Source organism: Rhinatrema bivittatum, chromosome 15, assembly GCF_901001135.1.
Source record: "Rhinatrema bivittatum chromosome 15, aRhiBiv1.1, whole genome shotgun sequence".
NCBI classification, from domain to species: domain Eukaryota; kingdom Metazoa; phylum Chordata; class Amphibia; order Gymnophiona; family Rhinatrematidae; genus Rhinatrema; species Rhinatrema bivittatum.
Genome location: NC_042629.1, coordinates 31404318 through 31505994, shown reverse-complemented (window position 1 = coordinate 31505994; position 101677 = coordinate 31404318). Strand labels below are relative to the sequence as shown.

Here is a 101677-nt window from a genome sequence, read left to right as displayed (position 1 = left end):
AGCTGGAAAGGCCGGGTTGACCTTGTTGGAGCTTTGCTTTCTCTTGCCCTCCATGAAACAAAACTTTTCTTTCTATGAACGGAGGGGGGGGGACTTCCTTTTTCCTGTTGTCTGCGAGCCCCGTGGCGACGCTTTGAAAGTTGGGCGCTTGCCCCTTTAAGATGGCTCCGAAGCCTTCGCCGGGACCTCCCCCTGGCGGCCGGGAGCAGGAAGGGCAGGTTGGCTCTTTCGCCGCCCAGCTGTTGCCTCGCGCGCGCGGAACAGCTGCATCTGCTTCTGCCCGGCTCGGAAACTTTGCGCTTGCTTTTTTTTTTTATTATTATTATTATTTCTTGCTTCGCCGGAGGCGGCGGATGTCCGAGCTCGGCGCCGCTGACTTTCCTCCCTTGCAATGCATCGCCCCCGTGCTTCGGGTGCCTTTTGAGCGGGGGAGTTTGCCGCCAGTATGAAGCTTCCCTGGACCCTGGGCTTCTTGCTGGGCTGCCTGCGGGTGGGCTCCGGCGCCCGCCTCGTCTTCCCCTTGAAGAAGGCCCCGGCGAGGGCGAAGGAGCCCTGGAGGCTGGTGCCCGTGAGCGCCTCCCAGCAGCCCGAGGTCGGGGGCTTGGCCCTGGCCCTGCAGCCGGCGGCCAAAATCAACTTTCTGGCCATGGTGGACAATCTGCAGGGCGACTCGGGGCGAGGGTATTACCTGGAGATGCTGATAGGAACGCCACCCCAGAAGGTAGGTCAGGGAGAGGGGGGCACCCTGCCTCATGATAAAGGAGAGTCGGGGGCCCTCGTTTTAATGAAAGCAAATTAGGCGTCAGTCTCCTTTTAAAATACTTTTTGGCGATCTCTCGTGCAGGACTTTGGATCTCGCCCATTTCCTCTTGGCTTGCTTTAGCACAGGTGGGGTGGCTTCCTTTAAAGGAGGGGTTGGGACCGTGGTTTTGTTCTTGGTAAAGATGCCAAAAGTTTTGTGTTTGGTTTTTTTTTTTTGGGGGGGGGGGAATCTTTAAAATGAGTAGCTAAAGAGAATTCAAGAGCTTTCTTCTGACCTGAAGGTCACTGTGTAATGTAATAATTTAGGAATATTTTGCTGCTCTTCCTCCCCAGAACTTTTTATTATTATTATTTTTCACATGCCTGGTAAACTGTGCACTGCCAGGGAAAGCCTCAGAGGAGGTGTGGGTGACCCAGGCAGGGACATGGCAGACTGTGGTGTGCGTGGTCTCTGGGTTCAGATCCGGCCTGCAATTTGTTCATTCCCCCCCCCCCCCGGCAGCAGGACACCCTGCATGTGCCATATGAATCCTATGCAAACAATGCTTGTTAGCATCACAATGTAATGGAGAGAAATCGGTAGAACTAGGGGTCACAAAATGAAATTCCAGGGAGGACGACTCAGGAAATATTTCTTCACAGAGAGGGTGGTGGATGCCTTTCCGGAGGAGGTGGTGAAGACAAAAATGGTGAGATTTCAAAGGGGCATGGGATAAACACTGTGGATCCCTTAAGGCTAGAGGATGAAAATGAAGAAAAAAAAAGTGTATAGGGGGTAACTTGTTGGTGTGGCAGTTACTACCCTTAACCAATAAGCCTTTATGCTGTTGATGCAACTCCATCCTTGCTCTCTGCTTCAACGGCAAGAGGTAATGGGGAATTGATCTCAGACAGCAACCAACAAGAGCCCTGACTTTGAAGGTCTGGAAAACTGATAATTATAAAGGTGCCTTGTATGGTGCAGTAGTTTCTACCATAAGCTTGCTAATGCCGGGCAGTCTGGATGGACTGATCCTTTTCTGCCGGTCTTTCTTCCTGTTCTGTATTTAAGATGCAAATGGCTCCCTTCTTGGCCAAGAAACTGATGATTCCCCCCATTTTTCCAGTCAGTATGCCACTGGTTCCTGAGGGACTAAGATGTCTCCCTCATCTCTCCCACTTCCCTCCTGCAGCGTTTTCAGACTCCTGGCAGCTACAAGACAGGCTACACCCAGGCTACTTAGGGAGAGAGGAAGCTTTCTCCTCACCTCCCCTTTTAGTAGAAGTTGATCTCTTTTTCAGGTCCTTGGGGATAGGAGTTGAGTTGAAGACGGGGCCGGGGCTTCCATTAGGCAAACTAGACGTTCGCCTAGAGCACCAGACTTTAGGGGGGCAAGAAAATCCCATCCGCATGAGGCCCAGGCAAGCGCGGTGCCAGAGCCAATACCAGCAAAGAAGGGAGGGAGCCCTGTGCCGGGGCCGCTGCCTGGAAGGAGTGCTCTGTTGGAGGTAAGTTTGGGGGGTGTGGGATAACTGAAGATTTGCTCTAGGGCACCAAATACTTTCACACCGGTCCTGCCCTCTAGGCCCTGCACATGCAGTGGTAACCTGTAGCCCCAGCTTCCCAGTAATGTACAAAAACCCACGCCAGGCTGCTCACGGGGTGCGCGTGGTTTGGGAGTGGCTGATGACGTGTATGTGTGTACACAGCTGTCCAGGAGCACATTATGTGCGTACCACATAAGTAAACAGTACAACTCTCTCTCAGTCCTACGTTGTCATAAAAAGAAGTTAAGTCCTTGTATGTTGAGGGTTTGCCATAGGATTCAGCAATAGAAATATGACTTGTGTTCAGGGCGGGAGGAGAGTGAATAAGAACATTTAGAGGGTTTCTCAATGTCCTACTTGAGCCTGTATCCTAAGGAACAATCCAGCTAGGCCGGGTGCTTCTTTTTTAAACGTGTGGGGTTGCCATGCTGGTCCACCTGGAAAGGAAGCGAGGGAGGTCAACAAACCAGTTTTATTGTATTTGGCTTTATTATCTGCTTGTTTTAATGCAAACCGTACTCAGTTGTTTACAGTGCGCTGGAATGGCTGTGCAGGAGTGAGATCCTCTTTAGCTTCACAATAGAAGGTGTAAATTTTAAAATTAGCAGCAAAAATAGTAATTCACTTGGCAGTGGAAAGCTTCAGTACTGACTGAGTTCTATGTAACAACAGAGGATCACAAGTGTCTTTAAATCAGGAAGATAATTTAGCAGCAAGATTGTTTGTTTATAGTATTAGTTACAGGAGTTGCCTGTTTTGAAAACTTTTTTGAGAGTTTATCACTTTCAGACCCATACAGTACAGTGTGCTCCAACGGGAGCGCATTATTAACATGCGTCCAATCCGCAAAACCTAATAGCGCCCGCAACATGCAAATGCATGTTGATGGCTCTATTAGGTATTCCCACACGATTCAGAAAGCAAAATGTGCAGCCAAGCCACACATTTTACTTTCAGAAATTAGCGCCTACCCAAAGGTAGGCGCTAGTTTCTGCCGGCACCAGGAAAGTGCACCCTCCGACTTAATATCATGGCGATATTAAGTCGGAAGTCCCGAAACTTTCCAAAAGTAAAAAGAAAAAAAAATTTTGAAGTCGGCCCGCGGCTGTCAGGTCGAAAACCGGACGCTCAATTTTGCCGGCGTCCGGTTTCCGAGCCCGTGGCTGTCAGCGGGCTCGAGAACAGACACCAGCAAAATTGAGCGTCGGCTGTCAAACCCGCTGACAGCTGCCGCTCCGGTCCAAAAGGAGGCACTAGGGACGCGCTAGTGTCTCTAGTGCTTCCTTTTGCCTGTTTTAACGCCGGGCCTCATTTAAATACAGAATCACGTGCACAGAAGAGTGGCCTGTGCGCATGCCGGGAGAGCGGACGTTCGCCCGCTCACCCGCGGACTTTACTGAATCGGCCCGTTTGAAAACGAGAGACAGGAAGAGAAACCTGGCGTCGTGGTCAGCCAGTGGGAGACTGGTGCCGGTGGTCACTCTCTCTTTTTTTCGTTTTGCCTTTTGCTGCCTGAGCAGACATTTTTCCAGCCTGGCCCGTGCTTGTCTCTCTATTCTTTCTGCCCTCTGATGTCTAGGAGGGAGAAGAGATTAGTGAATGCCAGAAGTGCCTCCGTTTTTCCAGAGGGAGACACTAGACCCGTCCTGTTATTGACACCCCTGTCCCCCTCGCTCTCAGTTGCATTCTGGTACCCGCGGTGCTGATTTACATGCAAGAAGCAGGGGCTATAAATACCCCCATGCACAAGATGTAAGGTTAGAGCCCGGACTTGTCTAAATCTCGGTCACTTGGTATGTTTGAGGAGTGACAGTGATGAGAGACTGCAGGGAAAAGTCCTTACCTATGACCTTAACGTGGCGTATCTGGAGTATGGAGGCATGAGCAGCTTTAGGTTAACTGGCACCCTGTGGGGGAAACTGAACTAGGCAGCTCTGGCACAGCACTCCCTCCTTCCGCAGTGACTCCAGCCCACTGTCCCCATCTTTCCCCTTCCCTTATCCTCTGCCTAGCACCAGTATGTCCCCTAGCCATCTTCTTCTCTCTCTCCACTTTCCTGCCCAGCAGCAGCATCCACCTCCTCCTCCCTGCCGGCTGATCTTTCCTCCGGCCCAGCATGCCCGAGTCCCATGCTTGCAGACATCATATGGAAGGGCACGGGAGGGAAGGGGGCAGTGCTGCTCCCCTTGAGCATGGCCCCCTGTGCAGCCACCCAGGTTGCACACCCCAAAAGCTGGCCCTATCTGGAATGGATAGGTTTCCTTGCTGCTGAATTGGTTACAGGTGACCAGCATTTTTCTATTCACCTCGGATCAGCACATAGGCATAAGCAATAGCAGTGGTTATTCCCTAAGTAAACTTGATTAATAGCCATTAATGGACTTCTCCTCCAAGAACCTATCCAAACCTTTTTTGAACCCAGCTACACTAACTGCACTAACCACATCCTCTGGCAACAAATTCCAGAGCTTTATTGTGCATTGAGTGAAAGAATTTTCTCCGATTAGTTTTAAATGTTCTACTTGCTAACTTCATGGAATGCCCCCTAGTCCTTCTATTATTCGAAAGTGTAAATAACCAATTCACATCTACTCGTTCAAGACCTCTCATGATCTTAAAGACCTCTATCATATCCCCCCTCAGCCATCTCTTCTCCAAGCTGAACAGCCCTAATCTCTTCAGCCTTTCCTCATAGGGGAGCTGTTCCATTCCCCTTATCATTTTGGTAGCCCTTCTCTGTACCTTCTCTATCGCAATTATATCTTTTTTGAGATGCGGCGACCAGAATTGTATACAGTATTCAAGGTGCGGTCTCACCATGGAGCGATACAGAGGCATTATGACATTTTCCATTTTATTAACCATTTCCTTCCTAATAATTCCCAACATTCTGTTTGCTTTTTTGACTGCTGCAGCACACTGAGCTGACGATTTTAAAGTATTATCCACTATGATGCCTAGATCTTTTTCATGGGTTGTAGCTCCTAATATGGAACCTAACATCGTGTAAAAAAAAAAATATTTTTTTTTTGTGAAATATTTAAGGTTTATGTTGAACACAGCCCTTCATGTACACGTCCCTCACAGAAACCTGAGATCAGCCAACAAAGCACTCCTAACTATTCCTTCAGTCAAAACAGCAAGTCTAACCCAAGTAATAGAGAGGGCACTATCCTTAGCAGGACCTATACTATGGAACACCATGCCTGTAGAGATCAGATTACAAAGAGACATCAAAACCTTTAGAAGAAGTTTAAAAACATGGCTTTTTAAACAAGCTTATCACAAAGAGAATGGAGAACAGAACACAGGGAAGTGTAAGGTGCGGACAGTAGAACATCCACACACATCACCGAGGTCAATATGTGTATAAGTTTCAGTTATAAAGCTATTCTTGTATTCAAAACTGATACAGATAGAATTGGACATGATTTATCACATTTACCAAATATTTCTTATAAAACTGTTACTGAACCATTATGGCACCTGTTTAATTGAATTAATTTAAGACATTTAGCAACATTTTGTGCCTTACAGTAAACCGTTGTGACTGTATCTATCTTAACGACGGTATAGAAAAGATTTTAAATAAATAAACTTTGTTTTTAATATAAATAAAGCTTCTTTCAATAAGTATTATCACAGCTCCAGGTTTACCAACCTTGTTAAATGTATCTTTATTCTTCCGGTTTTTACTATTTTTTACTATTTTTACTGTTTTTTGTTACTATTACCCTGTTCGATGTAAACCGATCTGATATGGTCTTCCAGCCATGAAGGTCTGTATAGAAAAGCGTTAAATAAATAAATAAATATATATATATTTTTATATACCCTTTTTGAAACACTATTTTGTTTCCTTTGCCATATTATATTCTATGATACTTTTGTATTTTCCATACAGAAGTATCATACAATATAATATGGCAATGGATATTTCTAAAAACGCTATAGAAATACTGTAGAAATGTCCTTTATAATCCAACAGACTCGTTTATAACCACAAAAAAACTCAAATGTTGATAGAAGCTGAAGACACTCATAGAATGTTAAAGCCCTGAAGTTAGAAACCTGGACCCTATATTTCGCCCAGCAAGGGTTAATGGAGTGAGATGCAAAAAATTGTTTGATCTGCAATTGGCAGGTGAATTCAAACAATTGCACCCCGATAGTAAACGGATCATATCGAACAGTGGGAACAAAAGAGAGACCTTTTGGACAGCAGGGAAATGTCATCGTGGGAAAGTGTACGGTCAGACAAATAGAATCATCTAATGTATGTAATCACTGAGACCGGGTCATGCGTTTTTCGTGAACTGGAGGAAACACCCGGTGTCATGCTGGATCCAAAGGTGTGGCTCCGGGTGAAACGTCCCCTGTAGGAGCAAGGGTTGCGAAGAGCCAGAAGGTAACACCGACCTGTGACCAGATATCTTTCTATTGTTGGACATCTCTTCCTCAGATGAATCCAATGTGCGAGGCCCCCTATCCCCTCAGCCACAGGTGCAGTTGGTCAGTTCCCATGTCAGGGTTGTGTTGTGTGCACTATAATGTCCTCTGTATTCAAACATGTCCGCATCCTCAGCTGAAGTTTGATGTCCGCTCTCAGGGCCCTGATGACTGTACAGCTGCACAGGTTACATATGCTGTTATACGTCCCTATATTGGCCATACTAAACTTTGTTAGGACACGCATAATGCAGCCCAAACGCTGTATCAGAGCTAAGGAAACCGATGCACCTGTTGTGCAGCATTGGCTGGAATTTGACCGTTCTCTGGAAGACTTGGAGGTTTTTGTGCTACAGAGTTTACATCGTGGACGAGGAGATCACTTTTTCCCTCTCTTTGAGATGCCAGGAACAAAGGTTTATTTATGAGCGGAACACTTTGACAGCTCACGGCCTGAGCACTGCGATACAATGGAAGTCCCTTTTTATAATCTCTGTTTTTTGGTTTTTATTCCTCCTGTTACTATCAGTTAAACTCCCTTTTTTTTTTTTATCATGCTAATTTTATCTGAACTTATCCTGGTAGTGATCATGTAGGAAGCGGGACCCGACAAGCTTTGTATTTAAAGGTCCTTTACTCTCTGCGCGATCCAGCTTCTCTTTTGGTTCCCGCAGTTTTTGACAGTGGCAGGAAGGCTCAGGGATGCTCCGTCTTGGTAATCTTTGCTATTATTTTTAGTTTTCGGACTTTTTGTGGTTCATTTGCAATAGTATTCTTTATAATATGCTTTGTTTTCACTGATAATCCCTACAGTATTTCTATAGCGTTTTTAGCAATATCCTTTGCCATATTATATTGTACGAAACTTTTGTATTATTTTCCATTTACTTTGCTGTGTGTCACTATTTTTAACTTCTTTGCATCTTTGTATTTTTTTGTGAAATGTTTTTGTTTTGATAAATACATAGATTTAATGCAAAAACCTGTCAAGTTCTGTTTATGGAACAGTGCATGACAGTGTGAGAGGACGGCTGCCATCAACAAAGAGCAGACTAAGGGTATCCTGGGTTTACCCTGTTTTTATGTTCCAGAAGCAGCTGATGTGGGCCCTAAGTCTGGCCACTAGGTGTTACTGTTGAGTGACAGCCGATGGTTCCTTCAGTGCCAGTGAACGCGGTCATTAAGATTCCCCCGCCTCACCATGGCTTGCTTTTTTGATCTGGCAGTTTCCCCCTGCTGCTCGATACCTCCAGCTCATGCACCAGGGCTCCTTGCGGAACTCGGCAAGGATGGAGCCTGAATTTGGCCACTGGGGGTTGCCCTTGCGCAATGGCTAGGACTCCCTTCTCCCACCCAGGGAGGTGAACATTGCCCTAGCCAACCCGAGAAGACCCAACCCAGTGATCAAACTGGGGAATGGCAGTGTGTAGCATTTACCAACTGCACCATCGGGCTGGCCCCAGCCCTGCGTCTTCAGGGAGGCATTTGTTTAAAGGATTTGTGGGCTTGTCCTACATAGCAGCTTCCACCATTATGAAACAAAATAGAAACCAGGGGCTCTGCTGTGCTGATGCTTATTAGAGCCATTGGCCAAGCACAGCGCAGCACGGACAGCTTAAGAGCAGATTCGGAGAAGCAGATTTTTAAACAAAGGGTGTGGCTGTTGTAGAATATAAAGCACTAGCCTTTTAATTGTCAGCGTAAACATGCAAGAAGGAAAAAGAAGAAGACCTTGAAGCAAAACCTAGTGAGACTGCAACAGAGCCAAGAAACAGGCTCAGTGCTGCTGCTGCTGTAACGTAACTTCCTGGAGAGAGGGGGAGCAGATGATGCAAATGTAACTTTAGACAAGTGAAGGTCTGTGAAAGAGGAAAACCCTTTGCACCGATTCTTCTCTGAAGGCCCCTCGTGTGTGTCACAGGGCACCGCGTGATAAACCGCCGGACTTCTCCCAGGAGGGAGAGAAGGTGTCAGCTGATGGGGCTTAATACAGAAGGCAGCCTTGAGTCTCTGGAAGCGCTGTCAGGCGCACGGCCTTCCTCTCCATCCCTCCCAGCAGGACCCAGTGATGTGTGGCTGATGAAAAAGAGAGACTGCGGAGTTCTGGGAGCCACCGTGAAGGAATGAAATGACGGCAGAAGCAGACCGTCCGGCACATCCAGGCTGCCTTTTCTCTGTGTACACCGCTAAGCTACATCCTGGCTTCCAGCCACAGGGTGTGACCCAGTGGCTGGATTTCCCCTTATCCAGGACAGTCCGACTTTCTGGTCATCATCTGGGGTAGCACAGCATAGAAGATCCCCCACCTACCTGCAAAGCTTTGCAATAATCTAAATAACCAGCAGTGCTGGGGTGGCCGTTGCCCAAACATCCAACCCCTTAGGTCTTCTGTGTAACCCGCTAGACAGACCCAGCCACGTGAGCTCCTCATTTCCGCCAGGTCCTGGTTAATTACCGAGCCTGCAGCCTGCCAGTCCGACCCAGCCATGATGGTGTGGGAGAGCAGTGGGTTCTTCTAAGCTCTGTGCTACCTGGATTTCAGCAGTGTACGACTTCCCTAGGGTGTACAGTACATTTAAGCCCAGAGGCCATGGATCTCAAGGATGTCTTTTTTTTTTTTTTTTTTTTTGCAATGTTTCCTCTATGGCGTGCAGGGGACCTCTGACCCTCTCCCCGCCAGGGGTGCTGCATGTTCTGCGGTCTGATCTTCATGGGGTCCTGCGTAGAACACCTGGAGCGGTCTCCCGTGCATCTCGGAGGGAACATTGTATCCCGCACATTCCAGTTTAAAAGCTTTGCTGAGATGGGGGGGGGGAGGGGCACTTCAGGATCTTCCTTCTGGCTCAGATCTTCCCCCCTCTTCAGCGGCCGCATCCCTCCTTGGTGTACACACTTGATCGCTGCAGAGAGAGAGCAGTCTGCGAAGTTCAGGCTGCGTTCCTCTGTGATGAGGGAGGGAGAGGTGAGACAATATCAGAAACTTGTGTGACTGGAGGGTTGGTGACCCTGCCAGCTTTGAATTATGTTATGACCGTTGTCTGGGTTTCTAAAAATTGGCTGCACCTCTGATCGAGGCCTTCAGCCAGGTTTGCTTTTCAGGCTAACATAAGTATGCAAATTAGCCTGGCTTCTAGACCAGGCCTATGCAGATGCTGCCATGAAGAGTCACCAGAGTGTGTTTTGGAAGTATTGATGAAAGGAGCTCAGTCTGCCTGATGTATGCATTTATTTATTTAGAAGCTTTTCTGTACCGGTATTCGTGGGTACTTCATATCAGTTTACAAAGAACTTAATGAGATACATGGAACAGGGAGGGAGAAACGGGAAGAACAAAATTAAAAGGGGGAAAATGTACAAGGGAACCTTATATAAGGTAACAAGAGGTAAATTAAAGTATTTAGGAGAGTAACTAATATACACGAAAAAAAAGTACAGGATAACAGATAAAATGTAAAACACGAGGCGTACATTATACAGGGTGATGGGGGATAATATATGGAGTACAGGTGAGTAAATGTACACGAGATAAGATGTACAGGATAACAAGGGATGATATATAAAATACGAGGTGTACTGTACGGTACACGGGGATTAATGAGCAGGAGGATAAAAGGTCAAATACCTCTTATCTCATATCAACCTTCCCGGCTCTGCCAGTAATTCCATTCAACTGGTTCAAAACTCAGCTGCTAACCTGCAGCCCTGAGGCTCACTGGAAGCCCTCTGCCATGCAGGGGCAACTCATCCCCCATGTGGGGGGGACGGATCTCTAGTTGCTGTCTTCCCTAGTGTTCTGTTGTCTGGAAGCTTCATGGTTCTTTCACATGAAGAAAGCGTGACACAGACTAGTCCTATACACACACACGTGTTAGTGTGACACAAGCTCTGGTATAGGAACACAGGGCCGGCGAGGACCATGAGCTCCACTCCTGTGTCAGTGCTATAGACATGAAAGTATCTTTTCTAGTATGGGTGGTCAGTTCCCCTCTGTCCTTTTAACTAACATCTTTTTTTTTTTTAATAACTATCCTAATGCCTGCAACAACAAGATCTTATTTTCTGATACTTTCAGCTCCCATGTTTTGCATTTTTCTGACATCTCCATTGTTTTCAACGCAGGGGTGTATTCATCTAGTCCAGTGGCTCCCAAACCTGTCCTTGGACTCCCATTTCACTTTATCTGATTTTCAGGATATCCATAATGAATATGCATATCAGATATTTACATGTAGTTTTCATTGTATGCAAATATCATGCATATTTGTTAAAGATATCATGAAAACTAGACTCTCTTGGTGGTGCTGGGAATGGGGAAGGTCAGGTTTGGATCCCCATTGCTATCTGAGCTTCCAACACAGGCCTTGTTGGAAACTCAGATATATATAAATATAAATATTTTTTTGACTTGTGCAATAAGTCCCTGTGCAGTAGGAGATGAGAGCAAGCATACTAAACCAAAAATCTTTGCAAAAGAATATTCTTAGTGCACGCAAAAGATGGTTTATGCCCACTGATGTAGACACAGAACCTGACTTATGTGCCTAAACGCCCAAGACAGGGCCCACGCACCACAAACGTCAGGATCAGCCCACGGGCTGACGTTAGCCCCAGTGCTACAGCTCTGACCAGGAGTTACATTTCCAGTGGTAAGAAAATGCAAGTTCAGGTCTATCCGCACCTTTCTGCAGCGGGGCGTAACAGCTCCTGCCTCGAGTAACACGGGATTTGCACGGAGGCGCGCTAACCTGAGCACACGTCTTCCTCACATTTGTACCCACCCGTGTCCTGTGCACTGAACTCCCTTCTCAAGGCAGGAGTAAAGCTGTGTGCCCATTCCACCGCAGGCACCTTATTGCATCAGGGCCGCCCAGGAGCCGTCCAATGGTTTCCACGATCACAGGGGAAATCCGCCAAGAAAAGGAAGCGGCAGAGCTACCAGAATGGACCTTCCCAACCTTGTCTCCTTGACAGCCGTGCGCCCGGGAAGGGAGAATCCCCCCCCCCCCCCCCCCATACCGCCACAAGGTGCCAGTAATAACATGCAATAACTGTATGAAAACAGTGCGCTGGCGCAGCCCGGGAAACCTCCTCTCTGGCTGCCAGCCCTGCTCAGCAGATGGGCTGCTAATGTAATTAGGAGCCTTTGAGCTAAATGAGGCATTATTCAAATCGGCTGCTAATTTTCCCATCTATTAACCTGCTAAATAAAAAGCCAGGCTCGGCCAAGTGATTTCTGGCTGTTAATCACTAACTAGGAGAGAGAGAAGCTGTTTGCATTTTATCTCCTTGGATGTAAACATTTTAGCAAATTGCTGTTGGGAAAGTCTTCTTGCTGCTGGCAGGTGGGTGCCAGCTCCAAACGCTGCCGCGGGAACGGGCCTTCTTTAAACCTTCGAAGGGCAAGTGGCGCCCTTTTTGGCAGCTCAGGAGCGTGCGGTCTCTGGCCCCGGATTACATTTTCACAACCAGCAGTATCCGAGCTGAGCAAAAGCTTTTTTTTCTATTAAAATAAATTAAGAATAAAGATTTAAAAAATTGCGCATGTCACTTCGGCTGTATGAATGTGGAGACATTTTGGGGTAGATTTTAAAAAAGGTGCATGTGGGTGTACGTGTGCACGCGCTACCCGGCGTACACACGTACACCCGATTTTATAACTTGCGCGCGCCGAGCCACGCTGCCTTCCCCCATTCCCTCCCCCCTAACCTGACCTTCCTACCCACCCCCACCCCACCCCCAACATTTTTATTTTACCTTTTGCGCCTGCCTCTGGGCAGGTGCAAGCTGCGCGCACGCTGGCACGCGATCCTTCGACATAGCGGCAATGGCTGCTGTGTTGCAGGCCTCTGGCCCCGCCCATGCCCCGCACCCGGACCGGGCGTGGGTGGGGCCAGAGTAAAGCTCCGGGACTTACACGCGTCCCCGGGGCTTTACGCACATCACCGGGCCTTTTTAAAATAGGCCTGGCGCGCGTAGGACCGGTTACATGTTTAATCTTTTTAAAATCCGGCCCTTTATCTCCAGAACCATTCAATCTACAGCAACCAAATGTTCAGGATTGATTGTTATTTATTTAAAATGTGTTATTGACCATTTCTCCGAGGTAAAAAAAAAAAAATCATAATCAATATAAAACATACAGATCAAAACACAGCACATTTCACAAAAGGATCAATAAACACAAGTCATCCAAACACCTTCATTTAAAAGTTTGACCCCCATACGCACCTTAAAACGTATCTATAGAATAGCTAAAAACTGTAACAACATTTTCCCAGAATATTTATGGAGCCAGCCCAAAATAGAAAAAAATTGACATTTTTTCCATTAACCTTATGAATCTTGTGCAAAATAATTTTTTAGAAAAAAAAAAAAGCATCCCTTAGGAATTCCTCTGCAATTATTTTCTTGCTTGTAAATGATCCCTGGCTCTCAGTAATAATCCAAACTTTTTTTTTTCCCCCAAGTGATGCCTCCTTGTTCTGTTTTGGGTTAGGACCCACCAGCATGGTTCAGATTGAACTTTTTTCTTTTCTGTTTTATTGCTTCTCTCCTGCTTATGTGACCCTCTGTCTTGCCCGGTGACTGTTTGGCTTTTAATTGCAAATGCAGCACAAGCAAAAAAAAAACCAGACACAAGCGTCCCAGAATGTGAGGCCCCGTTGTGCAAATCTGCAGAGTGTGGCATCACGTTGTACTCATGGAATGCAATTATTATTTTTATTTTTTTATTGTTTTGCTCTGCAGTTTTCTCTTCCAGCGCAATCGGAACCAGTCTCTCCTGAGGGTGCAATGCTGGGAGCTCCCTAAGGATTTCCCCCACACCCCCCTCGCCTCTCCTGCCTTGAGCAAAGGCCGCGGACCTTGGCCCGCCCTCGGGAGCTCCGTACCGTGCACCCCGAGCCTGGCTGTTTGGCGATGCAGTTAAAGCAGGGACTCCCTCCCCTTGGATGGCCTCTGCGGCAATCCCCAGCTGGGAATTAAACCTGGCAGGGTCCATGGGATCTGCCCTGTCCTGATGTTCCTGGTGTGGAAAACGATTCCGGGATTAGCTGCGCTGTGCCACAAGCCAGAGATTCTCCCCCCTTCCAGTGTTGGTCATGAAGCTGCAGGCTTCTTGTGGGCACAAATCAGAAGAGCCCCACATGGATTATGCATTAGTGCCCCCCCCCCAGTCTGAAGTATCAATTACCCCCATGTTTGGGGTGGGAAGTACCACGTGAGACACATTTACTAATATGATTTATCTTTGGGTTTGTGTCCTGAGTAGGGGATGAGACAGGGTCCCGGTCACCCCGATACCACAATTCTGTGCCCTTCCCACACAACCTCTCAGTTGTGGCACCAAAGATCAGATAAAATCATCACACCAGAATAGAACAGTAATTAACCCTTTTATTATGTAAGGAGACACATCCAACCAGAATATTAAATGAGACAAGGACAGGAGTGAAGAAAATAAGAAAGCTGCAAGCTTGCATTGCTTAATATAAAAATAACACATGGTATGGCCTGTTAGCCAGGGCAGCCAACATGGACAGAAAAAAATAAGGAACGCTAATAGAGAGAGATTGTGGGGGGAAGCAGTGAAGTACACAGCTTTCAAAAACGGTCTTCACCCCTGAGTACTTCAAAAAAAAAAAAAAAAAAAAGGGGATGGGAAACAGATCCACCCCAACGTCACCAGTTTGTAAAGGGTGCACCCTGTCTCAGACTCCAAAATTGTGTGGAAATAATCAAGAAAATGAAGATGGTGGAGCTGGCTAGATGACAAACCAAATAGATGAGCACTGCGGTGTGCAAAAAGGTCTGTCTCTCTCCTGGGGAGCTTCTCCAAATGGTTTACTTGGTACTAAACAGAAAACGGGCCTGGTTTCAGTCTCCTGCAGAAAGACCACAGTCCTCCTGTTTTTCTTTCCCAGTACGTGCCAGCAAGGGTTTATGCTTGACGTTGACTGAAAAGCTGAAGCAATTAAGATGAGATACTGAATTAGGGAACAAAAGGCAAGGAAATAAACCTCCCTCCTCGGCTAATAATCTCTCTGCAGAAAGTTTAGATTATTTAACTCTGTCTCTTAGGGGGGTGGTCCAGCCATGTGCTCCTGGGCCTGGATATCTCTGGAAAGGAAGTCTGTCCCTCTATTGGCTCCGCTGTCCTTTGTTGGGATTTTATATGTAACTCAGAGAGACAGACAGCTGTTCTTGCTTTATAGCTAATTCCTCAGTCGCAGACTTTTGTCTCTTCCTCTTGATAATTAGCTCTTCAAGAGAAGACCTGATTGCAGGGCTGCCAGGGCTCCAGCTCCTGGCAGCCCTGCCTCATCCACACAGACAGAGCCAGCCAAATTGTGCCTTTTCTCCCTTAAATGGTCTCCCAGCATGCCTTTGGCTTGCTCCTCTGCTAGGGATGTAGTGCTGTTCTCCGGGCAGGCTAAACAGCCCTTTTCCCAACTTGTTAACCCTGTGAGTGCTGAAAGCTGATTCTTGCAGAACATTTGTCATTCACGGGAGAGCACACAGGTTTTTGATGTATTTTTATGTTCCTTTACCTTGGCTGCGGCAGTTTGTAGTCTCCTACAGGGTTGAAAACTCCTTTTTGGCAGGTCCAGAACACATTACTCAGATTCAGACGCATCTCTTTCCACGTTGTAAGGCTCCAGCACGTGATAAGCTCATGGGGCAGGAATCTGGTTTATAATAGCTTGCTACATTAGGACATTTTCTGGGCTCTGTAGAAGTGTTGAATATTGGTCTGAATTCAGTGACTTTGTAGGATAGAGTGTTCCTGTATCATGAGTTCTCCATTATGTTGTAGAAGGAATGAGTTTCCCTCTAAGGGTAGCTGATGCTAGTCAGGATTTTCCCTGCATACCTAAAAAAAAAAAAATTGTTTAAGAAGTTCCCTTTTGTTTTGTATAATGCTATATAGTAGGTGTCAGGGTACTGCCAGAAACGATGAAATATTCTTTTGTTCTCTCACGCTGGCCAGGACTTAAAGAAACCAAGAGGCAGATGTGGGACTGACTCGTTTACAAGGATCAAAATACCTAAATAATTACCCTAGTCACAAGTGTTATTGTGAAATGGGACAATGAGCCAGTGTCTGCCTGCAGGGGCTGAGTCTGGTTAAGCAAAGAGATGGAATATAGTCGTCTGGCCACTGAATGGTCCCATTGGTGGTCTGGTTGAGAGTGGGCAGTGCGTCCATCTGGGGAACGTGGCAGTTTCTCAGCCAGCCACGCTAAACCTGATCGGCCCATGTGCTCGCCGTTGGACTGCATGCCGCAGATGTGGATAGTAAGACTAGACTTATTGGGAGGGAGCCATGGGGAGAGTCAATCCCAAGAAAGACAGACAGCAGTGAGCTGCCCTGTACACTTGTCTCACTGATGATCTGATGGAAACAAAGGGGTAATAATAGCCAAGAAAAATCATTCGTTATGTAAATTGACTTTAAAAGCAGGAACTGGGATAAATGATTTGCACAAGATCTAACATCGCATGTGTGAATGAGTGTCTGGTTCTTCCCGTTAATGCCTCTGCCGCACATTCCTGGGGTGGAGGGGATGGTTGCCGAGCGCTCAGAGACTCCCTAGAAAGAAAGTTTTTTTTAAATACTGTACTTGTCTGGGCAAGACTGAGGAGAGGGGGAAGAGACAACACGGCACGTCACTGTGTCCCCACTGACACATCCACAGGGAGCCGATAACCACGACCGATTGAAGCATCTTCATCACTACTAGGCGCAGATGTCACGGAGTTGCGATAACGCCCTGGCACTACTTCTGGAGAAGTGACCGTCAAGGTTTCATATCCTCCTTGATGAATGTACCTGATGCTGATTAGTTTGGGGGTCAGTTCGGTGTTAATGTGGTCCCAGTCCTTTTTTGAGCTCTGCTTCTTTGTGCTTACTGGGCAGCATTCATCAAAGCACTGTACAAAGTCGTACTCCTTTTTGTATTTCCTCCTGTTCGTTTGGGGTTCTAAATCAATGTGAACCAACCCCTGCAAGATGCTATGGTGCCATGAGACTTTATTCAAGGCCTGCTTGGGGGTTTCCTGTTATTACATTCCCCTGCCCAGCTAGTGCAGAGCCCGGCCTTGACAGTGTAAGGGGAGTGGACCCTTGTGCTGTGGTGTGGTTGGCGCAGCCTAGTAGGGGGATCCACTAGGCTCACACCAACAGCTGGCAAACGTGCTCAGGGCTGGGATGGAGCTGGAACTTCACTTATACCAACCCTTTTCCCTGTAGGTTTAGCTATTGGGTTCCTTTGGCCTGCAGGACTTAGGTGATAGTCTTACAAGGCAATGAAGATGAGAGAGTCTAAGGCCAAGCTGAGGTCAGGACAAACAGCAGTCAGGCAATCACTGGGTATGGGCAGGCAGTGGGCAAAGCGTAGTCCAGGTCTATAGCGAAGGTCAGCAAAGGTTAGTGGTAGTCCAGGTCAGCAAAGGTCAGTGGAAGTCCTGGTGTGAAGCAAGGGTCAAATCTGAGTAGTCAGGCTGAGGCAAGGTGGGGTGGACAGGGCAAGCTGGACATGAGGCAAGGCAGACTTGAAGAGGCAGGACAAGGCTGGCCAAGGCAAGTCACAGGAACACAGCTGGAAAGGAATCACAGCAACATGCAATGCAAGAGGACCTGTTGCTGATAACAGAGTGAGAAGAGGACTCGAGCTTAAATACTTGGTGCTATGATGTTTCCTGCTGCAGGGCCTTGAAAAGTGCCACAAGTGCATGGGCCTAAGGAGAGGCGCCCCGTGACGGACCAGTGGCACGTCTGCCGCGAAGAGGCCTGGCAAAGGATCAGCATCTTGAGGCGGGCTGGTAGTGGGGGTGCCAAACATTACAGAGAGCAGCCTTCTCCTGCAAATGCACAATCAGAATCTGGCCACTTGGGGTCCCTCCTGAACCCCGACCGTGTCCTGCACGACAGCACTTCTAGTGGGGCATCAGGCTGACTTCTGCTTCCTAGTATCTGATCTCTGAGGTGCAGGAAGTGGGAGGTTAGCTGAAGTTAACCGGCTAACTTTGGTCAACGTATTCTGTGGGATTTAACCGGCTAAGTCTTCCGCTGAATGTAGTCTGTTTATAATTACCCAGCTGAAGAGTCCACTCAGCAGGCTTCTGAATATTTAAAAAACAAAACTAGCAGGTGCTGATCCCCCATCCCCCTACGTTGACAAGAAAAGAGGGCTTGGCCGAATCCCCACCACTGAATCTCCAAAAGTATCCTGCTGGACAAAATAGGAGGTGTTAATAGGCAGGATTTCGTTTGTAGATAAAAAGAAAATGAAACCATGGGGCAGGGTATAGAGGGGGAGGGGAGGTAGAGTGGAGGAGGGAGGCTAGGACTGGATGTGACCTGTTTGAGGGAAGAGGGGCCAAGGCCAGGTGTTACCCCTCTCTCACTTACACACCCAGTAGCAGCGGAAGCGCTGGGGCTGACAGGTATTCGCTTCCTGTCTCTTTGACCTGGGCCATTCTTCTTCATGACCCCCTCAACTGTGACAGCAAATTACACAAAGCTCAAGGCCATGTGGCTGCCCCCTCTGGGGGCCTGGAGAGCCACCACCAGCTCTGCTCTTGTCTGCAGGGGAAGCCAGGACTGATTTTTCCACCGCCGGCTCTGCCTCCTTAGGGCCTGGAAAAACGCCGGCAGAGTGCCACTTTGGGTGGTTCTGCCAGAAACTAAGAGATTGCAACTTGTGAGCTGTCGTGCTAATCATCCAAGGCCAGGGCTTGAAGCCTTGCTGACCGGCACGGCTGCTCCTGTTCTACCCTTGGGCTAAATCAACCCCCTTTTTTTCTTTTTGTGCTTTATTCTTTACTCTGCAGTGTCTTTTGGTATCGTGCCTTCCTGTTCCCTGCGTGGCTGCTTTGCCTGCTCCAGGGTAACCCACTTCCCTGCAGGCTGCCTGAAGGGGAGGACGAGGAGCAGAACACCTCTGATGCTCTGCTGCTCACTCCCCCAGAAATTTAAACCCTGCTAATAGAGCTGACAGCTCCCAGCACAGCAGTGCTAATTCATTTCCTTCACTCCGGGTGAAGAGAACCAATGAGTGGTCCCTTTACTGATGACACTCGGTGAAGTGACCAATCCCCTTTTAGAACCGGCTAACTTTAGTCTGTTAAATGGACTCTGACTCTGTTCTGCATGGGGATTGGTCCCTTCACTGGCAGCTGTCTCGTCACCTGGAGTGAAGGGAATAAATTTAGTACTAACTTGCTGGGAGCTGTCAGCTCTATTTATTTATTTATAAAATTGTATCACCCGCTAATCCAAAAATGTTAGTGAGGTACAACTTACATGCATGATAAAACATAAAACAATAACATAAACAGATTGCCATAAATTATACAACAAAATAATAACTTTCAGCCCACCCATACCTAATGTTAAAGCTGTAAATTCCTCCCCATCCTCTCCAATAACATCAAATCCGATACGAAGCACTTCCATAAGCTTCTGGAAAAAGAACAGTTTTCGGCAGTTTCCTAAAGCTTTTAAGGATTCTGGGAGCACTTTCCAAAGAGTGAGCCCAGCCACTCCAAAAATCCTTTCCGTGACTCCAAGCGAACCTTTTTTCATAAAAGTACCTCCAGCAAAGATTTAAACGTTGAACATAACACTCGAGTAGGTTGATAAGGATGCAAGTTAACTGGAAAACCCCGAGGAACCCAGCCATGTACACATTTAAATAGCAGCACTAATATCTTTTAAATCGAATGCGAAGTTGTACTGGGAGCCAGTGAAGCTTTGCCAGCGCTGGTGAGAGGTTTTGCAAGGATCTAATTGTTGACTTGGGGATTCCCAAAAATGCAGCGTTGCAGTAGCCTTAGGAAGGCAACACCAAGAACTGGGTCACCGGGCGAAGGCCAGAAAAACGTAAATACGTTTTTTCAAAGGACTTATTAACCAAAATTTAAAATAGAAACTCCGAATTAGATTGTATGTGGGGGTCGCAAAGACAGTGACGTGTCCAAGCTCGCAGTCCAATCTCTCACCTGATGGTTTTTAGCAAATGAAACATTATCAGGAGTCTGCATACTGTAATGAAGACGCTGAATAAATTTACCAGCTATATCCTCTGGAAAGTAAACTTTGAAAGACTGGTCTGTCCTGATAGATGGATGTGGATAAGGAGAAGCCTTGCAGATGGTCATACTCTGCATGAAATAATAAAATAATAGAGAGAGAAACTAGGCAGGCTGGGTGGGTTGGATTGTCTTTTTCTGCCCTTATTTACCGTGTTACTGTGAGGGAAGTGCCAAATCCTTTTTGGCTTGTACTGAATGCAAAGGGTTTTTGGGGGGTTTTTTGTGGCAGGATACAACAAAGATTAAAAGTAATAATTTTGTAGCCAAATAGAGGATTTATCCTAAATAGAGGATGGTTGGCCACCATATGGACCAGTACCAGAACATCTAACCTGCCGAGGTCCAAACCCCAAAAGGCTGAGATTTCAGTACTTCAATGGCACATTCCTGCTGAGTGTGAGGAAGAAGGAACAGTTCTAGGAGCTGGGGAGGCGCCATTGCAGTCAAAATCAGCCCTCGGGAATGCCCACAGCAAACAAGGCCTTCCTGCCAGGTGGACTCGGTCTGAGAAATGCGCTTTTTAATTTTAATAAATGGCTTGTGTGTTTCTTTTTTGCAGCTGAACATTCTGGTTGACACGGGGAGCAGTAATTTTGCAGTTGCTGGTACACCAGACCCCGATGTGACAAGTTACTTTGATACAGAAAAGTAAGTACAGTATTAGCCTCACAAAGCTCGTGACATTTTCCAGAGAGTTTGTAAGTCCACCCAAAACTTAGTTCAAATGCAGGATTGAAGGTGGCCAGGAAGCAACTTAAAAAGGGTAGTTGGTCCTTGAGCTCAAAGTTTGACTTCCTGTTGTCCAAACAGTTGAAAGCCCCCACCTGTTGCGTAGTAAATTGTAGACCCCTGGCTGGGGAGACGCCTCTTACCCCAGCAGCAGCTCATCCCCAGCTTCTCATGGTGCAGCATAGGCTGACCTGACCACTCTGCTGTTGCTGCCGTAGAAACCAGATGTGCCAGCGGCAGCTGGAAGATGCAAGGTAAGCATAGTAAATGATGGCAGATAAGATTTTCCTGTCTACACTGTCCTAGCTAAGGCTATCTCCCAGCCGTCAGCTGTACAAGTTTGACCAGCTGCAGGATATTGCTCCTAATCCAAGTCCATGTTGCTGTCTCCCTCTATGGGCAGATAAGCAGTCAAGTTCCCATGTGCAAACCAAGACCCCACCCACCCACCCCCACCATATCTTTTACCCAACCTCTCAACCCTGGTCCTACCACTGTCCTTTGTATACATCCCAGAGCTGATAACGGGGGAGAGCGTCCTAGAAGGGGTAAGAATAAGACTAGGAATCTAGAGTTTGTGTGGTACCTTTCATTCCCTAATGACTGTAAAAGCACGGATGTCTACATGCAGACCAGGTGAGGATGGAAAGAGCGGTCACTCTTGTCCAGCTAGATTAACCCAAGGCACAGGGAGTTAAGGCAACTCAACCACCATCACGCAGAGTCTGCGGCCTGAATAGGTCTGCGGAGCTGGAGATCAGGTAATGGATCTGAGAATTTGATGCGAGGGTGGAGATGGTTAAGAGTAATTAATGGGGGCAGGAATGATGCTTCTTGGTATACGTCCTTCCGTTTGAGTGCAGGGGTGGGGGGTACTGAGTTTAAAGATATGGGGCGGGGAGAAGTATGGGTTGTGTTTTGAGAGGATGAGACGTGGATATTCCAGTTTATGGACAGATATTCCTGTATGGAGAAAGTAGGGTATAGAGTATTGTCTTGTTTGTATTTTGGGGGAGGGTGGGATTCAAAATAGTTCTAACATAAGCAGACTCCAAAGAATTACAGGACAGAGGGACTTTTGGGCATTTGAAAGGAAAATGAAATTGAAATGTGGATAACTGCAAAGTGATGTGGATGGGGATAAATGAATCCCAGCTACAGGTGGACGGTGCTGGGCTCCCTGTTGGGAGTGACCACCCAGGAAAAGGATGTTTGAAAAAGAATACAGTATAAAACTGGGAATACCGCATGGCTTCTGGGTCTATCCGTGGTGTGACCGCACCTTGACTATTGCGTGAAGTTCTGCTTGCCCCATCTCAAAAAAAAAAAAATATCTGACCTAGAAAAGATGCAGAGGAAGGGAAAAAAATGGTAAAGGAAATGGAATGGCTCCCTTATGGGAGGAAAGGTTTGACGGGTTAGGGTTCTTCGCCTTGGCGAAGAGGTAACCAAGAGGGAATATGTATAAAGGTTTATAAGATCACGAGAGCTAAACCTGGTCTTTCAAAGTTAAAACGGGGAGATCTGAGGCCGTGAGGTTCATCAGAAATGTTCTCTCCTTGCACTTAGAAAAGTCGCTTCTTCTTTAGGGGTTCAACTTGATTCATCTCTGAAATGTTCTTCTCATGTTCCGCGTTCTTACTTTTCCTTGCACTTCATCTGAAGGCTTAGACTGCTTTCAGGCATTAACGACTTGAGGACGCTTGGGGGTGGGGGGAGGTTGATGCAATATCGGCGAGCGGAAAATGAGCCCTCACGACCGAGTGCCTGCTCTCCCAGTGCTCACTAATCCACCTCTGCGGGCACTCGAAGCAATGCGCAAATGGGGCTGCCACGGTAAAAAGGAGGCGCGAGGGGAAACTGTCCCCCCCCCCCCCCCAGTGCCTCCTCGGCAGCGGGCACCCAGGAGAGGTCAGCTGTCAGCGGGTGAGGAAAACGGACGCTGGTTAATTGAGCGTCCCTCTTCCTAACCTGCCCACCGCGCTTTTTTTTTTTTTTTTATTAACCATTTTCCTTTTTATGTTCCTCTAACTTAATATCTCCACAATATTAAGGATTTTCTGCTTTTCTGTACACTTTTTGGGCTCGCTTTATTTTTTTTTTGTTTGCATTGGGGGAAGAAATAGCTAATAGCTTTAATAACATGAATTTACATGTGATGAGCGCTATTAACTTTGTGGGGGTGTTTGGTTGCGCGTTTTGGACGCGCCTATCCCCGTATTGCATATAAAGGGTTGCGAATACGCATGCAAAATGCGCGTCCACCCATGGGTTAACCAGTGCGCTTGGCTGAGCGCGTTGTATTGCATCGGCCCCTTCCTCTCTCGTACTTTAGCAGGTTAGACTGCCGCAGTGCCATACTGCGCGGCCTTTCTTTTAATCTTGTTCGCAGGCTTCGGATAGTACAGAAAACAGAAGCTAAACTAAATCTATGTAAGAAAAAAGTGTGATCCTGTTACCCCCCTAACCCATTGTCCTTCGTTGGCTTCCAGTTTCCTTCGGGATTCAATACAAGGTCGGCTGTTGAACTTTCAAAGTTTTCCGCTGGGGTCCTCCACCATATTTATCTAATCTTCATGTTCCATACCAGCCTGCAGGCACCTTGTGTACTACGCAACAACAGTTTTTAGTTCTCCCTCCACCAGAGATGATCAGACTTGCACACCTGAGAACTAGGTTTCTCTTTTCTGGCTCCAAGTCTTTGGAATTCTTTTCCTTTGAGCTTGCGCCTCGAGAACGACTATTTTAAATTTAGGCAGTCTTAAAACCTTTCTTTTTACACAGGTCTTCCTGTCTGACCATAAATGTATTTAAGTTTTAATTGCTGTTTTATCGACTTAACTAAGAACATTCATTGAAATTTATCATCGATTTTATGCATGTTAAGTTAAATATTTTTTTAGTTTCTTTTACTTGTCATTTGATTTTTTTTTTAAGTACTTTTATTTAATATGCTATGTAATTTTTTTAAACTTTTATATATATATATATATGCATCGCTTTTGATATACACATGTAAGAAATGCAATTCATAATTAATAAACAAAGGTTATTTGCCTTTTCGGATAGGACTAGGGCAAAGGTACTCCAATCCAGTCTGATTTTTAGGATTTGCACAATGAATATATGTGGGAGTAACCTAGAACCCCCATACTTAAAAATACTTGCCAAGTAGGCAAGTTATCTAGATCAGTGGTTCTCACCCTTTTTTCTATCAGGACACATCTTAGAGATGACGCTCACATGCGTGACGCATTGAACACATGACCATCATGGGACTAAATATAAACACATACTCTGCATCCACAGGAATCTCCCGCTTCCCAACAATGAGTGCAGAGCAGAACATTTCCCTGATCAACTCACCATACAAAACAGATATTCTGATTCTGGTGTCATTCCAATAACAGCATCACAAACCCCCTGTACTACCAGGTGCACTGTAAAATAATACAAACCAACCCCACTCTGTACATGTTTATCAAACTTTCCATACTGAAGCAAACTCTAACTCCAAGAAATGAAACAGCAATAGCCCTACCCATGAAAAGGCAGCAGTGCAGTATCATATGGAGAAAATACAACACACAAGGCTGATACTTTACTAGCAAGTAGGGGTTTGTATCTCAGTTACACACCCACAGAATACAGACAGAACTACCTTCACTTAATATAGAATAAAATACCACAAACTACAAATGCGGAAACAAAAACGGGAATGGAAACCCCAAGACCTTCTGCATGCAGTGAGAACTAGAAACAGAAATACATTTCCTCCTACACTAAGCAAAGAGAGAACAAATGCAAATTCTCCAAACTGACAGGTTATGGCTCTTGCACCCCGTCACTTCCCCCCATGCTCCCAGCTACTCAATCGTCCCCTCACATGCTCATATCCCTGTCCAACATTTCCCTGTGCCGCCTCTCTCCCTGCTCTTCCCTCTCCCCTTCCCAGAATACTTGTTCTGACCACCCCTTCCTGCTTAGCATCCCCTGACCTACCCAGCAGACTCCTGACTCCCTATCTCCCAAGGCCTTCCTGCCCAGCACATTTTCCCCCTCCTCCAGCATAAAAGCCTTCAATCCAATCCAGAGTCTCCCTCCCACTTTACCAGCAGCAGATGAGGGCAAGAAGCATTGAGGAGAGGAAGAAGATGAGGCGGCAGCAGTGGATCTGTAGAGCATGCACCTCTCTTCCAGGCCCCATGGGGTGACGAGAGCATCAGCAGCCTCCCTGCTAGGCCAGACAGAGGAAGATGAAGTTGGTCTGGTTGGGCCCATATGAACAGGAGTTGGTGATATCTCGCTCTGATCTGGGTGAAAGAGAAGGGAATAACCTCCCACTGGGTCAGGAAGAGGAGAAGGAAGCAAGAGCAGCTCTCTCTCATACCCAATAAAGGAGAAATCTGCCAACTCCTTTCCAGACTGATGAGGAAAGAGCAGCCTTCTGCTGGATGTGCGACTCTTCTGTGACCCGGCGACACACTAGTGGGTCCCGACACACCAATTGAGAATCACTGATCTAGATAAAGTTATCTAGATATTCAGTATAACTTTATCTGGATAAGTGTTCACTGAATATCTGGATACCTTTAGGCCAGCTGTTTCAAAGATCTGTCTTATCCACACAAATGTAGCTAGACAGAGCTCAATGTGGCGCTGTTTGGTTAAATATGGTAGGCCTCTCTCACCATGCCTCCAGCCCTGCCCCCTTGTGTCCAGTTAACTTTGTCCACACAAAATGTGCAGATAAAATGACTTGGACAAAGGGGGGGTATTCTTAAAATGCCAGATTTCTGCAGGTAAAAGCTGCCCTTAGCCGCAGACATCTTTTTAATGTGGACTTTCTAGTAATTAGAGCAGCAGACTGAGAGCCAGAGAAGCCAGGGTTCAAATCCCACTGATGCTCCTTGTGATTCTCCCTCCATTGCGTCAGGTGCATTGCTCTGGGGCAGGGTCCTACCCGCTGCCCCTGATTTCTAATGTGCCTGGAGCTCTGTTTGGAAAGGTGAGTGATCATTAAATCCAAATAGATCTTATGTCTATTAATTGTGGAAATCCCAAAAACCAGGCTGGCTTGCAGCCCTGGAGGACTGGATTTGGGGATCCATGGACTAGGGGACCTCCATGAAATTAACAGGTACAGATTTCAAATAAATTTGAGAATAATTTTTCATTCAACATCTGTGGAATTTGTTGCCGGAAGACGTAGTTAAGGCTTAGTAGTCACGGCCACTTTTACCTAGGGGCAAAAGGGGCAGTTGCCCTGGGCCCAGTATAACAAGGGGCTCATAGGCCTCCAGCAGGACAACCCAAAATGCCATGAGATGATGTGTTGGCAGGGTTCCCATTCCCCACCAGCAATAGCAAGGCCCTGCAGCAAAGGCACAGAGTGATGTCATGCTGGCGGGGTTCCCACTCACCACCAGCAATAGCAAGGCCCTGCAGCAAAGGCACAGAGTGATGTCATGCGGGCGGGGTTCCCATTCCCCACCAGCAATAGCAAGGCCCTGCAGCAAAGGCACAGAGTGATGTCATGCTGGCGGGGTTCCCATTCCCCACCAGCAATAGCAAGGCCCTGCAGCAAAGGCACAGAGTGATGTCATGCTGGCGGGGTTCCCATTCCCCACCAGCAATAGCAAGGCCCTGCAGCAAAGGCACAGAGTGATGTCATGCTGGCGGGGTTCCCACTCACCACCAGCAATAGCAAGGCCCTGCAGCAAAGGCACAGAGTGATGTCATGCGAGCGGGGTTCCCACTCACCACCAGCAATAGCAAGGCCCTGCAGCAAAGGCACAGAGTGATGTCATGCGAGCGGGGTTCCCACTCACCACCAGCAATAGCAAGGCCCTGCAGCAAAGGCACAGAGTGATGTCATGCGAGCGGGGTTCCCACTCACCACCAGCAATAGCAAGGCCCTGCAGCAAAGGCACAGAGTGATGTCATGCGGGCGGGGTTCCCACTCACCACCAGCAATAGCAAGGCCCTGCAGCAAAGGCACAGAGTGATGTCATGCTGGCGGGGTTCCCATTCCCCACCAGCAATAGCAAGGCCCTGCAGCAAAGGCACAGAGTGATGTCATGCTGGCGGGGTTCCCATTCCCCACCAGCAATAGCAAGGCCCTGCAGCAAAGGCACAGAGTGATGTCATGCTGGCGGGGTTCCCACTCACCACCAGCAATAGCAAGGCCCTGCAGCAAAGGCACAGAGTGATGTCATGCGAGCGGGGTTCCCACTCACCACCAGCAATAGCAAGGCCCTGCAGCAAAGGCACAGAGTGATGTCATGCGAGCGGGGTTCCCACTCACCACCAGCAATAGCAAGGCCCTGCAGCAAAGGCACAGAGTGATGTCATGCGAGCGGGGTTCCCACTCACCACCAGCAATAGCAAGGCCCTGCAGCAAAGGCACAGAGTGATGTCATGCGAGCGGGGTTCCCACTCACCACCAGCAATAGCAAGGCCCTGCAGCAAAGGCACAGAGTGATGTCATGCTGGCGGGGTTCCCACTCACCACCAGCAATAGCAAGGCCCTGCAGCAAAGGCACAGAGTGATGTCATGCTGGCGGGGTTCCCATTCCCCACCAGCAATAGCAAGGCCCTGCAGCAAAGGCACAGAGTGATGTCATGCTGGCGGGGTTCCCACTCACCACCAGCAATAGCAAGGCCCTGCAGCAAAGGCACAGAGTGATGTCATGCTGGCGGGGTTCCCACTCACCACCAGCAATAGCAAGGCCCTGCAGCAAAGGCACAGAGTGATGTCATGCTGGCGGGGTTCCCACTCACCACCAGCAATAGCAAGGCCCTGCAGCAAAGGCACAGAGTGATGTCATGCGAGCGGGGTTCCCACTCACCACCAGCAATAGCAAGGCCCTGCAGCAAAGGCACAGAGTGATGTCATGCTGGCGGGGTTCCCATTCCCCACCAGCAATAGCAAGGCCCTGCAGCAAAGGCACAGAGTGATGTCATGCGAGCGGGGTTCCCACTCACCACCAGCAATAGCAAGGCCCTGCAGCAAAGGCACAGAGTGATGTCATGCTGGCGGGGTTCCCACTCACCACCAGCAATAGCAAGGCCCTGCAGCAAAGGCACAGAGTGATGTCATGCGGGCGGGGTTCCCACTCACCACAAGCAATAGCAAGGCCCTGCAGCAAAGGCACAGAGTGATGTCATGCGGGCGGGGTTCCCACTCACCACCAGCAATAGCAAGGCCCTGCAGCAAAGGCACAGAGTGATGTCATGCGAGCGGGGTTCCCACTCACCACCAGCAATAGGAGGATTCACAGCAGAAGAGGAGGTCCTACCGGTTCACCGGCTTTTCCCCTTAGCCGGTGGCCAAAGTAGAGGGAGATGTCCAAAGTGTGTGTGAATTAGAGACTGCCTATGTGTGTGAGAGATTGTGTGAGAATGATCTAGTGTCTGTGTGTGTTTGAAAGAGGGTGCTGGTCTGTATGTAAGAGTGTGTGAGATTGCTTGTGTATGTGTGCATGTTTGAGACTGTGCCTTCCTGTGCGTGTTTGTATGAGAGAAAGTGACTGCCTGTGTGTGTATGTGTGAGCCTGCCTGCTTGCATGCGTAAGAGAGGTTAAAGCTTATCTGCCATCCTCCAATCTACACAACTTGCAGGGTGACGAGGGATTTTTTAAAATCCTTATTAGTTTTACTTGGATGTGCTGTATCTGTAGTTTTTTAAATATTTTATTGGTGGTTAGTAATTTTTTTTTAGACATTTTTGTGTGTTGTTTAAATTATTGGATGTTTCTGTATTCAGCTGATTTGACATTCTTTTTCTTGGTATGGTTGATATTTATATTTCTTGGTTGTATTTGATGTTTGTGCTGCATACAGTCTGGCTCCTAGCAATTTCCAGCTCCGTTTTTGTCTGCATGTTTCTATTCATATTTTATGGGCTCTTTATTCTGTATTTGGTGAGAGTCTGCATGTGTGACTGAGATCAGGTTTTTAGTGATTGGCATATGTCAACTTTGGGAATGTGCAGGTCTTGTATTTGTATGAAGTGTATTTTTGAATGATATGCTATAATCCACTTAGCACAGAAAATCTGTTATATGAGGAATAGAAATACTTCTAATAAATACATAAACTTTGTATTTTGATCAGTATGGGAGGACATGTATTTCTGGTTTTCTTTCTCTAGTGTTGCGCTGCACGAGTCCCGCTTCTCAGGGTCTGCCTGTTTCTAAGTTGTGGTCCCTTATTCTATATCAGGAGAGAGCTCTATAGTAGGGTGAATTGTTCTGCTTTAATTCATTTTGTTTTTATTAATTGCCTAATTGCCAAGGCTGTAGACCAGTTACAATTTAAACATTCATAATCAAAGACACACTGGACAAAACCATAAAACTCATAACAACTTTTCCAATAAGTGTTAGAACCCAGTGTAATGTTTGCAGTGCTGCCTTTTCATAGGTAGGGCTGCTGTTTGGGTCCTGGGACTTAGTGCTATGAAGGGACGGGAGGTTCGCTGTATGGCTTCTAAGTGTCTCTTGTGCAGAGTTTTTTTGGTTTTTTTTTTACACTTCCCCGTGCCTGGCACTGGAGGGATGTTGTAGTGCTGTTACGGAGATGACAGCATAATTTGGATACATATTTTGTATGGTGAAGGGGAAATATCTTAGTCCTGCTTTGTACCCATTGGGACTGATGCAATACCATGCGCAGCGGCTAACGCACGGTGTAACACGTGATTGTACGCGCGTCCATATCCCCAGTGCAATATGGGGATTAACGCATTCAAATCACCGCGTAGCTATTAGCACTCATCTCATGTAAATTCCATGTAGATGAGGTTATTAGCTAATCCCCGCGATGCAAAACATTTCCTTTTATGCCAGTCTGGGTCTGGTGTATCTGCCACACTCAAGGGTGCATTGAAAAAAAAAAGAAAAGTCCTGCTTTCTGTGATTCCTCCTAATAGTATCGTAGCGATCCTAAGTAGGAGGAACCAAATAAAGCAGATTTAGTTTATAAAAAAAAAAAAAAACTTTCAAAAAAAAAAAAACTTCTGGTCGCCCAATAGACCCACCCTAGATACAGGGTCCGGGCCGTGCATCTTCTGCGTGTTTTCGCCGGTCGTGGGAGGTAACGGATGCTCCTAGATTGAGCGTCCGTCTTCCCAACCCACTTGACAGCCGCCTCTCCTGTGCACCCTATGCCGCGGAGGTGCTAGGGACGCGCACATTTCCCCTACCGCCTCCTTTTTTGCGTGACCCCTCATTTAAATACTGCATCGCATGCCCAGGAGAGGTGGCTGGGCGCGTGTTAGGAAAGCGGGCACTCGACACTGAGCGCCCGTTTTCTATGCACAAATATTGTTTGCTTAGCATTGCGTAGAGGGCAGAGGGGGCTATGAGGGTGGAGGGAATTAATCCATGTCCTTGCATAGACTGGAAGTGCTCAGTATCGACAGCAGAAAACATCACAAAATGCCACAATTTATCTATTAATACATAAAATAATGTGTGTAACAGGATAATGTTTCTCTGCCCGTTACGTAGGGGTGGGAAGAACATGCAAGGGGCCCCTGCCCAAACGTTTGCCCAGGGCCCCATAAACGGTTAAAGCAGCCCTACTAGTGGTAGAGCTGAGGTTGGGAGACGTTTCTGGAGGCTCATTATTGGGTTCTTGACCCCAAGGGAGGCTTGCAGATTGCACAGGGAATGGATCTGCCGGATGCTCCCGCAAGGCCTGTCGGAGATGTTGGGCTCCATGCACGGTTGGTCTGACCTAGTAGGGCAGTTCTTTGATGTTTTGGGGAGGGGGATGAAGGCGGGACCTTGGAGCGGGCACGTGTGCTGTAACTGGCAGACGGCTCCTCAGAGGGAACCCCTCTATGTGCTTTCTCATTTGGAGAACTGCTGAGAGAACAAGGCTCCTGCAGACATTTGCTGCTGCTTTTTCGGCGGGCGCTTAACCTTAGCACGCCACAGCATTTGATGCCCTCCCTCCCACCTTTTACGCTCCTCACCTCTGGTTGCTTCATATTCAAACTTGATTAATTTGCAGATAACCAACAGCATCCAAACTAGTAAACAGCTTTGCTATAAAGCAGCCCTCTCCGCCGAGGAGACCTTTTACTGTATAGCCGTATAGTTGTTACTCTTGTAACCTCCCGGTATCGAGGCGCGGCAGGCAAGATACCTGGGACGCTGGCCAGCCGTGTTGTACTGTCCCCGCCATTTAATTACCGTGTTCCTGGCCTGGGTCGTCTTATTTATTTACACTTCCCCAGCCACCTACTATTTGTGGTCTGGGTATTTATCTATTTTGTTTATTTATTAAGTGTTTATATTCCACATATCAAAATGATGTGCTAAGCGGATTACAGTGACTGAAAAAAAAGAAAATAAATGTGCATACTGATAACATTCAAAATAAAACAATACATACAGGGCAATTAAAAGAAATTGAAATAATAAAAAGTTAAAATGGGAAAAAAAACAAACTTATTGAGCAGCATAAAACATTAAGTATTAAATCTCATTCCAGTTGAAAGCCCTGCCTGAAAGCTCACTTTCTCTTGTTTCCTAAAAACACCGATCTCTTTGGTAACACGTGGGGCCACCAGTAATGCGTTTTTGAAGGCCGGGCCCCGCTTTTGGCCTCTCGCCTTTAAACGGGCAGCCTCAATGGAAGGAACTAACAATAAGTTCTGATCCGAGGAACGCAACAATGGACTGGGAGCATAACATTGCAACAGGCTCCTCAAATAACTCGGGCCATTCATCTGCAATGCTTTAAAAATTAAAACTGCTATTTTAAATGTAATCCTGTATTCAACAGGTAACCAGTGTAGGCCTGAAATATGTTCTGGTATCTGAGTAGTCATTATCAATCGCACAGCGGAGATCTGCAAACCTTGAATTGCCCGTAAAGAAGGTGATGGTAACCCTAAAAATACAGAATTACAGTAGACAACAGTATGTAAAACCAAATAACCTGCACAAGAGACCGAAATTCATTTACTTGTAGGATGTATTTGAAATGTCTTAGAAGGCGGAGTTTGAAATATCCAGATGTTAGTATTTGGGCAATGTGATCTTTGAAGCTCAACCTACTCTCAAATAATGCGCCAAGATTTCGTGCAGAGGCTTTGAATGGGATACAAGACCCCAAAATCGCAAGCGAACCGATTTGATGCCTGTATTATAACCGAACTAAACCGAACGCCCATTCCCAGCCCAGCTGCCCCCCATTCTTTGCTTCCTTTTGGCTGGTGAGTTGCCGCCCTTCCTGCTGTGACGACAAAACCCTAATCCTCCCCTGCTCCTCCTCCTTACTCAGCCAAGGGTGAGGCGAGAGGGTCCTTCCCAACTGCTGTCCTGTCCTCCTGTCCAAAAAGAGAAGGGGCGGCTGACCGATCTGCCCCTATACCCGTCCTGACCAACGAATACCTCGCATGCTAATTGCCCCCCTCCCTTGTACCTACTTTCCTCAGTCCTTTCCCCACCCTCATATTCTTGGCTCCCCCAGGGCCCCAACGGTTAAAAGTTGGGAAGTGGAGCGAGGGCCGAACGTGACCGCCTGCTTATGAGCCCCAGGCTGGCCGTGGCCTCTTAATCCCTTCCAGACAACACGCATTGTTTTGAAAATGCGACGCTGCGTGCATCGTTGCGGCCTTCCCTGTTGCGAGCCCGTGCCGGGGACTGCCTCTGCTCCGTGTGGCTAATGGTACCCCCAGCGGGGGCCAGTGTGCGGACTTTTACCCGCAGGGGAGCGTAAACAGCCAGTGTCCCTCAGAATGACCAGGAGAGGGTCAGACCAAATAAAGACATTTACCCTTCCCTTCAGTCGCCTCCCGTGTGTCCTAGAATAACGGGTATTGACTTTGATCTTTGTTTCCCTGCATTCGCCAGTGATACTGTCAGTTCAGAATGTGTCTAACTCTTCCTCCGAGGAAGCTCCTTGATTTGATCCGATGGTATTTATCCCAGAGCCTTAGCACGAGGATTGCACTCAATCTTGTCCCTTTGCTGTAAAATAAATGTATCTCTGATTAAAGGAAAGCGCCAGCCCCCTGCTTCCGCCAGCTCCAAGTATCTTGAACAGCCCTTCACATGAAGCTAAACGTGGCCCTCGTAATAGTCTTATTATTTTGTGCATTTAATATCCTTTTCTCCACAGCGAGCGTCTTAAATCCTTCTCCTCTCTCTGGACATGTTAAACATTCTGGTGCACTGAATGTATCGGGCCAGCCCCCGACTCTTATCATTTAACCAGCCCTTTCCCATAAGGAGTCTGCAGTAAGGCCCAACGCTGTCTGGAAACATTGGATGTGTGAGGGGATTGTTTCAAACCAAGGACGCAGGCTTGCAGTTGCCCATGGCCCTTTTATCTCTTCTGCTGATGAATTGCCTTCGGTGTCCTTGGCATTCTGCTGTTTCAGGCCTTGACAGACCTTTGGGGGAAAAGTACTGTGAAGGTTTTTAATTTTGACAGAAGCAGAAGTCATGGCCTGACGCCGTGGCTTGATGAGGGATCCAGGCTTGGATCTCGCTGTGCATTGTGGCCCAGTTGGGCCCGGGTACTGCACAGCGGTGCTGTGCTCGGGTCCAGGGAGGAGGGGGGAGATGGCTGCAGAAACGGCAAATGGAAGATGTGCGCCAGCAATAGGTCGTCTGCCTGACGTTACCTACACGGGGCTGGACCCGAGCTTGCCCGTAAACTTTGCACTCTTCTCAAAGAGAGCGTACAAACAGGCTTTTTTTGTTTTGTGTGTTTTTTTGTTTTTGGTTTGTTTTTTTTAAATCGCCTTGGTGGGCAGTAGAATACACTCAGATTCATTTCCTACCCTTTGGTCAGTACTTTTCCTATGGAAAACCATGAGTAGTTCTGAAAATGCTAAAACTATGCACATTATTTCCCTCCCCCCTTCCCCTGATCCCACGTACATTTTGCGCAGGTAAAGGTACACGCGTTATTGATCCCTGTGTATACTTGCACCTGGGAGGAGGCTGAACCAAATTTTTTTTTTTCCCAGATACCCTATAGCAGGGGCAGCCAACTCTGTGTCTTGAGAGCCATAATCGGGCCTAGTTTTCGGGATATCCACAATGAATATGCATGAGATAGATTTGCATGCACTGCTTCTACTGTATGCCAATGTATCGCATGCATATTCGTGGTGGATATCCCGAAAACCTGGTCTGTTTGTGGCTCTCAACAAGGCCCGGAGTTGGCCACCCCTGCCCGTTAGTATCTTAAACTGACCAGTGTACAGAGGAGCATTTAAAAAAAAATTAACTTAACATGTATTTCTTCTCCTGATCTCAGCTACTTTGGGAGCCGGGGGCAAGGGAAGAATGAGAGAGCGAGCAGCTGTGGCACAGGCAGCTTTCTAATTTGGCCACCGATAGGATGCATGGGCCGATCCTCTTCCAGCAGGCCTCTCGCTGAGTGGCGGATTCTGGTCTGTGTTAGCCGAAAATGTGTGACAGAAAGGGACACGAGAGTGTTGCTGCTTTTGACGAAGTTCAGCATGAAGGTAGCCTCGCCCTCATCAGCCAGGGAAGTTGGCCTGTCAGGGGAGCGTTTGTTTACCTTTGGCTGGTCTGAAGATTATTGACCAAGGAACTTTGTTTGCCCATTTCGGGTCTGGGAGGCAGGGCCCGGTGGATAGAGCAATGGGCTGGGAACCAGAGAAACCAGAACTGAAATGCCACTTCTCCCGCTGACAGTCCTCGTGACCTTGGGCAGCTTGCGCACTCTCATTGCATCCGGTATCCATCAAGATTGTACGCTCTCTGGGGAAAGGGATATATCATACCTGAGTATTTATTTCTGCAGCACAGAGCATGCCCAGGAGCACTATAAGTATTAATAAGCCCTAGAACAGACTTTAACGTGGACTCTGCTCACTTAGTTACTGCTAGCACTAGGTAAGCAGAGGTGAACGTGATTTGCACGGTGCGTTCACTTCCTGGTAGGAATTACCCCATGAAAGCAACTCGCTCGCTGGGACTGTGACAAGAAGTCCTTTATAAGCAGAACAGTCTTGTACCAGGGTACATGGGAAACCTCTCTGTCTGGATTTGACTGGTCTGTGTTGGATGCGATGTCACGCTTGGTCGCAGGACATCATCTGAAAAGGATTGTGTAACCAGGTTACTTATTAACCTTTCAACAGTCCAGAACAATTCATCCCAATAATGCTGCCTCGCATTTAGAAGAGATGATTTGGAACGCGAGAGTATCGGATGCCTGGACCAGATGCTGCTGCTGCTCTAAAGCAAGCTAGAGCTGCTTATGTGTATCGTTTACCCCCATTTTTTAAACATTTTTTTGTGCAATTTACTTATTTGTGGAATATTCTTCAGAATCTAAAGTCCCACTATCACTCGAATGCTGTAGATGGTGAAATCTTTACCCAGCAAGACAGCAGAGCCCTCTTAGCACAAAAGAACCCAGGCAGACCCCAGTCCATCTGCCCAGGGCGGTCTTTGTTTTCCCGCACCAGTTGATCCAGTCCTGGTCTTACCCCACTGCGTGCAAGGACTTTGTAGCTCTGCTTTCCATGAGAGAAGCAGAACCAAATGCCCCGGTAGGTAACGCAACAGCGATAAGACGAGGACTGGCTCGGCCCATCTGGAGCGAATGGTGCCAGCTGTTAACCCTGCTTGTGACGCTGTTTGGCTTCCCAAGGGGCTCCAGGGGCTTGCATAGAGGTGGCATAAATAGTTGCAAAAATCGGGACTTGGCAGTCACAATTTGCCATGTTGCCTGCTAGGTACGGTTAACTTTTGGTTTTTAAATACTGCACAGTACAGGGCTGGCCTTAGCCCGACGTTGCTCTGTGGGAGGAGGGGGACCCAAAAGAGCATTGCTCGTGTGGTCTTCCCAGCACGGTGGAGATCTTTGGGCGGCAGCAGCAAAAGGAGTAAAAAAAATGAGTGCGGAGTCGCCTGACTCGCAGGCCCTGCCTCCTGCTGCACGGACTTCCAGTTACCAAGGAAACCCTGCAAGGGGCGGAGTTGCTGCAGGGCCTGTGAGTGTGCAGCAGCTTACAGGCCCCACGCTGGTTTATTTTTATGTCCTGCTATGGGTGCTGCCTTAACATCCACGTGGCTTCACTTTCACTGCCTAATTTTGGCAGCCTGTGGCAGGGCACAGCTTGCGCGCTGCTAAGGCCATCCCTGTAACAGCACCCAGCAGTGCTGGAATAACAATACCTCCTTCTCCAAGAAATGAAATCTATTTTTTCTTTTCACTTCTGTTGATCAGGAAAGCCAGAATCAAATTCAACACTTTTTTTTGTATTCGATGTGGTCCTAGAAGCACGGGGAGATGAGCTTATCCCAAGCTTGCACAGAGTCAGCGGCAGAGCTGAAATTAGGCCTGATGCACAGATAGGGACGTGTAAGGTCAGCAGGCCTTGTGGCTGGAGGGCCCCAGCAGTGCTCCCACTGCACAGACCTAAGGAAGGCCCTGCATTATAGGGCTGGTGGCAGGAGGAGGGGTTGGGGACCTGGGCTTCCTTACACCAGCAGGGGAAGCCATCCTTTGTCGTCGTCCCCCCCCCTACCAAGAGAGCTTGGGGGCAGCAAGCTGTCAGTGAGGGCTGCCTATAAAGAGCGGCCCCACTTCATGACTCTGTCAGACCTCATTTGGGCCTAAAGACACAAGGGTTCCACAGAGAGTGCGTGGCCAGCCTTGTGGACAGGGAAAGGAAGTGACCTGCCCAAGGTCAGACAAAGTAGCTGGCAGATGGGAGTCTTGACTATCTCGCCCAAGTCTTCCCATGAATCCCAAGCCAGTGCTCTAACCACTGGTGGCTCTTAATCGTGGAAAACCTGGGGAATCTTCCGTCCTTCATATTGGCGGTCACCAGACTATTTCTGACCCTGCAGGTTTCTAAGAGCAGCAGAAACCACTGAAAGGGGGGAGAGGCTGTGACCTGCTCAGATCACGGTCATCCCACTGCTAGGCTGGTCCCCTCGATGTCTCCTCCACAAAACACCTGGACATGTCCCCAGCGGCTGTGCTGGGTAATCTACACTCTTTCAACCATGCATTGACAGAGCTATGTTTTCAGAGAGTAGTCATGCCAAATGGCCAGTGTTCAGCCAGCTTGGCCGGTTTTGCTAAAGGGAGACCAGTGGCAATGTAAATGCAGGTATTCCTCCTGCCATGCCCGCCGTCATCCTGCCACTGCCGCCGTCTCCTAGACTTGGAGGCAGCCGAGGTCCAAGGAAGCTGAGGTTGGGGGCAAGTCCAGCTGGGGGTAAAATGCATGATGGTAGAAAGAGAACCAAGGGGTCAAATAGTCTGCCCAGCAGGCTTTTTATAATTTTCTTTTTTTTTTATTTTTATGAATAGCAATACTGCTTCATGCGGTAGCCATTTTTTGTTTCAGGGACAGAGTTGGCAACCTATTGGGGCAGGGAGGGAACATGTTATAGAGTAGGAAAGATCTATTGGATGAAGGGAGAAAGAGGTCTGACTGTGTTTATTTTTTTAATTTTTCTATTTCAAACTATAAAATCTGCAGCTGGCTTCAGCATATATCCTTGCCCAGTCTATCAAGCCGATACAGTACAGTGCGCTCCGGCAGAGCGTACTGTTAACCTGCGGTTGGACGCGCGTTTTTGACGCGCTAGCTTTACCCCTTATTCGGTAAGGGGTAATAGCGCGTCGAAAACGCGCGTCCAACTCCCCCCGAAACTAATAGCGCCTGCAACATGCAAATGCATGTTGATGGCCCTATTAGTTATTCCCACATGATACAGTAAGTAAAATGTGCAGCCAAGCCGCACATTTTACTTTCAGAAATTAGCGCCTACCCAAAGGTAGGTGTTAATTTCTGCCAGCACCGGGAAAGTGCACAGAAAAGCAGTTTTTACTGCTTTTCAGTACACCCTCCAACTTAATATCATGGCAATATTAAGTCGGAGGTCCCAAAAGTAAAAAAATAATTAAAAATAAAAAAAATTTAAAATCAGCCCGCGGGTTGAAAACCGGATGCTCAATTTTGCCAGCGTCCGGTTTCCGAACCTGTGGCTGTCAGCGGGTCCGAGAACAGACGCCGGCAAAATTGAGTATTGGCTGTTAAATCTGCTGACAGCCACTGCTCCTGTCAAAAAGGAGGCGCTAGGGACGCGCTAGTGTCCCTAGTGCCTCCTTTTACCGCTGGCCCTAATTAGCATATTTTTATTTACTGTATCGTGCGCACAGGACACTGGGCGCTGTTAAAAGTGGTAACTTCTGATTAATTAACTCAATGAATACCAGCTTCAAATAGTTTAAAATAGATTTAATAATGAAGGAAGGCATTGATTCCTTCATGGAGAAGCGACACAAACGAAGTGGACAAAAAGTCTAAGCTTGCTCAAAGATCTGACGCTGGCCCTAATTAGCATATTTTTATTTACTGTATCGTGCGCACAGGACACTGGGCGCTCTCCCGCGTTTCTTTCTGTATCGGCTTGTATGTTAGCCGCAGATGAGTATCTGGTAAAGTTGCCCTCCGTAGGAGAAGTCCATCCGGAAGAGATGCGACAATGGGCATGCTCAGCGGTCGACCCTAAGCTGTAGATGTTGCCACTTGAGCTTCATGGCATTGATGGCCTGGTTTTGGGGGTTATTGTCTTAAAGATTTTAAATGTTGTCTTGTATATGTAGAACCCCAAACTGTTTTATGCTACTATTGGGATCCATGTAGAATGGTTGTGTCAGATTGGGCAGACTACAAGAATTTGTAAAGAAATGCATAAAATGCTTGTATGCAAATGAATGCCCTTGAAATTGTAAACAAGAGGAAGAAATGCAGAATTGAGAACAATGGCAACTCTGTATGGAGGAGGCGGGGTTAAGGCCAGTTTGGAACCACTTTTAACTCTTTGCGGTCTGAAAGCTCCGAGTGTGCAAAGTAGCTGAGCACCTAAAACTTGACATCTGGCATCTAAAATTCAGAAAAGTAAACAAGAAATAAGGGAAAACAAGAAAAAAAACAAAAAATAGATAAAACAAATCAAAAAAAGCCAGAGAGAAAAAGGATGAGAGAAAAAATGACACTAGCTCCTAAAAGGTTTTGACTGGTGCCCAAGTTTTTTTGTTTGTTTTTTTAAATATATTTCCATCCCACGTTCGTGTTAAGATAACAAATGTTTGATTTGTGTAAGTTTTTAGGAATTAGTAAGGTCCCTTCTTTGGGATTTATTTGAATTCATGTTCTTGTTAGTACGAATGTGCATTATTACTGAAGTTATCTGGGAAGCCTGGGGTTAAGATGGTGACATTATCCGGTGCAAACAAAGATCTCATTAGCAGGAGCCAGAGGAGCTAAGGGCAATGAGTGTACACTTGTTGTCAGACTAGTAACGGCTGCAGGACTGTACAGCCCCTTCCAGTCTGTGACTCATGGAATCTGCGGCCAGGAAATCTGATTCAGGAATCTCTTAAAACACAAAGAATAGTTCAGATTAGAGTTTGCAGCCCGGATTTCCTCCTCCGTGTTCTGTGCTATGTTCCTGGTTTAAAGGAGTGGCAAGGTCCATCTGATCTCAAAGATGCCCTGCCATGGAAATAGAGGTTAACAAGTAAAAATGTTTTGTTTTGGTTTTTTTTCATGGGTAGATCTTCCGCTGTTCTTTGTTACAGAAAATCCTTATGCAGATTTACATGCCTGGCAACTTTCTTGGGCTCCAGACTAGGAATTCACTTCTCCAGCACAGGTTTGGTAATTCACTCTCTCACTAAGGTTCAATCAGAATCCTCCCGGACTCCAAACTTCCCTCTTCTCCTGAAGGCCTGAGAAATCCCCCTTGAGGCCATCACCTTCCCTGCTGGAGAAGGAAACTGAGAAACCTTCCTGGCTCCTCTGCTTTATAGAAATCTATTCCCTCTCTCTAATCCTGTCCCAGAGAGAAGTGTCTGAAAATGCTACTTGCTCACTCGCTGTCAGGCTAATGCGATGCACTACCCTCGACTGAGCGTGAAGCTTTACACGCGTCCAAAACCCCTCGTGCAGCAAGGGGATTAGCAAGTCCAAACCAGTGCATAGCTAATAGCCCTCATCACATGTAAATTCATGTTAATGAGGCTATTAGCTATTCCACCACCACCCCTTCTCCCCCGGATGAACAAAAATGTGCACCCAATGTGCACATTTTTACTCGCAAAAATTAACGCCTGCCCTGGAGCAAGCATTAATTCTTGAGGAGTCGCAAAAGTTAACAGAGAAGTGGAAAATACTGCTTTTCTGTAGTTCCTCCGACTTAATATCGTGGCAATTATTAAGCCAGAGGATCTGAAAAAAGAATGGGGGGGGGGGGGAATGGTGTCCATTTTTCCTAACTAGCACTGTGTAGTGAGGGGGACTCTTGAAGGCTCGAGCTCCTTAACTTTAGTCTCAGTATTTAAAGAAAGGTCTAGGTATCCTCGAGGATAATACAATGAAATCCACAGCCCAGTGTGTGGCAGTGGTGGCCAAGAAAGCAAATAGAATGCTAAGGAAAGGAATGGAGAATAAAGCAGAGAATATCACAATGCCTCTGTGTCGCTCCATGGTGCGACCTCATCTTGAGTACTGCGTGCAGTTCTGGTCAGCACATCTCAAGAAAGATATATAGTAGAATTAGGAAAGGTACAGAGAAGGGCAAGCAAGATGAAAAATGGGATGGAACAATTCCCCTATGAGGAAAGGCTAAAGAGGTTAGGACTCTCTTCAGCTTGGAGAAGAGACGGCTGAGGGGAGATACGATAGAGGTCTATAAAATGAGTGGATCGTAGTGGTTAAACGTGAATTGTTGTTTACGCTAAAAAGTACAAAGACTAGGGCACATGCAATGAAGTTACTAGGTGATACGTTAAAGATAAATATGAAAAAATATTTTTTTTTATTCAGCACATAAACTCTGGAATTCATTTCCGAAGGATGGGTTTGGACAATTTCCTGGAAGGAAAGGCCATAAACCATTACGGTGGACGACTTGAGGAAATACACTGCTTGTTGTTAGGATAAGCAGCATGGAATGTGTCAACCTTTTGGGATCCTGGCAGGTACTTGTGACCTGGATTGGCCATTGTTGGAAACAGGATACTGGGCTTGCTGGATCTTTGGTCTGACCCAACGTGGCAAAATTTGTTAATTAAATTTAAGGGGAGAAGGGCTGTCCTAATGACTCAATGGCAATGTAGCGTTGATGTCCAAGGCCGTCTTGTGGTCTTCAGGAAAGCCAGGCCTAGGGTTACTGCAGAGAGGGGAGGCCTCGCCATTGTACCATGGTGGCATCCACTGGCCAGACTTCAGGTGTATGTAGCAGGTTCCAGAGAGAGCCATAGTGTTTGTTCCCTCTCACTGCAGTGGTGTGGCTAGGTAAGTAGGAATCTAAAGTGCCAAGGGGATATACAGCCATGAAAAATACATATACAAAACTATAAATATTGAGGAAAAAATCTCTTCTTTAAATTGAGTTTGAACAAAAAGGAACTTGGTTCTTTTTTTTTTTTTTTTAGCCACTACCCAGACCCTCTGAAATGCAGCAGAGTAAGAGACTGCTAACACCAGGCAGCACCTAAGCCCTAAGATCAGGGGACTTGTTCACTGCAGGTACTGACCTGTAGACAAACAAGATGGGTAGCAGTCCTGGAGACCATTCTAAAATTTAAGGCTTGCTTTTGAATAGTAACTGTAATTTTGTCCAGTGCATGCATGTGATTGGATGGAATACTCCGTGACAGATGGATGAAGCCAGCTTCGTCCCCTAATGTTCACTGTTTTTTCTCTTCAGGTCAAGCACATACCACTCTCTGGGCATCGATGTGAGCGTTCGGTATAGCCAGGGAAATTGGGAGGGGGTCCTCGGCACGGACGTGATCACCGTACGGCAAGGTCTTGCTGGCAATTTCACTGTCAACATCGCCACCATTCTGGAGTCGAAGGATTTCTTCCTGCCAGGGATTGACTGGCAGGGAATCTTGGGGATGGCGTATAATACTCTTTCTAAGGTATGGCGGTTTTTCATTAGCAGGGAGGTGAAAGAAGAGGTTTGAATAACTTATGCAATGAAATGAACTCCATTTTTTGAACGGACATATTTTTCTTGAAATCCAGGAAATAGAAATTGACCATCTACTCTGCCATTTTCCCTATCTACAGTAGTCTCTGGCTATATCCACCACGAAATATCATCATCCGTATTATTCCAATATATTCTTGAATACCAATACCATTTTCGTCTCCATTGGAAGCCTATTCCATACTAAACAAATCTTCATTTTAAATTATCTTCCCCTTTATCTATATTTTTTTTGCAAGCATAAATGTTGTAATATTCTCAGTCTCCATAGTTCTTTCTGGGAAGAGACAGGAATTTTTTGTACCTTGCTAAGGTGATCATTATTAGTCTGCCTGAATACTGTGTTTACATTTTTGCTAATCCTGCCTAAGAAACTCTTAAGAATTTGTTGCTACAGAAAATCCCAAGAATAGTTTAGTGACTTCACCAAGAAACAACTGATGAAAGCTGCTGTTTGTTTTGAAAGATGCATATTTCTTGGTGACAATTTTGCAATTTAAATGTTTTATTATGATGACATGGTACTAGAGTCATTTTCTTTATAAGAAGACAGAATGGAGGCTGCTCTGCTCACCCGTCTGCCAGCCATTAATGGGTATAGAATTTGGGAGGGGGAGAAGGTAAAACAAGATTGAGAGAGTGATAGGAGGTGGGTACCCTGAGAGTGCTGGTTCCGGACAGGCTCTATTAAAAAGGATTCTGGAGATCCTTGGCCATGGCAGTCTTGGTTCTCTGCAGCAGCTTCTCTTCCTCTCTGAAATGGAAGCCCACCCTGTAGTGGAAGGGGGGCCTCGTGCCAACATACTCGAGAACAAGATGTCGCAGGTATCTGAAACAGGGCTTTATGTAGTACACAATGTAATTCCGGGCTAGTGCCCCTTCTCAGGACCCCCCAAAGACTACACCTCAAATAAGGGTTAAAGTTATTAAAGTCTTCTCTTGATGTCCAAGATTCCCGGTGAGGGGGCGGAGTTATATCTTAGGGCCCTGAGTGTGGTTGAAGAGTCAGTTCAGTAGCACAGTCTCTTGAACACAGCAGTAATAATCACGCGGGAAGCTGATTTGGTTTCCAGCTTAACTTTTACTGATTAAAGATGGAAATTGATGAAAATATGCAGTTACATGTTCTTATTCTTTAACAGTCCATTTACAGCTTTAGTTTTGTTAAATAAATCTGTGGCTTTTAGCTTCAAATTTATGATGATGATGAAGTCAGTCAATTCTTTGAATTCTAATCCTGTGCAATGAATGGTGTAGCTTTTTGAGGTTCCTCCCAGAATTTGGTGGATAGGATGAGATTTTCCAATTTGAAGGTTCTAAGTCAGTCCCATTCCTCCATTATTCAGTTAAACTCCTTACTTGCCTTGTTGGAAGCAAGATGGCTCCTCCTTACTTCTTTCTTCATCATCTCTCCTTCACCTTCTCCCCCAAGAATGAACCCAGGTCCAGTCCTCCACTAGGACTTCCAGTAATCCATCTGAGCTCTCTGGTTGAGAGACACCGCTCCTTCTAGATAAGCCAATGGGCCCCAGATTACTCAGGCATAGTAGAAAAAAGAAAATCTTAACAAAAGAGGAAAGGCAGAACAACTTCTTCGCTAAAACCCAAAGGTTCCCAATAAGACTTGACAAAGTTAAGCAAAGGCTCCCTTTCTACTTTTCTAAACCCAGGTCTCATCCTTAGAGACACAAGGGTCATTTCCTAAGAAAAGAAACAAAACGGGAGCCAGCAGAGTAACATATTGCTCTTACAAGGGATAACTAAAAAGTCTACACCCTAAAATGGTGGCATGGGTGTATATAGGCTGGGGCCTGCAGGGGAACTGCAACCCACACTAAATTTACTTCTGTGTCCTCTGCTGCAGTAAGACAGTCCTCACAGCAGGAGCCATAGGGTCCTCTACACTAGGACTTCATCCTCTTAGAGTTTAAGACAGGGAGTGAGTAGCCGCTCCTCCAGGAAGCATCAGTAAGACCAGCAACTGAACAGAAACTAACGCGCGCACAATGCTTCAATCCCTAAAACCGAGCAGCGCCACCTAGTGGCCGTCTTCTCCTTCTTGCAGTAGGATGTAAATTAATTTATGGCTGTCCTCTATCTCAGGAGGCTCCAGGTCAAGGTTTGGAAATATTTACCAGAGGTCTGCTCTAGACAGCTGTGGCTGAACTTCCAGCCCTGCTTGTTCCCTTACCACAAGCTCAATTCTTATCTTTGGCAGCACAAAGAGCATTCAGAAGAGAACGGAGCAAAGGGTTTTGAAGGGTGAAAGGCTCGTGGAATGAAGAATGGTAAACTCTAAAAGAAAGGTGTTAGCCCAGAACTTCAGTTGCTTTCACCATGCTTGAGGCTTGGAAGGAATTTTTTCTTCCTCCGTTGCAGAACCGATGCCAAGTGTTTTGTTGCCTTTCACTGGATTACCACCTAGAGAGAACTGTTGGGCAGGATTGATTGGACCCAGGGTTTTCAAAAGCAGCTTTCCCCAGTCTGTACCTGCGATTAAAAGCTCCTTTGAAAACCAGGCCTCATACATTGCTTCGCTTTTCTGTAATAACTTTGCCTGTGCTATAGGATTGAACAGGTGGGCCTTTCAGGCCAGACCTCGTTGAAGAAAGCCGAGGGACCTTTTAAGCTAGCTGGAGAGATGGGGAGTGAAACCCATGGTTAGCCCCTATTTGGGTAACTCTGCCAGGATGGGGTACAATTAAAGCACTAACGGAGGCAGCCCTGGAATTATATCCCGAGCCGTGGCAGGAGCAGACGCTGCTCAGCCCGCAGGGATTCAGCGTCGACAGCTGGGAGAGAAGTTAACAGATGTGGGTGCACACGTTGCCTGCTGATCGGTGCCAAACAGCTGCTCATGCCGTTGTGTGTTATATACATGACGGGACTGCATTGAGACCCTCCCGGATCTGATCTAACAGATGCCTTTCCTCCCCTTCTATTAGCCTTCTTCCTCGGTGGAAACGTTCTTTGACTCTCTTGTGCGACAGGAGAACATCCCCGATGTCTTCTCCCTACAGATGTGCGGTGTGGGGCAGCCTGCAGCTGGCAGTGAGATCAGCAGAGGCAGCCTGGTAAGTAGCTGCTAAAAGATTAATCGATTTTGAAGCCACAAAATTTCCTTTTCTTGTATACCAAAAATTCAATGCCGGAGGATTTTGGGTCGCTGTAGGTGCACTAATGTTGAAGAGAGTCGAATCTGTACAGGATTATCTGATCGTGCCTTCCTGTTATGTCATGTCACAGTTGGTTTTTCTTTGGCCTAAATATTTCCAGGTCAGTACCATGAATATTGTGATTCAGAGTTAGGCCATGTGTTCATATTGTACATCTAAAACTGCTAAACTTGATTCAGTGGCGACTATCTGGGATTTATTGGAAATTCTTTACACATTTTGCTACGTTCCCCCCCTTAGTTTGCTGAATATTATCCCATTCTGTATGTTAGGAGAGATTTCGAGTTTATGACCTTGGAGGCCCCATAGTCACCTGAAAAAGCTTGCAAGAGCAGGAAAAAAAGTGAAAATTGTGAGGGGAAGGGGGTGGATGGAGGAGCAGAAATGCTCTGGGAGGCAGGGGAAAGAAGACCAGAGAGAGATGGGAAGGGATAGAGAAGAGCAGAGAGGGACAGAGGGGGAGAGAGGAGAAGCCAGAGGCATAGGGAAAGGGATGGGGAAAAGAGAGGAGCAGGGCGGTGGCAACAAGAGGAGCCATAGATAAAGTGAAAAAATGCCCTCAAAGACAAGGGCAGTAAAAATGGAGCCCCTGGCCATCTTCCTGCACAGGAGGAGGCCTGGAGAGGGAAAAGGTTTCACAGCCTGAGCACTGCACACAAGGGTCATGAAGAAGAGGAAGGTTGCAGATCGCTGCTTCAGTCAACTTACATCCAGGAGAAGGCCAGGGGACTTCCGAACTTACCCCAAACACAGGAGCGTTTCAGGAGGAAACTCAGGGCCTTGTTTACCAGCCATGGTCCTGCTCTCTCTGTCCCTGGGCTAACACATCAGCCCCCCACCTGTGATTTTATAGGTAGGGCTTCTGATTTCAGATTTTAATTAATAAACCCTGATAACCCCCCCCCCCCAATGCAAAAAAATCTCTCTCTATAATAGATGTTTGTTAGAGCGCGCTGCTCCTGTGCTTACCCTGGATCCTCTGCTTTCTTCTTGTGCCTCTTCCCTGCTAGCGACTCCTCAAGCTGCACAAAGGCAGGTATTTCATTCAGCCGGAAAAGGCAGCCAGCAATAGGACTTGCACTGTGAAAACCCCCGCAAAGAACCCCTGATTAGCTGGAAAATAAGCACCTACGTTTACAATTTATCAATGCCTAAAATCAGAAGCCCCACTTAAAGGCAGCAGGATCACTGATCACCCCTCGCTTTCACCTGCTCGTACTCTGCCCGATTTTAAAAGGGCCACACGCGTAACAAAAAACCAGGGGTTAAGTGCATGGCTGGGCCTTGTGCGCGCTGCGTGCATTTTAGAACGGGCCCTGTTATGCACCGAAGGGGCGAGCTGGGGGGAGGCGGGTGGGTGGGCCGGGACAGCGCCATTAGCCATTGTCCCAGGAAAGTGCACCCTAGAGATGACTTTTGCTCCTGGGGGAGCAGTGAGTATTAAAATAAAAAATTAGAGATACATAGGGTCAGGTTAGAGGTCGGGGAGGAGGTAGGGTTAGGGATAGAAAACTTCTCTCCCAGTCCGTTGCTTAATTGTAGTGGATTTAGAAATCCGGCACACCTGCACGCGACCATCGGATATTATAAGATGCGCACGCATGTTATAAAATCGGCGCGTCCGTGTGCTTTCATCTGATGAAGGGGAGCGCAGCTCTTGAAGGCTCGTTGCAAACGAATTTAGTCCCAGGGGAAAAGGTCTCGCGTGCAGCTTTGCTGTTGAGCCTTAAATCTGCGCACGAATCAATGGCGAGTTTTCCCGAGAGAGAGAGAGAGTTCTGTTGGTTCATCCTTTTTTTGCTGCGCTGCAGGCAGGGGCTGCTGAACTGAGTCTCTGTCTTTTTTTTTTTTTACGTTTCTCCAGGTCTTGGGTGGGATCGAACCAAGTTTGTACAGGGGTGAGATCTGGTACACCCCCGTGAAAGAGGAATGGTATTACCAGGTGGAGGTGCTCAAGCTGGAGGTCGGAGGTCGGAACCTGAACTTGGACTGCACTGTGGTGCGTAGAGCGAAACAATATCCGCCGGGCTCCCTTTCTGCTTTTACAGATAACGATCAGGGGTTGGCCTGAAAGCGAGTCTACGATCCACTAGAGGGGCCGGTGTAATAAGCCGTGCACAAAATTCAGGACACGCTCTCTTAACGCCAGATTCAGTAAGCAAATGGCATGATAATGCAACGGGTGTTTAACATAAAGAAAAACGTGAACCTACAAATGTGCACAGACCCGAGTTAGATCCCGCATTCAGCAGATCATTTTGAAATGACCCCCTGAAGGGCCCGGTCTGATTCTGGCAGGAGGAGGAGGCGTCTGCACCTGGTGGGATCCGAGAAGTGCAGGCAGGGACACAGCGAGGTGGGAGAAGTGGTGATTGGTCGGGATGCGCATGAAACAAATTCCTGCGCGTGCAGTTTCCAAATTCTAATTTTGCTGGTTTGGAAATACAAACTGTGGTCGGAGATAAGCGAGTACGTTTTACTCAACCCAGGACTATCGTTGCGATATTAAGTGGGAGGGACGAAAAGTTTTAAAAGATGTTTTAAAAGAAAAAGAATGCCTGCAGTCTGCTTCGGGAAGCGGACGCTCGGTTAACCGGCGTCCGTTTCTCTGAACCCGCGGACAGCTGACCTCTCCTGGGCGCCTGCTGCCGAGGAGGCACTAGGGGGTGTGCGGTCCACCCTAGCGCCTCCTTGGCAACACAGCATCTAATTTAAATATTGCCTCGCGCACCCAGGAGAGGGGCCTGGGCGCACGTCAGGAAACCCGGGCGCTCAACGCCGAGTGCCCGCTTTCGCCGCTCTTTTAGTGCATCGGCCCCTTGCTGCATCGACAGTGAAGTTTGCGCACGAGCGAAGGTTAAACGGTGCGCTCCGCACCTTATTCCATCAGCCCCAGAGAGAGGAGCCTGCATCTGCGCCTTCTAAATCCTGACTGGAAGGGGAGGGAGGAGCAGGTGGTGGGGTCTGCACTCCAACTGGGGTCTGGCCCCTAATGAAAAGGGGACAGGAAGCACTGTAGGTCCATATTTGAGCTTAAAAAGAGAGCAAAACAGCTGTGGGGGGTGGGGAGTGGCAGAGAGCAGTCTGTACCTGGGGGTAGAGAAGGTAGGAAGCATCTTTGTCCCCATCCAGGCTTGTAAGGAGAGTGAAGTGTCTGGTGGGGGGAGGGGGGGATGCATGGGGGGGTTACTGGAGGAGGAGAGAAGAGGTATGGGGCATATAAGGGAGGAGAGCGAGGAGGCTGCGCTGGGGCTGGACGGCGTGAGAGTGGCGGGGGCTGCATGAGGGTGGGTGGGAAGGTTTGCCCTGATCAGGGAAGAAATCCTCACTGGGTGCTCCTACCAGGCCCCCCCTCCCCCCCCCCTTCACACCCAAGAAACATCACCTGGGGAGGGAGAGCAGGAGGATACCCGGTGAGTTAGAGACCTGGAGGAATTGGAGAATTCCCAGTTATGAAAGGCAGCAGAGTGACGCTGCCGAAAAGGAAAATCCTTCATTTATTCCCACCCTCCCCGCATGGGAAGCAGAGCCCAAGCTACACACACAGTTTTCTAAATTCTGTGGCAAGCTTTGCATAAAGATTCATACCTCGGAAAAGTCAGTATTTCATTGAAAAAAAATTCACATTTTGTTTTTAAACAATATTTACACTCTATACAAATAAAGTACCAAGCACAAAAACCAACAGTTTGTCAAATGAAGGCACAAATTACAAACTTGAACTGTGCAGTGTCACCGTTTGGCTTGAATTGAAATAGTGCATCCATCCTTTTTAAGTTTTCTTGAGAGAGTCCCGGAGCTTCTGTATGCTAAACATGCCCTGAGTAGCTGCAGTTTGTCCTGCTGTTAATTACTCAGAAAAATATGTACACATATATTGGATGCATGCTAACTGATATCAAAAGGAATTGAAGGAACACAAATTTGAAACTTGTCAGCAAGGCTTCTAGGAACTGAAACGAATGGGCCTCGGCCAGCTGCAAGACCCCAGCACTTACAGACTTCCAAAACACATCCAGGTCTTCTGTAATTGGTGCATGACTGGCAACATATGCAGGGGCAAGAAGCTTTGTATGAAGGTGAAATTCCTCTGTGGACACATCCCTGCTTGCAGGGATTCTATCAAAGTCATCTTTGGTTTGATAAGGATTTTAAGAGATCTTTGAGGGATCGAACACTTGGACTGCTCTCTCTCTACACTCCAAACTGAGCCCCACCCTCTTATTTACATCAAAACAACCCCAGAAGGAGAAGGTTCTCTCCCCTCCCCCCCCCAGGCTGTTTGCAAGGGGAGGGGCTGGGGCAGGAGCAGACTGAAGGCGGGCAGGCACTCCACAGCTTTCTTCAAAAGATTTGAATTCAAAGGAGTGAAATGTTGATTCTGTTGTCAAATGCGCAGTTTCTCCCACATTGTGGGAAGTGTAGGGCACTGACTGTAACAGACTAACTCACCTCCAGCTTGTATTTGGAAAGGCAAGTAATTTAAATTTAAAATCCAAATCTCTATATGGAAAGGAAGGCAGGGGGGAGGGTGTCAGCCCCAGGGGTTTGCCCAGGGCCCCTGCAAAGCTCCTGCTCTGTTAGCTCATCTTGCACAAACGGGGGAAATTGGATGGAGTAGAGCGGGCTGGATCAGATGAAGAAGACAAGAGAAATATGGTGGCTGTGGGGCGGGAGGTGGGGGGCAAGGGTGGTAGCGAGGGGGAGCCGGGAGCAGATGAAAGAGCATAAGACCATGCCATGCTGGGTCAGACCAAGGGTCCATCAAGCCCAGCATCCTGTTTCCAACAGTGGCCAATCCAGGCCATAAGAACCTGGCAAGTACCCAAAAACTAAGTCTATTCCATGTTACCGTTGCTAGTAATAGCAGTGGCTATTCTCTAAGTCAACTTAATTAATAGCAGGTAATGGACTTCTCCTCCAAGAACTTATCCAATCCCACAGCTATAATAACTGCACTAACCACATCCTCTGGCAACAAATTCCAGAGTTTAATTGTGCGTTGAGTGAAAAAGAACTTTCTCAGATTAGTTTTAAATGTGCCCCATGCTAACTTCATGGAGTGCCCCCTAGTCTTTCTATTATCTGAAAGAGTAAATAACCGATTCACATCTACCCGTTCTAGACCTCTCATGATTTTAAACACCTCTATCATATCCCCCCTCAGCCGTCTCTTCTCCAAGCTGAAAAGTCCTAACCTCTTTAGTCTTTCCTCATAGGGGAGCTGTTCCATTCCCCTTATCATTTTGGTAGCCCTTCTCTGTACCTTCTCCATCGCAACTATATCCTTTTTTGAGATTTGGCGACCAGAATTGTACACAGTATTCAAGGTGCGGTCTCACCATGGAGCGATACAGAGGCATTATGACATTTTCCGTTTTATTCACCATTCCCTTTCTAATAATTCCCAACATTCTGTTTGCTTTTTTGACTGCCGCAGCACACTGAACCGACGATTTCAATGTGTTATCCACTATGACGCCTAGATCTCTTTCTTGGGTAGTAGCACCTAATATGGAACTTAACATTGTGTAACTATAGCATGGGTTATTTTTCCCTATATGCATCACCTTGCACTTATCCACATTAAATTTCATCTGCCATTTCAATGCCCAATTTTCCAGTCTCACAAGGTCTTCCTGCAATTTCACAATCTGCTTGTGATTTAACTACTCTGAACAATTTTGTATCATCTGCAAATTTGATTACCTCACTCGTCGTATTTCTTTCCAGATCATTTATAAATATATTGAAAAGTAAGGGTCCCAATACAGATCCCTAAGGCACTCCACTGACCACTCCCTTCCACTGAGAAAATTGCCCATTTAATCCTACTCTCTGTTTCCTGTCTTTTAGCCAGTTTGCAATCCATGAAAGGACATCGCCACCTATCCCATGACTTTTTACTTTTCCTAGAAGCCTCTCATGAGGAACTTTGTCAAACGCCTTCTGAAAATCCAAGTATACTATATCTACCGGTTCACCTTTATCCACATGTTTATTAACTCCTTCAAAAAAGTGAAGCAGATTTGTGAGGCAAGACTTGCCCTGGGTAAAGCCATGCTGACTTTGTTCCATTAAACCATGTCTTTCTATATGTTCTGTGATTTTGATGTTTAGAACACTTTCCACTATTTTTCCTGGCACTGAAGTCAGGCTAACCGGTCTGTAGTTTCCCGGATCGCCCCTGGAGCCCTTTTTAAATATTGGGGTTACATTTGCTATCCTCCAGTCTTCAGGTACAATGGATGATTTTAATGATAGGTTACAAATTTTTACTAATAGGTCTGAAATTTCATTTTTTAGTTCCTTCAGAACTCTGGGGTGTATACCATCCGGTCCAGGTGATTTACTACTCTTCAGTTTGTCAATCAGGTCTACCACATCTTCTAGGTTCACCATGATTTGATTCAGTCCATCTGAATCATTACCCATGAAAACCTTCTCCATTACGGGTACCTCCCCAACATCCTCTTCAGTAAACACCGAAGCAAAGAAATCATTTAATCTTTCCACGATGGCCTTATCTTCTCTAAGTGCCCCTTTAACCCCTCGATCAAGTGACTCCCTCACAGGCTTTCTGCTTCGGATATATTTTAAAAAGTTTTTACTGTGAGTTTTTGCCTCTAGGGCCAGAATAAGTGTGGGACCAGGGACTGGGAAGGAGATGAGAGTGAGAAAGAAAGGCAGATGATAAGCTGGAAGAGACAATTGGACGGAGATGGAGATGGAAGGAGGTCTGGATTTCTATATAGGCACCCCAGGCCTGTGCTTGGGGTTGCAAATCGTTGGGGGCAGCTCATGGGGGCCTAAGACTTGCCATCTCCCTCACCCTGAAGGCCCCTGAGACCACAGACATTCTGCTTCCTGCACTGCCACTGGCTTCGGCCTGCCCCTTCCTTCCTGTACTGCTTTCCAGATCAGGCTGTCCTCCGGGCCTGCTGCCATGCCGAGAGCCTCTGCCGTGAATCGTGAGGTCCGAGGTGGAAGGGAGGCAGGGCAGCACTGGAGGTCCTGCGGCTGGGGGTAATCCCCCAAAGTCTGCAGATGCAACGTCAAAGGCTCAGGGAAGGGTAATGGCCGGCTGTGGGAACAGAGGGAGGGAGGTTTTCCCCCAGGCTGGTTTGGGAGGTAGTCCAACCCCGTTTTTGTTTTGTTTCTTGTTTTTTCTGTAGGTGTTCTGATTTAATTTTGAGCCCACAGTGACTCAGGAAGCTGTAGTCTCTTAGACCGCTGCCTGGATGCAGCTCAATATTCCTATGGTTCTTTCATGCGACTCTCTCTCTCTCTCTCTCTGCCTTACAGTACAATTCGGATAAAGCCATAGTGGACAGCGGCACCACTCTCCTCCGCCTGCCCCAAAAAGTGTTTGCTGCTGTGGTGAATGCTGTTATACGCTCGTCTCCAGTAAGGCACCCTGCTTCATTACTGGGGCTGTTTTAATATTAAAAGCTTTTTCTTTTTTTTTGTGCTGAGTATCACGGTGTAAACACTTGAGACTTTTTTGGGGGCTGCATGCATGCCCCTGCTGTTGCAGCAGCTCTGATCTGATCCGATGAAAATCACGTTATTACACCCTGGGATACTGCATGGAGAACATGGAATACAAAGCGCAGCCTGTGTTCTGACTTGTAACAGATATCAGACAGTTACCTGACATTTTTAGACAGTGTCCCATTGACGTTTTTATTATTTTTATATATATATATATATATATATATGAAGAGGGCAGCAGCCTGAGATGTGCAGAGTGTGAATCCAGCAAGAATAGCCAGAGGAAGGAGGCCCAGAAGGAGCCACGGAGGGTGGCTCGTTCTGCTGCTCCCGAGTGCGCGACACGGATTGCGTAACAGGAGCAGCGGGATTTAATAGGTCTTTAGTGGAAGGCGTTGCAGGTAGTGGTGCTGCGCTGCCGTCTGTAGTTGTCCCACGGCCTGGCTGCTGGAACGCCTGTGCAGGGCTGCAGGAGCATTTGTTTGAGGGAGGGTGGGTACTGGCTACATATCACCTGCTCCGCTGGGGTGACTTACACAGCTTGTAGCTGTCTCAAAGGATGCGGCCCTAAGGTAGTGCCTGCAGGACATCCTTTCAGAGCGGTGGCACAGTGACTAGCAGGCCATGCGGAGACCCAGGGGTTCCTTTCCTGGCTCGGGTTTCTGCACCTTAGGCTAGCTTGGATGGGGAGTGCTCCATAAGTAGCCCTCTTTTGTTATCAATGCCTTTGGGCAGGGCTGGAGGGAGAGCCACATATCTGTGCTTATTGTGACACCTAATGGTCGGCCAAAGAACAGCCCAAGAAGTAGCTCATAACTGAGCTGCATCTTGCTGTCAGCCAAAAGAGGAAGGAGCCACCGTGCTTGGCTTAACTATGGGAGGATCTGAGCATATGGTGGCTCCCTGAGGAGAGCCAGATGGGGAAGTAAGTGTCGAGGCCTTGTACATGAGGATAAGTAGTGAAATGGTGACAGACTTGAGGGCATGCATCAGACGGACCAAGGAGAGCTGTACTTTTATTTCCAGCATATTCTGTCTCCCTAGATCCAGGACTTCACTGATGGTTTCTGGGCCGGCTCTCAGCTCATCTGCTGGGATACATTGGAGACCCCATGGGCTTACTTTCCGGACCTCTCTATCTACCTGCGGGATGTGAACACCAGCAGCTCCTTCCGCCTCACAATCCAACCTCAGGTCTGTGCATTGTGTGACTTTCCTGGCTTTATTCTTCGCAGACTGCAAGGTGAGGGTCCCGGCACTGCCACTCCCGGCTTCTGGTTCAGGAGGCAGCGTCGGCTCTTAAACTGTTTGCCAGGAGGTCCCAGTGCTGGATTCCCTGTGCTGCTTCTGCCCTGACACAGAGCAAAGAAACTGTTCTTGTGCTTTCAGGTTTAATGAATTGTTACTTAGGAATTCTCCAGTTCTGATAAAATCTATTATTTGATTTTTACCTATTTATTTTTGTTTTTCCTTCTACATTTCTGATACAGTTTCATAAATTCTACAAAAATATTCCTGCCTTTAATGCTGGCTTTTCACCCTGGTTTGCAGAGGGGACAGAGTCCATTAGTATTTATCAGTGGGGAACAAGGCTGTTTTTATTTTCTGATCCTTTCCAGATGGGATGGAGGGAACAAAGGCATTAAAAAAAAAAAAAAGATTTACTGCTAGAACGTTTGTTCCGCCAGCCTCTTCCTAATCCTCCTAAACCCATCACAGTGATGCTCCTTGGGCCAGAGCCTGGCACAAGCTTGTCCATAAACCAGCCAGCAGGTGTCGCTGTTGAATAATGATGGGGCCTCCCACCCCCGCCTAACTGAAGACAATGGAGGATGTTCATCTATGGAGACCTTAGGAGGGTGGTTTCAGTGGGTGTTTGAATATTCAGATTAACGCTTCCCTCGCTTCATCTGCGATCTCCTTGGCGCATTGCTTAGCGGCAGGTTCCGGGTGTTTCTCCCCTCACCCGCTGCCCTTCGGTTTCTTTTTGCTATGTCTGTAAGTGGCCGGCTCTGTCTCTCTCTCTCTCTCCCCCCTCAGATGTACCTGCAGCCTATGCTGGCCGGGCGCCAGGACATGGAATGTTATCGCTTTGGCATCTCTCCCTCCGACAGTGCTCTGGTGATCGGGGCGACGGTCATGGAGGGCTTCTATGTGATCTTCGACAGGGCTGAGAAGAGGGTGGGCTTTGCAGTGAGCTCATGTGCAGGTAAGAGGTGTCCCTCGTGTCCGCTTAAGTCACTGCTTCTCCATCCGGTCCTCGTGGCACATCTAGCCAGTCAGGTTTTCAGGCTATCCACCATGAATATGTATGAGAGAGATTTGCATACAATGGAAGCAGTGCATGCAGATCTCGCTCATGGTGGATAGCCTGACAATTTGCCTGGTTAGGTGTGCCCTGAGGACTGGTTTGAGAAGTCCTATAGACTTGGAGAAATTGATGAAGTCTCCTGCCTGCGCACAGGGATCCTTCTGCCGGATTATACCAGTGCCTGTCTGGTCTTTCTGGAACTGTGATCATTGGGCAACAGGGACAGTCAATATTTAACAGTGTCAGCTGACATCCCCTTGTGAGGAGCTTTCACAAAGAGTTTAAACATTAAACTCCATGAACATGAATGGGAAGCTACTGGACCCAGGAAACTGAACTGTTTAATTTTACACAGTGATATTTTAATATAAGGAGGACACTTTACTAAATTACTTGGGTTTCTTCTGACTATATATAAAAAAAAAAACACATTTTCTTAAAATTAGCAAATATTTACCTTTTTTCATGGACCGATGGTGACCTCTGGTGGTAGATCAGGGAATTGATAAACCTTTTTTAGCCTGGATTTTTTTTTTTTTTAATTGCTTGGCTCCATATTTACCAATTCAAGTGTTATGAAATGTGAAAAGGGGAAGCTATGCGTTCAGGGTGCACTGTTTTCCACCCAGGTAAAAATACTTTGCCTAGGACATACATGTTAGACTGAGAAGGGCTGTGATCTAACTAGAACTTTCTCCTGCGGCTGAGAGCATCCATTTTATGACCTCGTAGAGGAGCAGTGATGTCGACATGTCCCACCCAGCTCTGGGAAACAGCGGACGTTCCCACATCACTGACTGACTGCTCCGGCATTTATAGGAGACGGTGGCTGCTTCCTGCATGGAACCCCTTGTAAGGTCAGCTTGCCCCCATAGAAACCTCAGATCCACCGACTCTGGGCTCCTCTCTGTCCCCACCTCCAAGGCACTACACATCTCCTCAACCCGAAAACGCGTCATATCAGTAGCCGGCCCCACGCTATGGAACTCCCTCCCGCCCCAACTCAGAACGGTACCCTCAACTCAAATCTTTAAAATAAAAACCAAAATAAAAAACCTCAAAACATGGCTATTCCTGAAAGCCTTCCCTCCTCACCCAGGCCCCACTCACTGCATGTAAGTAAATCCTCATTTCTCCATGATTGTACCCACCCATCCAATCCTCGTTTACGAACCGCAAGCCACCCATTCTCCTTTGGCACGAATGTATCCGTCAGTTCCCTATTAACCTCTCCATATGCAGCAAATTACCCTGTAAATAGCTAAATTGTCCATATCATATTGTAAAATGCTACCCGCCCTAAGTCATACATTTTCCTTGGCCCACCTGTAATATTCAGTTCCCTGCCAACTGTTCCAGATGTCCCAACTGTCTCTGTAAATAGATAAATGTTCCAACACGCATTTTAAAATGTTAACCTTCCTAAGTTACCCTGTAAGTTACACTGTGAAAATAAGCAGCCCATGCCTTATTTAACGTTCAGTTACGTGTGAACCGATGTGAGATGTATACAAAAACAAATAAATAAATATTGCCAGGAACCCCACATAACTGAGCAGCTTCCTGCATTCACACAGGATCTGATAGCAGAGAAGGACCCGAAGGCTGCTCTGATTTACCCACTTTGTTTCCTGGGGTAGTGCCACAGGCCTCAGTTGCTCTCTGGTTTTTCCTAGGGCATCCTCTGTGCTTATCACAGGCTCTCTTTAATTGTGCTTTTGCCTCCATCTTCCCTGGGAGGCTGATCCTTTTATTTTTGAAGAAAGAGTTTCTGATGCTACTACTGAGTCAGCCCACTTTGAATCTCACATGGTGACCTCTTTTTATTCTAAAAGAACAAGGAAAGTCCCACCAGTGCAGGAGAGCTGGCATTCAAACGGCCCATCCCGGTAACCACAGGGACTGGAGGAAGGTGACTGAATGGGAAGCTTCTAGGGTTCAGTAAAACACTAGCAGGCCGACGCAATAAAACCTGCGGGAGAGCCGGGGCTCCGAGACCAGCACCTGCTCTCCCGTGCGTGATTTTGCATTTAAATTAGGGCCCGCACTAATAAGGAGGCACTAGGAACACTAGCGCACCCCTAGTTGCCTCCTTATTAGCGGAAGTGGCAGCTGTCGGCGGTCCGACAACTGACGCCTAATTTTACCGGTGGCGGTTTTTGAATCCAGATTTTTTTTTTCAAAGTTTTTGGGGTTTTTTTTTTTTTTTATTATTATTATTTTTGGTGCCTCCGACTTAATATCGCTGCTGCACCGCTTTTGGTGAAATTGCACTGGTTGCCGATTTAAAGCTGCAATGTAAGGTCAAAGTTCTCATTCTTGCTTTCAAAATATCGCGGGGCTTGGGTCCACCATTTGTGTGAGAGAAACATTCTTGGAAATCCTCCACTATAGGTACACGCTTGCAATATGGTTTTCAACTTTCCCTGGTAAAAAGATTTTCGAGCTGTGAAATTTCAACATTGATCTTTTTTCATGACCGCTCCTAAATTATGGAATGCGCTCTCCCCCCGTGCATTGGAGAGGAACCTGATTTGATGTGTTTTCAACGTAAAGTGAAAACATGGTTGATGGTAACTGAGCTTCCGCATTAAATTGGAAAGTGATTTGTTTTTTCAGAATACATTTTTTATTTTATTCTGATCGAATGTGGATTCAAACTACTATGTTGTCTAGCTAGAGAAAAGAACTGGTAGAGAGACAATAAGAATAGCAATGGTTTGTGTTTGTATGTGTGTGTGAAATTTTGTTCAATATTTTATTTGCTGTTTTTAAGTTTTAGTGATTTTGTACATTGGTTTGAAAGCTTTTATTGCAAAAAAAACTGGAAAGCAATTAATAAATTGTTGGGGCAAGGAGAGCCTGTGGAGTATATTCCTAGAGGGCCTGTCCACACAGGACAAAGATGAGCCGGCTGCTCGAGAGATTCCAGAGACCCTGGATGGCCTGATTAGTTTTGTGGGAAGAATAGACTGTCGCATTTAGCAGAGAGCCAGAGAACTCCATTCATCTTGTGGCCGTCCCATGGTCCCAATGCTTCCCATCTCCAGTCTGAACAGCTTCCTCAGCATAAAATGGACCAGAAGAGCCGATGCAATTGGGCCAGATCTGCATGGCCCCTGAGGAGAGAGGCCGCCATGGCATGCACCAACTCTGCTGCTACTGCGTGAGTCCAAAATATAGTATCTACCTCTGCCCAATGAAACCGGGAAACCAACAAGCCTAGGCTCTAGCGGGGAGCTGATCCTAGGTTTCACATCCCCTGCTCCCCAAGCTTCCTGTGACTCATTCTTGCTTTGTATAATTGCATATGTGTATAACGGTATTCTCATTTAATCGTATAACTGCCTCCACCCTTTCGATTCCTGGCTCCATTTGTATATTATGTATATTATTTATAGTATATCTTGTGCTCCTTTGCATTTAATTAACCTGTTACTGTTCCTCTCGCCTTCTCCCCTTTCCTATCTTAGTTTGGGGTCTCCCCTCTGACCCCACGTTCTTAGTTTTCCCCCCACCCCACCCCCTGTTATTTGTATTTTCTACCTTTTGTTACAATGTAAACCGATATGATGTGTATTTTAATGTCGGTATAGAAAAGTTGTTAAATAAATAAATAAATACTGTGAACAATCAAGAATTCCCAGCTCAGGCACTGATGGACTCCGGCGCTGGAGGGAATTTTATTATGAAAGCCCTGGTGGAGCATCTACAACTGTCCACTGTGATTTGGAAGACACTCTTGGTTGTCTAGTCTATCCACCAGAACCCGTTCCCAGGTCAGATAACTCATACCCCACAACACCTTTGTGCTTATGCACAGGCCTTTTGCATGTGGAGAATATAACTCTACATGTCATCAGTATGGCAGTATACCCCATCGTCCTGAGGCTGCCTTGGTTACAACTCCATTTTCCATGCTTCGACTGGGCTTCTTTACATCTGACCAAGTGGAGTTCTGGTGCCTCCAATCATGCCTGCAGCACCCAGCTTGCCTCTTGCCACAACCTTGGTGGGGTTGCCTCCCCTGTATGTAGAATTTGCCGATGTGTTCTCTAAGAAAGAGGCCCTCACACAGACACTTTGACTGTGCCATCAACTTGCTTACAGGTGACGAACCCCAACAAAGTAGGGTTTACCTGTTATCTGTTCCTGAGACCTAGGCCATGACGGAATACATAAAGGAGACCTTAGAGCAGGGTTTCATGTGGCCTTTCTCCTCTGGCTGGGGCAGGATTCTTTTTTTGTCATGGAGAAATATGAGTCCTTATGCTCTTGTATCGACTACAGGGGCTTGAATGCCATAATGAAGAAAGACCAGTATCCATTACTGCTCATTTCGGAACTATTCCACCGTTGGCAAGGCTCCAGGGTGTTCACTAAGTTGGATCTTCAAGGGGCCTACAACCTCATCCAAATCAAGCGGAGCCATGAATGGAAGATGGCATTTAATACAAAAGACGGTCACTGCAAGTAATGCCCTTTGGATTATGCAGCTCCCCTGCTGTGTTCCAGAAAATGATGAATGAAGTCTTCAGAGACCTCCTTTATGCCTGTATATTGTATATCTTTACGATATACTCATCTTCTCCAAGGATCTCCACTCTAATCGAAGGGATGTCTATCATGTCCTTCAGATATTACACGAGAATAAGCTGGAAAAGTGCCTTTTTGAAAAACAGTCTCCCTTCTTCGGGTATAAAGTCTCCAATGAAGGCTTCCACATGGATCCCGATAAGATAGTCTATTCAGGAGTGGCCACAACCCTCTGGTTTACATGGCCTCCAGAGGTTTCTGGGGTTTGCCAACTATTACCAGCACTTCATTCCCAACTACTCCACTCTGGCAGTTCCTCTTACTGCCCTTACCCGTAAAGGAGCTAACTCCAAAGTCTGGCCACCAGAAACATTTCAGAAGCTAAAGGACTCATTTCGCCAGAGACCATGTCTGCACTGGCTGGACCCCACTTGTCCTTTCATCCTTGAAGTGGATTTATCCTCTTCTGGGGTAGGAGCAGACCTGAGCCAGCATTCCGACAAGGGACTTTTGCATCTCTGCTCTTTCTTTTCATGGAACTTCTCCCCAGAGGAGCATAACTCTGGGATTGGTGACAAGGAGGTCCTGGCTATTAAACTCATACTTGAGTAATGGCATCTGTGGCTTGAAGATGCACTGCACTATATTACTATCTTCACCGACCAGAATAACCTGGAGCACCTCCACCAGGCTCAATGCCTTAATGCCTGCCAAGCCTGCTGGTCCTTGTTTTTTGCACAGTTTGATGATGAGCTGAGAGATTGCCCAGCCACGAAGACCCTGCGAGCTGATGCTCTATCTCGATCCTTCATGTTAGAAGATGACCTGGATCCGCCTAAACATATAGAGCCAACAAAGATTCTTTTGGAAACATCAATGACTGTTCCACTAGGGCGGACTGTTCCCTGAAAACTTGAATAAAAGTGTTTAAAAATAGTCCTACAACTTCATTGCAGGACATCCTGGATAGGCCTGCACACTCATGCTATTCCAGCAGTACTACTGGTGGCCACATATGAGGAATGACGTATTGGCCTACTTTGATTCCTGTGCCACCTTTGTACAGCAGAAACAGTTAGTGGGATGACCCTAGGGGCTGTTACAGCCATTGCTGGCCCCCAGGCAATCATGGCCCCATTTATCTCCGATGTCATGGTAGATCTCCCTATCTCAAATGGCTGAACAATCATTTGGGTCGTAGTCTACCCCTTCTCAAAAATGGCACACTTCACCCTGCTTCCTGGTCTCCCCATAGCGCTGGAATTGGCCCAGTTTATTTAAGCTTCATATCTTCCGCCTGCACGGCCTACCCAAACATATAATCTCGGATTGGGGGTCTCAATTTACAGCCAAATACTGGCACAGCCTATGTAAGAAGTTCAACATTTCCTTGGATTTCATGACAGCATACCTCCTGCAGGCCAATGGACAGGCTGAACGGACCAATTGCACCTTTAAGTGTTTCCTTCGTGCTTATGCTAATGAAAGACACGATAATTGGGCATCTCTCTTACCATGGGTCAAATTCTTTCATAAGTAGCACATCAGCTGTGCTACAGGATCTTCTCCATTTCTGGTTGTATATGGCAGACAACCCACACCACCTCTGATTCCACTGTCTGTCCAATCGCAGATGGCTCAACTGACGGTTCAACAACTGCAGGAATTCTGGATCTGCATGATGAAGACCCTTCGCAAAACAGCTAAGAGATTCAAGAAGACCGCTGACACCTATTTATTTATTTTATTTATTTGAGTTTTTCTATACCGGCATTCACGGAGATTCGTATCATGTCGGTTTACATAAAACAGGGGTGATCAATACATTATAAACGTGTATAAATATAACATGAGTATACATTTTATATATTTACAAATTATAACAAGTTATAACAGTGCGCAGAAAAAATCAGTTACAATAAAACAAGGAAGGTTCTAACTGGGAAAAGAAGAAGAATAAGACGATAGAAATTTAACAAGAATAAGAACGTGTAGTGTTTGGTATGTCCGAATCAGTTTAGTGGGAGATAGACCGTCTTTCTGTATTTGGTGAGATCATCAGTCAGAGTCCGGAAAGGCTTTCTTGAACAGCTTTCGTTGCATCAGTCAGAGTCCGGAAAGGCTTTCTTGAACAGCCATGTCTTAAGTCTCTTTCTGAAGGTTGGAAGACATGGTTCCTGTCGTAATTCTAAGGGGATTGAGTTCCATAGTGAGGGGCCTGCTGTAGAGAAGGCCCTGTCTCTCAGGGTTATGTGTTGGGTGGTATTGGCGTGTGGTACCTGTAGAAGTTCTCTGTACACTTCTCTAGTGGGTCTGTTGGAGGAGTGTTTTTTAAGTGCTATTTGTAGATGGAGTGGAGCTAGTCCATGGATATTTTTGAAGATTGTGGTTAGGGATTTATGGATTATCCTGAAGTGGATTGGCAGCCAGTGAAGGTCTTTAAGGACCGGCGTGATGTGATCTCTTCTTTTCTTGTTAGTTAGGATTCTTGCTGCCGTGTTTTGAATCATTTGGAGAGGTTTGGTATGGGATGATGGGAGGCCTAGTAGTATAGCGTTGCAATAATCTATTTTCGCAAAGATTATTGCTTGGAGCACTGTTCTATAATCATGGAAATGAAATAGGGGTTTTATTCTTTTTAATGTGTGTAGTTTGTGGAAGCAGTCTTTAGTTGTTTGCTTAATAAATGCTTTTAGGTTTAGTCTGTTGTCTATGGATACTCCTAGATCTCTTACTTTTGATATTTGTAAGTTGGCTGGCGGGTTCGTAGTGATTTTGCAGTTATCCGGTGAGATTAGCAGGAATTCACTTTTTGATTGGTTTAGAATTAGGTTTAAGCTGGATAGGAGGTCATTAATTTCTTTGAAACAGTTTTCCCACAGTTTTAGAGTTTTATTAATGGATTCTTGGAGGGGGATCACAATCTGGACGTCGTCGGCATAAATAAAGTGTTTTAGATTCAATTTGTTTAGAAGTTGGCAAAGTGGGAGAAGGTATAGATTGAAGAGTGTAGGTGAGAGAGAGGAGCCCTGAGGAACTCCTTGTGATGATGGGTATATATGGGATTCTTTGTTCAGGATTTTGACTTTGAAACCTCTGTTTTCTAGAAAAGTCTTAAACCAAGTCAGCGCTGATCCTGCAATACCGATGTTAGCCAGTTGGTTTAGTAATATGGCGTGGTTTACAGTGTCAAAAGCTGCAGATAGATCTAATAAAATCAAGAGGAAGGCCTGTCCTTTGTCAAGGCCCAAAGTCAGGTAGTCCGTCAGTGATATGAGTAGTGATTCGGTATTTGAGGCTTTTCTGAAACCGAATTGAGTAGGGAATAGAATTTTGTGTTCTTCTATGTAATCCGATAGTTGCGTATTTGCTAGTTTCTCCATCACCTTGGCAATGAAAGGAAGATTGGAAATTGAAAAATTGAAAATTGAAAAAATGGGTCAGCACCCTGTTTTAAACTTGGAAACAAGAACTGGCTGAGCACACACCACATCCACCTTTATATGTGACTTGCTCCTTTCTACATTGGGCCATTTCCCATCCACCAGCTTGGTCATGTAACTACCTCCCAACAAGGCAGGTAGTTACAGCTACCTGCCTTGTTGGGAGACCATAACATGTTCAACATTTCTCTTTTGAAGCCTTTGATTCTCTCCTGGCCCTCCAGGAGACCACCTGAGCCCCAGGAACTCATCACAGAGGAGGACAATGTATATCAAGTGAAGGAGTATTACACATCTGACGATGGGATAAGAGATGGAAGTATCTGGTTACCCGGAAAGGTTACAGGCAAGAAGGAAATACGTGGGAGCCTGCCTTCAATATACTGGACAAAAGTCTTCTCAAGGAGTTCCACGCCTCACCCCAAGAAACCTAAACTCTCTCGGCAGGGGGGGAGGTTTACACGAGGGGGTACTATTGCATTTGGCAGCTCACAGCCCCCTGCAAACCATCGCACTCACCTCCAGTCTGGGCTGCCGCACATGCCTTCTGCCTCCCGTGGCTTTTCCAGTGTTGGGCCTTCCTCTGGGCGTAGTGAGGGACTGCGCCGCAGTTGCTCTGCCTCTTCACAGCTGGCCGCCATCGGAACTTCAGGGCACGCGCATGTGCTGATTGCCATAAACTTAAAGGGCCTGTGGCAGAAAGCCACCAGAGGCACTCCTAGATGACATCATCAAGCTAGCCTTATAAAGGGCTGAGACCCCCCCCCCCCATGCCCCCTACTCCCAGTGCCTCGGCAATAGGTCATCTCCCTGGAGAAGTGCTTGACACCTTGTTCCTGCCTGTGCCATTTGTCTTCCCAGTTGTCTCTTGTGTTCTCTGTGTGGTCACTCTGCTTTGACCATTCCTTGTCGTGTCTTGCCTCCCCGCTCCCTTCCTGTACCTTGGATTGGATCACTGGCTTGACCCTGCTTGACTGCTGCCTGCCCTGACCTCAGCTTGATCTTGGATATGTTGTCTGCTGCTGGCCCTGATCTACAGCCTCTCTCTGACACCGCCAGTCTGTTGCCTGCTCTACACATCAAATCATCTTAATCACCAGTGGCCCCACCTAAGTCCGGCCGGCCCCAGTACCCGAGGGCTCAACCTTAAGGGCAACAAGGGCTGATATTGGTGAAGCCCCTATTGGGCCTCTGCACCAGCCGGCCCCGCCTGCCGACAGTGGGGGACCTGCAGGGCTCCTCCCTGCAGGTTGCGCCAACTCTCCCTCTCCCCAAGGGGTCCACCTTTTGCCACCTAAATGTTATAAATAAATATAGTCCTAGGCAGCTTGTAGATATAACGTACAATAAAACTAAACAAGAATCACAGAAGAACACCATGCCACAACAAACCTCTCTTGTCCATCGTAATGATCTACCACTTGGATCATGAATAGAATAAAGCTCCATCACAATAATCTGCATGGGAATTGGCGTAGCATTTACCGCAGATCAAATGCCTCACTGAAAAGAAAACGTCTTTAGTAGATGTTTATCACATATATTTTTGGCCAGAGATGTTTGGATAATAAATTCTACATAACCGCATCCACTACAGCAAATATTCTATCTTGTAGCTCAGCTAGTCAAATTGTTCTTACAGAGGGACATCAAGCAGGCGTCTGCCCACAGACGGCAGCTTTCTGTATATTTTAAGAAGAAAGCTTCTGCAAAAAGCTTCATCAGTGCTAAGTGTCCTCTATATTAATGCTTGTTTATTTCGTTGGATGTCTTGCGTTCTGTTCTGTGCTTTCCAAGTAAACTTGTTGAATGTGGATTACGATTATACGTACACTGTTATCATACAAAACAATCAGAATATGTAAAACAAAACAGAGGATTGCTTTTAAAAAAAAAATGTTATTTTAAATAGAGTGTCTAGATCTTTAGCATCCTCCACCGGACAGGAAGCCGATGGAGTGACTGCAGGAGAGGCCTAACCTGCTCAGTGCGAGACTTCTGGAGCATTTGCAGAGCCCCTCAGTACAGAAACCAGTAGGCCAGGGGCTTCCCAAACCTGTCCTGGGGACCCCACAGCCAGTCGGGGTTTCCAGGATCTCCACCATGAATATGCATGAGATACATTTACATATCATGGAGACTCCGTATATGCAAATGTGTCTCATGCATATTCATGGTAGAGATCCTGGAAACCCCGACTGGCTGTGGGGTCCCCAGGACAGGTTTGGGAAGCCCTGCAGTAGACTGAGGTAGATGGAATGACAATAACCCAGTTTAGTTAGAAAAAGAGCTGGCAGAATTGCCCTAAAGTCCTGTAGGGCTGAGAAAAAGCTTTTAGCTTTGAGTTTTTATGTAGATTAAAGTAAGCAGCAGTTGTAACAGATTTGATTTAAGGCTAAAATGATAAAGCAGCATCAAAAATGATGCCAAGGTTTCTGATCTGGTCGGTAACTAAAATGCAGTTAGCAAAATGCAAAATCCTATGCAGACAGGGCAATGGTGATCTACTTAATATCATGATATCTGTTTTAGCAGGTGTTTTGTTAATTTGTCAGCCAACACGATGGTATTTAAGTAGAAAGAGACAAGCGCCATTGCATCTAAAACATTTGAAATAGAAAAAAAACCCAAAACTGGATCCATCCTACGATACGCACCCAGTCCAGCTAAAAGCTTACATGTTGGGCTCAGAAGATGTTAGATAAGGCAGCCATCTAGAGAAGAGAAAATTTGAATAAAAACTTTTTTTTTTTTCTGTTTCCAGAAATAGATGGTTCCTCTGTGTCAGCAATTTCGGGTCCATTTACAACAGAGGATGTATCCAGCAACTGCATCGCCGTAACCCCCCTCCGGGAGCCCATGCTGTGGATAATCTCCTACACCTTGATGAGTATCTGCGGACTCATCCTCCTCATCCTCGTCTTCCTGCTGCTGCTCCCCGAGCGGCGGCAGCAGCAGCACAGCATGGAAAGGGTCAATGATACCTCCTCCCTAGTGCAACACCGCTGGAAGTGAAATGGGGGGCGAGGGCCTCTCCCACGAAGTGCAAGACAATACGTTCTGCTCGCTGACGGGAGCCCCTTCCTGTGCAGCTTTTACTTCCCAATGCCGATTTTGGACGCACCGTACTGTAACAGGGATTCCCAAGCTACTGGAAAAAGACTTTTTTTTTTTTTTAAACTAAGTATTTTGTAACGAGGAGAAATAAAAGTGCCATTTATACCTCCAGTCTCTCTGCCCTGCAGCCTCTTTGTTGGGGCTGCTTCGGGGGGGAGAGGGGAGCATTGCTGCCTCTGGCTTTTTGTGTAAGCTCGTGACCTGTGGGGTCATGACTGCAGCTCTTGCCAAACAGGAAGGCGGCAGAGTTGCACTGGATATGCACAAGGGGGATCTGCCCCTTAGTGCCGGGATGGAGATGAAATTTGGTTTCACTCCAGTGTTTGGGAAGCTATAGCAGCAATATATAAACTTCAGAAATGCTTTTGGTTTAGTCTCACATGACACAGTCATAAACAAAACTATATTTTTTATTTCATAAAACTTTATATACTGCCTGTAAATCATGTTATCCAAGCAGGTGTGTGTATGTGTATATGTATGTATATATATATATATATATATATATATATAAACCACCCAACAATTCAAATTTAGCCCAATTATAGATACACAATAAAAAATGATTAAAATACTTAAAACTCTGTAAACAAAATAAAATCAAACAACTTGGAAAAAATTTGACTTCAAAATAGACTTGGTGTAGGAAAGAAGGGCGATATATAGAAAATATTTGGCAGATTTCAAAATCGGATACAGAAGTGGCTAAGGAGAGGTGAACTTAAACCTAAAGAAGAGAGATTAATAATTACAGCATAGAGGTCTATGGACAAGCTGGTTCCCAGCCAATAAGGTTGTGCAGGGGGGGGGGAAGTTGTGTTGGTTTTTTTTTTGTCTGTTTGTTTCAGTATATTTTTATTCTGGTATCAGTTTGTTTACATGTTTTATTTTGTTTGAACCAAAATAAACATTCAATTAAAAAAAAAAAAAAGAAATAAGCCAAAAGCCATGGTGTCCCCATCTTGGACCAGTCTTAGCCCTTTCCACTGGGGTCTCCAATGTAAAAAGGAGCAGGAGTTATCCCCCTGCCCCCCCGGGCTCCCGGTTTAAAAATGGCGTCTGCCGACATTTCTGAACCAGGAGCTGGAAGGGCGGAACAACTGGGGGGATCACTCCTGCCTCTTTCTACATCAGAGACCCCCGCAGAAAGGGGTAAGTGTAGACCGGGATGGAGGAGGGGGAGCCCAATTTCAGGTTTATTTTTCCTATAGATTTTCTCAAAAGAAAGTCAGTGGAGGGGGGGGGGGGGAAATTGGAGAGGGAGATCTTTTTTCGGGTTTTGTTGTTTTTTTTAAATGAATGCACACCTTTAACAGCCAGAAGAAACTGGCAAAATAGACAAATGAAGATTGTGTAGCCCAGAATGGAAACGATTGCACTTCTCATTGCTGGGTGTGATGTGAAAGGCATAATAAGATGGCACGGTGCCTCCACTGCACTGTACTACCTCGTGTGTGTGCAGATGGGGGCTGGTGAAAAATAATCTCAGACTTCCTTTTCGTGATGTTACTTAATTCAATAGGTGGTTAAATATAAATGAATAAATTGCTCCTCTTGGGGCCTTAGTTAACATTATACAATAAAAGCCCAATTTATGCATCATAATAAAAAAAATATAAATACAAAAAAAATACCAAATATATGTGACACAATAAATATAAAAAATAGAAAAAACTCAACTAAAACCAAAATACCTAAAATGTCATCACCAAACCAAATGGTCAAACTGACAACCAGGCCAGGTTTCTCAAAAATCTAGAACTCAACTCTGCGTTTAAACAGCACAGTTCATTGCTTTCTGAAACCAGTGACCCTTCACAAGTCCTCTAAATATGATAAACTGTAGTTCTCCCCTAATCTCAGTCCTTTCACTAAGATCACTGTGATTAGTCTTTTTGATACTTGAATCTGATGATGAAGGGTTTTCAGTGTTGCTAGGTGCCAACTAAATGTATAGCCAAAGGCATGTCAAAGCTAGCCCCAAAGTAGGCAAATGTTTTTAAATTGATAAAACCATGATTTATTTTCAGTCTGTTGATTCACACTCATAAGAACATAAGATATGCCATACTAGGTCAGACCAAGGGTCCATCAAGCCCAGTATCCGGTTTCCAACAGTAGCCAACCCAAATCACAAGTGCCTGGTAAGTACCCAAACAAATCTCATGCTACTATTGCTTATTAATTAATAGAAGTTTATGGATTTTTCCTCTGTGAACTTATCCAAACCTTTTTTAAACCCATTTACATTAACTGCCATAACCACATCCTCTGGCAATGAATTCTAAAGCTTAACTATGCTCTGAGTGAAAAATAATTTTCTTTGATTTGTTTTAAATGAGCTACTTTGCTAATTTCAAGGAGTGGTCCTTCTATTATCTGAGAGAACATAAGAACATAAGAAACTGCCATGCTGAGTCAGACCAAGGATCCATCACTCCCAGCATCCTGTCTCCAACAGAGGCCAAAACCAGGCCACAAGAACCTGGCAATTACCCAAACACTAAGAAGATCCCATGCTACTGATGCAATTAATAGCAGTGGCTATTCCCTAAGGGCCAGATTTTAAAAGGGTTACGCGCTTAAGTTAAGCGAGTAACCCTTAAAAAAAAAAAACACCTGCGCGCGCCGAGCCTATTTTGCATAGGCTCAGCGGCGCGCGCAAGCCCCGGGACGCGCATAAGTCCCGGGGGTTGCAAAAAGGGGCGATCGGGGGTGTGGCTAGGGGGGGCGTGTGGGTGGTCCGGGGGCGTGGCCGAGTGCCCCGACACAGCGGCCTGTGTCTGGGCCTGCCGCGCCAGAAGACAGCGGCATGCGTAAGTTACTACTGCCCGGATGCAGTAGTAACTTTTGGAATAAAGGTAGGGAAAGGGTTTAGATAGGGCCGGGAGGGTGGGTGGAAGGACAGTTCCCTCCGAACTTTTGTTCGCGTCTGGTGAGTGAACAAAAGTACACGCGCGTGCTCTTTTTTAAAATGTACCCCAGCGTAAACTTGATTAATAGCCGTTAATGGACTTTTCCTCCAAGAACCTATCCAAAGCTTTTTTGAACCCAGCTACACTAACTGCACTAACCACATCCTCTGGCAACAAATTCCAGAGATTTATTGTGCGTTGAGTGAAAAAGAACTTTCTCCGATTAGTCTTAAATGTGCTACTTGCTAACTTCATGGAATGTCCCCTAGTCCTTCTATTATTCGAAAGTGTAAATAACCGAGTCACATCTACTCGTTCAAGACCTCTCATGATATTAAAGACCTCTATCATATCCCCCCTCAGCTGTCTCTTCTCCAAGTTGAACAGCCCTAACCTCTTCAGCCTTTCCTCATAGGGGAGCTGTTCCATCCCCTTTATCATTTTGGTTGCCCTTCTGTGTACCTTCTCCATCGCAATTATATCTTTTTTTGAGATGCGGCGACCAGAATTGTACACAGTATTCAAGGTGCGGTCTCACCATGGAGCAATACAGAGGCATTATGACATTTTCTGTTTTATTAACCATTCCCTTCCTAATAATTCCTAACACTGTTTGCTTTTTTGACTGCCGCAGCACACTGTACCAATGATTTCAATGTGTTATCCACTATGACGCCTAGATCTCTTTCCTGGGTGGTAACTCCTAATATGGAACCTAACATCGTGTAACTACAGCAAGGGTTATTTTTCCCTATATGTCGTGAGTGGAAGGATTGGGGTCTTTGCCTTGCGTAGTCTGGATCACATATACACACACTAAGAAAATGACACCTGACTATGTCTTACATGAAAATATTAAAAGCTATATTTTCCTGTATGATATATGCACAAACATGCTTATAAGAATGACTGTCTGTGACAATAACAAACAAAACAGGTTATACAAGCACGAAGAAAGTAAATATTTCACCCAGCTAAAAGGGATAATTATTTACAAATGGCCTAGCAAGAAGCAGTGACTAATCCAGGATAAGCATCTCCAGAATTTTCCAGACTGTGGCTCGCTAAGTAGGATCTCGTTTTGGAGACTGAACAAAACTGAGAATTCCTTGGCATTGCTGAGATGGATGTGCTGATCTGTTTAGACTCAACTCTTGACAGGCCCATCCTATTGTGGGTTAGGGTCCTATGTCTGTAGCTGGCACATGTGCTGTACTATTTAACTTTCCTTGAAGAATTGCCAAACTAACTAATAAGAAAAATCTACTGCGTGTCTCGGCACTACTCTGAAATGGTGGATTTCTTGTGCTTCTGATTGCCATTTTCTACTTCGTTTTCTTTCGTAGGTGAGACAATTAGGCCTGCAGAGTCTCTAAACCTAAAATATTCTACTGGATGCCCCGAATAATAACAAAAATCAGTATCATCAATGTCATGTAAATAAAAGCAGTTTTATAGCAAGCAAACACTACTGTAAAACCAATGGCAAGATAAATAAGAGTGTGAGTGCCCCATAAGCTAAAAGCACATTCGTATCCAGAAAGTCTGTAAAAGTATATTCCCTGTCTATCAACCAAATCTGAATTATAAGACCTGTTACATAGATGTCTAATTGGAAATATGTGATGCTGAGTGTACCTTCATACGATGCTGATAATTGATCAAGCTATCGTGACTGTGAGCCTAAATGTAAGGCTTCTAATCATTAAGTACCTCAGTGATGCTCTTTAAAAAGTCCACATCCAAATTTTTTATAATGATGGTAGCAACAGAAGTGCCATTGCTGTTACTTATCTTGAATCCAGTCTGTCTCAGCCGACAACTAGGTGTTTCGGAGGCTGGCTCCTTCATCAGGGGCTGGTTATTTGGAGAGAGACTCGTGGAATGTAGATTATTGTACAGTGGCCGCTGTCATTCAAAGGAGCCGAAGGAGCAGCCGGTTGTCAAAGCACGGAGCTCTACAAACCGCGGTTTCAGCGGCGCAGTCCACAAGTTTGATGAATGACAGCGGCCACTGTACAATAATCTACATTCCACGAGTCTCTCTCCAAATAACCAGCCCCTGATGAAGGAGCCAGCCTCCGAAACACCTAGTTGTCGGCTGAGACAGACTGGATTCAAGATAAGTAACAGCAATGGCACTTCTGTTGCTACCATCATTATAAAAAATTTGGATGTGGACTTTTTAAAGAGCATCACTGAGGTACTTAATGATTAGAAGCCTTACATTTAGGCTCACAGTCACGATAGCTTGATCAATTATCAGCATCGTATGAAGGTACACTCAGCATCACATATTTCCAATTAGACATCTATGTAACAGGTCTTATATAATTCAGGTTGAGATTACATGTTATATTATTAAGGGTTTCATATTTTACGGATATCAACTAAATCTGGCAGATGCCAGGTGTGTTCCAGCTTTTTCAGCAGGTTCTACACTGAGCACCAAGGACAAGATTTTAACTGCTTAACTGTCATCTCATTTGCTTTCACAGCTGAGTGTTGATCTTATTTTCTCTGTCCTGTATTTTGTATTTCTCCGTCTGTGACCTAAACTGTTTTAGGCTGCTTCTTATCAGACTAGGAGAAGAGAGGGGGCCACAACGGGAGGGCTGCCTAACCCAAGTTTTTCTGTGAATTCAAGCACAAAGCTGCATCCTACCACTGTGACTCGTTTCTCTCTCATAAGGAGCTAAACTAACCCTTCACGTCATACCCTGAAGTGTCTTCCCTAAAACTATCCCTTGCCACTCATGCAGGCAGTGGTGCCCAACCCTGTCCTGGAGGACCCCCGGCAGGAGATAGATTTGCACTCACTGCCTCCACAGCCTGCAGATTTTTATCTCGAGCATATTAATGGTGGATATCCTGAAAACGTGAGTGGCTGGGGGTCCCTCACGACAGTTTTGGGAACCTCTGGACTAGGGGGATGTATGAGGACTTCAGTTACAGGACAGCTGACACTGATTTACAGATTCAGGAAACTTTATTGGCGCGCGCACTGTGACACACAAACATGCATTCTTGACCTCACTTGGACGCTCATGTACACTGGACGTATGCAGCACTTCTGCCTCACTTCGTTCGTCCCCTTTCCTCTGCCTCAGGTCCCGTTCTTAAATAACCTGCTCTGGGTGGCATACATACTGGATAAAGTGCTTTGCATCAGTCCAATGTGCCTACTCTATTTATTTATTTTAAGCTTTCAGCTAAGAGCTGACACTGCTATACTGTACTGTGCAGCAGTATGTGTTTTGTTTTACTAATTAGGAAATAGAGGGTAAACTGCAGGACTTTATTTTAGTAGGAATGATTAATCCAATTGTCCTTACATCAGTGTCTATGCCAGTGGGGCCAGGTGGCAGGTCATTAACCTTTCGCTAACCCTCATGTTGAACAGTATTCATTCTCAGCCAAAAGGCCATTCTCGGCTCGGACCTCAGAGCTCCTGTGTTTGCCACCTTACTTGACCTTAGACAAAAGACCAAGAAAATTAAACTGAAAGACACAAGGTCCGGCCAAATGAGAGGCAGTCACTAAAATCCATACAGGAGAGAGCACAGACTTTGGGGACGTGGAAGACCTCCGGGTACCTCAAATGAGGCACAAGAAGCGAACCTTTTTCAACAGAAAAGGAAGTTCTGGAAAAAGTGGTCATGATAAGAAGCACCGAGGTGGGTAGATTAAGAAGTAACATCAGAAAACGTCTCTTCATAGGCTGGTGAATGCATGGAAAGGCGGCCATGACCCTACCAGGGGCGGTGGTGAAGGAAAACACAGTAACAGAATTCAAGGACCATGGGCCAAGCACACAGGGATTCCCAGTTGTGAAACCGGTCAAGGGAAAGCCGGAAAGCAACTGCAGGCCATGGCAGCGTGCCGGGAAATAGACTGGGCAGAACAATTCTCAGCTGCAAGCAGGGCAATAACTAGCGGTGGCCTGGCCTGCCTCTGATGTCAGGGTTTCAGGGAGGAATCCCACGCCCCACGTGAAGCGGGAGGCTTTTGAGGAAAGGCCTCTGTTGGAGCATGGGGCTGTCTCTTCAAAGAGCAGCAGCAGGGACCTTTTCCATCACACAGGAGAAGGAATTCCAGGACAGGAGTTCCTGGAAGTCCAGAAGTTGAAGAAGAGAGGGGGGGGGTCCTGCAGGCTGGGGACGAGCTCAGTGTACTGAGCGATGCCTGGGAGAGTCCACCAGAGGCAGAGACTGATTCAACTGCAATCGGACCCACGCTCCAAAGAAGAGAGAGAGAGGGGCTAGGAGGTACCTATTCAGGCTGTGGTTAGTCAGATACATCTATCCAGTGTGCATTCAGCAGTGCTGCCCGCCGCTGCATATACCCGGCTACCTTAAAGTTAGCTGGAATAACTTTATCTGGCTGACTTTAGGACAGGTCTATGGGCCAAACACAGTTGACTGGATAAGACATCTGGCTAACTCTTCCCAATTATGCCCCTGAAATCTGGCTAAATTCTAGCCAGATAACTTATCTGGATGACGTCTCCATTGTCCAGCTAAACGTTTTTTAATATGGACCTCCAGGAGCCTACAGCTATCACTGGCAGGGCCCATTGCCCTGCTTTGGGTGAAGAGAGACTGGATTTGGTGGCTGTAAGGAACCATGGGCTTCCTTAGCAGAAGGCTTGTATGGAAACTCCCGGAGAGGTACAGAGTTAGCAGTGAGGAGAGGTTGGGGTTTTGCCTCCCTCCCCCATGTGTTCTTAGTCTTTATAAAACCCCGCCACCATCTAAGGGGAATTTTCCTTGTGTTACCCCGTTGTGGTCCAGCCTGTCTGTGCCGTCCCCACTTTAGATTAATTTTCAGGGAAAGGACTTGGGGCTCACCCCCTAGCTTCGTCCAGATTTTGGATACTTTTGGTAAGTGAGAAGGAAGTCTTTCCAACCTTCCTGCCTCTTGCTTGGTTTTCCCTTTTTGAGTAAAGATTTTTTTTTCCCCCCCTCCCTATGTGAGTTTCACCCCATATCCTTGGGCCCTGGGACTCAGATCCTGTGCCATCTGGAGGAACTGGGGCCGTTCACCTAGAGAGAGCCTGACGGAACAGCTCGTGTTATCTCGGGGGAATGGATTCACACCCATAGCCAGAGAAAAGGAGTAGGGGAGGAGGATTCCAGAGAATTTCACTTCTGACTCGGGTGAGAGACGGAAGGAGCGCCGACATGGTACTGGCGGGAGAGGTGTGAGAACTGGGCCCTTTCATTCTGTTAAGTAATTCAGATCAAATTTCTAACCATTTCACAATGGCAAGAATCAACTATAACTAAATTCTTTCATTTGGATTGACAAAGCAGATAACTTACTAAAGGACATTATTGCTGGAAGCAGACGGTGACCAATTTATTAAGAACTCTGATTGTAAATTGCATTTTAAAGCACAGTGAGCTATAAAGAACTTTTCATTCCATCATAACATCCATCAGTACAATTGAGATGGAAACCACTTACCTTCCAGCAGGATTATTGCTGCGCTCTACTTTTATGAGATTATCTGTGCTGTTTACACTGGACTAAAGGGGCAGTTAAGAACTAAAGCAATGCCAAAAGGACCTAGAAATGTATCTTCCCCTCTGGAAGGAACCCTGGACTAGCAGAGTGACTCGAAACCTTTGGAGAACTGAACTCTTAATTCCTGAATTGAGATGTGAGCCCTGGGGTCCACTAGCTGGGTTTTCCTGCCCAGGGGTTGCAGGGCATTGGACATTGTTCCTGGTTTACCCTGCACCAGTTTGCTAGTAAAGGATTTTATTTTGAACAGCACTGGTGTGGATCGTGCCTTTTTGGGAGTGTGCCTCCCTGTGCTTCCCCCAGCTTGCGGCATCCTGGGAGCTCACAAGGTGTTCCTTGGTTTGTGGCCCTCCCTGGGTTCAGAATCAGACTGTGTAAGAGAGTGGACATACCTGAAGGAGTAGAGAGAATGAGAAGTGACCTAATAAAACCTGAGGAGCAGTCGAAGGCTCGTAGGAAGAAGGGCCAGAGTCATGTATTTGGGATGTAGGTAATCCAAAGGAGCCGTACACGATGGGAGGCGAAAGACTGATGTGCATAGACCGGGAGAGAAACCTCGGAGCGATTGGTATCCAACGATCTGAAGGTAGCGAAGCAATGTGACAAGGTGGTGATCAGGGCCAGAGGGAGGCACAACCAGCAGGAAAAAGGAGGCACTAATGCTGCTGTAGAGGGCATTGGTGAGGCCTCACCTGCAGTGTTGTTTTCAGGGCTGCAGACTATCTCAAAACGTATAGAGAGAGGATGGAAGCAGTCCAGGGAGTGGCAACCATAATGAGGTAGGGTCAGCATCGAAAGACTTATGAGATAAGACTGAAGGTCTTAAATATATGTACCCTGGAGGGGAGGACAAAGGAGGTTTGATACACATTTTAAATACCTGAAGAATATTAAGCATCAAACCTTTTCCAATGGAAATAAAGCTGCAGAACTTTGGCTCATGGCATGAAACTCCAAGGGGATGGACTCAGGACAAATGTCAGGAAATATTTCTTCATGGAAAGAGTGCTGGGGGTATAGAATGCCATCCTGGCAGAGGCCGTGAAGGACGAGAAGGGTCATGGAATTTTAAAGGGTGTGGGATAGGAGACCACGTGATGTGGTGAGCTGGATTGGACGTCTCTGATTTAGCTCCGGGCGGTGCTCTCCTGTACCTGCCGCCATCGACCGAACACGAGCATTCTGGGGCTTCAAAAACCAGCTTACCTGCATATGTCTATGTCAATAACGAGTTTCATGCAGAAATCGCCATCGGTGATGCCCGTGAAACTTGCAAAAAGAGATAAAGAAAAACCGAAGGGACAGAAACCAAAATGGTGGTGGCGGTGACGGAAGCCCAAAACAGGGAAACTTTAAAATTACCCTCCCAGCTGCACTCGACTACTACTGAAATTAAGGAAGCGGTGATTAGCGCTCTGGACAGTGAACTTACCGATGGCAATTTCTGCATGAAACTCGTTATTGACAGACATACGCAGGTAAGCCGCTTTTTGAAGCGCAGAATGCTCGTGTCCGGTCGATGGCGGCGGGCAAATTTCTTCTTTGTGTGAAGATATTGCTGACTATGCGCAGACCAGGTGGAGGGGAGAAACGGCTTCCCTGGAAGACGAAGTCACCGCTCTTAATACTAAAGTAACCTCTATGGAAAAAATGCTTAATGAACAGTCAGAAAAAAATAGATGATCTAGAAAATCGTGCAAGAAGATCTAATATCTCCTGCTGAGGCTCTCACAACTATCTTAGAAGATCTCTGGGCCAGCTATTAACAACTTAGCCCTGTCGCCTGGCCACGCCCCCTTCTCCACGTCATAGAGGGCAGCTAGGGACCTTGAATTCAAAGAGCTGCTTTCAGGTGCCGCGCTCTGAACTGTTGGCACAGCTGACAGCGTTCTGCTCCAAGAAAAACACCCTCAGGGATCCTGCTGAGGCTCTCACAACTATCTTAGAAGATCTCTGGGCCAGCTATTAACAACTTAGCCCTGTCGCCTGGACACGCCCCCTTCTCCACGTCATAGAGGGCAGCTAGGGACCTTGAATTCAAAGAGCTGCTTTCAGGGGCTGAGCAAGCCCCTTTGCACAGACCCTTAAGCTTCACCCCTTTTTTCTTTTTCTTTTACATATTTATCTCCAGCATATTTCTCTACAATGCCATTTTTAACTCAATTATTACATAATTACAACAAGAGAAAAGAAAAACTATTATTTAGTTACAAACCACATTTTATTTCAATTCCTATTTTTAATACTACTAATTTCTCTAATTTCACACTCTTTACACTTTTATTATTTAATGCTCAATCCATTTTTTTAAAAATTCCAGTTCTTCATGATCTACTCATTGATTTTCATCCAGAAATATGCTGCATCACCGAATCCTGGCTAAAAAATTCAGATATTGTTTTAATCAACCAATTACCCAAAACATTATATGACATCTTCTCTATACCTAGAAAAAAAAAAGGAGACAGTCTACTCTTTCTAGCGCTAAAAAATATAATTTCACATATCACAATATCAAGTCCATTCCCATTCTAGAAATTACATTATTTAAATCAAACCTTTTACAAATTATACTCCTATATGCTCCACCAGCTTTCCTAGAGCATAATCCCTCACCACTCGTTGAATCTATTTCAAATAACATTAATATGAATAAGCCAGTAATAATTCTAGGAGCTTTCAATTTACATGTTGATAAAGTTCCACCCTCCAAACCTTGTCAACTCATCCTTGATACTTTATTGGCATTTGGTCTAAAACAAATAGTTAATTCATCCACTCAAAAATCTGGACATATCTTAGATCTTATATTCATAAATAACATGATCGATATCATAAAACCACCATCAACAACAAATCTCCCTTGGTCTGATCATAAACACATTGAGACTAAATTTTGCTTGAACTCTTCTCACCTTGAACATCATAATCAAATTAAATATATAGAATTCAGCAAACCATGCCCTAGTGATGAATTAATTGATATCATGCCCAAATATTTAAAATCTATAAACAATTCAAACATCAATACTGCCTTAAATTCTTGGCTTAATATCACTTCAGAAATTGCAAAATGCAAATGCCCAATCCTCAAAAAGTTAATCACACACCTAAGCACAAATCACCATGGTACACTCAAGCCCTCCACAAAACAAAACTACTACTCAGATCAGTGGAGAAAAAACCCAACAGATCAGTTAAAAGACAGATACAAAACTGATATTAATAAAGTAAAAAACGACTTCTATTCAGATAAAATTCATAAATACCAATTTAACCCAAAAGAATGTTTTAAATACATTAAAGAACTCACTCAACATTGTATATCCCCTTTTTCCAATAGCCAACAATTAATCACATGTGATGACTTTGCCACCTTCTTTAGAGACAAAATACTTAGCCTTATCAAGAATATTCCAAAAATTAATGAAGACACCAGTTCCCTCTCATTCATATTAAATTCAACATGGTCATCTTTTGACACTATAGCTTCCACAGAAGTTCATAATATAATCCAAAAAATGAATCCCGCTACTCACCCAATTGATTTTATCCCCATAAAATTACTTAAACTAGATCCTAATATTATTGCTAAACCTATTGCTAATATAATAAGTCTTTCTTTAAATGAAGGAATTTTCCCTGATAAAATGTGCTGTAATCAAACCTACACTTAAAAAAATCTCACCTAGACCAATTTACCATTTCCAACTATAGACCTATTTCTAACCTTCCTTTCATAGCTAAAATACTTGAAAAATTTGTTAACAACTTCAGGAACATCTAGAAAAACATAGAATACTTTTCCCAGCTCAACATGGTTTTAGAAGTTCACATAGCACAGACACCCTATTAATATCACTCTCTGATTTAATTTTAAAAGGCTTAGACACTGGCCAAAAATTCATCTTAATTTTCCTTGATATTTCAGCAGCTTTTGACACTGTAAATCATTTTACTCTTCTGAAAAGATTAGAAGAAATTGGACTATGTGATACCACCATAAACTAAATATATATATATAAATATATATATTTATAATTTTCCCCGTTTAATTGTTTAACCAAAGTTACCATTTGATGTTCATCTGTTTCACTGTTCTATGTCAAAGGATACGCCCCTTTTGTGGCCTTCCATTTTATTTCATGTAAACCGGTACGATGTGTAAACGGCTATCGGTATAGAAAAATGTTTAAATAAATAAATAAACTGGTTCACATCATATTTGTGCAATAGATCATAACATTGTCAAAACTAATTATAAAGAATCTAAACAAATACCTCTTCCTCATGGAGTCCCTCAAGGATGCTCTCTATCTTCAACACTTTTTAATATTTATTTACTCCCATTATGTAAACTCCTTTCAGACCTTAATTGAACTTATTATATTTACGCAGATGATGTTCAAATTCTTTTACCGATAAATACGAATCTTACTAATTCACTAAACCTTTGTGAGTCTTATCTCACTGCAATATAACAGTGAATGAGTTTGGCTGGAGGCTAAGCTGCGGGGCAGGGCGCTTGAGGCTGGCTTGCTGGGAAGCGCTGGCAAGTAGGACAGGGTTGCATGCTGGTGGTTATGGGAAAGGGGGCTGCGTATGTAAGACGGCGTGCAGGATTGGGGGTGAGTGAGAAAGAAGGCTAGAGACGGGGGGTGGGATGAGAAAGGGAGCAGGACCAGAATAGGGACAACTCTCTCTTCCCCATCCCATACAAACATAAGAAATGCCAGGCTGAGTCAGATCAGGCCCACCGAGCCCACAGATCTAAAATTCCAGTCTCCTAACTGCTGACGCTTAGGCGAGCTGACCTGGGGGGCCCCTCCCCCCCCCCCCCCCCCAGTTCAAATCCCAGTTCTGTCACAGACTCTGTTGTGCCCTTAGAGAAAACCACTTTAACGCCCTGTGTTGTAGGCCCAGGGAAAGACTGAGACATCCATCTAAATCTAACTACCATGGCCCACACTTTAAAAAGAAGCAGAGGCCACTGCACTTCACTCAGTTCTGCCTTTGTCTGCACAAGTCAACCATGGCCACACCTCACAGGCAGGAGCCAAAGCCAGGGAGCAGAAAAGGTGGTGCCAGGACAGAAAGTGTGATTGCCTGCAAGCAGCAGTAATCTGATGCCCATAAAACATATAGAGTGAAGAAGAGGAGACATTGCTGCTCTCCAATAATAATCCACACACTAGGAAGAAGAGCAGAGAACGTATGCAGGCCAGAGGCTTAAATAAAGTTTTTCAAGCAAAGTGTCTTCTTTGCTTTTATTATTTTATAAGCGGCTACTCCAGGAGCTCAATACAGTGTACCACAGTTGTCAAACAGGTCCCCCTGTGTCGGGAGGGACTAACAAAGTGTATAGTTTCAACCACTTAATTTAGACTCAAAATTGGACTATCCTTAAGTGGTTGAAACTATACACTTTGTTAGTCCCTCCCAACACAGCTCTGGGCAAAACACGGCCCGTGTCGGGGGACCTGTTTGACAACTGTGGTATTGAGCTCCTGGAGTAGCCGCTTATAAAATAATAAAAGTGAAGAAGACACTTTGAAAAACTTTATTTAAGCCTCTGGACTGCATACTTTCTCTGCTCGGCGCTAAGCCACGTCTGGTGTGCACCACATCTGCAAGTGTTCTTCATCTTTGCATATGTGTGGTATGACAGATTGATTTTTATGCTTGGATTACCTAAAATCCAGAGCCGTGAGAAGTGCCCAAGGATCAGGTTTAGGGTCTGCCATGATCCAAGTTGTTAACGAAGCTGGTGACTCGTAAGAGGTCCTGCGGAGCTCCGTTTCACATGCTCCTGTTGCGTCCGTCGCTGCTCGACGCCCTCACTCTGCCCTCTTTACCTCTGTGGCGACTCCCTCTGGGTCTGATGGACGGTTAGCTGCCGTGGCGTCTTTTTGCCATCTCCCTCCAGCGTCCCCGGACCGGCACGACGCTGCGGATCCGCCATGTTGCCTGATGACGTAGGGCGTGCGCACTCCGATTGATGGACCAGCAAGGGCGTCCCCCTGGGATGACGTCATCCGCTTCCAATATAAAAGGTCTCAGTATTTGCTAATGAATTGAGTTAGCAAGGGGATTGCCTCAGCTTTACACCCAAGCTACTCTGCCTCCTCGGACTTACCAGGGGTACCCGCTCCTCGGGGGCCTCACTCTCTTTACTCTATTTCAGATTGCAGATAGGAACTGGTACTCGCTCCTCGAGGGACCAAGTTCCTGAACACTCTGAAGATTCTCTACTGCCTGGAAGCTATCGCATATACAGACATTTGTGAGTTACCATCGCTCTCTCAGAGCTCTCCCTGGAACCAGGTACTCGCTTCTCGAGGGCCTAACCCTTTCCAGCTACTGAGCTTCCTTAAGACCTTATGTGAGTTTTGTCATCCAGTTCTGGCTATGAACACAGCATACCCTGTCTACTCACTATCTATAGTTTCTCTACAGCTCAGCAACCCTGGGATCGCTGTTCCAGTACCTGAGGGACTTCAGCCCTGCCGGGCATATCTGCTCACTACTGCCACCTCTGGTGGTTCTACTAACCTGTCTAATAAAAGAACTATCTGTGTCTGTCTCCATACCCAAGCCTAGCTGGTGGTCCCTCTCAGAATATCCTCCTGGGGGCGCTGTCATGTGCCATTGGCACAAGGATCCACCTATCTACATTCCTCTACAGCTGAGTGCCCGTTCCCAGCACTCCGCTGGTACAGATGGCTACTCCTTCCCCATCAGGAGCCTTCAGCCACAGATACATTTCAGATTGCTAACTCCTCCCTTCTTGAGGAGCAGAGCATTACAGATTGCTAACTCTTCCTTTCGCAGGAGCCAGTTCCATAATAGATTACTAACTCCTCCCTCCACAGGAGCCGATTCATAACAGATTGCTAACTCCTCTTTCCTCAGGAGCCGATTCATAACAGCTCCTCCGGTAGAGATCCTACCAGAAGCCTTGAGGAATATTCCTTTGGAATATGGGAAACAGGAGAAGTGGTTAGTGGTGGTGGCGGCGGCTAGCTTAGCCCATGTGCGGCTTAGAAGGCGACTCTTAAAGGTGAACGTTGAAAAGGTTGCACGGGGAAAAATGAGCATATCTGCACGGAGGTGCTGTTTTAGAACCCCAAATATAAACATGTAAAAAAGGGGTCACCTATAAATATACGTCTGTAAAAGGGGAGATTGACAGGCATTTCAGGGTGAGGTCAATATTTACGCCTGTGAGTTGCTACCGTATTTTATAATAGGCTAACACATAGATTTCACCAAATTACGCGAAGGTATTTATACCTGCTCGCTATCTGGCATAAGTAATACATAATAAACATATTTATTGTGAGGTCTGGGGGAAGTGAGGAGCGTTCAGGCCAAAGAACCAGGAGGTTCATGATGACCTGGAGCTGGACTGGGCGAACTGGTGGAGAAATTAGAAAACAGGTTTGTTTCCTCCACCTGCCCATGTTAGGTAAGTCCTGAGCTGGGTAAGTTCTAGCTTATCTGGCTACTTAGTGCTTTTAAAATGTATCCAGCTAAGACAGTCAGTTATCTGGCTAAATACTGACTTTTGAATATGATTTCTCTCGCTTATCCAACTAAAATGTAGCCAAGGTAATATAGGGGCATTCCATGGAGAGTTAAGTGCAGCTAACCGTGATATTCAGAGTTAGGTGTATAACTGATTGTGCCATAGAGTAATCCTACGTTATTCCAGCTATCTTTAGGTATATTCAGTAGTAGGGCTGTACCGCTGAGTATGCTGCCAAAGTTAGCCGGACAACTTTATCAGTCTATCTTTGCAAGTCGCCAGCGGCTGAATGTTTTCCTTGAAACGCACAGATGACGAGAGTAGAGAAAAACATTTTACTTTCAGTTTAGTAAATGGAACATGTACACTTTGGGAATGGGCATCCCCCACTATCTTTGAACTTTCCACAGTCCAGAAGGAACTAGATTTCTGTTTCTGGATATCATAGTGGCCCGCAGGTTGGAAGACGGATGCTCAATTTTGTTGGCGTCCGTTTTCCGAACCCGTGGCTGTCAGCGGGTTCGAGAACCGATGCCGGTAAAATTGAGCGTCGGCTGTCAAACCCGCTGACAGTTGCCACTTCTGTCAAAAAGGAGGCATTAGGGACGTGCTAGTGTCCCTAGCGCCTCCTTTTACCGTGGGCCCTCATTTGCATATTTTTTCTTTCTGAATCGCGCGCCCAGGAAAGTGGCCTGGGCATGCGCTGGGAGAGCGGGCGCTCGCCAGCTCTCCTGTGGGTTTTTCTGTATCAGCCCGAGAGAAGGAGAGAGAGAGAGAGAGAGAGAGTGTGTGTGGGTGAGAGAGGGAGGGAGGGAGAGTGTGTGTGTGTGTGTGTGTGTGTGTGTGTGTGAGAGAGAGAGAAACTTACACTGCTTGTGCCTGTATTGCTGTGTATATACATACTGTAAGTATAATCTAAATAGATGACTTCATGTTCCAGGCTTGCTAGAAGCTTTTCTAAATGCTAAATTTCATATAAGCTCAGATCCTCTGCCCTGGTCTGTTCACTCTATGGTCAGGCTATATTAATAGGGACCTTTGGTTTTCATCCCCTCCCCCCTCAATATCTTTATTAGCTTTTTTCCAAATGAACAATAGAACAAATACACAATGCGGAGATACAGTCACAAATAAATACAATGGTTTAAATTCCAATTATTTTCCCCATTGAACCTTGTGTTCCTTTATTGTGAATGTTTGTTCTTACTGGTCTATCTCTCCAGTCCCACCCGCCCCCACCTTAACCTATCCCACTCCTCTCCCCCACCTGAGTAGATGATCATAACCATAATTCACAAAGTGCCCAGATCTTGCATCAAGATTGCTTATATGACCTGGGGATTTCAATGTGAGGATAAAAAAACAAATCAGTGGAAAAATGAATTTTCCACTGATTTTTGTCCTGTGTGTTACACAGGACAAAAATCCTGTGTGTGACAAAGTCACTTTTTCCACTGACTTTTTTTTGTTAGCACATTGAAATTCGCGGGAAAAATAAAATGAAAACGAAGATCCCTATCCATTAATCAGTGCTGCCATCTGGGTCGTCAGCAGCAGGAGGGGTTGACAGGCACAGGCAGTTATGTGAGGGGAGCGGTCTAAGCCATACAGCAGGGTCCCAGATGCAGTGCCACATACAAACACACACAGACATGCACACACAACATATGCACAAAAACGCACTGTTCTGCAGTTCTAGCTGCTATGTTAGTCCTGGAGGAAACTGTAGTCTTTGCAGCTTATGACACTTTTTAATGGACCAATGTAAGAGTTTGCCAACCATATTGAAGCACAGGAGCTTTCCAGGTCGCAGTGGCCACTCTTTCAGAGATCATGGTGCCCTGTGGTGTGAAATGCATAATAAAACACTTGAACTCTTGCACGCCCTGCAGTCAGGCGTGCAAGAGTTTTCCAATAAGCACCATAGCCAGGAGCAGCCCCATTGTAGCATAACGAGCCCTTTCGCTCAGGCTTCTTGGGCTTGCGTTGACAGGCCTCGGCCTGGCCCGGCCTCTGCTATTGTCTCTGCCCGACCCAGAGGGGGGGGGGAGCTTGTGTTCGTTGGCAGGGAGCACAGATGCAACAGTGTCAGGCTGTGGCTATGGAGGTGGCACTCTTTCTTTCCTCTGACTTACCAGCACTGCTTCACATGTACTGCCCCGTGAGGCAGAAAATAACACAATGTGGAGGTTTCTGTTTACCGCAGGTGGGACCCTACCATGGAGAACTGCCTCAGACTGGCAACTTTCCCCAGGTCTTGTTTCAGTAATTCTTCTGTTGCAGGTAGTGATGATGGTCAGCAGCGACCCTCTTCAGACTGGGATTCCACAACAAGAAATACTTTTTGAATCAGTTGGTATATTTATTCATTACTATGTTGAACTAGAAGTTTCAATTGTGACCTCTTACTTTGAAAGCCCTGAACCTTGAAAGGGAGGGTAACAAATATTTTTAAATAAATAAAGCTCAGATTATGGGGAGGAGTCTATGCAAGATGGTTGACCTGTGAGCCTTCTACGAGTGAGTTTGGTTTTATAAGATCTTGGTATGGGTAGCAAAAGGAAGAGGAAACTATTTATTTAATTATTACAATATTTATTTTCCACTGATAATAACAATGTCATGCTCAATGGATTACACTTGCAACACCATCTCGCCCCCTCCTTACCTTCTTCCGTGGTCAGCCCTCTCAATGACATCTGCAACATCTGGGAGAGACTGGAGCTCCCACGACAATGGAGATATTAGAGTCGTCAAATCAGAGTTTGGATGCTTCTTTGAGCTTGTGAGTGTGAAACTCCCTCCAACCCCCCCTCCCCCCCAAGCACTACAGGTAATGTAGGCCAGCAATGATGTCCTCGGAGCAACAAGAGATGACATGGCTGTGGCACCAGAAGCTTCACTTGATACCAGGTTTGCTATGGCCAATGAAGAATCCTTTATGACTTGTGAAAAGGCAGACAGCAACAGAAACCTTCAGCTTTTCCCATGTATAACAGTTGAGGAGCACAATTGGGTGATGGCAGCCTCATTGAATCTGGGAGGGGGACCAGGGTGAACTCTCTGCAGTGGCAGAGATGAGTGGTTCTTTGATACCACTTGTTTTCTCTTTCTACAATACCTACTCCATCACTTGATGTGTCCCTGAACCAGATCTGGGCATTAGTTGCTAAAATGGGGGCATCCTTGACTGGATGCATCTGCCAGCTATGTAACTTTACTGTGGGTGCTACCAACAAACCTTCATCTCAAAACGTGGCCATTAGGAAGTAAGATGAATGTTAGGTCAATGGTGAGAAAAGATGATCACAGAAACATGACGGCAGAAAAAGACCATGTTTCCCCGCAGCATCTGTACCAAGGGGTCACCTTCCCAGTCCTGGGTAGCATTTGGCTGGCTACCCCAGAATGGGGTATAGTCAGTGTCTGGGCATGGGTTGGGAACAGGATCTCTTGCAAGGCCAAACTGATTGAAGACATCTCTAACACAGTCCATCAATTCCAATGTCTACACTACACTTGTGCTCCAAAAATATATATATATAATTTATTATGACATTTAAAAGGTAAATGTAGAAAAACTGTTTCTTGATATCACAGTCAATTCCTTCTTCACTTCATTTGTTGTCACCTTGGAAAAATCACAGCAATAATTTACCACTATTCCCTTCTCAGTGGTCTCACTTGCAATCCAGAACTTCTGTAGCTCCAACTCCTCATCCACTTCTGCACTACAAGGCAGCCTCTCATTCAGACAGCACTCTCTTTTCCTTGAAGGACCTGTAAGGGGTACTGATGGTATTTTGTCCTCCGTTACAGAAGTCACCAATATGTGCTCACTTCCAAAGCAGTTCACCCCCAAATAAAACTTTGGGAGTAGCTGCAGGTCTGTACACCCCCAGTCCTTTGGGCATAATGTCAGTCCCCTGCCTTGTGCTGAAATTACCAGCTGCAAACCCCCTAAGTCCAGACAACTCTCCCAACACAGTTCCTTTATGTGCATCCAAATCCAACCACCTTCCCTTTCTTGCACTCACTGGTTGGAGTCAGTTCACAATCCAGTCTCTACAGACACAAGCAGCTCCTGAGACCGTGCAACCCCTGGTCCGTTGGAGCCAGGGATTGCACTGCTCTGTACTGAAATAAGCAGCTGCAACCTTCCCCATAGGCCCAGCCAGTCCCCACAGCAGTCTCTGCATCCAAATTCCAAACCTTTCTCGCTTGGCAAGACCTTGTAATCCACACTCTTGCACTCCTGATTCCCTTCTGGGTTGTTGGAAACCCCCGATGTCTCTGCTCACACTTGTAAACCACACTGGTCTCTCCGCTCAGGCTCAAACCCACTCAGAAGGTCCTCGGTAGCACTAAGCACTGTTGTTCTCCTCTGCTGCCCTTGGCACGGACCCTCCAGGGCCTCCTGTTGTCCTGCCTGCTTGCCTCAGGCACATGTGCTCATTCTCCTGTTATACAAGTGCAACTCACACAACCATTGGCTAGCACTCCCACTTCCACTCACCACACTATGCACACTCCTCCAAGGCTGACCTTGCACCCCTGCCTGGAAATTTCCCAGTACAAGAAATAGGATAAACTTTTAACCTTTTTAGAAAAAACACACAATACACACCCCTTATAGGAAGAGCTACCCACACATCTCCTCTTACTATCCTTCCTCCTCTAATAAACTTTGGATGACCTCCTTTAATGAGAACATGCCTATTTTAAAGTATAGGATAACCTTTGGAACTCCCCATTAAGCATAATTAGCCCCAGTATAATGAGGCTACAGCACCATCTAGTGAGCCCCTTGGGGTTACGTGGCCTATCTAGTCTGCCCATCAACTCAACTCATTTAGCTTTACAATTCTTATCACTCCCTTAAAGATCCCCTGTATTCAGGAGCGGATTGGCCTATTGGGGCTTCGGGCATGGCCCAGTGGGCTGGTCAGGGGAGTCACGTGACTCTAGGGTTGCTTGCAGCGGACCCATGCCTGCGGAGCCACTGTGATTAACACAGGCCCCACAGCAGGCTGCTCTGTCAGAGCGGGAGCCTCCGCCGAGGATCTCTGCTCATTTCTGTATTTTTTATCTTTTATTTATTTACTTATTTATTTTAAAGTTTTTATATACCGCAAAATAGGACAGGAATCTGACTGCCTAAGCGGTTTACAGTAAGACATTCACAGTTAGAAGACAAACCAAGCTATCATAAAATTAAATCACATTTACAGTAAAACATTAGTAAAACAATTTCTGCTGCTAGTAGGCGGTAAATAGTTATTGAATATTGTAGGCAATGGTATAAAGGTGGGTTTTCAGAGCTTTCTTAAATTCTTTATTATTAGCGGTTAGGCGAATTTGTTCCGGGAGAGAGTTGCATAGGATCGGGCCCGCAATGGAGAAGGCCCGCTTTCCAGTCAGCGCTAAACTTGCGGTTTTTACAGATGGGCACTTCTGGTGTGCATTTGTCCATGGATCGAAGCTGTCTAGTGGGTCTGTATATTCTTAGTAGGGAGCAGAGCCAAATTGAGTTACAATTATATAGCAAGTTGTGGATAACTGACAGACTTTTATAGGTGATGCGATGGGATACAGGTAGCCAATGGAGCTGTTGGAGGATAGGCCTGATGTGTTCTCTCGGAGGTAGGTTAAACAGGATCCGAGCTGTAGCATTGGGGACAAGTTGCAGAGGGTGGATAGTTGATGTGGGTAGTCCCGAGTATAGTGAATTACAGTAGCCTAAATTTGTTAAAATTAAAGCTTGTGTAACTGAGCAGAAGTCTGAAGGTAGTAACAGGGGTTTTTTGTTGGTTTTTTTTTTTTTGCTTTTCCCGTGGTTCCAGGGGCCTCTGCTTCTCTTTCATGCTTTTTTCTTCCCGCAGCTGCAGCCATGGCTCTGTGTGCCTACATTTTGGTTTTGTTCCTCACCGATTTCTGCTGACGACCCCCTTCTATTGAGGCTGTGGCAAAAAAATAATCCCACCCCTATGCATTGGGCCTGCCTACCTCTCCCACCCCAGGGCCATCAGCTTCTAGCCCTGCCTGGATCCCTCCTGACCACCAATGTAAGTATTTAATATATTCAGAGGCAGCAAGAGAGAAGAGAGCGTGTGGGAGTGTGCAAGGGAGCATGCAGGTGTGTATAGGTGTCGGAGCAAGGGAGTGTGTGTGTGTAGGCGTCACTGCAGGCGAGGGAGCTTCTGTGTGTGTGGGTGGGTGTATGAATGTGTCAGCAGGTGGAAGGGGAGCATGTGTTTGTGTCAGCATGTGTGTGAGAAGAGAAAGTTTGTGCACTCCCTCACCTCCACTAATCCAGAACAATCTCAGGGTGACTGGAAAGTATAGAAAGCGGGGGATTTTTTAAATTCTTATTGTTTTTAATTATTGGGTGTATCTGATGTGTCTGCTCTTTTAAAATATTTTATATGACTTTAATTATTGGATGTTCAGCTGTTTTGAAATATTTATCTTTATTTTTTGTAAGGCTTTACTATTGCTGATTTATATTTCACTGAGAGTGAGAGCATGTGTGTGAGGGTGTTTATGTCAGAGAAAGAGAGAGACACACTCACACACACATATCCTCTCTTGAACACAAAGTGGGAGTCTGAAAGAGTGTATGTGGTGTTTGTGAATGAGAGACTGTGGGCCAGATTTTCGTACCTATACGAGGGCATAGATTTGTGCGCGCAACTTGGCGTGCACAAATCTACGCCTGATTTTATAACATGCGCCCAAATAGAACTCTTATAAAAGGAACCAACATAAATGTAACACTTCATGAAATGTAACAATGTGTCATTAAAGATTAATATAACTAGACATCAACACATAGACAATGTAACAAATCATCAAGATACTTTTAACCATTAAGACCTATTTCATAACATAGACACTCAATACAATGCAAATTGTTACATTTATGTTGGTTTCGTTATAAGAGTTCTATTTGGGCTGTCTTTTTGTATATGTTTACAACTTTGATGTAATTCCCAAAATGGACTTTGTATCTGTATTAGTGAGTATGAATGCATGTGTGTGAATGAATTTTAGAATAGAATTTATCTGTAGGTGGTTATATTATATGACTGTATATGTATTGAATGTATTTTTTTTATACTAAATGTTGTGATATATTTCATTAAATTGTTTTTATGTATATGTTAATAGTGTATTACACATTATAAAATTTGATGATTTATTGTAGTATACATGATTCCTTCAAGTAATAGGTTATATATGAGTTTGGGAATCAAATTTTCCTTTTTTTGATTGAGTATGTTCTTATGTATGGCATATGATTTAGAATGAAGACCACTAATCATTTTGGACTGACTCCAATCAGTTTATATCCTTTTGAAGGTGCGGTCTCCAGTATTCCAAATGAAGTCTCACCAGGGATCTATACAGGGGCAATATCACCTTCCTTTTTCTGTTGACTATTCCTTTCCCTATGCAGCCAAGCATCTTTCTAGTTTTTTACATTGCTTTATCCACCTGTTTGGCCACCTTACGATCATAAGTTACAATCTGCTAGATTCCAGTGTAACCATCATCAGGGATAACTTGCACTTTGGAACAAACTGAACATTTTGGAAAATATCTCTAGAAGGAAGAATTTACATTTTAAGAAATTTTCCTAAATCTTTTAACTGTGACCCCCTTGAACTATGTTAAAAATATTTTTTGAAGTTCTTAAATGCCCTATTGAAGCACTTTATTTATTTATTTATTTGTTTTTAGATAGCAACATTCAAACATGGGTATCACATCGGTTTTCATGAGAGCCTGAGTGATAATGTGACAACGGTCAAATTATCTTTACATTGTAACATTGTGAAACTTACATTTAAGTGAAAAGTTTAACAGTTAACACATTTTAACAAAACATTGACTGACAAACGCTATTTAGTTTCTTGGCATTATTATCGTTGTAATAGCTGACATTTTCAAGATTGAGGGAACCTTTGTTGGTGGTGTGATATAATCTTCACTTAAGAAGGGGGACTCCCCTGGAAGAGGAGGCTAGAGTGGAAGACTTGACATTGGATAGTTTGGATGTAACAGCATTATTGGAGTCCGCCATAGAAAGGTTACTAGAGCCGGCCTACTTGTTTCATTCAGATTGGACTGGGTGTTGAGATCCTTTCTCTTTTAAGAGGGTTTCTTATTTCATGGTGATATGGTCTGGGTTTACCCCAACCATAGGGGCCAATGCAATAAAACGTGCGTTAAAACTGGCGCTCATATAGAATGCTAGTTTTCCTAATGTGCGCACAGCCACATCTCCAGGGTGCCTGATGCAATATTTAAACGAGCTGCTGCATTAAAAGGACGCGCTAGGGAAGAATTGTGCGTCCCTAGCGCTCAAATGAATCGGGTACCCACGATTGCAATGGGCGCTCTATATGAGGGGTCATTTTATACCGCTTCAGGTAAATTTCACCCAATATACACTCACAATCGCAAGGGGAAAAAATCACACTGGAGTGTGTATATTGTGCATCCAGAATTTATTTTTTAAATCAAACCATTGCATTATACTAAACATCGCAAGCAGTAGATTTAAGTATTACAACGATACTAAATAGGAGAAACCACAGAGGGCAGTATTTTTAAATTTCTTCTGAGCCCTTGTCTTCTGGATTGACTTAATGCCATCTCCGGGACATGCATTGGGCACCCAGCAAGTTTTTGCATCGGGGTGGGGGGTGAGGTGTGTGTGTGTGTGTGTGGGGGGGGGGGGGGGTAATAGCCAATTGCCTCATTTACATGGAATTTACATGTGATAAATGCTATTGGCTACCCGTTTGTTTGGGTGTGCGTTTTGGACACTCTAATTTTATTGCATTGGGTGCTGGTCTAGTGCGTCCAATTGTGCGTAAACCTGTGCGCTAGGCTAGATGCACTTTATTGCATTGGCCCCTTAGAAAGACAACTCAAATCAAATGCAGATTTTTTTAATCTTCTGGCAGTGTCTTGTTTCCTTGAAGGCAGATATTTTCTTAAAATGTCCTGTTAAATGTATTATTCAATATGGTGGTAATTGTTTCGCTTTTATTGAGCAGGATCAATTGAGAACGTTTGTGGAACAGAAGGAATTTGAGGCTATTACTAGTTGGGGGATGTGAATGATTGTTGTAGAGCCCTCCTTGGGGGAGGAGGCCACTTTGAAAGGAAAGGCTATGCCATATAGATAATGTTAATTCCTGGCTCAAAACCTGGTGTAAGGAAAGTGGTTTTGGATACACTGGAGGCTGGAGCCGTGTATGGAGAAACAAAAGATTATATGGTAAGGATGGCCTACATTTGTCTGTAGCAGGAAAGAGGATACGAAGTGAAAAATTCAGATCCTACATTATCAGGCATTTAAACTGGAGAGCAGGGGTGGCAGAAGGTGGCCAGTGAATTTGGCACATCACCCCCAAGCAAAACAGGAAGAGGGAAGAAAACATAACAAAATCAATCAGTTAAAAAATGCAGGAAAGGTGACTAGGAAGAGCAGCAGGAAAGCTATGACAACAAATGCTCGTAGTCTGGGCAATAAAATCCCAGACTTGCAGACATTAATAGTGGAGGCAGACTTGGACATTATCTAGTTCACTGAGTCTCATGATTGGGATATGGGCATACCGGGCAATAACTTAAGGAAGGACAGAGAAGGGAGAGGAGCAGCTCTTTATGTAAAAAACAATATCCAGTCAATTGAACTGCAAGGAATACGAGGTAAAGAAGAAGCATTATGGACCATCCTAAAAAACGAAGATGGTGCTTCCATTGTTATTGGTGTGATCTACAGTCCACTGACTCAAATTGAATAACTGGACAGAAGTCTGATCGAAGACATCCAAAAGGTGGGAAAGAAGGGAGAAGTGTCACTCATTGGAGATTTTCATTTGCTTGATGTGGATGGAATCTACGAGAAGTAGAGAGATAGCGGATGCCCTGCAAGGAGCTCTGCTCAAACAAATGGTAATGGAGCCCCTGAGGGAAGGTGTGATACTCTATCTAGTGCTCACTAATGGGGATAATGTCTCTAATGTTCGGCTAGGAGCTCACCTGAGTACCAATGATCACCAGATGGTTTGATATCATGAATAGGATACAGAGAAGTCACACGAAGACCCGAGTTTTGATTTCACAAAATGGGGACATACCTGGAGGAAGAACCGGAAGACTGGGAGAAAATGGCTGAGTTGGAATAGCAATGGTCCAAATTAAAAGGAGCTTACAAAGGCAACAAATCTATATGTTAGAAAAGTAAACAAGAGTAAGAGGAAAAAGAAACCAATCTGGTTCTCAAAGGAGGTGGCTGAAAAAATTAAGGCAAACAGAACAGTGTTCAAGAAATATAAAGAATTCCAAAAAAGGGAACACAGGGATGAATATCTGTTAAAAATGAGACAGACAAAGAAAGAAATATGGAAAGCAAAAGTTCTAGTGGAAGAAAGGATTGCCAAAGAGGTGAAGAGAGGTGACCAAACACTTTTTAGATATATCAGAGAAAAAAAGAGAGGCCAAAAGTGGAATAGTGAAATTGAAAGTTGACAAGGAGCAATGTTTGGAGTCAGATGATGAAATGGCAGAAATATTAAACAAATACTTCAGTTTGGTGTTCCCTAAAGAAAACCCTGGAGAAGCACTGTTGCTGGATGAGAAGACCATAGATGGGGATGGGGAAGATGAACTCCATTTATGGAACAGAATGTATGGGAAGAGCTAGGCAAACTGAAAGTGGACAAGGCCATAAGGCCAGATGAGGTACATTCCAGGATACTTAGGGAGTCAGAGATGTGCTAGCGAGATCACTGAAGGATCTGTTCAATAGATCCCTGGAAACTGGAGTGGTGCCGTGGGACTGGAGAAGAGTGGTGGTGGTCCTGCTTCACAAGAGTGGTAGCAGAGAGGAGGCTAGAAACTAAAGGCTAGTTAGCCTCACCTTGGTGGTGGGAAATTTAATGGACACTCTGCTGAAGGAAAGGATAATGAGCTATCTCTAATCGGGTCAGTTGCTGGACCCGAGACAGCATGGATTCACTAGAGAAAGGTCCTGTCAGACAAATCTGATTTTTTTGATTGGGTGACTAGGGAACTGGAGCAAGGAAGAGCACTCAATGTGATCTGTTTAGATTTCAGTCTTTTGACTTTTGATATGGTTCCGCATAGGAGACTTGTGAATAAAATGAAAAGCTTGGGAGTGTCAATGTTGTGGCATGGATTACAAACCAGATGACTGATATGAGACAATATGTAATGGTAAATGGAATCTACTTTGAAGAGAGAACCGTGTTAAGTGGAGTGTCACAGGAATCGGTATTGGGACTGGTTCTGTTCAATATCTTTGTGAGAGACATTGCGGAAGGGATAGAAGGAAAAGTTTGTCTATTAGCGGATGATACTAAGATCTGCAATAGAGTGGACACACCGGAAGGAGAAGAGAGAATGAAAAATGATTTAAGAAAGCTTGAAGAGTGGTCAAAGACTTGGCAGCTGGGATTCAATGCCAAGAAGTGCAGAGTCATGCATCTGGGGTGCAGAAATCCAAAAGAGCAACACAGACCAATAGAGGAATCTTGGGGTAATAGTGCCTGGCGATCTGAAGATGGTGAAGCAATGTGACAAGGTGATAGCTAAAGCCAGAAGAATGCTGGGCTGCATAGAGAGAGGAATAACCAGTAAGAAAAAAAAAAGGTGGTGATGATGCCCTTGTACAGGACCTTGGTGAGGCCTCACCTGGAGAACTGCATTCAGTTCTGGAGCCCATACCTCAAAAAGGACAAAGACAGGATAGTGGTGGTCCAGAGAAGGATGTCCAAAATAGTGTTAGGTCAGTTTTGGAAGGTTTATGAGGAGAGGCTGAAGGATCTGAATATGTATTCTCCTGGAAGAGAGGAAGTGCATTGGAGATATAATATAGACTTTCAGATACCTGAAAGGTTTTAATGATGCATGAATTTCGAACCTTTTCCTTTGGAAAGAAAACAATAGAACTAGGGGTCACGACTCAGAACCAATGTCAGGAAATATTTCTTCACAGAGAGGGTGGTGGATGCCTGGAATGCCCTTCTAGAGGAGGTGGCGAAGATGAAAGCAGTCAAAGAATTCAAAAGGGCATGGGATAAACACTGTGGATCTCTAAAGGCTAGAGGTTGGAAATGAAGAAGCAGGTGCATGGGGGTAACTTACTGGTGCAGCGGATACTACCCTTAACAGTAGGTATGGGGTTACTACCTTAACCAATAATCTTTGATGCAACTGCAACATTGCTCTCTGCTTCAACAGTGGTGGGGGGGGGGGGGGGGGGGGAGGGAATTGAATTCAGATATCAACTGAGGGCCCCAACTTTTATAGTCTGGGGAACTGATAAGCATGGGGATAACCTACATGGAGTGGCAGTTATTACCCTTTATAGAAAGCATGGGATTACTACCCTTAACCAATAAGCATTGATCCCTTTGATGCAACTGCAACATTGCTCTCTGCTTTGACGGCGAGGGTGTGGGGGGTTGGAAAGAGGATTTGGATTCAGATGACATCCACCATGGGTCCTGACTTTTATGGTCTGGGGTACCGACATGCAGACAGAATGGAAAAAGTACAGGATTGCTTCTATGGCCAAGTCCATAAGCAAAGCACGTCAAGCTCACTGTCTGACCTTTCAAGAAGACTCATCACCCAGTAAAAGAGAAACATGGGGGTAACCTGCACAGCGCAGCAGATACTACCATAAGCTTGCTGGGCAGACTGGGTGGACCATTATGGTCCTTTCCTGTCGTCATTACTATGGGGTAGATTTTCAAAGGGGTACACACGTACGATACGCGCATACCCCCGAAAACCTACCCCAAACCCCCCCTGCGCGCGCCGAGCCTATTTTGCATAGGCTCGGCAGCATGCGCAAGCCCCGGGACACGCATAAGTCCCGGGGCTTGCGTGGAGGGGCGTGCATCTGCCAACAAATGTAGGGGGGGGGCGTAAATCTGCCAACAAATGTAGGGGGGGGGGTTTAGATAGGGCCGGGGGGTCGGTTAGGTAGGGGAAGGGAGGGGAAGGTGAGGGGAGGTGGAAGGAAAGTTCCCTCCGAGGCCGCTCCAATTTCGAAGCGGGCTCGAAGGGAACAGGCAGCGCACGCTGGGCTCGGCGCGCGCAGGTTGCACAAATGTGTACCCCCTTGTGTGCGCCAACCCCGGATTTTATAAGATACACGCGGCTACTTGTGTATCTTATAAAATCCAGCGTACTTTTGTTCGCTCCTGGTGCACGAACAAAAGTATGCCCCGCGTACATTTATAAAATCTACCCCTATGTGTTACTATGCTGGAACACCAGGCAGGAACCACCTAACTTTAATGCCCCCCCCCCCCCCCCCAGGCTCCCAGAAAACCCCAGGAACAATGTATTCAACTCCTCTCCAGTAGACTCCTCAGGAATTCCTGAAATGAGCTCCCAGAGACTCCTTAGCTTCTCCTCCTCAGACAGACTCCTCCCCAGTGCTCATGGGCGCACCCCAGATCCTGCCTATCCCCTTTGGGAGAAGAATCCTCTGCATCTCCACACCCTGAAAACTCTACACTTTACTGATGAGTAGTGAACTCGGAAGTACATTTGTTCTCCCAGCCAGCCTATATTTGATCTGTTTTTGTTTCCTTCTCTGACTTTCTTCTGTCTATTAGTGGACTTTAATTTCTCATGGGTTAATATATATTTTTTCCTCTAGTAATGATTTATTTTGGATTTAAATGATTAATCCCTGGACATATTTCTTGACAGCACTGTAATGTTGGTTGTATTTGACTGAAAATTTATATTTTTTTAAAGGCTCAGCTTCAATAGATTTGGATTCATCACAAATGGGTACATTTCCAACAGGATCCTGACTGGCAAGGTACCCAGGAACGTTTTGCCCATTTTCCGACACAAGGTGTCTGCCAACATAGAGCTTGAATTTTGACTTGTTGTATACATGCATTTAAACGGTAAAATGATTATGTAATCACCCATGTTAGTGGCATGCCTACTGTGCACGGGCATTTGGTACACTGAAATGTATGTGTAGGCTTTACAAGCACACCTCTGGAATACCCCCCCCCCCCCCAAAAAAAAAAAACCAAACCAAAAAACCACCTCTGGAATGCCTCTTTACCATGTGGCCAAACATGTAACCCCCTGGGCTAGTGTCCCAACACAGGACTCCACCTCTAATAAAGGTTTACGTTGTTAAAGTCATCTACTGACGTTAATCCAATCTTGGAACAGCAGTTACTACCCTTAACAGAACATATGGGGGTATCCTGCAAGGAGCAACAGTTACTACCCTTAACAGAATGTATGGGGGTAACCTGCATGGAGTGGCAATTACTGTTAGGAAGTGCTGGGAGAGCAGTTCTGCTTTCCAGGGGATGTGTGTTCTTGGACCACAGCTTGACCCCAGAGGAACTCCGAAGAGGTGCCGGGGCAGGCGAGGCATGCCCGAGCGTGGGCTGGACAGGAGCAAGGCTGACTGAAGGCACTGGCCCTCCACCGGACCTGCATGCTCCGGCAGACCAACAACGCAATGGTGGTCTTTGAACGGTCCTCCGACCGTTCCAAGCCCTTTTGGACCTGCCGCTGGGTAACGGCAAGAAGCGGCAGGTCGGATGGAAGCCAGGGGCAAACGAAGGCCTTGGAACATGGAAGGCTCAGACGAAGACTCAGGCGAAGACACTTGGACGAGGATTCAGGAGCAAGGTACTGTAGATGAGAAGTCAGGAGCAAAGGGCTGGGTTGAGACTGCGATGCAGCGCGCCCTACACAGCCCACCCGCGGGGCTGGTCATGGACCACCCTGGACTCGAAGCAGACTCCAGATGAGGTAATGGAGTGAGTGAGAGGAACATGTCCCAGTAACTGAAGAGAGGAATTAAAACAAGGAATAGCCGCAAGTCCTTAAAAAAAATCTGTTAATTGATTAAAGAATTGCCCGACTCTAGGCCTGAGTTTCGCCCATTGGGGGGCTGCTTCAGGGGTTACAATAAAATAAAATAAATAATTTCAATTAAAATTAAAAACCACACAGATGCAAAAAATAACTTGGCATAGGATGTTAAGCAGACAAAGAATTATAGTCATATAAAATAATGTCTAATGGAAATTACAAATACAGAATAGTACAAACTTGTTATGAAAAGAGGAGGAAACAAGGAAGAGGAATTTCAGCACAGCAAGGGCACATGCAAAATTACTTATTGTCACTTTTAAGATGTGCTTTTTAATCTCTCAAACCTAATAACATAATAATTAATATAAAAAATTTTTATTTAAACATTTTTTTGAAAAAAGCAACTATCTTAAAAGGAAAAATAAAATTATTTATATAGAACCGTACCTCATTTAAAACAGGATTGATAAGTTCAATGGGTATGCTCTTTCCATGGAAATTCATAAACAGACTTAAACATAAAAAAACCCAGCATTTTATTAAAAAATGATCATGATAAAAAAACAATTAAATTGATTGAAAAAATAAATGAATAAATTAAAAAATAAATAAAAATAAAAATAAAAAAAGTTGTTACCTCTTGGGACCACGATTATTGAGCACTCATATCCTTGAGAACAAAGCAGCTACCAAGGTAGCCTGCATTCCACCAGCAGCATAAAATCTGAATTTAAATCAGAATGGAGTAGCAGTTACCAACATAAGCAAATTGTTGGGCAGACTAGATGGATCATTTAGTCTATATCTGCCATCATTACTATGTTGCAATCTGATTTCCAGGGGGAGATTACTTCCCAGGCCCTGAGCGTTGTAAGAAAATGCCATACTGGGTCAGACCAAGGGTCCATCAAGCCCAGCATCCTGTTTCCAACAGTGGCCAATCCAGGCCATAAGAACCTGGCAAGTACCCAAAAACTAAGTCTATTCCATGTAACCATTGCTAATGGCAGTGGCTATTCTCTAAGTGAACTTAATAGCAGGTAATGGACTTCTCCTCCAAGAACTTATCCAATCCTTTTTTAAACACAGCTATACTAACTGCTCTAACCACATTCTCTGGCAACAAATTCCAGAGTTTAATTGTGCGTTGAGTAAAAAAGAACTTTCTCCGATTAGTTTTAAATGTGTCCCATGCTAACTTCATGGAGTGCCCCCTAGTCTTTCTATTATCCGAAAGAGTAAATAACCGATTCACATCTACCCGTTCTAGACCTCTCATGATTTTAAACACCTCTATCATATCCCCCCTCAGTCGTCTCTTCTCCAAGCTGAAAAGTCCTAACCTCTTTAGTCTTTCCTCATAGGAGAGTTGTTCCATTCCCTTTATCATTTTGGTAGCCCTTCTCTGTACCTTCTCCATCGCAATTATATCTTTTTTGAGATGCGGCGACCAGAATTGTACACAGTATTCAAGGTGCGGTCTCACCATGGAGCGATACAGAGGCATTATGACATTTTCCGTTTTATTCACCATTCCCTTTCTAATAATTCCCAACATTCTGTTTGCTTTTTTGACTGCCGCAGCACACTGAACCGACGATTTCAATGTGTTATCCACTATGACGCCTAGATCTCTTTCTTGGGTTGTAGCACCTAATATGGAACCCAACATTGTGTAATTATAGCATGGGTTATTTTTCCCTATATGCATCACCTTGCACTTATCCACATTAAATTTCATCTGCCATTTGGATGCCCAATTTTCCAGTCTCACAAGGTCTTCCTGCAATTTATCACAATCTGCTTGTGATTTAACTACTCTGAACAATTTTGTGTCATCTGCAAATTTGATTACCTCACTCGTCGTTGTTTCAGAGTTCATTCAGCATTTCAGTCTCTGGTAAACACAGCAGTAATAATTATGCCGGAAGCATTTAGTGGTTTACAATTTTACTTTTACTGATTAAAGATGGAGAAACTGGATCAGAGGCTAGTTACATGGCGACTCCAATATTTATCCTTGGTGGGAGCCGGAGGGTTTTCAATCACAGGGCCATAGTGTAGCTTTCCTATTGTGTTATTGATCTGGCAATCATATTCTCAGTAAGATACACAAAAGTAGTCCAATGTGGTCCCACACCTTAAAGGTTTGGTTTATTTTGCTTAAAATTTGTAAGACACAGCCCTGTAAGTTTCTCCTCTGGCCCCTCTTTCTCTGGATTCCAGAAATTGGGTCATGCAGGGGCTTCGATATTTGGGCCAGATTTGGGAGGGAGCTGAATTTAAACCCTTCCAGGATCTTGTGTCAGAATTTGGGATATCGTCTCATACCCATTTCTTGTATTTGCAGCTTTGCAGAGATACTTTTAGAGTACCACGTGCACAATTAGTTCTTAGGGAGAGAGATGTTATCAAGAAGATATTGCAGAAAAGGGTTTTTCCCCCCTACCCATCGCTATTTGCGTTGTGAGTATCAGGTTCCACATACTGCTGAAGTGCTGATTGACTGACTAAATGCAGAAAGATGAAGATGGCCATGCTGCTTGGCCCCTTCTTTACAGAAGCTTTGACTCCATAACCCAGGGTAGGACAAAGAAATATCGGTGCTGGAGAGGTTGTGGGATGGTAGCCCCCTATTGTCATGTGGTGGTTTTGTATGATCATCCAGAAAATTCTCAAGCAGAGAAAGGAAGGGTGGAAAAAGCTTCCTCTTCAGACCAAAGGTGTCCAAAAGACATTTTAAATTAGGCAGGTCCTAAGGGTCCTTTCTTAAGGGAAATAAACAAAAATGGAGCAACAAAGAGAAATACTGACCCCAGGAGCAGGGCTGGCGGGTCCATTAGGCGAACTTTGGCGGTCACCTAATGGACAGTCTCTATTTCTCTTTGCCGTGAGCAGGATAGGCCCCGCTTGTGGCACCACGTGGCTGCTCTTTGGCGCCCCCTATAGCTCAGTGCCCTGAGAAGCACACAGTCAGCGCCAAAACAGGTGGGGCGGCAGGCCAGGGTCACCTAGGGTGCCCAATACCCTGCCCTGCCCAGGAGGGCTCACGGAAAAGTGCAGAACTTCAGAAGTAGAGTGTACCATCTCAGGCTTCCCACATGGGGGAGCTAAAACCCACAATAAACTATTTCTGACCACCACTACCCCTCTATAAAAATAGACTATTCCTCTTAGTAGGAACCCACAGGGTTCTTTGCAAATGTCAATGCATTCTGCAATTGTGTGCATCCCATGGGGCACTTAAAAACCCACTTACCCTGATATGGATGACTTATTCTTACTTATGTTAAAGGCATCTAAACCTTAGAAAATTTGCTCCTTAATTGCATTGTTGGAGCTATGAAAGCTGTAATAATTAGACCATATCTGGAGCTGGTTTAGTGAGGCCCAGGGGTTGTGGGAAGAAGAAGATAGCCCACAGAAGTGATCCTTGCTGTCTCTTGGGACAGCACCCAAGGGCTCCCATCTACCTGAGCTTTCCTTCACAGCCCTTGGTCAGAGAGGCAAATCATGGTGGTTCAGACCAGTGGCGTAGCCACGGGTGGGCCTGGGTGGGCAGGTGCCCACCCAACTTAGACCCAGGCCCACCCAACTGGCACCGGAACTGCAAGGCTGTCACGGGATCCTATCCCCGCGACAGCGAACAAGAGAACCCACGCCTCACGCGCCATCACGGCACACATGGGGAAGCACTGCTGCGGCCGTATGGCCAACCGGTCTTCCTGTTGGGGGGGGGGGAGGTGGAGGGGGAGCGGAAGCGCTGCGCGCAGCTTCCGCTTCCTCTCCCCAATGCAGGAAGATCAGCTGCCTCTCCTGCTGCCACCCGTTCTCCTGCTATCTTCAGGCCCGCCGAACTTCCTGTTTGGGGGTGGGGAGCGGAAGCGCCGCGGGCAGCTTCCGCTTCCTCCTCCCAAAGCAGGAAGATCAGCTGCCTCTCCTGCTGCCACCCGTTCTGCTATCTTCGGACCAAATGGCCTGCCGAACTTCCTGTTTGGGGGAGCGGAAGCGCCGCGCACAGTTTCCGCTTTCTCCCCCAAAGCAGGAAGATCAGCTGCCTCTCCTGCTGCCACCGGCCTCCTGCTATCTTCGGGCGTCGGGCCGTATGGTCCGCTGATCTTCCTGCTTGGGGGGGGGAGGGAGGAAGCGGACGTTGTGCGCTGCGCTTCCGCTCCCCCCCCCCGACAGGAAGTTCGGACGCCCGAAGATAGCAGGAGTCCGGTGGCAGCAGGAGAGGCAGCTGATCTTCCTGCTCTGGGGGAGAAAGCGGAAGCTGTGCACGTGCTTGAATGTGTATGTGTGGATGAGAATGGGAGTGTGTGTGGGTGAAAACTGGAGCCTGGGTGTGTATGTGGGTGAGAATGGAAGCTTGAATATGTGGGTGAATGGGAGCTCGAATGTGTGTATGTGTGGTTGAGAATGGGAGCCTGGGTTTGTGGGTGGGTGAGAATGGGAGCTTGAATGTGTGTATATATGGGTGAGAATGAGAGCCTGGGTTTGTGTGGGTGGGTGAGAATGGAAGCTTGAATATGTGGATAAGAATGGGTGCTTGAATGTGTGTATGTGTGGGTGAGAATAGTACTTTAAATGTGTATATGTATGGATGAGAATGGGAGCTTGAATATGTGTGGGTGAGACTGGGAGCATGGGTTTGTGGGTGAGAATGGGAGTCTGGGTTTATGTGTGTGGGTGAGAATGGGTGCCTGGATGTGCGTCTGTGTGTGCATAAGAATATAAGCCTGGGGAGGGGTGAGAAAGTGAGAACTTGAATGTGAGCTTGGGGGGGGGGGGGGGGGAGAGCATATGAGAGTGAGAGCTTGAGTGTGTGAGAGGGAGTCTGTGAGAGAAAGCGTGTATGTGTGTGTGTGTGTGTGTGGAAGGGAAGAAGACAGTAATAGAAGAAAGACACTGAAAAGGAATTAGGAAATGAGCTATAAGGGAAAAAATGGGAAAAAGAGACCAGGACCAACTGATTAGAAAAATACAAAGATCAGACAACAAAGGTAAAAATATATATCTATATTTTGAGATGTTAGCAATTTAAATATAAGCAACACAACCGCTCTCTCAAAATTTATGGACAGGTAGGAGCCGTGTATAAAATCGTAATAATAA

The 101677-nt window shown here is 45.8% G+C and overlaps 1 protein-coding gene across 2 annotated transcripts; it reads left to right on the top strand.

Annotated features, from left to right (window-relative positions):
* The first annotated feature begins 223 nt into the window (after window positions 1-223).
* On the top strand, window positions 224-65785 carry BACE2 (beta-secretase 2). Of its 2 annotated transcripts, XM_029578340.1 has the most exons (9): window positions 227-721; window positions 20396-20484; window positions 41310-41526; window positions 44543-44671; window positions 46638-46772; window positions 52079-52180; window positions 53312-53461; window positions 54308-54476; window positions 65322-65785. In XM_029578340.1, the coding sequence occupies exons 1-9, from the start codon at window positions 446-448 to the stop codon at window positions 65570-65572; spliced, it is 1518 nt and encodes a 505-aa protein (XP_029434200.1). In that variant the 5' UTR covers window positions 227-445; the 3' UTR covers window positions 65573-65785. The 2 variants fall into 2 exon arrangements, with proteins under 2 accessions (XP_029434201.1, XP_029434200.1); XM_029578341.1 differs by lacking the exon at window positions 52079-52180 and having other exon boundaries at window positions 224-721.
* The last annotated feature ends 35892 nt before the right edge of the window (window positions 65786-101677 follow it).

Excerpts from the sequence above, each read along its gene's own strand:
- BACE2 (XM_029578340.1), top strand. The coding sequence starts at position 446 with ATGAAGCTTCCCTGGACCCTGGGCTTCTTGCTGGGCTGCCTGCGGGTG. Across the intron at positions 52,181-53,311 it reads CTGTTATACGCTCGTCTCCA|ATCCAGGACTTCACTGATGG; the intron begins GTAAGGCACCCT and ends CTGTCTCCCTAG. Across the intron at positions 54,477-65,321 it reads TGCAGTGAGCTCATGTGCAG|AAATAGATGGTTCCTCTGTG; the intron begins GTAAGAGGTGTC and ends TTCTGTTTCCAG.